General features: G+C 43.1%; 7 protein-coding genes and 4 long non-coding RNA genes across 33 annotated transcripts; 4 read left to right on the top strand and 7 right to left on the bottom strand.

The window, feature by feature from the left end:
* The first annotated feature begins 1,369 nt into the window (after positions 1 to 1,369).
* Positions 1,370 to 18,430, top strand: LOC110972304 (cullin-5-like). Its single transcript, XM_051957903.1, has 19 exons — positions 1,370 to 1,425; positions 2,514 to 2,623; positions 2,925 to 3,024; positions 4,470 to 4,646; positions 5,376 to 5,517; positions 6,379 to 6,524; positions 7,125 to 7,205; positions 8,533 to 8,626; positions 10,029 to 10,159; positions 14,456 to 14,563; positions 15,091 to 15,155; positions 15,237 to 15,369; positions 15,439 to 15,570; positions 15,818 to 15,941; positions 16,036 to 16,211; positions 16,493 to 16,654; positions 16,730 to 16,848; positions 16,938 to 17,061; positions 17,686 to 18,430. The coding sequence occupies exons 1-19, from the start codon at positions 1,402 to 1,404 to the stop codon at positions 17,878 to 17,880; spliced, it is 2,343 nt and encodes a 780-aa protein (XP_051813863.1). The 5' UTR covers positions 1,370 to 1,401; the 3' UTR covers positions 17,881 to 18,430.
* On the bottom strand, positions 17,073 to 17,673 carry LOC127536730 (uncharacterized). Its single transcript, XR_007945860.1, has 3 exons — positions 17,501 to 17,673; positions 17,310 to 17,371; positions 17,073 to 17,247 (listed from the first exon to the last, which is right to left on the bottom strand). It is a non-coding gene; the product is annotated as an uncharacterized LOC127536730 (long non-coding RNA).
* A 12,181-nt stretch (positions 18,431 to 30,611) lies between the features above and the next one.
* LOC110968195 (uncharacterized) lies at positions 30,612 to 32,261 on the top strand. The gene is made up of 2 exons (XR_002596857.2): positions 30,612 to 31,917; positions 32,002 to 32,261. It is a non-coding gene; the product is annotated as an uncharacterized LOC110968195 (long non-coding RNA).
* LOC110968194 (uncharacterized) lies at positions 32,258 to 40,218 on the bottom strand. Of its 4 annotated transcripts, XM_022218033.2 has the most exons (5): positions 40,049 to 40,218; positions 39,324 to 39,867; positions 34,802 to 34,958; positions 33,606 to 33,957; positions 32,258 to 33,377 (listed from the first exon to the last, which is right to left on the bottom strand). In XM_022218033.2, exons 2-5 carry the CDS (start codon positions 39,405 to 39,407, stop codon positions 32,636 to 32,638), a joined length of 1,335 nt encoding a protein of 444 aa, XP_022073725.2. In that variant the 5' UTR covers positions 39,408 to 39,867; positions 40,049 to 40,218; the 3' UTR covers positions 32,258 to 32,635. The 4 variants fall into 4 exon arrangements, with proteins under 4 accessions (XP_022073725.2, XP_051813871.1, XP_051813870.1 ...); XM_051957911.1 differs by lacking the exon at positions 40,049 to 40,218 and having other exon boundaries at positions 39,332 to 39,836; XM_051957910.1 differs by lacking the exons at positions 39,324 to 39,867; positions 40,049 to 40,218 and adding an exon at positions 35,092 to 37,205.
* capn5a (calpain 5a) lies at positions 39,792 to 70,207 on the top strand. 3 transcript variants are annotated; one of them, XM_051957905.1, is made up of 14 exons: positions 39,792 to 39,911; positions 54,273 to 54,437; positions 56,287 to 56,418; positions 64,771 to 64,878; positions 65,725 to 65,933; positions 66,241 to 66,433; positions 66,521 to 66,714; positions 66,858 to 66,935; positions 67,191 to 67,386; positions 67,519 to 67,587; positions 67,810 to 68,006; positions 68,899 to 69,020; positions 69,219 to 69,355; positions 69,452 to 70,207. In XM_051957905.1, the coding sequence occupies exons 2-14, from the start codon at positions 54,282 to 54,284 to the stop codon at positions 69,626 to 69,628; spliced, it is 1,968 nt and encodes a 655-aa protein (XP_051813865.1). In that variant the 5' UTR covers positions 39,792 to 39,911; positions 54,273 to 54,281; the 3' UTR covers positions 69,629 to 70,207. The 3 variants fall into 3 exon arrangements, with proteins under 3 accessions (XP_051813865.1, XP_051813864.1, XP_051813866.1); XM_051957904.1 differs by having other exon boundaries at positions 67,465 to 67,587; XM_051957906.1 differs by lacking the exon at positions 64,771 to 64,878 and having other exon boundaries at positions 67,465 to 67,587.
* On the bottom strand, positions 43,781 to 46,723 carry LOC127536725 (uncharacterized). Its single transcript, XM_051957909.1, has 2 exons — positions 44,141 to 46,723; positions 43,781 to 44,053 (listed from the first exon to the last, which is right to left on the bottom strand). Exon 1 carries the CDS (start codon positions 46,547 to 46,549, stop codon positions 44,594 to 44,596), a length of 1,956 nt encoding a protein of 651 aa, XP_051813869.1. The 5' UTR covers positions 46,550 to 46,723; the 3' UTR covers positions 43,781 to 44,053; positions 44,141 to 44,593.
* ompa (olfactory marker protein a) lies at positions 57,905 to 60,693 on the bottom strand. Its single transcript, XM_022219389.2, has 2 exons — positions 60,431 to 60,693; positions 57,905 to 59,222 (listed from the first exon to the last, which is right to left on the bottom strand). The coding sequence occupies exons 1-2, from the start codon at positions 60,488 to 60,490 to the stop codon at positions 58,791 to 58,793; spliced, it is 492 nt and encodes a 163-aa protein (XP_022075081.1). The 5' UTR covers positions 60,491 to 60,693; the 3' UTR covers positions 57,905 to 58,790.
* On the bottom strand, positions 62,150 to 64,762 carry LOC127536727 (uncharacterized). Of its 9 annotated transcripts, XR_007945845.1 has the most exons (5): positions 63,857 to 64,762; positions 63,618 to 63,760; positions 63,430 to 63,570; positions 63,052 to 63,334; positions 62,150 to 62,861 (listed from the first exon to the last, which is right to left on the bottom strand). It is a non-coding gene; the product is annotated as an uncharacterized LOC127536727 (long non-coding RNA). The 9 variants fall into 9 exon arrangements; XR_007945849.1 differs by having other exon boundaries at positions 62,150 to 62,670; positions 63,099 to 63,334; positions 63,430 to 63,760; XR_007945847.1 differs by having other exon boundaries at positions 63,052 to 63,192; positions 63,430 to 63,760.
* A 222-nt stretch (positions 70,208 to 70,429) lies between the features above and the next one.
* rsf1a (remodeling and spacing factor 1a) lies at positions 70,430 to 86,499 on the bottom strand. 3 transcript variants are annotated; one of them, XM_022217830.2, is made up of 18 exons: positions 86,343 to 86,499; positions 84,543 to 84,634; positions 84,378 to 84,470; positions 83,033 to 83,238; positions 82,328 to 82,452; positions 81,558 to 81,665; positions 79,675 to 80,938; positions 78,953 to 79,151; positions 78,678 to 78,884; positions 78,301 to 78,405; positions 78,140 to 78,219; positions 78,018 to 78,066; positions 77,833 to 77,936; positions 77,526 to 77,590; positions 75,843 to 76,011; positions 75,553 to 75,779; positions 74,997 to 75,194; positions 70,430 to 74,623 (listed from the first exon to the last, which is right to left on the bottom strand). In XM_022217830.2, exons 1-18 carry the CDS (start codon positions 86,497 to 86,499, stop codon positions 73,887 to 73,889), a joined length of 4,185 nt encoding a protein of 1,394 aa, XP_022073522.1. In that variant the 3' UTR covers positions 70,430 to 73,886. The 3 variants fall into 3 exon arrangements, with proteins under 3 accessions (XP_022073522.1, XP_051813861.1, XP_051813862.1); XM_051957901.1 differs by lacking the exon at positions 86,343 to 86,499 and having other exon boundaries at positions 83,033 to 84,201; positions 84,235 to 84,470; positions 84,543 to 84,574; XM_051957902.1 differs by lacking the exon at positions 86,343 to 86,499 and having other exon boundaries at positions 83,033 to 84,168; positions 84,235 to 84,470; positions 84,543 to 84,574.
* Positions 86,500 to 86,535: 36 nt separating this feature from the next.
* LOC110968036 (pannexin-1-like) lies at positions 86,536 to 103,154 on the top strand. 4 transcript variants are annotated; one of them, XM_051957917.1, is made up of 9 exons: positions 86,536 to 86,775; positions 88,389 to 88,662; positions 89,174 to 89,405; positions 92,490 to 92,605; positions 93,279 to 93,454; positions 93,541 to 93,816; positions 95,303 to 95,525; positions 101,778 to 101,973; positions 102,242 to 103,154. In XM_051957917.1, exons 3-9 carry the CDS (start codon positions 89,225 to 89,227, stop codon positions 102,325 to 102,327), a joined length of 1,254 nt encoding a protein of 417 aa, XP_051813877.1. In that variant the 5' UTR covers positions 86,536 to 86,775; positions 88,389 to 88,662; positions 89,174 to 89,224; the 3' UTR covers positions 102,328 to 103,154. The 4 variants fall into 4 exon arrangements, with proteins under 4 accessions (XP_051813877.1, XP_051813876.1, XP_051813875.1 ...); XM_051957916.1 differs by having other exon boundaries at positions 86,591 to 88,066; XM_051957915.1 differs by having other exon boundaries at positions 86,591 to 88,662; positions 89,217 to 89,405.
* Positions 93,823 to 94,978, bottom strand: LOC127536729 (uncharacterized). Of its 5 annotated transcripts, none has more exons than XR_007945856.1 (4): positions 94,629 to 94,978; positions 94,461 to 94,580; positions 94,269 to 94,364; positions 93,823 to 94,076 (listed from the first exon to the last, which is right to left on the bottom strand). It is a non-coding gene; the product is annotated as an uncharacterized LOC127536729 (long non-coding RNA). The 5 variants fall into 5 exon arrangements; XR_007945857.1 differs by having other exon boundaries at positions 93,823 to 94,172; positions 94,245 to 94,364; positions 94,461 to 94,532; XR_007945855.1 differs by lacking the exon at positions 93,823 to 94,076 and adding an exon at positions 94,180 to 94,220.
* Positions 103,155 to 104,912: the final 1,758 nt, after the last annotated feature.

The raw sequence follows: 104,912 nt of genomic DNA, 5'->3' as shown, positions 1-104,912 counted from the left end.
ATATATATATATATATATATATATACATATATACATATATATATATATATATATAAAGTATTCAAATCAAATCAAAGTATTCGAAACAGCAGCAAAACAAAATGAAGGAACAACAAAACAAACACAAGACAACAAACAAAATAAAACACAACAAACAAACAAACACAACGATAAATAATAACCCGTACCAGAAAAGCAGCAGGGCGAAGCATCAGCTGACTTCCTGCTCTCCATCAGTCCCCCAGAGTTATTTATGGACATGTTTATAAACAATACAGTAAATAGATAATATAAATAAACAAACCTTAATGAGTGATATCCTCCCTTGTTCTGCTTTTTAATCTTTGATTGGACACCTCCAATCCATCCCATAATTCCACATACAGAGAGACTAAAAACCAAATCTACCAGGTTTTTATTTAATCCCTTATCTCTGAATATTTACAGGAAGTTGTTGTTTATTATTTATGCTGTTTGAAATTAAGCAGCTTGGTGAGTTTTAGTATTTTTTAATCTGTGAGGTCTGTAGAATCAGCGTGATGAGTGATCCTCAGTGCTGATGGTGAACATTTAGATGTGGTCATGCTCCTGGATGGGTTTTACTTTACTGACGACTGAAATGATTCTTCACATTTATGTTTATGTGAAACTTCCTTCCATGAACTCTCAGTTTCCACCTGCATCTGCACACATGTTATGTCATATTATTCCTTTCTACATCACCTTATAATTTTAGCTGACTTATTTTAATATTTTTGATATTTATCTTCTGCTTCTTCAGTTCTTTGTTTGATGAATTCAGGGTCCTTGTGTGAGTTTTTTTTTTTTTTTTTTGCTATATTATTTTAGGATCTAAATCCATTCTTTCTTTAATTGTTGATTGTTTTATATAATTCTTTCAGAACATGTGATTGTTCTGATTATGTTGTTGAACAGTTTCCACAGAAAATAAACCCACCAACATGTTTGATTTCTTCTGAAAACTGACCCCGGATCAGTTTAAATCCATCCAGATGAGAACCTGAATGACATTAAAATCATCCAAAATGACTCAAAAATTATCCAGAATTCCAGAAAATGAGTTCATAATGACACAAATTTGTCCTAAATGACTTGAAAAGGATCCCAAGGACACAAAAATGATCCAAAGTGACGAGAAAAGATCCAACCTGACATAAAACTTGCTGAAAATGACCAGAAACTTGTGCAAAAAACCTGAATTAAAATCAGAAAATCAAAGTTAAATGTGACTCATATTTATTTACTCCATGTGAATATTTATTTGTTTGCGCTGTTTACTCCTGAATAATGACGTTTATTCCAGAACTGTTTATTATGACGTCATGCCAAGCCGGAGCCCCTGATCTCGCGAGATTCTGCGAGACGTGAAGTAGAAGGAACATGGCGACGTGTAATTTGTTAAAGGTAAGCAGTGGATGGATGATCTCCAGTTTCAGGTGTTTGTGGTTCCGTTAGGACCTCTGAGGGTCCCGGTTCTGGTCTCTGGAGGTCCGGCTGCTCCTCTCCTCGTCTGTGGAGCCGAAGTGTTTCCGCTGATGTTTAAATCTTAGGAAGAAATGCAGATTTCTGCCGCAGAAGTCTCCGGTGTGTCCGTTACTTATCCCGGTCAGCCTACCGTTAGAACCGGAGCGGAGCAAGAACCGTGTGGAGCCCGGGTCCGGCAACACCAACCTAATTAGCCCGGTCCGAGTCCACACGGCCCCGGTAAACAGACCGGCAACACGAACCGAATACAACCGAGTTCATAGAAGAAGATGTTCACAGAGGTCTAGGTGTTCACAGAGGTCTAGATGTTCATAGAGGTCTAGGTGTTCATAGAGGTCTAGCTGTTCACAGAGGTCTAGGTGTTCACAGAGGTCTAGGTGTTCACAGAGGTCTAGGTGTTCACAGAGGTCTAGGTGTTCACAGAGGTCTAGGTGTTCACAGAGGTCTAGGTGTTCACAGAGGTCTAGGTGTTCACAGAGGTCTAGATGTTCACAGAGGTCTAGATGTTCACAGAGGTCTAGATGTTCACAGAGGTCTAGGTGTTCACAGAGGTCTAGATGTTCACAGAGGTCTAGATGTTCACAGAGGTCTAGATGTTCACAGAGGTCTAGGTGTTCACAGAGGTCTAGATGTTCACAGAGGTCTAGGTGTTCACAGAGGTCTAGATGTTCACAGAGGTCTAGGTGTTCACAGAGGTCTAGATGTTCACAGAGGTCTAGGTGTTCACAGAGGTCTAGATGTTCACAGAGGTCTAGGTGTTCACAGAGGTCTAGATGTTCACAGAGGTCTAGGTGTTCACAGAGGTCTAGATGTTCACAGAGGTCTAGGTGTTCACAGAGGTCTAGATGTTCACAGAGGTCTAGATGTTGGTGTTCGGGTTTGGTTGGTTTGGTGTGGAATTGTTTTATCCAGAAGCAGAGCTTGAAGTCTTCCTGAGGAAACTGTAGATCTGATGAAAGCTGATGGGTTGTGATGATGTTTGAAATGTTTTCTGTCTTCTTCTTCAGAATAAAGGATCTCTGCAGTTCGAGGATAAGTGGGATCTCATGCGACCCATCGTCCTGAAGCTGCTCAGACAGGAAGCTGTCACCAAGCAGCAGTGGTTCGACCTCTTCTCGTAAGAACCCTCTTTACTCTGTTAGGTTCTGGAACATCAGGAGGTGAAGCTTTTGGTTTCCGTCAATAACAGTCAGCAGACAATTTTAAATAGTAGTCCTGAGGAGCTACAGATGTTTTTATCAAATCTGTTTGTCATCAGGAACTTTAACTGTTCTATTTAAGTTTTTTCAGCTTCTAAAGCAGATCTGTGTTCTAGATGATCAGATTAACATCAGATAACAAAGTGTGTAATATGACAGAAGAAGAAGAAGAAGAAGATGATCAGATCTGCTTCATTAATACTTCCTATCTGTCCTCAGAGACGTCCACGCCGTCTGTTTATGGGACGATAAAGGTCCTGCTAAGATCCACCAGGCCCTCAGAGAAGACATCCTCGACTTCATCAAACAAGCACAAGCTGTAAGGGTGCCTTCACTCCTGTTAGTCCGTTAGAGTGGTTCGTTTGGACCCAAAAGTTGTTACAATGTTGCTAATTTCAACTGGTTCAGTTCGCATTCACACCAGTGTTTTCGCAGTTGAACCAACTACGATGAATGTTATATCTCCCCCCAGTCGTTTGGCGGCGCTGTTCACAAAATAAGGTGTTTTAGATGACGTAGGTGAACGCTGATTGGCGCAGCATGTGAAGAGGGAAAAATGCTGGAAGAAAACAACAGGCTGTGTTTATTCCATGGATCGAGGTTTATTCGTAAACAATGAACTATGTTCTCCTGTTCCTTCTTGTTGCCATATATTCGTATCATTGCTTTATGCAGCAAGCACAAATACTGCTGTTGTTCCAGCGTGAAGCTCGCATTCGGTACGAGAACATTACACAGTCGTTTTTGGCACGGAGAAGATGCATTGCAAGACATTATCGTTATCCCAAAATTCCCTGTGCAGGTTGCTACGGAAGCTCCCGTAGACCAAAAAGTCTGCTGCACCATCAAGCCGGTCCGAATGGAGACAGGTTTGTGTTCTCACCAGGAGCGAACCGAACTGGAGTTCACATAGAAGCGAACCGAGACCGATCCGGTTCTTTAGTCCGAACCAAAAAACATCTGGTCTGCTTTCCCACCAGCCCAAACGAACCGTACTTGCTGGTGTTGCGGACTCCAGTCCGCTTTAAGCGGACCAAAAGGCGTATGTGTGAAAGCACCCTAAGTGTTTGGTCCAGAGTTCAAGGTCCTTGAAGTCCAGAGAGGAGAACATAGAAAGTTCTGGAGTAGACCTACTGACCTACCTACTCTAGAACTTTCTCCAGCTGTCGGTAGGTCTACTTTAGAACTTTCTCCAGGAGAAGTTCTCCTTTCCTGCTTCCAGTCTTTAAGTTTAGTCTCACTTAGAACATTCCAGGTCCTTGAAGTCCATAGAGGTGGGACCAGATTTATCACTCTTTAATGGACTTTTCTAGAACTTCATCAGTCCAGCAGATACAACCATGACATTTGGGAGGAGAAACATCTGAGTTCTGATAAAAACTGACTCCAGATCAGTTTTACATCCATCCAGGTGTCTCAGTCTGAAAATAATCCAGATTCAATGAATTGGAAAAATATGGGGAGATATCGAGTTATTTTGAAAGATTTTTGCCATTTTTTTTGGACAAATGTTTATAATTTTAAGACGATTTAGTGTGATTTTGGACATCTTTTGTGATTTTGAACAGTTTTTGAGCCATTTTTGACAAATATTGAAAAATTTGGGACCATTTTTGTGTAATTTTAGACAAATTTTTTTTTGTTTTCCCAAATTTGAATAAAAAAACACATTGGGTTCTGCTAAAAACTGACCCGGCATCGGTTTTATGTGTGTTTGTTGTTTGCATGACCTCTGACCTCTGCCTGCATCTGTTGCCGTGGCAGCGTGTGCTGAGTCACCAGGATGACACGGCACTGCTGAAGGCCTACATCGCGGAGTGGAGGAAGTTCTTCACACAATGCGACATCCTGCCCAAACCTTTCTGTCAGCTGGAGATCACACTGATGGGAAAACAGGGCAGCAACAAGAAGACCAACATGGAGGACAGCATCGTACGCAAGGTGAGCCGAGGAGGAAAACAGCTGATAAACATCCCATTAAACAGCTGATAAACACCTGATAAAACACCCAATAAACAGCTAATAAACACCTGATAAAACACCCCATAAACACCTGATAAAATACATGATAAAACAGCTGATAAATGCCCCATAAACACCTGATGAAATACCTGATAAACACCCAATTAACACCTGATAAAACTGCTGAAAAACACCTGATAAACAGCTGATAAACACCTGATAAAACACCCCCTATACACCCAATAAACACCTGATAAAATAGCTGATAAACACCCCATAAACGCCTGATAAAACAGCTGATAAACACCTGATAAAACAGCTGATAAACACCTGATAAAACAGCTGATAAACACCCCAGAAACACCTGATAAAGCACCCAATAAACAGCTAATAAATGCCTGGTAAAACACCCGATAAACACCTGATAAAACAGCTGATTAAATAGCTGATTATTGGACCTGAACATGGAAGAAAGTCTAAAACCTCCAATCCAGGCTGGTCTAGTGTTTCCACAAAGTTCCTGTCAGTGTTTATATCTGGATGGATCCATATTTCTACTAAAATGGAGTCTTTGGTCCACACTTCACCAACTTTAGAGGCTCTAACATCAGTAGAACCTGATGGAGGAAATAGGATTTTGTCTAGAATGACCGGTCCTTCTGCTTTAAAGGGATCAGTGTGGATCTTTAACGCTCATATCTCCTGCAGCTGATGCTGGACACCTGGAATGAGTCAATCTTCTCCAACATTAAGAGTCGGCTGCAGGACAGTGCCATGAAGCTGGTTCATGCCGAGCGGCTGGGAGAAGCCTTCGACTCGCAACTAGTCATCGGAGTCCGAGAGTCTTATGGTGAGAAATACTGACAACACAATAATCATTCACTATCTGTGTTGGGATCTAACCTTCAGGAACTATCGGGGTTTGAACTCCTTCAGGACTTTCAGATACGACCATATTAGAAACTAGTTAGACTACTTAATGACTGGAAGCAAGAAAAGAGAACGTCCGCTGGAGAAAGTTCTCGAGTAGACCTACCGACAACTGGAGAAAGTTCTAGAGTAGACCTACCGACAACTGGAGAAAGTTCTCGAGTAGACCTACCGACAACTGGAGAAAGTTCTAGAGCAGACCTACCGACAACTGGAGAAAGTTCTCGAGTAGACCTACCGACAACTGGAGAAAGTTCTCGAGTAGACCTACCGACAACTGGAGAAAGTTCTAGAGCAGACCTACCGACAACTGGAGAAAGTTCTCGAGTAGACCTACCGACAACTGGAGAAAGTTCTCGAGTAGACCTACCGACAACTGGAGAAAGTTCTCGAGTAGACCTACCGACAACTGGAGAAAGTTCTCGAGTAGACCTACCGACAACTGGAGAAAGTTCTAGAGCAGACCTACCGACAACTGGAGAAAGTTCTAGAGCAGACCTACCGACAACTGGAGAAAGTTCCAGAGTAGACCTACCAAAATGTACTTGAAGGACCTGGAACTCTGGAAATATTCCCAATCTGAAGGTAGAACTCTGATCATTAATGAAGTTACTGCAGATGAAGAACCAGATGGTTCAGGGGAGGTTCTGGCTGGTTCAGATTAGGTTGTTTCTAATGAAATAGTCTACATCCACCTCCTCAGTCCTGCTGTAACTTTCCTGCAGAAACCACCTGAATGAACTCATAAAGTTTGGTTCTTCTCTGTGTTTGTCTCCATCAGTGAATTTATGTTCGAACTCAGAGGACAAGCTGCAGATCTACAGAGATAACTTTGAGAAAGCCTACCTGGACTCCACAGAGAGGTTCTACAGAACACAGGCTCCATCCTACCTGCAGCAGAACGGAGTCCAGAACTACATGAAATATGTACGCAGCAACAGGACTGACTCTTATCATCCAGTAGCAGAGTTGATTTACGATGATAAATGAGGCTGTTGGTGTCTGCAAACTGAACTGTGACTCCTCCATGAATAGACCTGCAGCTTTATGGAACAGAGCTGGTAGTATACAATAAGTCCCTACAGGCTGGACACAGGAAATCTCATTAACTGTAACGTTTTGAACTTGTACTTCTCAGTGGACATGAAGGATGGACATATAGAAAGATAGGATTAGCTACTAACACTAGCCCTACTAACCCTAATAACACTAACCCTACTAACCCTATCGTTTGATATGTCCATCCTTCATGTCCACTCAGAAGTACCAGTTATAGAAATGATAGTTAATGAGATTTCCTGTGTCCAGGCTTTAGGGACAGCCTGTCGACAGTCAGAGGAGGATAAAGGGAACAGTTCCAATACCTTCTCAATATCTGTTTGTTGTTGTTTTTTCTGTTAAGTTTGAAACCTTAGAATTGGTTACAGCCTAACATATGTTGAAGATGAGTTTTGGGGAACGTGAGCTTCAATTGGTTTATTCAGTGTTTGTCTACCATTGATTCCTGGTTTCTGTGTTTCTCTGCAGGCAGATGCGAAGCTGAGGGAAGAAGAGAAAAGAGCTGTGAGATATCTGGAGACGAGGCGTGAATGTAACTCCGTCCAAGCAGTGAGAGACTCTAACAGCATTGGTTTTATTCAGGCAGCTCCAGAGTGTTTCCCATGGAATCACATTCAAAGAAACACCGAGGTTAAACATCCGGTTAGATGCCCAAATATTCGGAACCATTCGTCTGGTCTCCCAGACGCAAATTTTGCACACTCTCTTCGTGTTGTCTTCAGTTAAACTGAAGAATTCCCAAACAGCGGAGGTCTTCAGCATCTTGTCTTGTGTTTATGCAACGAAGTGAAGCGTGACGTCAGAGTCAGCAGACACCCGGCTATTCGGGTGGTGGTAACCAACATGAATGGATGAGCCGAGAAGAGCCGAACACGGCAGGATGAGCTGATGTGGCCCGAAGGCGAAGGGAAGAAACGAGCTCCAAATAGTCTTATTTTCGTCGGGGGGGGGGTGATCACGTAGACATATGTGTATATGTTTATGTGATCACAGGATAGGATGAGCCGATATGAGCCGATGGCGGCTCATATCGGGGGGGGGGGGGGGCACGAATATCCGTAGCGAACGAATATTCGGGATATGCGGGTCCATCCCTAGTATTTTAGGTGTTTTTAGCTATTTTAGATGTATTTTAGCATTCTGATGAGAAATGCAGCAGGTTCATTAAAGGCTGTAGCCTAGCCGCGCTAGACAACCCACGGCAACAAATTTAATTCTCTGCCAGGGTGGGTCTAGTTACCCTCCATAAGGCTCGAGGCTGGATTCTCCTAAAACTGGCCGGACCAATCACCATGAAGTGTAGAGTCAGAAGGCGGGCGTAACTAAGTGACGACAGAGGCGACGATTCTGACAGAAACAACCGGCGTACAATAAACAGTTATCTTTCGACTCGGCTTTGGCCACAGCCCTTAAAGATCTGAAGCTAAAATTCAACTTGAAAGATAAACAAAGGACGGCACTGAAGTGTTTCATTGAGAAGAAAGACGTATTTGGACTTATGCCGACGGGATATGGCAAATCCTTAATATACCAGTTGGCTCCGCTGGTTGGGAAGCTAATGGGACTTAGCCACAATCCACCGGTGCTCTAGGAACTCCGTCAGCCTATTCGTTGCGTTGATTGGTTGTATACCTACCCAATTGGTGCAGAGTGATTTGATAGACAACCTTTTAGCCCGCCTCCCTCCCTGTCGAGCTTCCCTAGACCCTTGTGCCGTCAGAAACATGGGTATAGCGTGGCGAGGCTATAAAGGCTGACTTGCCAGATGTAAATCTGTTTTTAAGCAGTTTCTTGTGTTTGGTTGAGTTTATGGTCTGATTAAAGACCTCGGTGTCAGTGTTGTCTGACTGCAGTGTTTTGTGTGTTTTGTCCTCAGCTGATGGAGTGTTGTGTGAATGCTCTGGTGACGTCGTTTAAAGAAACCATCCTGGCCGAGTGTCCCGGGATGATCAAACGCAACGAGACCGACAGTGAGTAACTCTGATTGGATGCCAGATGACCAATCATAGAGGTGGATTTCATAATTAGAACATTTATTAAAACATGAAAGAAGAAAAGAACCTCAAACAAACACATTTCTTCATCTACAGGAACCACTGATGAACGATCAAAATACCCCTGATAAAACCAAACCCGTACCCAACATTAGATTATCAATTGGTCCTTTATGGATCCTAAAGCAGACAGACTGACAGCAGTAGAAATATAAACTAGATATACTCAGAATAAAGATATAAATACATGTGTGCTGATGGAGGAACGCTGCTGGTTTTAGACTCTGGTTTCATCTCTGCTGAACCAGCCAGCTGGACTTTAAAAATAGAAATTGCTCAGTCAGTGAAGGCTTCATGATGGTGGGGGCAGCAGAGCTAGAGTAGTTCTGAGCAGACCTCCAACCACAGGAACACATGGAGATAACGTCCATGGAGATAACGTCCATGGAGCTCATGTCCATGGAGCTCATGTCCATGGACATCATGTCCATGGTTTTAGAAACAGATATCTTCATCATCATTCCTGTTGTTACAGCTGAGACAGCCCTCTGCCTTCAGAAGGACCAACTACGAAACAAGATCAGTGCTTCAGTGAGTTACATTTAGCTTCCAGTCATAATTTACATGAAGGAGGCTCTGTTTAACCTGCTAGATCTCCATGGTAACTGATGCTGTGGAGCTAAATCTCCATGGTAACTGATGCTGTGGAGCCAGATCTCCATGGTAACTGATGCTGTGGAGCAAGATCTCCATGGTAACTGATGCTGTGGAGCCAGATCTCCATGGTAACTGATGCTGTGGAGCAAGATCTCCATGGTAACTGATGCTGAGGAGCCAGATCTCCATGGTAAATGATGCTGTGGAGCTAAATCTCCATGGTAACTGATGCTGTGGAGCTAAATCTCCATGGTAACTGATGCTGTGGAGCTAGATCTCCATGGTAACTGATCCATTTCTATGTTTGGTCCGTTTCCCTGGTGGTACTGCAGCTGATAGATTACTGATTAGATCTTTGATTATCTGCTGGTGTTTATTAGAGAGAATATTCAGTCATTAACTTCTCTTTGATTTGTCCACAAACTGAAGTGATTTCTGACAGCATCAGTCCTGAATGTTTCAGAGTCACTGAGTGTGAAGATAGATATGTAACTTTCAGCACCACCACTGTTCTACCAGTGCTTATCATCCTCTCCAGAAGCATGGTTTATATTGCTCCAGTCACATGACACTAAATGCTCCAGAGTCTGGTGGACAGACCGTGGTTAGACTGCAGGGACCTTCAGGGGCTTTAAGGTTTAGATGAATAACAGGAAGTCTGACTCTGACCTCCATGATGTTCTTTGGTCCTGTGGGTAACTCTGGTTCTCTTCTGGAGCAGAGCTCCACTTGATGTTCTCCCTGATGGACAAAGTTCCCAACGGCATCGAGCCGATGCTGAAGGACCTGGAGGAGCACATCATCAGCGCTGGACTGGCAGATATGGTGGCTGCTGCCGAGACCATCACTACAGTAAGAACCCTTAGAACCATTAGAACCGTCACTACAGTAAGAACCCTTAGAACCATTAGAACCGTCACTACAGTAAGAACCATTAGAACCATTAGAACCATCACTACAGTAAGAACCCTTAGAACCGTCACTACAGTAAGAACCATTAGAACCGTCACTACAGTAAGAACCCTTAGAACCATTAGAACCGTCACTACAGTAAGAACCATTAGAACCATCACAACAGTAAGAAGCCTTAGACCCATTAGAACCGTCACTACAGTAAGAACCCTTAGAACCATTAGAACCGTCACTACAGTAAGAACCATTAGAACCATTAGAACCATCACTACAGTAAGAACCATTAGAACCATTAGAACCGTCACTACAGTAAGAACCATTAGAACCATTAGAACCATCACTACAGTAAGAACCATTAGAACGTCACTACAGTAAGAACCCTTAGAACCATTAGAACCGTCACTACAGTAAGAACCATTAGAACCATCACAACAGTAAGAAGCCTTAGACCCATTAGAACCGTCACTACAGTAAGAACCCTTAGAACCATTAGAACCATCACTACAGTAAGAACCATTAGAACCGTCACTACAGTAAGAACCCTTAGAACCATTAGAACCGTCACTACAGTAAGACCCATTAGAATCGTCACTACAGTAAGAACCCTTAGAACCATTAGAACCGTCACTACAGTAAGAACCATTAGAACCGTCACTACAGTAAGAACCCTTAGAACCATTAGAACCGTCACTACAGTAAGAACCATTCGAACCGTCACTACAGTAAGAACCCTTAGAACTATTAGAACCGTCACTACAGTAAGACCCATTAGAACCGTCACTACAGTAAGAACCCTTAGAACCATTAGAACCGTCACTACAGTAAGAACCATTAGAACCATTAGAACCGTCACTACAGTAAGAACCCTTAGAACTATTAGAACCGTCACTACAGTAAGAACCATTAGAACCGTCACTACAGTAAGAAGCCTTAGAACTATTAGAACCGTCACTACAGTAAGAACCATTAGAACCATTAGAACCGTCACTACAGTAAGAACCATTAGAACCATTAGAACTGTCACTACAGTAAGAACCATTAGAACCGTCACTACAGTAAGAACCTTTAGAACCATTAGAACCATCATTACAGTAAGAACCATTAGAACCGTCACTACAGTAAGAACCTTTAGAACCATTAGAACCATCACTACAGTAAGAAGCCTTAGAACCATTAGAACCGTCACTACAGTAAGAACCATTAGAATCATTAGAACTGTCACTACAGTAAGAACCATTAGAACCATTAGAACCGTCACGACAGTAAGAACCCTTAGAACCCTTAGAACCATCACTACAGTAAGAACCCTTAGAACCATTAGAACTGTCACTACAGTAAGAACCCTTAGAACCATCACTACAGTAAGAAGCCTTAGAACCATTAGAACTGTCACTACAGTAAGAACCCTTAGAACCATTAGAACTGTCACTACAATAAGAACCCTTAGAACCATTAGAACCGTGACTACAGTAAGAACCCTTAGAACCATTAGAACTGTCACTACAGTAAGAACCCTTAGAACCGTCACTACAGTAAGAACCCTTAGACCCATTAGAACCATCTCTACTGTAAGAAACCTTAGAACCATTAGAACCTTCACTACAGTAAGAACCATTAGAACCGTCACTACAGTAAGAACCCTTAGAACCATTAGAACCATCACTACAGTAAGAACCCTTAGAACCATTAGAACTGTCACTACAGTAAGAACCATTAGAACCATTAGAACCGTCACTACAGTAAGAACCCTTGGAACCATTAGAACTGTCACTACAGTAAGAACCCTTAGAACCGTCACTACAGTAAGAACCCTTAGAACCATTAGAACTGTCACTACAGTAAGAACCCTTAGAACCATTAGAACTGTCACTACAGTAAGAACCATTAGAACCATTAGAACCATCACTACAGTAAGAAACCTTAGAACCATTAGAACCGTGACTACAGTAAGAACCCTTAGAACCATTAGAACTGTCACTACAGTAAGAACCCTTTGAACCATTAGAACCGTCACTACAGTAAGAACCATTAGAACCATTAGAACCGTCACTACAGTAAGAACCATTAGAACCATTAGAACTGTCACTACAGTAAGAACCATTAGAACCGTCACTACAGTAAGAACCTTTAGAACCATTAGAACCATCATTACAGTAAGAACCATTAGAACCGTCACTACAGTAAGAACCTTTAGAACCATTAGAACCATCACTACAGTAAGAAGCCTTAGAACCATTAGAACCGTCACTACAGTAAGAACCATTAGAATCATTAGAACTGTCACTACAGTAAGAACCATTAGAACCATTAGAACCGTCACGACAGTAAGAACCCTTAGAACCCTTAGAACCATCACTACAGTAAGAACCCTTAGAACCATTAGAACTGTCACTACAGTAAGAACCCTTAGAACCATCACTACAGTAAGAAGCCTTAGAACCATTAGAACTGTCACTACAGTAAGAACCCTTAGAACCATTAGAACTGTCACTACAATAAGAACCCTTAGAACCATTAGAACCGTGACTACAGTAAGAACCCTTAGAACCATTAGAACTGTCACTACAGTAAGAACCCTTAGAACCGTCACTACAGTAAGAACCCTTAGACCCATTAGAACCATCTCTACTGTAAGAAACCTTAGAACCATTAGAACCTTCACTACAGTAAGAACCATTAGAACCGTCACTACAGTAAGAACCCTTAGAACCATTAGAACCATCACTACAGTAAGAACCCTTAGAACCATTAGAACTGTCACTACAGTAAGAACCATTAGAACCATTAGAACCGTCACTACAGTAAGAACCCTTGGAACCATTAGAACTGTCACTACAGTAAGAACCCTTAGAACCGTCACTACAGTAAGAACCCTTAGAACCATTAGAACTGTCACTACAGTAAGAACCCTTAGAACCATTAGAACTGTCACTACAGTAAGAACCATTAGAACCATTAGAACCATCACTACAGTAAGAAACCTTAGAACCATTAGAACCGTGACTACAGTAAGAACCCTTAGAACCATTAGAACTGTCACTACAGTAAGAACCCTTTGAACCATTAGAACCGTCACTACAGTAAGAACCATTAGAACCATTAGAACCATCACTACAGTAAGAAACCTTAGAACCATTAGAACCGTCACGACAGTAAGAACCCTTAGAACCATTAGAACTGTCACTACAGTAAGAACCCTTAGAACCATTAGAACCTTTACTACAGTAAGAACCCTTAGAACCATTAGAACCTTCACTACAGTAAGAACCCTTAGAACCATTAGAACCGTCACTACAGTAAGAACCATTAGAACCATTAGAACCATCACTACAGTAAGAAACCTTAGAACCATTAGAACCGTCACGACAGTAAGAACCCTTAGAACCATTAGAACTGTCACTACAGTAAGAACCCTTAGAACCATTAGAACCTTTACTACAGTAAGAACCCTTAGAACCATTAGAACCTTCACTACAGTAAGAACCCTTAGAACCATTAGAACCGTCACTACAGTAAGAACCCTTAGAACCATTAGAACTGTCACTACAGTAAGAACCCTTAGAACCGTCACTACAGTAAGAACCCTTAGAACCATTAGAACTGTCACTACAGTAAGAACCCTTAGAACCATTAGAACTGTCACTACAGTAAGAACCCTTAGAACCATTAGAACCGTCACTACAGTAAGAACCCTTAGAACCATTAGAACCGTCACTACAGTAAGAACCATTAGAACCATTAGAACTGTCACTACAGTAAGAACCCTTAGAACCATTAGAACCTTCACTACAGTAAGAACCATTAGAACCATTACTACAGTAAGAACCCTTAGACCCATTAGAACCATCTCTACTGTAAGAAACCTTAGAACCATTAGAACCTTCACTACAGTAAGAACCATTAGAACCTTCACTACAGTAAGAACCCTTGGAACCATTAGAACCGTCACTACAGTAAGAACCCTTAGAACCATTAGAACCTTCACTACAGTAAGAACCCTTTGAACCATTAGAACCTTCACTACAGTAAGAACCCTTGGAACCATTAGAACCGTCACTATGGTGTTCAGACAAACTGAGGACCTCCAGACCAGAAGCTGCTGTAATAATAATAATAATTGTTATTAATATAATGATGAATAATAATGTATTCTGTGTTTTCATGGAGCTGCTATCCTATAATAGTGATAATTATGAGTATAATAATTAGTAATCATTATTCTGTGTTTTCCTGCAGGACTCTGAGAAGTACGTGGAGCAGCTGCTGACTTTGTTTAATCGCTTCAGTAAACTGGTGAAGGAGGCGTTCCAGGACGACCCTCGCTTCCTCACAGCCAGAGATAAGGTCTGCTTCATCACTGGGAGAGATACGTTTTTTTTTAGGAAGCCCCAGTCTGAGGGTCCGAGTAACCTTTCTAACCCATAGTGTCCACGCAGCTAGGCAGGTTAGCTGGGCCTCTTAGCTTGTGGCTAATGCTAGCTGTAGCAGCATAGCATGTTTCTACTCTCAGACTAACTTTAACTCTGCTCTGACAGAGAGAAAACCAGAAACTAGAACCTCAAACGTCAATACTAACCAGGACGTTAGCTGCTAATGCTACGCTAATGACTAGCAGCTACATTAGCAGGCAGCCACAGATTAAACAGTCTGAAAACAAAAACTACTAGAGCTGTAAGATCTGGATGTAATGATACATGATGGAGGCAGAACAGAGAGTAACCAGAGGATGTGGATATTTAACATCTATCAGCTCCAGATATCAGTTATTGATCTTCCTGGTTACCTATAACTGACAGGAACGGTTTGGAAGGTCCGGTATCAGACAAAGCTCCCCTCTGTTTCTAACCTTCTCTGGTGGTGTTTCCTCTCAGGCCTACAAAGCCGTGGTCAATGACGCCACAATCTTCAAGCTGGAGCTGCCGCTGAAGCAGAAAGGGTGAGTGAAACGTTCTAGTAGAACCCTCTAGTAGAACTGGAGGGAACCAGCTCAGTGAGTTGATGTGTTTCTGTTCACCAGAGTGGGAATGAAGACTCAGCCCGAGTCCAAGTGTCCGGAGCTGCTGGCCAACTACTGTGACATGCTGCTTAGGAAGACTCCACTCAGCAAGAAGCTCACGTCCGAGGAGATCGAGCTGAAACTCAAAGAAGTGGTGAGATGTGTTCTGTTGGCCCGGTTTGTTAATGTCTGATCGCTGCTGACGCTGTTTCTGCTCCTGCAGCTGCTGGTGTTGAAGTATGTCCAGAACAAAGATGTCTTCATGCGTTACCACAAAGCTCACCTGACCAGACGCCTGATCCTGGACATCTCAGCCGACAGCGAGATCGAAGAGAACATGGTGGAGTGGCTCAGGGTGAGTCAGGCTTCAGCCAAATACCAAACCAGACGTGGAAACCGTTAGAATAAACAAGTTCCTGGTCCTTCAGAGTCTCTGATGGTTTAGAGTGTCTTTGTGGTCTTTAGGGTCTGTTTGTGGTCTTTAGAGTCCCTTTGAGGTCATTCAGACCAAGACTACACCTCATTGTACTGTGACTTTCTTTAAGAATATTTGCTCTTCTTATTTTAATATGTGCGTGTGCGTGTCTGTGTGTCTATTGCAGGAAGTCGGGATGCCTGCTGATTATGTGAACAAACTGGCCAGAATGTTTCAGGACATCAAGGTGTCTGAGGACCTCAACCAGGTGTTCAAAGAGATGCACAAAAACAATAAGCTGGCACTGCCAGGTACAACACACACACACACACACACACACACCTGAATCCTGTAGGTCATTTTAAATGTTGTGTATTTATTTTGTATATTCTGAACGTCCTCCAGCCGACAGCGTGAACATCAAGATCCTGAACGCCGGTGCCTGGTCACGGAGCAGTGAGAAGGTCTTTGTGTCGCTGCCTACAGAGCTGGAGGACCTGATTCCTGAGGTGGAGGACTTCTACAAGAGGAACCACAGCGGACGGAAGCTCCACTGGCATCATCTCATGTCCAACGGCATCGTGAGTCTGGAACCTTGTTGTTCTCTACCTGTTCATCATCTCGTAGGCTTTTATCCTGTCTTCTGGTCTTCCACCTCCCAGTGTGTGTTCTGTCTGCTTCTCTCTTTCTGGTCACATCTGTCTCTATGTTCTTTGGTTAGACTGGGGTTGGAAGGACCAGACCAGATGATGTGAGAACCAACGGGACATGATGAGATAAAGGGGATCAGAGCAGATGTGGATGTTCTAGGTTCTTGTTGTATCTTCTGAACCAGCGACTGAGATGTTCTGCTGTTCCTCAGATCACCTTTAAGAACGAGGTGGGTCAGTACGACCTGGAGGTCACCACCTTCCAGCTGGCCGTTCTGTTCGCCTGGAACCAAAGACCCAGAGAGAGGATCAGCTTCGAGAACCTCAAACTGGCCACAGAGCTGCCGGACGCAGAACTACGCAGAACCCTCTGGGTCAGAACCAGCACCTAATTATTACCTGATTAATGCACCTGTCTACCTGTCTGATACCTGTCTACCTGTGTCCAGTCTCTGGTCTCCTTCCCCAAACTGAAGAGGCAGGTGTTGTCCTACGATCCTCCAGTGGGTTCTCCAAAAGACTTCATAGACGGCACACTGTTCTACGTCAACCAGGAGTTCTCCCTCATGTAGGTTCTGTTGTTCTTCAGAACAGGTTGGTACCTGACACCTGTAGACACCTGCATCACCTTTACCTTTGTGTCTGTGATTCTTTCAGCAAAAACTCCAAAGTCCAGAAACGGGGAAAGATCAATCTGATTGGTCGGCTGCAGCTGACCACCGAGCGAATGAGAGAAGAGGAAAATGAAGGAATCGTTCAGCTCAGAATACTCAGAACTCAGGTACAGAGTTTACCTGGTAACCAGCACTAACCTCCAGAGTTTACCTGATAACCAGCACTAACCTCCAGAGTTTACCTGGTAACCAACACTAACCTGCAGAGTTTACCTGGTAACCAGCACTAACCTGCAGAGTTTACCTGGTAACCAGCACTAACCTCCCGAGTTTACCTGGTAACCAACACTAACCTCCAGAGTTTACCTGGTAACCAACACTAACCTGCAGAGTTTACCTGGTAACCAGCACTAACCTCCCGAGTTTACCTGGTAACCAACACTAACCTGCAGAGTTTACCTGGTAACCAACACTAACCTCCAGAGTTTACCTGGTAACCAACACTAACCTGCAGAGTTTACCTGGTAACCAGCACTAACCTCACCTCCCGAGTTTACCTGGTAACCAACACTAACCTCCAGAGTTTATCTGGTAACCAACACTAACCTGCAGAGTTTACCTGGTAACCAGCACTAACCTCCCGAGTTTACCTGGTAACCAACACTAACCTCCAGAGTTTACCTGGTAACCAGCACTAACCAGGTCATCTCTTGAGTGTTCTGTATTAATGTCCCTCTGAGTGTGGACCTCCTGTACTGTTCTCAGTCTAACCCGTCTATCTGCTGCTCCAGGAGGCCATCATCCAGATCATGAAGATGAGGAAGAGGATCAGTAATGCTCAGCTGCAGACAGAGCTGGTGGAGATCCTGAAGAACATGTTCCTGCCCCAGAAGAAGATGATCAAGGAGCAGATCGAGTGGCTCATTGAGCACAAGTACATCAAGAGGGACGAGACGGACATCAACACTTTCATATACATGGCGTAGATGATGGCGTAGTTTCCCTCAGAGCCTGGAGCCGTGTGGGTCTGTTTGTGTCTCAGAGTGTCCTAAAGACGTAGCGTCCAGTCGTCTGTGTGTCTCTGCTGCCCTCTGCTGTCCTACCGGAGGATGGCAGCTCTGCTGCAAACATCAATCAATTCTTCCTGCCTTACTTTCAGCAGCAGAAGAAGAGGAGCAGCGAGGAGCCTGGCTCAGATCAGCCCTTAGCTTTTAGTGCCGCAGCGACCATGTTGGCGGCCACGTTGGTGCCGCTGCTTCACGTCCTTTGTCTGATTTCTGAACATGAAGCTGCTGCTGATGACGAGTTGAAACTACCGATGAGTGTTCTGCCAAATTGTGTGTGTGTGTTACAGCATGCTGCTCTGTGGTTTTATTCATCACTTTGTGTCTGATGAAGATGAGGAAGACCTTCATCAGTGGTTTTATACCAGATTTGCTGACTCCAGACGCAGAAACACTGAGCAGGTTTTATTTTATTTTAGTGCCACTAAACTCAGACGTTCAGTTTAAAATAAAGGTTCTCCTGCAGTTTGAACAGATTTACTTCAGTGGGTTTAACCAGAGATTCATCCATCCATTTTCAACACTGTTCAGCTCTTCCTGGGGAATATAGAGGGTTCTGGTTCTACCCCGGGGTCTCCTCCCAGGAGGACGTGTTCAGAAAACCTCCAAATGAAGTCTCCCTGGAGGATCAGAATCGGATGTCCAAACCACCTCCACTGGTTCCTTTCGAGGTGAAGGATCAGCAGCTCTACTTTGAGCTTCCTCCAGATGTCTGATCTTCTCCTCCTATCTCTAAGGCTGAGCCCAGACACCCTACAGAGGAAGCTCATTTCAGACGCTTGTATCCATGATCTCATTCTTTGGGTCACTACCCAGAGCTCATGACCATAGGTGAGAGTTGGAACGTAGATGGATGGTAAACTGAGATCTTCTCCTTGAGGCTCAGCTCCCTCTTTACCACGATGGTTCGGTTCAACACCTTCATTACTGCTGACGCCGCACCAATCCTCCTGTCCATCTCTAGCTCTTCCCTCCGCTTGCTCTTCCCATCACTTGTGATCAAGATCTCAAGATTCTTGAACTCTGTCGTTTGGGGAAGCAACTCCCCCCCCCAACCCAGAGAGACCAATCCACTGGTTTCCATCGGAGAACCATGGCCTCAGACTTGGAGGTTCTGATCTTCACACTCAGCTGCAAACCACTCTAGTGCTGCTGAAGGTCTGAGGAGCCAACAGAGCCACATCATCTACAAAAAGCAGAGATCCTGAGATCCCCAAACCAGATACAGGGATGTGATTTTTCCGCGAATTTGCGGAATTCCGCTTTTTTTCAGGGATGGGAATTTACCGCAGATCTGCGGATTTCCGCCGATTTCATTTATTTGAACGCTGATTTCACAAGTTTGAACACTTTATTGTCGCTGATACTCCCGCACGATGGTAACGACACTAACGATAGCTTGTTAACGACAATTGTAAACGGCCCAGCGATTGGAAGTCACTGCGCCGCCGCCGCACCCCCCCCCGTCAACAACTTTCCGCTAGAATCAGAACTTGCTGATCCCATCCCTGCAGATACCCTCCTCACCCTGACTGCATCTTTAAATCCTGTCCATGAAGACCACAAACAGGATCAGAGACAAGGGACAGTCCTGGAGGAGTCCAACATCCACTGGAAATGAGTCTGACTTTGTGCTAAGTACGTGGACACAGCTCTCAATTTGGTTGTTCAGGGACCGAATGTCTCGTATCAGAGAGCTTGGTACCCCATACTTCCTCAGTACCCCCACAGAGGTCCTCATGGGACACGGTCATAGACCTTCTCCAGATCCACAAAACACATGTAGACTGGCAGGTCAAACTCCCATGACCCCCTCAGCAGCTCCACAAGACTAAAGATCTGATCCACCGTTCCATGACCAGGACAGAATCCACATTGTTCCTCCTGAATCTGAGGTTCTACAATCGGTCAGAGCCTCTCTTCCAGCACTCTAAAGTAAACTTCCTGAGGAGGCTGAGAAGTGTGATGCCCCGGTAGTTGAAGCACACTCTCTGGTCCCCCTTTTTGATGATGGGAACCACCACCCCAGTCTGCCACTCCACAGGTACGGTACCTGATGCCCACATTGTAGAGACGTGCCAGCCAAGACAGTCCAACAATGTCCAGAGCCTTCAGCATCTCAGGGTGAATCTTGTCCACACCTGGAGCCACCGAGAAGCTTCTTAACTACCTCGGTGACCTCTGTCACAGATATGGATGAACATCCCTGAGTCTTCAGGCTCTGTCTCTTCCATGGAGGACGTTTTTACCGGATTCAGGAGTTCTTCAAAGTGCTCTTTCCACCACCCGATAATATCCTCAGTACAGGTCAGCAGTTCTCCACCCCGACTGTATACAGCCTGAGCGAAGCCCTGCCTCCCCTTTCTGAGGCGTCCAACGGTTTCCCAAATCTTCCTTGAGGCCGACCCCAGTACTTCTCCCACACCCGAGTTTTAGCTTCTACAACTGCTGCAGCTGCTGCCCTTTTGGCCAGCCGGTACCTGTCAGCTGCTTCAGGAGACCTCCGAGCCAACCAGGCCTTAAAGGCCTCCTTTTTCAGCCTGATGGCCTCCTTCACCGCTGGTGTCCATGAGCAGGTTTTTGGGTTTCCACCACAACAGGCACCAGTGACCTTCAGACCACAGCTCCTAACAGCTGCTTTTGCAGTGGAGGCTTTGAACATGGACCACTCAGACTCCATGTCCCCAACCTCCCCCAGGATGCAGGCAGGAGAAACTCTTCCGGAGGTGGGAGTTTAAAACCCCACAGATAGGGTCCTCCACCAGATGTTCCTAGTTCACCCTCACTACAGGTTTGGGTTTACCAGGTCTGTCCGTCAGTCTTCCATCAGATCAACTCACCACCAGGTGGAGATCAGTTGACAGCTCTGCTCCTCTCTTCATCTGAATGTCCAAAACATACGGCCGCACATCTGATGATATGACTATAAAGTCCATCATGGACCTTTGTCCTAAGGTGCTCTGGTACCAGAAACACTGATGAGAACCTTCTGCTCCAACATGGTGTTTGTTATGACCAGTCTATGAGTACCACATAAGTCCAATAACTAAACACCACTTAGGTTCAGATCAGGCTGATCCTTACCAATCATCTCCAAGTTTCTCCATTGTTGCCCACATGAGTGTTGAAGTCCCTCAGGAGAACTACACACGTGGACAAAATTGTTGGTACCCCTCAGTTAAAGAAGGAAAAACCCACAATTCTCACTGAAATCACTTGAAACTCACAAAAGTAACAATAAATAAAAATTTATTGAAAATTAAATAATCAAAATCAGCCATTACTTTTGAATTGTTGATTAACATAATTATTTAAAAAAACAAACTAATGAAACAGGCCTGGACAAAAATGATGGTACCTCTATAAAAGATTGAAAACTATTTGACCAGAGTGACATGATTAACTCAGGTGTGTCATTTAATTGACATCACAGGTGTTTCCAAACTCATAATCAGTCAGTCTGCCTATTTAAAGGGAGACAAGTAGTCACCCTGCTGTTTGGTGAAAAGGTGTGTACCACACTGAACATGGACAACAGAAAGCGAAGGACAGAATTGTCCCAGGACATCCGAAAAAAAATGATAGACAAACATCTTAAAGGTAAAGGCTATAAGACCATCTCTAAACAGCTTGAAGTTCCTGTGACAACAGTGGCTCATATTATTCAGAAGTTCAAGACCCACGGGACAGTAGCCAACCTCCCTGGACGTGGCCGCAAGAGGAAAATTGATGACAAATTGAAGAGACGGATCGTTGGAATTGTATCCAAAGAGCCCAGAGCAACCTCCAAAGAAATTAAAGGTGAACTCCAAGGCCAAGGTACATCAGTGTCAGATCGCACCATTCGTCGTTGTTTGAGCCAAAGTGGACTTCATGGGAGACGACCAAGGAGGACACCACTGCTGAAAAAAACTCATAAAAAAGCCAGACTGGAATTTGCAAAAATGCATGTTGACAAGCCACAAAGCTTCTGGGAGAATGTCCTTTGGACAGATGAGACCAAACTGGAGCTTTTTGGTAAGGCACATCAACTCTATGTTCATAGACTCAAAAACCAAGCATACGAAGAAAAGAACACTGTCCCTACGGTGAAACATGGAGGAGGCTCAGTAATGTTTTGGGGCTGCTTTGCTGCATCTGGCACAGGGTGTCTTGAAAGTGTGCAAGGTACGATGAAATCTGAAGACTATCAAGGCATTCTGGAGAGAAATGTGCTGCCTAGTGTCAGAAAGCTTGGTCTCAGTCGCAGGTCACGGGTCTTCCAACAGGACAACGATCCAAAACACACAGCCAAAAACACCCAAGAATGGCTGAGAGAAAAGCGTTGGACTATTCTAAAGTGGCCTTCTATGAGCCCAGATCTGAATCCCATTGAACATATGTGGAAGGAGCTGAAACATGCCATTTGGAGAAGACACCCATCAAACCTGAGACAACTGGAGCTGTTTGCTCATGAGGAGTGGGCCAAAATACCTGTTGACAGCTGCAGAACGCTCATTGACAAATACAGAAATCGTTTAATTGCAGTGATTGCCTCAAAAGGTTGTGCAACAAATATTAAGTTATGGGTACCATCATTTTTGTCCAGCCCTATTTCATTAGTTTGTTTTTTTAAATAATTATGTTAATCAACAATTCAAAAGTGATGGCTGATTTTGATTATTTAATTTTCAACAAATTTTTATTTATTGTTACTTTTGTGAGTTTCAAGTGATTTCAGTGAGAATTGTGGGTTTTTCCTTCTTTAACTGAGGGGTACCAACAATTTTGTCCACGTGTGTATGGAGTCTCCAGGTGGTCCCCCTTCCAGGAACCAACTAGAGACTCCCAAGAAGGCCGAATACCCTGAACTGCTGTTGGTGCATAAGAACAGGCAGCAGTCAGTTTCCCCTCAGAGAGATGACCCTCTGGTTCTCAAGGAGAACTCCAATAAAGCGGCACTCAGGCTAACCCTGTCCCAAAAAAACATCAAGTATTTGTAAAGTTCTGTTGTTTTGGTTAATCTTACAGTCAAAGGTTATAAATTAAGAATCATTCCATTGATTAAAAACCCAGATTTTTAATGTTCAGTTGTAAAACAGAACATCCTGATCAGAGGATGAACAGACTATAAAACATGATAAAATGAGACCCATCTGGATAATATCATCAGAATGAATCCTCCATCACTGCAGTGAATCTGTTCTGAAACTCATCAGATCCTGAAGGTTTGGACTGAAGCTCAGTTTTACCTCAATGATTGTCAGAGTTTCACAGCTGCAGGAATCAGTCGGACTGATTCCATCATTCTGATCTGATCAAACTGTTCTGTCTGGAGTTTTATTTCTGGAGATTCTGAACAATGAATTTGGAGAATTTGTGTCATTTTTGTTGATTATTCAGCAGCTCTGGGCAGTCAGAACCTTCCTCCAGCAGATCTGTTCCACATTAGAAGCTGTGATGAAGCAGTGGCGCATCACCATTCTGACTTATTCCTGCAGTTTGTAGTGAAACTTGAACTTCTTAGTGCCATAAAGCATCCTGAACACGACACAGAGTGGTTGATGTTCCTCCTGATTTAAAGACCAGCAGGTTGAAGGACTAGAGAAACATGGATCAGATGTTTCATGAGGAGAAGCTTCAGTCTGCTGTTGATGACTTTTAGTTGGAACCAGGAGAAGCTGCTGAGTTCTGCTGCATTGAGGAGCCAGAAGAAAGACACCAGTGAATGTGTGGTTTTTAATATTTATTCTATATTTATGGAGAATGTTCCGTTAAAACGTGTTTCATTTTCATGTCTAGCTTTTGAAGCTGTTTTCTCGCTGGATGTTCACAGATGAACAGTTTTTATTCACTGCTGCTCCGTTGATTTTCTATCAATCAGTTCATAAAGTTAAACTAAACTACAGTGTTGGTGGATTATTCCACATGAAGTCCAGTAGATCTGAACCAATCAGAACCTCCTCAGAACCTCCTGGTTCTTTATCAATGATCAGAGTTCTACCTTCATACTGGGAATGTTAACAGAGTTCCAGATCCTTTAAGTCCATAGAGGAGCTTGCAGTCTTTAAGTTCAGTCTCACTTAGAACATTCAGAACTTGAGACTTCCAGGTCCTTGAAATCCACAGAGGTGGGTCCACATCTGTCCATCCATCCAGGTGTCTCAGTCTGAACACTGAATTTGGTTTCTCATCAGAACCATTTTATTCTATAATTTTATCCAACTGTTGACTCAGAAATTGGATCATTTTCAAGCAATTTAGGTACATTTTCATTTCATTTTCAACTAATATCTTGTAACTTTGGATCACTTTGAGTCATTTTGGGTGGATTCTGACTCATTTTGCACGATTTTCAGGTCATTTTCAACAAGTTTTATGTCAGATTGGATCTTTTCTAATCATTCTGGATCATTTTTGTGTCTTTGGGATCTTTTTAGAGTCATTTAGGACAAATTTCATGTCATTTTTTGTAATTATGGACAATTCTTGGGGTCATTTTAACATTTTCTGAATCTTTTCCTTACTTAATTTACCTAACTAACTAATGATCAGAGTTCTACTTTCATCCTGTGAATATTTCCAGAGTTCCAGGTCCTTGAAGTCCACAGAGATGGGTCCAGATTTATCACTTTTTAATGGACTCTGCAGTTTTTACCAGAACTCAGATGTGTTTTCCTCCTAGATGTCGTGTGTATCGGCTGGACTAATTAGAAATGATGGACGAAGTCTCTGATAATCTGGTGGAACGTGAGCAGGTCATGGAGGTGGTTCTTCAGGTTCGGTTGGTTTCGTTGGGCTGATTGTGGTGAAAGTTCAGTCTGTTGCTTTGAGGCTTTGTTGAACTGAGATCAGTCCTTTATGCAGTTTTATCCTCTATGCACAGGCTGGGATGTTTTTTTCTGCTTTTTAAACCCTGTTGGACTTTCAGTGAATCAGAACTGTTTGAATGTGGACTCTTTGTTCTTTCTTTGTGTGATCAGCAGCTTCTTGAACAGCTTTAAGAGGTGTGAAACTCACCGACTGATTAAAAGAGATGCTGAAATGATTTTCAGCTTGGTGTTTGTTGCATTGTTCAGAGATGGATTTATTTCTGTCTACATCCTCACAGATACACCAAGGTTCTCATTAAACTCACACCAATACAAGTAGAACAACATGATGGATATGAAACGTGTTAATCAGTTTGAACTTTTGATGTCTTCTGGTAGAAGTTTGGAGCTTATGATAAATACTGAAAACAAACAGGAGAAATACTACATTAAATACAGTGTGTTAAATAAACTGCATCCAGATCAGTCTGACAGCAGAATTCTGTAACCAGGAGGAAGAATCTGGAACAGAACAGACTGATCTGGATCCACAGAGGGAGAAGAACATCAATGAGTTTTAATGAAGTTCCTGCCTTAAAGATTTGATGTCTGCTGTTAAACATCAAGTAGATGGAAACTGTGGACCCAACAGAAGGTTAGCATGCTTCACTTTAATTCAAATATTAAATGTTCTATTCAAGATAAATACTAATTATTGCAGATCTAAATGTCTGTTGGAAGCTGTTTCTGTCCACAGGTGAACTCACACAGGTGTGGAGGATCATGAATCACCTGCAGATGCAGCAGCTGGAGGCGGGAACCAGGTGAGGAACAGGTTTATTAGCTGAGAGAACGTCTGACATGTTCTGAAGTTACACCTGAGTTTGAACATGTGGGAGCCCAAAATAAAACACCGTTCCTTTAAGAAAGCTGCACGTTTCACCTCGTTCTGTTCTGCAAGGGGAGATTTATTTGTCTGGTTTATTTAATGTTTCGTTTACTTTTTTCAGGAAGAACACGTTTTACTTAAAGTTCGTTTTACCTGTCATTTTTAAAGTGTCTGATTGTAAAACCTCGTGTTTGGCTTTTGTGACTGACATGGGAGGTTTTATTTCGCAGCGCACCCCCCTATAGCGTTGGTATCGTCCACTCCCACGGAAGCGCCGGAGAAAACCGAGAGCCGGCACCGGAGAATCTGACCGAAAACGGTGAGTGTTACCGGCGTTCAACGACTTTCAATTCAATTCAATTTTATTTATATAGCGTCAATTACAGTCAACTCGTCTCAAGACGCTTTACAGAACCCAAATGCCTGACCCCCAGAGCAAGCCCAAAGGAGACAGTGGCAGGAAAACACCCTTTTAACAGGGAAGAAACCTCGAGCAGAACCCGGCTCTATATAGGGGGGACCCATCTGCCTGCTGGCCGGGGGGGTTGAGAGGGACAGAAGAGGGCAAGTGGGAGGGATGGGAGGAGAGGGAGGGGTGGGAAAGCAAGGAAAACACAACACACATTTGGATACATGCATGACAGGATATGTGACACAGACAAAGTATAAGCTAACATTGAAAACTGACTCATAGTTTACTCTGATGATGTACGGCTCTGACATTAAACATACTCCATATATAGCTAGCAGTAAAATTCAAACAGTATGTAAGTTAGCATAACAAGTATAGTGAAGGCGATGCAGAGTAGACTGGTGGAAAAGGGGAGCTGGAAGCAGAGGGCTGGAGGAAGGTCAGTAGCAGCATCCCACAGTGGACATGATGGAGACTGGACCAGCTGGTGGAACATCAACCACAGATCTGAAGCATCCAGCTCTGGGACCAGGGACACTCGGAGAAATAGCACAGGGGGAAACAGAGTGAATGTACTGCAATAATGGTATATATATTAAATGTAAAGGTAGATAGAGAAGGGCTCAGTGCGTCAAGAAAAGTCCCCCAGCAGCCTATAGGCCTATAGCAGCATGACTAGAGGCAGAACGAAGGGACGTCCAAGAGGGAGTCAGCTGTGCAATGAAGACACAAGCCAAACCCCTGTGGGTCACCCAGTCAGCCCCAACTATAAGATTTGTCAAAAAGGAACGTTTTAAGCCTGGTCTTAAAAATAGAGAGGGTGTCTGCCTCCAGAACCCAAACTGGGAGCAGGTTCCACAGGAGAGGAGCTGATAACTGAAGGCTCTGCCTCCCATTCTACTTTTAGAAATTCTAGGAACAACAAGTAAGCCTGCAGTTTGAGAGCGAAGAGTTCTACTAGGATAATAAGGTACTATCAGATCTTTAAGATATGATGGAGATTGGTTATTAAGAGCTTTATATGTCAGAAGAAGGATTTTAAATTCTATTCTGGATTTAACAGGAAGCCAGTGAAGAGAAGCAAGTATAGGGGAAATATGATCTCTTTTGCTAACTCCTGTCAGTACTCTGGCAGCAGCGTTTTGGATCAACTGTAGATGTTTAAGAGAGCTATTTGGACAACCCGATAATAAGGAATTGCAATAGTCAAGCCTGGAAGTAACAAAAGCATGAACTAATTTTTCTGCATCACTCTGAGACAGAATGTTCCTGATTTTTACAATATTACGCAGGTGAAAAAAGGAAGTCCTACAGACTTGCTTTATGTGTGAGTTAAAGGACATGTCCTGGTCAAAAATAACTCCAAGATTCCTCACAGTAGTACTGGAGGCCAACGTGATGCCATCCAGAGTAACTATTTGCTTTGAAAGCGAGTTTCTAAGATGTTTGGGGCCAAATACAATGACTTCAGTTTTGTCTGAATTTAGCAGTAGGAAGTTAAAAGTCATCCAGGTTTTAATGTCCTTAAGACAATCTTGCAGTCTAGCTAACTGATCAGTTTCATCTGGCTTCATAGATAAATACAATTGTGTGTCATCTGCATAACAATGGAAGTTAATACAATGCTTCCTAATAATATTGCCTAAAGGAAGCATGTATAATGTGAAAAGTATCGGTCCTAAGACAGAACCCTGAGGAACTCCATGATTAACTTTAGTATGCTCAGAAGAGTTATTGTTGACATGCACAAACTGGAACCTATCTGATAAGTAGGATTTAAACCAGTCCAGTGCTGTCCCTTTAATGCCAATTGAATGTTCTAGACGCTGTAATAAAATGTTGTGGTCGATTGTGTCAAACGCTGCACTAAGATCTAACAAAACAAGTATAGAGACTAGTCCATTATCTGATGCTATGAGAAGGTCATTAGTAACTTTCACTAGAGCTGTTTCTGTGCTATGATGCACTCTGAAGCCTGACTGAAACATTTCAAACAAATTATTCCTTTGTAAGTGTTCACATAATTGATTTGCAACTGTTCTTTCCAGAATTTTAGAGAGAAATGGTAGGTTGGATATCGGTCTATAGTTAGCTAACACATCTGGATCTAAAGTGGGCTTTTTAAGCAAAGGTTTGATGACAGCAACCTTAAAAGCCTGTGGTACATAGCCTGTTACTAGAGAGAGATTAATCAGATCTAACATTGAAGAATGAATTAAAGGTAAAATCTCCTTGAAGAGTCTAGTTGGGATAGGATCTAAAAGACATGTTGATGGTTTGGATGTAGAAACTGTTGAAATTAGTTCAGAGAGACATATAGGAGTGAAGAATTCTAAAGATTCATCAGGTCTAACAGCCAATTCAAAAGCATCTGTGACATTTGTAGGAAGGGCCAGATTAATTTTATCTCTAATCAGAACTATTTTATGTGTAAAGAAGCTCATGAAGTTGTTACTGGTTAAAGCTAAAGGAATACAAGGTTCAACAGAGCTCTGACTCTTTGTCAGCCTGGCTACAGTGCTAAAGAGAAACCTGGGGTTGTTCTTGTTCTCATCTATTAAAGATGAATAATAAGTTGTCCTGGCATTACGAAGAGCTTTTTTATAGATTACTTTGAGTCCGCACCGGTCAGGGGTCGGCAACCCGCGGCTCTTTCATCCTTCCGTTGTGGCTCCCTGTAGCTTTGGAAAATAAATAATCAGCAGGCTATTTAATTAAAAGATTCTTTTTTTAGATTGTTAGTTTTTAAAAATTAATTCTAAATTTGAAGATTATGTGATCTTGTAACATCAGAATAAAACATTTTAATTCTTTGAATACAAATTTAAATACATTATTTTTTTAATGCATTTTTTTTTTTATTAATTAATTAGTCAAAACTTACAAGGGCATAGAGGTAAAAAGCGATATATGCAGTGTTGTCTTCATTTTAAATGCCAAAAGGATTTTGCAGCTCCCGGTGTTTTCTGTGGGAAACGGGTCGAAATGGCTCTTTGAGTGTTAAAGGTTGCAGACCCCTAGTCCAGAACCTTCATGTTCCTGGTGGTTGTTCTCCTGAACTCATGACTCAGAACTCACGATGACTAGGTGCTGCCGAGAACCTCCTCCAGTAGAACCAGGTTTACACTCAGTCTGCTGTCATTCAGAATGATTCCATGCTCCTCCTGAACATCAGTCTGGAGGATGTCCAGGTTGTCCTCTGGAGTCGTGGAGTATAAAACCAGACCCAGGTCCTCCTGGATCTACAGAAAGTAGATGTTTTGATTGGCTAGAACCCTGACGGTAGGATAGTGTTCCACCTCATTCATGAAGTTCATGTTTCTGCAGATATTGAAGAACTTCTGGTGCAGGGCCGGCCCTAGGACTTTGGTGGCCCTAAGCAAGATTTTTTTTGTGGCCCCAAAACATGCACAGGGCAACTACCAAATCACGTGCACAGCTTGTAATTGGGTTAAAACACACATGTTTATATACTTAAAAAATATAATTTCACATAGCTTGGAAAGTAAATGGATATCCTTAAATGTTTGGGCCAGTTCAGATATTGAATATATGTATTAAAATTATAAATCTAAACACACATTTAATGTTGCAATAAAACATTAAATCGACTCCTATTCATGTTATTGCTTGGCCTGCAGCTTCAATACATAGGCCTACTGTTGATTTGATGTGTGAATGACTGTACACACCAAAAAAAACTATCATTCACATTACACAAAGTTGTAATTTTTTTCTCTTTTCAAGAACATTGAAGAGGCTAAATATAGTGAACTTTTGACAAAAATCTGCATCCTAAAATAAGATGGATTGACTAATATCACAAGAGTTGTGCTTATTTGACATATTTAACTGCCTTCAAGGGTCTGTTCATAGTCTATTCTTGATCAAAAGTTGTTTTCATGTCTAGCCTACTTTTCACATTTCTTAACATGCAACTAGCAGAGAGCCTCGTTATCCCGCCCCAGCTGCAGTGTAGAGCCTGACCGTCTAGGAACCTGGCTGGAAACTGTGTATGCATGCAGAGAGAGAATTGTGGCTTTTACTTTCCCCGTTTACGTAGCTAATACAGTATCCATGCCTGATTGCTGCCGAGCTTGTTGCCTCCTACTAGAGCAGCAACCGTGTCACCATCCTAAGGCTGCTCAAAAGCTGTCGACATTATTGCATCGCAATACCAAAATCAAGGCAGGCTGCCCAAACGACGCCTAAGGCCATTTGTGTTCGCTAACTAAAAGATTTGACATGTTTAATTTTCTGTGACAGCCATGCTGTGTGAGGTTGGAGAGTTTAGGCTACTTGCATTAGAGCGCGTTGATGGGGGGGGGGGGGGGGGGGGGGGGGGGAGAGAGAGAGAGAGAGAGAGAGAGAGAGAGAGAGAGAGAGAGAGAGAGAGAGAGAGAGAGAGAGAGAGAGAGAGAGAGAGAGAGAGAGAGAGAGAGAGAGAGAGAGAGAGAGAGAGAGAGAGAGAGAGAGAGAGAGAGAGAGAGAGAGAGAGAGAGAGAGAGAGAGAGAGAGAGAGAGAGAGAGAGAGAGAGAGAGAGAGAGAGAGAGAGATTGATTGATTGATTGATTGATTGATTGATTGATTAGATTTGTGTGAAGTTGAGTGACATGATAACCTGTATCTCGGGCTGTTCTTTCCATCTCCATCTTCTTCTTTTTTCGTCCTTCAGCACCACTCCTGAACTTCTTTTGGAGCCATGATGCCATCTCTAGTGCTACTGCTTTTCCATCTGTGGCTTCTCCAGACCAGAGTAATCGATCAAGTTTGAAACGGTGCCGTGGTGTCACAGTAGCCTAACTTACGCACGAAGCATGGAGTCACCAACTGACTGCTGGTTTAGTTTTTCTTTCCTGTATTTTTCCCGTATAGTTTTCTAATAAGCCAGTTTAAATTGATATGTTACCATGATGATTTATGTTTTATTGGAATAAAGACAGGGACAAAATGCGAATCACACACTTATTGTGATGTGGCTATAAACAACGGCATAGAGTGTTCATGCCAGCGGCCGGCCCTGTTCTGGTGTCTGACAGACGGACGTCAGGACAGAACCTGGACCAGTTGGTAAGTAGCTGCTCCTTTAAATCCACCAGACCAACCAGCTGAATCCTACAGGAACCAAACATCTCATCTTCTTCACCTCCTCCTCCAGCTATAGTTCAATGGACAAGGAAGCAACAAGTTTACAGGTCAGACCAGAGCATCACTGTTAGGTTCAAAACCTGAAAAGCAGTATTAATTTTAGAATTATTCTTGTTATCATTAGAATTATTCTTATTAATTTTAGAATTATTTTTATTATCGTTACAATTATTCTTATTAATATTGGAATTATTGTTTTTGTTGTCATTTCTACCACTAATGCTATTTTGTTATTGTTGTTAGTTTATAGTAAAAGTAGCTCTATAGCAGTTTTATTATAGTTGTAGTTATTTATGGTCTCTGAAGAACTGGAGCTGCTGGATGACTTTATGACAACAATGATTAAAATTACTACTGCTAGAAATATCACTGCTACTACTAATAATAATAAAGGCTGTGGATCGGTGGTTAGCACTGTCGCCTTGCAGCTAGAAGATCCCCGGTTTGTGTCCTGGCCTGGTTCTAGTTTTGGTTCTGGTCTTTCTGGATGAAGTCTCCATGTTCTCCTGCTGAGTTCTCTTGGTTCTTTCCACAGTCTAACAACATGCTGAGGTTCATTAGTGGAACTAAATGTTTGTCTCTATGTGTAGCCCTGTGATAGGCTGTTACCTGTCCAGGTGAGCCTGTGATAGGCTGTTACCTGTCCAGGTGTCTCCTGCCTTCACCCTCAGTCAGCTGGGAAAGACTCCAGCCCCATGACCCTGATGAGGGTTAAATGGTGTGTAGATGATGGATGGATCATAATGTGTGAAAGACAGCAGCTGTTGGATGAGTTTATTAAAATAATTGATCATGTTTGCAGGGCCACTGCTGCTGGATGAGTTTGTGGAATGGAGGAAGTGGTGTTCAGCGTCATAGCAGACAGTCATCATCTGGACACTACAAGGAGGAAGGAAGTGAAACTGGAGGAACCTGTGATGAAGCTGCTTCCAGGTGAACCTCCGTCTGGACTCACCTCCAGCACAGAAATGAACTCATTTATGTTTTCTACAGAATTATTTTTCCCATTTTGTCTTGTTTGTATACGTTTTCAAAATAATAATAAAGGAGAATAAACATTCATTTTATCAGCACAGATTTATTTATGATGAACTCAGTAACTGATCATCCTGAAGACATTTACACCTGACAGACAAGGTACAAGTGGCTTCACCTGTTGGCTTCACCTGTTAGCGACACTCTGAGCAGGATAATGGATGTGAAGGAAGGAAGCTGTGTGTTAGCGTCTCTTAGCTTCTCGTCTGCTCTCATTAAACTACATTCTAATCCTGAACTACAGTAGTGCTGCTGTCATTTCCAGATGTTTCTGGTGTCAGACCGACCACATGCTATCGGGTCAGGTGGGTTGGTGTTGATGGTTTTAGGACCAGGATGTGTTCTGGGTTCTTGTAGTTCTCAGATGAGGATGAAGACCTGTACCCTCGCATGGTGTTATCTTATATCTCCATGTGAAAATGTTGCGTCGCTTTGCCGTCAGTCTCCTTCCTGTCCAGCGGTGATGCTGAAGCGGTGGCCATGATGGCGTTGAGGCGTGTCAGAGAGAGTGAGCGCTGTTTGAGCCTGGGGGCAGGGCTTGGCTCCTGGGGGGCGGGGTCAGGAAGGTGCTGGTACCGGTGGCCGTCCTCATCGTAGTTGTACAGACGGATGACCCGGCGGCCTGGCCGAGGAGCGGGAGCCTCATGTTTCACCTCCTGGTTTTTCCCAGCTTCTCTTTCTGCAGAATCTCTAACAGCTGTCTGACCAGCTTCATCTTTCTTATCATCACTGTCCTCTGCTTCACTTCCTCTATCTCCTCCCACCATGTAGAACCCACTGGTCTCATCAGACCCTTCAATCTCCTCATCAGAACCTTCAGCCTTCTCCTCATCAGACCCTTCAACCATCTCATCAGAACCTTCAACCTTCTCCTCATCAGACCCTTCAACCATCTCCTCATCAGACCCTTTGTCCTGCTTGTGGTCGCATCCCTGTAGATATTCCGTGGTTTCTTCGTCTCTCTTGTGTCTGAAGCTTCTCTGAGGTTTTTTGGGAGGAGATGAGGTTGTCGAAACTATCTCCATTTCCTGGTTGTCAAACATCGGTGGCAGGGTTGTCATGGTGACCTCTGGCCCGTGGTCTGGTACGTCAGGTTGGCGTCGCCGTGGTGACTTTAGCTTCATGGTGACGGCTGTGAAACACCTGAGAGGAGATGATTTACAGTTAAAGCTGTTAAAGATTTATGTTGTTGAGAAACTCTGACAAGATTTAGGGTTAGATGTTGGTGTTCACTGAGGTCTCTGTGTTCAGAGGTCTAGGTGTTGATGTTCACTGGGGTCTAGGTGTTGGTGCGTGTTCTGTGAGTAGTACAGGTTTGTGAGTCCATCATTTCATCTCCAACTGAGCATCACCTCAGTTCTATAATCTCACCTGAGGACCTGGGTTCTGGTTAAAGCTCCGACGCTGAAGCCCAAAACAAACGTGATCACCACTGAAGCAGCCACAGCTCCAGCAAACAGCCCATCTGAAACACCCTGCTGCTTCTCTGGACCTCCAGTCTCTGGACCTCCAGTCCTTCCTGACGTGTGGACCTGCAGCTGGTATGGCTGCAGCTTGGTTTCTTTTCTGAGCTGCATCAGACAGTAGTAGAAGCCGCTGTGCAGGAAGCTGCTGTTGGAGATCAACAGGCTTCTGTCAGGCTGCAGGATGACACTGTCACCGTGGAAACTAGGACCCTGCAGGTCTCCAAAGGGGGTGTGCCAGAACCGGAGCTCACTTGTACCTGAGAGGAGATACAGGTGAGCAGCTGCAGGAGGGATCAGGAGTCCAGACTAAGAAATAGCTTCAAAGGTTTAAAACATGCAGCAAAATAACACAGAAGCATTCCAATAAATCCACCAGAACCTCCTCAGAACATCTGGTGTTCAGACTGAGACACCTGGAGGATGGATGTAGAACCGATCTGGGGTCAGTTTCTGCCAGAGTTCTGCTAAAAACTGACAGATCAGTTTTACATCCATACAGATGAGAACCAGAATGATGTGAAATTTGCCCCAAGTGACTCAAAAATTATCCAAAATTACAGAAAATTATCCAATTTCTGTTGTTTACAATGATAAAAACTCTCATCAGAAACCAGATCCATTGTTCAGACTGAGACACCTGGATGGATGTAAAACTGATCTGGAGTCAGTTTTTACCAGAACTCAGATGTTTCTCCTACTAAATGTCATGGGTCTATCTGCTGGACTGATGAAGTTCTGAAAAAGTCCATTAAAAAGTGATAAATCTGGACCCTCCTCTGTGGACTTCAAGGACCTGGAATGTTCTAAGAGAGACTAAACTTAAAGACTGGAAGCAGGAAAGGAGAACGTCCCCTGAAGAAAGTTCTAGAGCAGACCTACCGACAACTGGAGAAAGTTCTAGAGTGAACCTACCGACAACTGTACAGCTGTCGATACAACTTTCTCCAGGGGACGTTCTCCTCTATGGACTTGAAGGACCTCAAACTTTGGAGATATTCCCAGTCTGAAGGTAGAACTCAGATCATTAATAAAGTTCCAGATGGTTCTGAGGAGGTTCTATCTAGGTTTGGTTGGTTTCCTCTAAATAAAGACCAAACTGACCGTTGTTCTCTCCACATGTTAGAGTCAGCTGAGTTCCTGGTGGAGCTTCTAAGCTGCTGGTTGGTTCCACGGTTACAGATGTTGGTCCTCCAGCAGCCGTCAGTGTGACGATTAGCCAGCTAGTTAGCACGGTTAGACAGCTAGTTACCATGGTTACCTGCAGAGGAGATCAGCTGAGGTTTATTGTTCATATGGAATAAAAACAGCAACTAGACGGAGACGGTAAACTCTTGTAGACATCAGGGTTAGAGCTGTCTATGGTCACAGTTTCTGGTTTTGACTAAACTCACTGGAAGGTTCACCGTCTGTTCCACATCTGCTGCCTGAAAGCACAAAACCATTTACTGTCTGAGTAGTCCAGTTTAGATTCACCGTAGAGGATCTAAAACAACAGCTGAAGAGTCTGAAGCATCGGCAGGGGTTCTGCTGATTTAAAGTGAGTTTTTAGGTGAATAAAACACTAAACGTTCTGAGATAAAGATCTAAAGGTTCCTCTACCTGCTGGCTGTTCTGTCATCCGCCTGATGCTGCTGCAGGATCCTCCAGTTTAAAGTACGTTTCCTCACATGACTGGTGTTAAACATTAAGCTGATGCTGCTGCTGTTAGCAGACCATTAAAGTCACCACTTTATATGGAACATCTGGAGGGAAACATCTACTTTAATCATTTAAATGAACATTATCTGGGTGGTTGATGGTAAAATGTTTCATTAATGGGATTTCAATTTAAACTCGGGGTTTATTTACATTAAACTGAGTTTTTCTCCTTCAGATTCAGTTAATCAATAATCATGTTAGCTTTGAAGTTTAATGTAGCCGCAAGGGGACACAAGCCAGTGTCTTATTGTGCCGGTCCCAAGCCCGGATAAATACAGAGGGTTGTGGCAGGAAGGGCATCCAACGTAAAACTTTGGCCAAATCAAACATGCGAATCAAATGTATGACTTCCATACCGGATCGGTCGAGGCCCGGGTTAACAACGACCACCATCGGTGCTGTCGACCTACAGGGTGCCGGTGGAAAATGGACGACTGTTGGTCGAAGAAGGAGGGGAGGAAGGTGTGTTCGTAGGAAGAGAGAGAAGAGGAACACCAAGAGTCTAGGACTGAGAGTAGGGACTTTGAATGTTGGAACTATGACAGGAAAAGGTAGAGAGCTGGTTGACATGATGCAGAGGAGGAAGGTGGACATACTATGTGTCCAGGAGACCAGGTGGAAAGGTAGTAAAGCTAGAAGTTTAGGAGCAGGGTTCAAGTTGTTCTATCATGGTGTAGATAGGAAGAGAAACGGAGTAGGAGTTATCTTGAAGGAGGAGTTTGTTAGGAATGTCCTGGAGGTAAAAAGAGTGTCAGATCGAGTGATGAGCCTGAAGCTAGAAATCGAAGGTGTGATGTTCAATGTTGTTAGTGGGTATGCTCCACAGGTAGGATGTGAGCTGGAGGAGAAGGAGAAATTCTGGTTGGACCTTGATGAAGTGATGCAGAGCATCCCTAGAAGTGAGAGAGTTGTCATTGGTGCAGACTTCAATGGACATGTTGGTGCAGGAAACAGAGATGATGAGGAGGTCATGGGCAGGTTTGGTATCCAGGAGAGGAACGCAGAAGGACAGATGGTGGTTGACTTTGCAAAAAGGATGGAAATGGCTGTAGTGAATACTTTCTTCCAGAAGAGGCAGGAACATAGCGTGACCTATAAGAGTGGAGATAGGAGCACACAGGTAGACTACATCTTGTGTAGACGGTGTAATCTGAAGGAGATCAGTGACTGCAAAGTAGTGGTAGGTGAGAGTGTAGCCAGACAGCATAGGATGGTGGTGTGTAGGATGACCCTGGTGGTGAAGAAGATGAAGAGGGCAAAGGCAGAGCAGAGGACCAAATGGTGGAAGCTGAAAAAGGAAGAGTGTTGTATGACTTTCAGGAAAGAGTTGAGACAGGCTTTGGATGGTCAGGAGGTGCTTCCAGATGACTGGACAACTACAGCAAATGTGATCAGGGAGACAGGTCAGAGGGTACTTGGTGTGTCATCTGGTAGGAAAGGAGATAAGGAGACTTGGTGGTGGAATGAGGAGGTGCAGGAGTGGATCCAGAGAAAGAGGTTAGCTAAGAAGAAGTGGGACACTGAGAGGACTGAAGAGAGTAGACAGGAGTACAGGGAGATGCAGCGTAAGGTGAAAGTAGAGATGGCAAAGGCCAAACAAGGGGCTTACGATGACTTGTATTCTAGGTTGGACAGTAAGGAGGGAGAGACTGATCTGTACAGGTTGGCAAGGCAGAGAGACAGAGATGGGAAGGACGTGCAGCAGGTTAGGGTGATAAAGGATAAGGATGGAAGTGTGTTGACAGGTGCCAATAGTGTGATGGGAAGATGGAAAGAGTACTTTGAAGAGTTAATGAATGAGGAAAATGAGAGAGAATGAAGAGTAGAAGAGGTGACTGTTGTGGACCAGGAAGTAGCAAAGATTAGTAAGGATGAAGTGAGGAGGGCATTGAAGAGGATGAAGAGTGGAAAGGCACTTGGTCCTGATGATATACCTGTGGAGGTATGGAAGTGTCTCAGAGAGGTAGCAGTAGAGTTTCTGACTGGGTTGTTCAACAGGATCTTAGATAGTGAGAAGATGCCCGAGGAATGGAGGAGAAGTGTGCTGGTGCCCATCTTTAAGAACAAGGGAGATGTGCAGAGTTGTGGCAACTCCAGAGGAATAAAGCTGATGAGCCACACGATGAAGCTATGGGAAAGAGTAGTTGAAGCTAGACTAAGGGCAGAGGTGAACATCTGTGAGCAGCAGTATGGTTTCATGCCAAGAAAGAGTACAACACATGCAATATTTGCTTTGAGGATGTTGATAGAGAAGTACAGAGAAGGTCAGAAGGAGCTGCATTGTGTCTTTGTAGATCTGGAGAAAGCTTCTGACAGGGTGCCCAGAGAGGAACTGTGGTTTTGTATGAGGAAGTCTGGAGTGGCAGAGAAGTATGTTAGAGTGGTGCAGGACATGTATGAGGACTGTAAGACAGTGGTGAGGTGTGCTGTAGGAGTAACAGAGGAGTTCAAGGTGGAGGTGGGAGTACATCAGGGATCAGCTCTGAGCCCCTTCTTGTTTGCTATGGTGATGGACAGGATGACAGACGAGGTTAGACAGGAGTCTCCATGGACTATGATGTTTGCAGATGACATTGTGATCTGTAGTGAGAGCAGGGAACAGGTGGAGGAGAAGCTAGAGGCGTGGAGGTTTGCCCTGGAAAGGAGAGGAATGAAGGTTAGCCGCAGCAAGACGGAGTATCTGTGTGTGAATGAGAGGGACCCAAGTGGAAGAGTGAGGTTACAGGGAGAAGAGATCAAGAAGGTGGAGGATTTTAAGTACTTAGGGTCAACAGTCCAGAGCAATGGAGAGTGTGGAAAAGAGGTGAAGAAGCGTGTACAGGCAGGCTGGAACGCCTGGATAAAAGTGTCAGGTGTGATAGAAGAGTTTCAGCTAAAATGAAAGGAAAGGTTTACAAAACTGTGGTGAGACCAGCCATGTTGTTTGGTCTGGAGACAGTGTCCCTGAGGAAAAGACAGGAGGCAGAGCTGGAGGTAGCAGAAGTGAAGATGCTGAGGTTCTCTTTGGGAGTGACCAGGATGGATAGGATCAGGAATGAGGACATCAGAGGGACAGCACATGTTAGAGGCTTTGGAGATAAAGTCAGAGAGGCCAGACTGAGATGGTTCAGACATGTCCAGAGGAGAGAGAGTGAATATATTGGTAGAAGGATGCTGAGTTTCCCACTGCCAGGCAGGAGGCCTAGAGGAAGACCAAAGAGGAGGTTTATGGATGTGGTTAAAGAGGACATGAAGGTAGTTGGTGTGAGAGAAGAGGATGCAGCAGACAGGGTTAGATGGAGGCAATTGATTCGCTGTGGCGACCCCTGAAGGGAAAAGCCGAAAGGAAAAGAAGATGATGTTAGCTTTAAAGTTTCAGTTAAATACCATTAAAAAGCTTCATTAATCAGTTGAGATGTTCCAGTAGGAGGAGGAGGAACATTATCCTAACCGTCCAGCAGAGAGCAGCAGAGACCCACAGACCATCACTTTACCTTCTGTTGGTTCTTTAGCCATTAAACCTTTAAATTATGTTGGTTCTCTAGTTAAATTCTTGATAAATTCTGTTTATGTGGAACTTCAGCAGCTTCCATAAAGTTCTGATGTGACCAGTACCTGTTAGAACTTTATTCCTGCTGATTGTTTATATTTTGCCTTCATTTCCTGTGTTTTGTCTTATTTGCTCCATTTTCTGGGTTTTATTTGATATTGTTTTATTCTGAGGGACTCGGTGTTTAAATAAATCCTGGTTCTGTTGTTGATAACTGAAGGTTCATTTCGGTTTTATTTATTTAGCACCAATTACAATCAAATTGTCTCAAGACTCTTTACAGAACCCAGATGCCTGAGCTAAGTTCTGACCAGAGGATGGAGAAGTCGTCATGGAGACACTTTATAAACACCAGGTTAACAATGAATCCTCCAAACACACCTGGTGACATCATACCTGCTCACCTGTCTGGAGCCCAGAGGTTCTGATGACGTCATACCTGCTCACCTGTCTGGAGCCCAGAGGTTCTGATGACGTCATACCTGCTCACCTGTCTGGAGCCCAGAGGTTCATCACTAAAAATAAACAGCATCAAACATCTGGCAATCATTCAGGTTCATTTAAATACAAAAAAACAGAGGATTCTAATGTGAATTAATTCTGAATATTATGTGTAATTTAACAAAGCAGGAAAAATCTGTCAAATGTTTGTAAATTATAAAAAGTAGTTTATTTGTTTATAGTGTAGAAAAGTCAGCAATGTAGTTTGAGCTGCTTTAGAAACACACCAGTTATTATTGTTATTCTTATTTTTTACTATTGCTATTACGAGTATCACCACCACCACCACCACCACCACCATCACCATCACCATCACCAAGCTGCTGGTAGTGGCAGTTTGTCCGCTGCTCCCTGAACGCCTCCTCGATAGGAGTAGAACCAGCGGCTCCTCCCGTCCGTCTGTCCGCCTCTGGAGCTTCACTGCTCGGATCTGAAGAGTCTGAACCTCCGGGAGAGAAGCAGCAGCGGAGACCGGATCAGCAGGTGAGCGAGTTTAACTCCAACTAAACAACTTATTAGCTTTCCGACCAACTACCTAAGCACACAACTAACCGACGAACCATCTAACTACCTATTTATCTACCTATCTAACCAGCTAACTAACGGACTAACCAACCAACCAGCTGTCGTTATTTGACGGTTTAACGTTCAGGTAAAACTTCCGTTTTTCTAGTTATTCTTCAACAGAATCTTTGATTCATCAGAAACTGTTTAAAACAAAAGGAGGAAAAATCAAAGTTTTTCTGTTTAGACTGAAAAGTAGAAACTTCGGTGAAGTTACAAAACAAAAACAGGAAGTACCTTCAAAATAAAGTCCTGTCAGAGGAACAAGCAGCGTTAGACCAGTCTGTAACAGGACGTAATACTGGACGTAGTACTGGATGTAGTAGAGAACATAGAAACAGACTATAAATCATTCATAAAACTGTTTTCAGAGTTTCTGAATCAGGAATAAACTTTTATCTTTACTTCATGGGAATCAAACAGAATGTTAATCAGAATGCAAACAGACCATCGTTAAAATCTGTTGAGTTAAAACGAACTAAAAGTGTTCAGTTCAGTAAAAAGACACGAACTAGAAAACAGATTAGTAACAGAAACATCAGTTCTTTTAGTTTGAAGGAGAGACTTCCTGTTTTCTGTGGTGATTTTTTTGGAACATTTTACTAATATGATTCACTTATTTAATCAGAGTTCAGATACGACTTCCTGTTTGGAGTCAGAGACGCTTTCAGCAACACATGTACGCAATAATAACACAACATGTACACAACACAAAAATAACACAACATGTACGCTACAATAACACAACATGTACACAGCACAAAAATAACACAACATGTACGCTACAATAACACAACATGTACGCTACATTAACACAACATGTACACAAAAATAACACAACAACCTGTACGCAACAATAACACATGTACGCTACAATAACACAACATGTACGCAACAATAACACAACATGTACGCAACAATAACACAACATGTACACAACATGTACACAACATGTACGCAACAATAACACAACGTGTACGCAACAATAACACAACATGTACGCTACATTAACACAACATGTACACAAAAATAACACAACAACCTGTACGCAACAATAACACAACGTGTACGCTACATTAACACAACATGTACACAAAAATAACACAACAACCTGTACGCAACAATAACACATGTACGCTACAATAACACAACATGTACGCAACAATAACACAACATGTACGCAACAATAACACAACATGTACACAACATGTACACAACATGTACGCAACATGTACACAACGTGTACGCAACAATAACACAACGTGTACGCAACAATAACACAACGTGTACGCAACAATAACACAACGTGTACGCAACAATAACACAACATGTACACAACAATAACACGTGTACGCAACAATAACACAACATGTACGCAACATGTACACAACGTGTACGCAACAATAACACAACGTGTACGCAACAATAACACAACGTGTACGCAACAATAACACAACATGTACGCAACATGTACACAACATGTACGCAACATGTACACAACATGTACGCAACAATAACACAACATGTACGCAACAATAACACAACGTGTACGCAACAATAACACAACATGTACGCAACAATAACACAACATGTACACAACATGTACACAACATGTACGCAACATGTACACAACGTGTACGCAACAATAACACAACGTGTACGCAACAATAACACAACGTGTACGCAACAATAACACAACGTGTACGCAACAATAACACGTGTACGCAACAATAACACAACATGTACGCAACATGTACACAACGTGTACGCAACAATAACACAACATGTACGCAACAATAACACAACGTGTACGCAACAATAACACAACGTGTACGCAACAATAACACGTGTACGCAACAATAACACAACATGTACGCAACATGTACACAACATGTACGCAACAATAACACAACATGTACGCAACAATAACACAACATGTACACAACATGTACGCAACATGTACACAACATGTACGCAACAATAACACAACGTGTACGCAACAATAACACAACGTGTACGCAACAATAACACAACGTGTACGCAACAATAACACAACGTGTACGCAACAATAACACAACATGTACGCAACATGTACACAACATGTACGCAACATGTACACAACATGTACGCAACAATAACACAACGTGTACGCAACAATAACACAACGTGTACGCAACAATAACACAACGTGTACGCAACAATAACACAACGTGTACGCAACAATAACACGTGTACGCAACAATAACACAACATGTACGCAACATGTACACAACGTGTACGCAACAATAACACAACGTGTACGCAACAATAACACAACGTGTACGCAACAATAACACAACGTGTACGCAACAATAACACAACATGTACGCAACATGTACACAACATGTACGCAACATGTACACAACATGTACGCAACAATAACACAACGTGTACGCAACAATAACACGTGTACGCAACAATAACACAACGTGTACGCAACAATAACACGTGTACGCAACATGTACACAACATGTACGCAACAATAACACAACGTGTACGCAACAATAACACAACATGTACGCAACAATAACACAACGTGTACGCAACAATAACACAACATGTACGCAACAATAACACAACGTGTACGCAACAATAACACAACATGTAAGCAACAATAACACAACATGTACGCAACATGTACACAACATGTACGCAACAATAACACAACGTGTACGCAACAATAACACAACGTGTACGCAACAATAACACAACGTGTACGCAACAATAACACAACGTGTACGCAACAATAACACAACATGTACGCAACAATAACACAACATGTACGCAACAATAACAACATGTACGCAACAATAACAACATGTACGCAACAATAACAACATGTACGCAACAATAACACAACATGTACGCAACAATAACACATGTACACAACAATAACACAACATGTACGCAACAATAACACAACATGTACGCAACAATAACAACATGTACGCAACAATAACACAACATGTACGCAACAATAACACAACATGTACGCAACAATAACACATGTACACAACAATAACACAACATGTACGCAACAATAACACAACATGTACGCAACAATAACACAACATGTACGCAACAATAACACATGTACACAACAATAACACAACATGTACGCAACAATAACACAACATGTACGCAACAATAACAACATGTACGCAACAATAACAATATGTACGCAACAATAACACAACATGTACGCAACAATAACACAACATGTATGCAACAATAACACAACAATAACATGTACGCAACAATAACAACATGTACGCAACACGTGTGTGTTTAAAGTGTGTGTTTGTTGTGAAGCCGCCGTTTAAGTTCTTGTTTCCATTAAGTCTCTATCAGTCCTCCAGATGTTCTACTCCTGTTTGTAACTTTTATGACGTCCTAAATGAGACTCTGAGTGCTAACAGTAAAATAACTAATTCCTACTGTCATTTTTACACTATTTTTGCTCGATCCCAACCCCAAAATGCATTTTTTTCCACTAATTTTTGGTTCTTTTTTACTGAAAATTGACATAGCTATTGTAGCCGTTTCACTCATGACAATCACAACATACTATATATCATATAAAAACCTGGAATCTCTAGTTTATAAATGTAATCATATTGTTCTTGTATTTTTATTGCAATAGAAATGAAATATGATACAATAACAGCGTGTCTCATATATATATATACTTTTTTATTGAAACAGTACATTCCTGATAGAATGCATTCTATATTGCATATCTGCACTATAATATTATGCATTGCAATGTTTGATTGCTTACATGAATTGACCTTACTGCAGGATCTTTGGATTCATTTTTGATCACTTTTCATTCCGTTTGTTGTTCTTGTTACTTTAAGCCTTTATGTTCTGGCTTAGTTCAGGATGTTTCAAAGGCTTTTCTGTAAAGGATGAGTATGCCGGCTTGTTCACTTTCACATAGAGAGACACGAGAGTTCTTTTCTTTTACTGGGGTTTACTGAGGTCTTGGGTCTTGTACACCACAGCACACCACCGTAGAACTGGTGGGATAAACAAAAGATGTACATTTTAACACTTAGCTTCTGCACATACAAAAATTGGATATAACAAAACACACAAATACATACCACTTTGGCCTGCTAGTGAAAACAAACCGGTGGGCTTCAAAATGCTTATTTTTCTTATTGATCGCTGAAATTGACTTGCTGTCGGGACACGTCTGCTGGCTACTGCCTCGCATTGCGTTAAACAGGAAGTGACCCTTCTTTGACCCTAAATTTAGTTACTAAATATCACATTTTAGATTGGCTTATATATTAAATATTATTTCTGATTTGGCCCTATTAATTAGCTAGAAATATTAGGAAAACAAAAATAAGTGTATATAAAAAACCCAAAACGTTATCTTTTAAACTTTCTTAATACATTAGCTCCGCCTAGTGGTGAAACATGAGAACACACATATTCAACTGCAGTCACACTCCCACCATCACACTACTTACTGTATGTGTGATCCTAAATAGAACTTAACACACCAAAGAACTTAGCAAATATTAGCAATACACATCACCTTTTAGTCCTTACTCGGCCTCAAGTAAAAGGATGGTCTTGTGTATTGGCCTTTCTAAAACTGTTTTAGTTCGAGCCCCTTTGTCTCGAGTAGAGTCACTGATGAGAAGCTTGACCTTTCTGACTCGGCCGTCGGCTCCTGGGGTGACTTCTACGACCTTGGCGAGTTTCCATTGGTTCCTTGGAACGCTGTCCTCTTGCAGGAGAACGATGTCATTTATTCTTGTATTTCTTCTGTTCTTAGTCCATTTACTTTTCTGTTGCAGGTTTAACAAATACTCCTTTCTCCATCTGGTCCAAAATACGTTCGCCAAATACTGCACTCTCTTCCATCTTTTCTGCAGGTAGAGATCTTCTCTGACGAACTCTCCAGGTGGGGATGAGATAATTGCTGATTTCATTGTCAAAATATGGTTGGGTGTCAGCGGCTCTGGTCCTACAGGGTCATTGATACACTCTACACTTAGTGGTCGACTATTCACTATTGCCATAGCTTCATACATGAACGTTCTCAATGATGAAGTGTCTAGTCTGGAAGCTGACTGGTCGAGAATGGATCTTAGGACATTTCTTATCGTCCGAATCTGTCTCTCCCAGACTCCTCCCATATGACTGGAAGCAGGTGGGTTGAAAATGAAACTTATACCCAGCTCTTTGACCTTTTCTTGAGTTGCTTGTGTCAAAAACTCATTTCTTGCACCGATGAAATTAGTGCCTTGATCACAATGCAGTTGAGTGACGTTGCCACGTATCGCGATGAAACAACGAAGTGCATTGAGAAAACAGTCTGTGCTGAGGTCATCCAGGACTTCTATGTGGATAGCTCTCGAACACATACATGTAAACAAGAGTCCGTATCTCTTTACCTCTTTCCTCCCTTCTCTCACACAGAATGGTCCGAAACAGTCCATACCACTGTACGCGAATGGAAGGGTAGCTTCAACTCTTTCTGAAGGCAGATCGCCCATCTTCTGGTCTTGATTGAGTTTCCGATATTTTCTGCATTTCACACATTTGTATATGAATGATGAGACTTCAGTACTGCAACCAATTATCCATATGCCATTTGCACGTATTTCATTGACTGTCATCCCTCTACCTTGGTGATGAATCCTTTCATGAAAATGTTTGATGAGCAGACGTGAAACATGATGCTCTTTTGGCAAAATGGCTGGATATTTGATGTTCGGATGGAGTGACGCTTTCGTTAGTCTTCCTCCCACCCTCAGGATATTGTGATTGTCAAGGAATGGACTTAACTTGTGTAACTTGGAATGACTTGCTTTGACTTCTTCTTTGTCTTTAATGGACTTGATTTCTTTGCTGAATGCTTCCTTTTGGACTGTACTTATAATGAACTCCTCTGCTTCTTTCCTTTCTTCCACAGTAGTACTTTCATTTGACATTTCTTTCATGTTCTTTCTGTACTTTACTCGTCTCTTTAATCTTGCAATTGCTCTCACGACTCTCGTCCAATCTGAGAACCTTTCCAGACGTTCTGAGATAGATTTCTCTTCTTTTGCCTTGACAGTAAAGACTTGTGTGACCTTGAGTTCTGGATCTTGAACATTGATCTCTTTCATTTTGATGTCTTCTTTTAGTAGTTCCTTTTGCCATAAGAAACTTGGTCCTGTGAACCAGTTGGACTCCCCTAGTTCCTTTGTCATTACTCCACGCGATGCATGATCAGCGGGATTTTGTTCAGAGGCAACATATCGCCATTGACTTGGTTCTGTGCTTGATCTGATTCTCTGTATTCTGTTAGCAACGAACACATGAAATCGTCTTGCGTCATTGTTGATGTACCCTAGGACGACTTTAGAATCGGTCCAGTAGTACTCTTGAAGGTCTTGGATTTCTAACTCTCTTTTCAGAAAGCTAGCAGTTCTTGCAGCTACAACTGCCGCTGAAAGCTCCAATCTCGGGATGGTTGTCACTTTAGTAGGAGCGACTCTTGCTTTCCCCATTACGAGGGTGCAGTGCACGTCTCCAGACTTAGTTACAGTTCTTAAGTATGAGCACACGCCGTAACCGGATACACTGGCATCAGAAAAGCTGTGTAACTCGTACTGCTGAACTTGGTTGAATGTTGTTGGGACATAACAACGTGGTATCTTAATGACTGACAGGTTCTGGAGGTCTCTAAGCCATTCTTCCCATTGAGGTTTGAGGTCTTCTGGAAGCGGCTCGTCCCAATCCAGCTTCTCCTGACACATTCTTTGAAGAATTCTTTTGCCGACTAGAATGAATGGTGCGACAAATCCAAGTGGGTCGAATATTGAGGCTACTGTGGAGAGCACTCCTCTTCTGGTGAAAGGATTGTTCCTTACGATAACTCTGAAGCGGAATGTATCAGAGGTTACACACCATTGAACACCTAAGGCCCGTTCCATCTTAGGCTCTCCTAGAGCTAGATCCAAGTCGGTTGCTCCTGCTGCACATTCTTCCTTTGGAATGGTAGCAAGCACTTCTTTGCTGTTACTAACGAACTTGTGAAGGTGCAGCTTACCAGTATCACAGAGTTCTCTGGCTTCTTTTACAAGCTGAATAGCTTCTTGCTCTGAGTTCATGCTCACCAAGCCATCATCCACATAGAAGTTATGTTGTATGAACTTCACGGCAGCTTGGCTGAACTTACTTTCGCCTTGAGCAGCTAGATGCTTGAATCCAAAGTTTGCACATCCAGGCGAGGATGCTGCTCCAAACAAGTGGACTCTCATGCGGAACACAGATGGTGGCCAATCCATGTTGCCGTCCTCCCACCATAGAAATCGGAGGTAATCTTGATCTTGTGGGGCAACATGAAATTGGTGGAACATACGCTCGACGTCGCATATGATGGCCACATGTCCTTTCCTAAAACGACACAGAACTCCAACGAGTGTGTTTGTGAGATCTGGTCCTGACAGGAGATGCTCGTTCAGAGATGTATTCTGAAACCTTGCCGAGCAAGCAAAGACGACGCGAATCTTATTTGGCTTCTGCGGATGGTAGATGCCATGATGAGGAATATACCAGGCTGGTTGGTTACTTAGCTCAGCGTCTGGCACCTTCTCTGCATCACCTCTCTCTATGATGTCTTGCATGAATGCCACATAGTCTTTGAAGTAGCGCTCATTTTTTCTGAGACGCCTTTCCAGACATTTAAGCCTGTGCTCTGCACAAAGTTTGTTGTTTGGCAAGTCAGGTCTTTCTTGCTTGAAGGGTAGTGGCATTTCAAAGTGTTTGTCTTGCTTTTGTTTTATGCCTTCTGTTACTTTGGTCAGGAACAATAAGTCTTCTTGTGACATTGTCTCTTCTTCAACATGTCTTTCCACGAAGTCCATCTCCAACACCTTTATTATCTCAGCTGGAGTGACCACTTCTTTGACTTTGTTTCTGCTGACAAAGTGAACTTCAGTTTTGAGCTTGTGTGTGAATTCTACAGCTGGCAGAACTTGTTTGACCATAACACGATGACTTACTCCTATCTCATCTTCATAGTCACTTTCAGAGCTAGCGTAGCCAATGATGCTCCAACCAAGCAGGGATTTTTGTGCGAATGGCTGGTCTCTGTCACCACTGACCACCTCTAGAGGGAGTAGAGCTTGTGGACAATTATATCCAATCAGCACTCCAACGTCACAGTCGAGCTTGGGAGACATCTCATTTGATAGATGTTTTAGATGAGGCCAATTCTCTGCCGTTTTGCTTGTTGGGATATGAGATCTGTTGGCAGGAATGTAGTCTCTGATGTAGGTCGTTGGCAACTTTATTCTGATTTTAGAGTTCATACCTCTTACTTGTAGGTCTTTTAACTTGTGACTTGACACAATCTTTGTTCTAGATGTCATGGTGGAGATCTTGAGTTTGACTGGCTCAGACTTCGTGTTTAGTGACTCAGCTGTGTCTTTCAGGATGAAAGTTGTGTCGCTTTGAGTGTCGAGTAAAGCATACACGAGCCTCTCGTTCTCTGGCTCGTCCACAGTTGACACATAGACTGGGATGACTGAAGAAGTACAACCTTTTGACTTTTGCTGTATGACTCTGTTGGATGTAACTTGTGTGGATTCTTGTTCTTGTGCTTCAGACACCCTTTCTGTTTCCTCTTTAGTCTTTGGTCTTTGTTCTTTGTCTCTTTTCTCTCTGTCTTGATGTAGACAAGTTGGATGAGGTTTTTGACATTTGTCACAGACACTTCTGGAATTACAGTTCTTGGAATTATGACCGGACTTAAGACAGCCAAAACACAGTTTTTCAGACTGCACAAACTTTACTCTTTCTTCCACTGACCTTTCCATTATCTTTCGACATTTGTGAAGTGCGTGACCAGGTTTCTTACAAAAGAGACATGAGACGTTTGTCTTTTCATCTGTGCTTGTGCTGAGTGTCTTGACGTTCAGCATATGATTTCTCTTTGACTTGTCTTTGAACAGATGCTTGCTATCGGATTCATTTGGCCTTATTGCATGCAGTGAGGTGATGGGGTTACACGCAATTCTGGCTTCTTTGTTCAGGAACTTGACAAAGTGACTGAAATCAGGAAACATTTTGTGTTCATCTTGGAACTCTGTTACTCTCCTGTTCCAGCGAGCACTTAACCAATCAGGTAGCTTTGCTGCTATTCTCTGATTTTCTACGCAGTCATTCAAAACTTGTAACCCTTGAACATAGGGAATGGCTGATTCAACACTGCTCAGGAAATCTGCAAACTCACGTAGATCTTTGCTGTCCTTGGTGTTGATTTTGTGCCATGACTGAATCTTGTCACGATATGACTTTCCTATTACAAAGGGATCTCCAAATCTCTCATCAAGTATTTCCCATGCAGCACCATAAGCTGTGTCCGTTCCAATGAGAAAGTGACCTTCAATAGCTTTCTTAGCTGAACCTCCAACATACTTACGTAGGAAGAAGAGCTTTTCTTGTATTGGCAGATTTTTACAATCGACTAGCGTTTTAAAGGATAATTTCCAATCGTTGTACTGCAGCGGATCACCTGTGAAGACTGCAGGCTCTGGGATGGGGATTCTGTTTGCTGTAATTGCCTCTGCAAGGGTCTTTACAAGATCAACGGAGGCTGCTTCATTTGCGGTGTGGATTGCTGTTTGAGGTACTTGGAGAAGTGGAGATTGTGAATTTATTGGAGCTTTAATTTGAGGAGGAATGAATGGTTTGGAGTGCACATTTGGAAAACTTGGTTGTGGGAGAGAACTCTCTTGCTTTACTTGATAGTGAACAACTGGAGATTTTTCTTCATCCTCACTGTTGATACTTTCAGCATACACCTTTAATCTGGCTTGTGCTGCCTTGTGCTTTTGCATTTCTTTCAATAGCTCCACTTCTTTTCTTTTTTCTTCTAACTTTGTCTTTATAGTTGTGCTCTCTGTTAGAAATTGTGCTCTTTTCTTTGCATCCTCAACCTCAAGTTCTCTTATTTCTTCCTCACATTGATGTTGTGTTTTCATGATTTTAATGACTTCTTCAGTTGCTGCTACCTCAGCTGCGGCCTCTTGTCTTTGCTGTAGCGTGAGTAGAGAAGACTGCCTGGACATGACTGTTCTGGACTTCGACTTGTATGAAGAAACACTAGATGAACTGGTCCCAAACACTGACTCTGAATCTGGCCAGGGAATACTGTCTGGATCACCATCTTCTTCCAAGAGGCACTGAGCTTTAGCTTTGGCTGCTCTGCTGATAGCCCAGCACACATCACATTTTCTCCTTATTTCAATGTCAGGACTTTCAATCTTTCTGATCTTACCATAGGTTTCACAGATGTCATTCACGATGATTTCTATTGCATTCAAGGCTTCAGGTATTAACTCAGTGTCTTTCTTTTTTAACATTCTCTTGTAACAGTTCATATTGTACTTCCACTTCTTGTAGATTCGATCAAACTCCTTTGTCAAATAATTTAACCTTGCCTCTTGTAAGGATTTTCCTTTTTCAGTAAGTGTGCGTACACGCTGACTTCTGCGCACATTCTCTGTGCTATCAGATACTGAGGGCTGTGGAGTTTCTTCTCCATTATCCTGCTCTTCTGTATCCTGCTCTCCACTTTCATCATTTTGTACATTAAGCTCATCACTACTTTCAGTGGGCTGTATTGCACTCTTCTCTTCATCTGCCATGTTGTCTTAATATTTTCACTTATTTTGCACATTACCTTGAATAATCTTATTTTTTTTGGGTCCTTTTCTTTAAATGAGAATGCTACGTTTGGATCTTATTAAATGCAATTGACTTTGGCAGCAGGTTACAAGTACTTGTGCTACTTCCAAGACACGACTTTTGTGCTTGCTTGATTAGCTTTTACTTGTTAGCTTGCTTCTTGACTTGTTCAATGCATTTGTCCGTGCACATGATGCTTCCCTTCCACGTGTGTAGCACCTCTTGCTAGTAGCTTCGTCCCGACATCTCGTTGCCTTCTCTGGGGCAGCGTAGTGTTCTACTATGCCGGCTTGTTCACTTTCACATAGAGAGACACGAGAGTTCTTTTCTTTTACTGGGGTTTACTGAGGTCTTGGGTCTTGTACACCACAGCACACCACCGTAGAACTGGTGGGATAAACAAAAGATGTACATTTTAACACTTAGCTTCTGCACATACAAAAATTGGATATAACAAAACACACAAATACATACCACTTTGGCCTGCTAGTGAAAACAAACCGGTGGGCTTCAAAATGCTTATTTTTCTTATTAATCGCTGAAATTGACTTGCTGTCGGGACACGTCTGCTGGCTACTGCCTCGCATTGCGTTAAACAGGAAGTGACCCTTCTTTGACCCTAAATTTAGTTACTAAATATCACATTTTAGATTGGCTTATATATTAAATATTATTTCTGATTTGGCCCTATTAATTAGCTAGAAATATTAGGAAAACAAAAATAAGTGTATATAAAAAACCCAAAACGTTATCTTTTAAACTTTCTTAATACATTAGCTCCGCCTAGTGGTGAAACATGAGAACACACATATTCAACTGCAGTCACAATGAGGATCCATCATCGGATCCAGCACATTTTACTAATTTTCAGATTGTACTTCAGGAGTGGCAGATACCATGTACAGTGCCTTGTGAAAGTATTCGGCCCCCTTGAACTTTTCAACCTTTCGCCACATTTCAGGCTTCAGACATAAAGATATAAAATTTTAATTTTTTGTCAAGAATCAACAACAAGTGGGACACAATCATGAAGTGGAACGAAATTTATTGGATATTTTAAACTTTTTTAACAAATAAAAACCTGAAAAGTGGGGTGTGCAATATTATTGGGCCCCCTTGCATTAATACTTTGTAGCGCCACCTTTTGCTGCAACTACAGCTGCAAGTCGCTTGGGGTATGTCTCTATCAGTTTTGCACATCCAGAGACTGAAATTCTTGCCCATTCTTCCTGCAAAACAGCTGGAGCTCAGTGAGGTTGGATGGAGAGCGTTTGTGAACAGCAGTCTTCAGCTCTGCCCACAGATTCTGGATTGGATTCAGGTCTGGACTTTGACTTGGCCATTCTAACACCTGGATACGTTCATTTGTGAACCATTCCATTGTAGATTTGGCTTTATGTTTTGGATCATTGTCCTGTTGGAAGATAAATCTCCGTCCCAGTCTCAGGTCTTTTGCAGACTCCAACAGGTTTTCTTCCAGAATGCTCCTGTATTTGGCTCCATTCATCTTCCCATCAATTTGAACCATCTTCCCTGTCCCTGCTGAAGAAAAGCAGGCCCAAACCATGAGGCTGCCACCACCATGTTTGACAGTGGGGATGGTGTGTTCAGGGTGATGAGCTGTGTTGCTTTTACGCCAAACATATCGTTTTGCATTGTGGCCAAAAAGTTGGATTTTGGTTCCATCTGACCAGAGCACCTTCTTCCACATGTTTGGTGTGTCTCCCAGGTGGCTTGTGGCAAACTTCAAACCAGACTTTTTATGGATATCTTTGAGAAATGGCTTTCTTCTTGCCACTCTTCCATAAAGGCCAGATTTGTGCAGTGTACGACTGATTGTTGTCCTATGGACAGACTCTCCCACCTCAGCTGTAGATCTCTGCAGTTCATCCAGAGTGATCATGGGCCTCTTGGCTGCATCTCTGATCAGTCTTCTCCTTGTTGGAGGTGAAAGTTTAGAGGGACGGCCGGGTCTTGGTAGATTTGCAGTGGTCTGATACTCCTTCCATTTCAATATGATTGCTTGCACAGTGCTCCTTGAGATGTTTAAAGCTTGGGAAATCTTTTTGTATCCAAATCCGGCTTTAAACTTCTCCACAACAGTATCTGGGACCTGCCTGGTGTGTTCCTTGGTCTTCATGATGCTCTCTGCACTTTAAACAGAACCCTGAGACTATCACAGAGCAGGTGCATTTACACGGAGACTTGATTACACACAGGTGGATTCTATTTATCATCATCAGTCATTTAGGACAACATTGGATCATTCAGAGATCCTCACTGAACTTCTGGAGTGAGTTTGCTGCACTGAAAGTAAAGGAGCCGAATAATATTGCACACCCCACTTTTCAGTTTTTTATTTGTTAAAGTATAAAATATCCAATAAATTTCGTTCCACTTCATGATTGTGTCCCAATTGTTGTTGATTCTTGACAATAAATTAAAATTTTATATCTTTATGTTTGAAGCCTGAAATGTGGCGAAAGGTTGAAAAGTTCAAGGAGGCCGAATACTTTCACAAGGTACTGTACATAGCAATGTAAATAACCTTTGTTTGAGCATGAACATTTTTTGACCGTATCAAAAGTTTTATTTCGACTTTATATTTGTTATTTACACATTTAACAATAATATACTTCAGTGTTAATGTGTTTCTTTATTATGTTTTCAGATAGAGCTGCATAGGATGTTCTGCTGATAGTAGAGAAGATGACTGCTGATTTCAGGAGACTCGTTCCTTTCCTTGAACAACCACCAAAACTGACACACATACCCCTTAGGGATTGCTCTTTTGACCCATTAGCCACCTAAAAACATTTCTCCTCAGAACCTCCTGGTTCCTTATCAACGATCAGAGTTCTACCTTCATACGGGGAATATTTCCAAAGTTCCAGGTCCTTGAAGTCCATAGAGGAGAACGTCCCCTGGAGAAAGTTCTGGAGTAGATCTACTGACAACTCTACTCTCGAACTTTCTCCAGTTGTCAGTAGGTCTACTCTAGAACTTTCTCCAGTTTTTGGTAGGTCCACTCTCGAACTTTCTCCAGTTTTCGGTAGGTCTACTCTAGAACTTTCTCCAGTTATCAGTAGGTCTACTCTAGAACTTTTACCAGTAGTCAGTAGGTCTACTCTAGAACTTTCTCCAGTTTTCGGTAGGTTTACTCTAGAACTTTGTCCAGTTTTCGGTAGGTTTACTCTAGAACTTTCTCCAGTTGCCAGTAGGTCTACTCTAGAACTTTCTCCAGGGGACGTTCTCCTTTCCTGCTTCCAGTCTTTAAATTCAGTCTCACTGAGAACATTCCAGGTCCTTGAAGTCCATAGAAGAGGGTCCAGATTTACCACTTTTTAATGGACTTTTTCAGAACTTCATCAGTCCAGCATATAGAACCATGGCATTTAGGAGGAGAAACATCTGAGTTCTGATGACAATGATTCTTAGTTCCTCATAAATACAGATTTAAAGGTTTCCCCTGGACTGAAACTGAGGACTGTCTTCTGCATGAAGATCGACTGAGTTCTGTGGTTGTGGTTCCTGCAGGTCCAGACCATGGTGGTTCCATATGAAGGTCAGAGTTATTCAGCTCTGAAGAAACGGAGTCAGCAGGATGGACGTCTGTTTGAAGATCCTCTGTTCCCCACCAACGACCGGTCACTGTTCTACCAGAACAACTCCGTGGGACACGTCACCTGGAGGAGACCTCAGGTGAGGAACACTCAGTAGATCAGAACATCTGACCCTGACCTGCAGACATCATGTCCACACACTGACCAACATCACTGAGAACAGGATGAGGGAACATCTCCCCGAATGAGCTGAAAGATTTTAAGATGAAGCTACAGAGGGTTAAAACAGGAAGAACAGAAGGTCAGGAGGTCTGCTGGAGGAGGAGGAGGAATCTGAGGAATCTACTGGATATCTGACCATATGAGAATAAACGAGTGCTTTAATTCAAGATGCTAAAATGATTGCTGTGGCATCTTGTTATTATTATTTCCTGAGTGAACTCTGTAGTTCCCTCTGTATGAAACTCTGATCTGAATTATTGACGATCTGCAGCTGAATAATTTATCAGGAACCTTAAAGCACTTCAGTCGATGAATATTATTGATCTGTTGTTCTGCTGGACTTCTCTCTGCAGCAAACTTTACTTTCACTGTAAACCTTTTGATAGATTTTAGAAATAGACAATAAAATCCCTAAAATTCCCATCTGGAGTTTCCACTCCATCTAGATCTCTATGAACACCTAGACCTCTGTGAACACCTAGTCCTCTATGAACACCTAGACCTCTGTGAACACCTAGACCTCTATGAACACCTAGACCTCTATGAACACCTAGACCTCTATGAACACCTAGACCTCTGTGAACACCAAGACCTCTGTGAACACCAAGACCTCTATGAACACCTAGACCTCTGTGAACACCAAGACCTCTATGAACACCTAGACCTCTATGAACACCTAGACCTCTATGAACACCTAGACCTCTATGAACACCTAGACCTCTATGAACACCTAGACCTCTATGAACACCTAGACCTCTGTGAACACCAAGACCTCTGTGAACACCAAGACCTCTGTGAACACCTAGTCCTCTATGAACACCTAGACCTCTGTGAACATCTAGTCCTCTATGAACACCTAGACCTCTGTGAACATCTAGTCCTCTATGAACACCTAGACCTCTACGAGCATCTAGACCTCCATGAACATCTAGACCTCTATGAACTCCAGGTTCTGGTTCCTACCAATGGTTCCACATCAACATTTAGTCTAAACATCTGAAAACTTTCCTCCATCAGGTTCTACTAAAATTGGAGAAATGTCAACCAAAGACTATATTTTAGTAGAAATACGGATCCATCCAGATACAAACACTGACAGGAACTTTGTGGAGACACTAGACCAGCCTGGATTGGAGGTTTTAGACTTTCTTCCATCTTCAGGTCCAATAATTAAAGCGGTCTTCTGCTGGATCCATCCCATCATTCTGGTCTGATCAAACTTTTCTGTTTGGAGGTTTATTTCTGAAGATCCTGAACACATTTTAAGTCACTTTAGTGAAACACCAAAGTCCAGAACTTTAAAGCGGCTTCACAGCTTTTAGGCATAAAATATTGAAGTTCTCAGGTAGTTTTGTGTCTGAAATGATAAATGAGTGAAACTGAACAGAGTTTAAAGAGCAGGAGCTCCTAGATGCTGTTTTCTCCTATAGAGGACATATGGAACTTTAAACTGGTCTGACTGGGAGGGTCCACTTGTTTATCCCTGCTCTGTCATTGACTGTGTTTAACTGGATTCTATGTTTTTATTTACATCGTCTGGTTGAACCTGAGAGGCTTCAGGCCCAGCAGCTCTCAGACCACATCCTGAAACCTGAACCCAGATTTCTCATTAACTCTTCACTCACTGCTTCATTCTTCCAGTAAATGAAACGTTTCTGGATCCAGACCTGAAGGTTTGAACCAGATCTTCTGTTGACCTGGTCTGTGACTACAGTTCAGACTTATGTTGAGGAGGAACCAGCTCTGACCTGATGTTTGTCCTCCAGGAGCTGAGCAGGAACCCTCGGCTATTCGTGGACGGGATCAGTGCCCACGACCTCCACCAAGGCCAGCTGGGGAACTGCTGGTTCGTAGCCGCCTGCTCCAGTCTGGCCTCCAGAGAAGCTCTGTGGCAAAAGGTGGGTCTGGACCTGCTTCTGAGATCTGATCATGAAGGTTCCTGAATGTTTCCAGCAGGAAGCAGCTCTGGATCTGAATCTGTGTTTTTTTTAGAGAAACCAAACTATTGTCAGCATTTCCTGTTTCAGATCCTGTTCAGTCAGAACTGATCCAGGACCAGGAAACGTTCTTAAAGTTCTACAAAATGATGAAAACTAAACGACTTAAAGACTCCAATAAGTTGAAGCATAAATCACTGGAAACTGATCAAAATTGTCAAAAGTTATTTAAATTTCTTAAAATGTCCAAAGCGACAAGAACGATATAAAATCTGTCTGCAGCCTCTGAAGCTCTTCCACAATGTGTCCAGAAAAACCAAAACTACATTCAAAATGACAGAAAGTCACTAAAATTAACTAAAATATGAACAAAATTACAAATGAATTCAGAAAATGTCCCAAATCCCTCAACAGGTGCACAACAATACATCAGCTTTCCAAAATGATTCAAAAAATCCTGTAGAATTTGACCAAAGTAATAAAAAAACAAAATACAAAATGGCAAAAACAGCATCCAGAAGGAACTGAAGGGCATCTACAAGGACTCTGTTAGAGCTCTAAAACCCAGAGAAGGAACCAAACAGCAGAACGTTGATGGAGTCTGTTTGACTTGTGGGTGTCAGGTGTGTGTGTCTGGGTGTGTTTGTTGACTTTGTGCATTTCTGTGGTCAGTTGTGGTTCCAGCTGTAGTCGGGTTCTACATCAGAGGATAAACAGAATGATAGAGCTTTAGAACAGACGTTGGTGTTGCAGCAGCATCGAGTATATAGAATGTTCACAGGATGAAGGCAGAACTCTGATCATTGATAAAGAACCGGCTGTTCTGAGGAGGTTCCTGTTTGTTTTCTGGATCTCCTCTGATGACAGCCTCTAGCAGTACCGTGTTTTATCCAGCAGATGGTGCCACTGAACTTTAAATCACTGTCGTGTTTGTTAAACTCCCAGAGAGTTGGGGTTCTTTAAAGCAGAACATCTGGACTAAATACAGCTGTGTGTTGTTTGGGCTCACCTTTGTCATTTCTTGTCTCTCTTCTGTCCTTAAATGTCTCTTTAGAACAGTTCTACCGCTTTTTATGTCTCATTCTGGTTGTTGTGTGTCTTTAGAACAGTTGTCTGTCTTTATGTTAATCTTGTATTTTGTGCCATATTGTCAGAATTTTATCATTTTGAGGTTGTTTTGTGTCATTTTATGTCCTGTTTTTCTAATTTTGTGTCTTATTTTGTACATTTCGTGCCATGTTGAGGTTGTTTGTGTCCTTTAATGTCTTGGTTTTTGTAGTTATGTCTCTTTGGTTTCATTCCTTTAGCTGAGTGTTGCTGACCAACGTCAGGTTCCTGTCAGGTTCCGTGTTCCTAACCATATGCAGCTCTAACTGATGCCAGCCATTGATCTGTGGTTCCACCAACAGTCAATAATATTACAGAACAAACAGCAGCACAAACCAGGTCACAGTTTCACATCTTTATTGTCATTGATGGCTTCAATTATAATCACAAAACACTTTTATTCATATTTTATTTTCACATCATCATGTTTTCATGAATTCAGCCTTTGCTGCTCTGATAATTAATTCAATCTGAAATAAACACTTTTAGATTTGTTCTCTCATTGTTCAGTCCAAATTTACAGGTTTATTTTGTGAAAAATACTTCCTCCTCAGAACGTTTGGTTCTTCATCTGCAGTAACTTTATTAATAATCAGAGTTCTACTTTCTACCTTCTATGAGGTTCTAACTTCAGACTGGGAACATCTCCAAAGTTCCAGGTCCTTCAAGTCCATAGAGGAGAATGTCCCCTGGAGAAAGTTCTAGAACAGGCCTACCAACAACTGGACAGGTGTCAGTAGGTCTACTCTAGAACTTTCTCCAGCTGTCGGTAGGTCTACTGTAGAACTCTCTCCAGTTGTTGGTAGGTCTGCTCTAGAACTTTCTCCAGGGGACGTTCTCCTTTCCTGCTTCCAGTCTTTAAGTTTGGTCTCACTTAGAACATTCCAGGTCCTTGAAGTCAATAGAGGTGGGCCCAGATTTATCACTTTTTAATGGACTTGTTCAGAACTTCATGAGTCCAGCAGATAGAACCATGACATCTAGGAGGAACAACACATCTACTGACATGATGTAGGTAGAACTTTGCCTCCCTAAGTACTGTTCCTGTAGATCCAGAAGCAGGTGGTTTTGTTTTGACTATCTGGTCTTTAAGGAGTGTTTCTGGCTTTAAACTGAAGTTCAGGTTCTGAAGCTGTTTTTGTGTTGAGGATTTTCTCTGATAACTTTAAAGGAAGTTCTCTACTCTACTTTTGGGTTTAAAGACAGAACCGGGTCGGACTCTCGAGTCATTTCTCAGGTGTGAACTCGATGGAGCAGCTCAGGTTCTTGGCCTCGGCTCCGTCCTTGAAGGCCAACAGGAAGTACATTACCTTCCGGACCTTGGCAAGCTCTGCGATCCGTTCTCCGAACTCCTGCATGTCGGCCTCCAGACACTTGAGCGGCGAGTCGTCCGGGTCGCCGACGTTCCTCCAGAACGTCCCAATGGGCTCCAGCAGCTGGCGGGTCATCAGTGGCGTCAGGTCCGGGGTCCAGTGCTGGGAGATCCCGGTGACGGTGACCCGGCCGTGACCTGACAGCGAGAAGAACCAGCGGCCGAAGCTGAGCTCCTGAGATGGGAAGTCCAGGCGGTAGATGGCCTCGTGGGGCAGCAGCAGACGTTCTCCATCCTGACGCTTCTGACCAGAACGCTGCAGAGATGAAACCCGCAAACGCATCATCTGCAGGAGAACACAGTAGACATATTAAATATTAATTTATATTTATGCAAGAGTAGAGAGAACATCCAGAACGTTCTGTTCTTCATAAGATCCATCCATTCTCTATACATCGCTTTATCCTCATTAGGGTCATGGGGGGTGCTGGAGTCTATTCCAGCTGACTCGGTGAAGGCAGGGGACACCCTGGACAGGTCACCAGTCTGTCACAGGGCTACATATACAGACACACAATCACACTCACATTCACACCTACGGACAATTTAGAGTAACCAATTAACCTCAGCATGTTTTTGGACTGTGGGAGGAAGCCGGAGTACCCATGAAAATGTCATGAACAGAATCAGAAGTTTGAACCTGAACTAGATGGAGCCATTTAAACCGATTTAAAACATGATTCTCTGCATTCATTAGAACCTGCAGGTCTGAAATGGTTCTGTTCAGCAGGAACCATTTAGTTAGAAGTTTATCTCCGTGGTTCAAGAACAACATCTTCAAGAACATCAGATCTAAATGACGATAAAAGATACGATCATTTAGAGCCACAGAAATGTCAGAATTCACAGCAGAAAGCATGTTCCTGTTGCCGTTACTCACTGGAAACCTGATTCCAGCAGAACCCTGAAGAACAGTGAGATGATGAGACGGAGAACACTGCTCACAGGACAGGAACCATCAGGAACCATCAGCTAATATCAGGACAGGAACCATCAGAACGCTGCTCACTGAACAGGAACCATAAGGAACCATCAGAGATCATCCATCCTAACTAAGAATCGCTCTGAGGTTTAACCCTAATCGGTTCTTCAGGTAAACATCTCTGAAGAACCTTCAACCCTAAACAGTAACAAATGGAGACGTTCTCTCTGATAAAACTATTGTTCCGCTGACAGTTCTATTGGTTCATATAAAAAACGATCAGAAACCATCAGCAGCTTCATCTTCTGGTCAGGACTCTAAACTATGTTCAGGAATCTATCAGAACCTCGAGAGAACATCAGCAGAACCCGGTTCAGTGTTCAGAAGCTGGATGTATGTAGAACCCATCTCTAAAATAGATACAGAACCAGCTCCAGAAAGATGGAGAATATGTTCTAAATGTTCTAAAACTATCAGCAGATAAACAGAACCACCTCCAGAAAGATGGAGAACATGCTCTAAATGTTCTAAGCCCTCCAGAACCAGACCCAGTTATTGATCAGTGATCTGACCTCAGACAGTTTGACGTCCTCCTGGAAGTCCAGCCGGGTTCTGGTTCCTTCAGCCTCCATGGTTCTTCTCCAGGTAGTTGTTGTAGTGTAGCTCAGAGAGTGATGAAGGCTCTCCTGGTTCCCCTGGTTCTCCTCTCTGCATTTATGTCCTCCCGCCCCTCCCCCTAGGGGGCCAATCAATCGGGACTCATTGATCGATCGGTCGATGCTGCAGCCGTTTGTCCTCCAACGTCCTGCTGGAGCTCTCAGTTGTTCTGTGTCGGTCGCTAGGCAACGGGAGGAGGGATGTCGTCACCAGGAACTCTGGGAGTTTACAGAGACGGACCGGAACCGGATCACTGGACTGGAACCGCATCACTGGAGGATCGGATCTCTGACAGCTGTGGTGTGTGTCTGTGTGTTATAGTGTGTTGTTGTGTGTTATAGTGTGTTGTTGTGTGATGTATACGTCAGTGTGTCTCCTGGTGTTCCTCCTCAGGTGGATTCTCTGATAAACTGTTAATTAAAGCAGCTGAAGGTTCATTAAGGAAACCATGAAGCGTTTTAACTTCAACTTTCTGTCAGTTTGAGTCTCTTTAGAGGTTTCTGGAGCTTATCTCTGTGTTACTGGATATTATCTGTACTCTAGTATGTAATATTTATACTCTATATTATCTGTACTCTAATATGTAGTATTTATACTCTAATACATATTAGTTTTACTCTCATCTACTCTACCAGTCTTTAGTTTGGACAGATGCTCTCATTTCCTGGTTATTCTTTATTTCATGACTGCTTCCATTGTAGATTCTCACTGAAGGCATCAAAACTATGAATGAACACATCTGGAATTATGAAGGAAACAAAAGTCAAAACATGTTTTGTATTTTAGATTCTTGAAATGTTTCAATGCTTTAAATTAAATCTTACCAACAATGACTCAAAATCTGTCTACACTAACTTTTAAATCTAGTTGAAATTTGTCCAAAGCTACTTTAATTGTAGTAAATGACTTGAAATCTTTCGATAATGAATTGAAACTTGTGTTCAGTGACTGAAATATCCTAAATTACTCAAAAATCATCCAAACTGACTCAGACTTTATCCATTAGGAGTAAATATTTGTCCATAATGACTTGAAACCTGTTCAAAACTACTCAAAACTTCTGAAAGCATGTTAAAAATGGTCCAGAATTAGTTAAATCTGGTCCCAAATGACTCCAAAGAAGTCCCAGATAACCTGAACAAGCCCTAAGAAACTCAGTTTGTTCAAAATGGTTCCCTTTGAATTAAAAATTACAGATAAAAACTGAAAATCTGTCCATTCTGTTAGATTCTTTGATTCCTGCTTTGAACACTCTTGGTATTTTCTGGAGGAGCTTCATGAGGTAGAACCTGAAATGTTCTCCAATAGTCCTGAAGGACTTCCAGAGATGCTGAGCTCTTGTTGGTCCTTTTGCCTTCACTCTGAGGTCCATCTCATCCCAAACATCTGGATTGGGTTTAGATCAGGTAATCTTCGTTTGGAATAAACAGAGACCATCATACCTCCTCCTCCATGCTTCATGGTGGAACCATGCATGTAGAGACCATCACACCTCCTCCTCCATGCTTCATGGTAGGAACCATGTATGTAGAGACCATCACACCTCCTCCATGCTTCATGGTGGAACCATGCATATAGAGACCATCACACCTCCACCATGCTTCATGGTGGAACCATGCATGTAGAGACCATCACACCTCCACCATGCTTCATGGTGGAACCATGCATGTAGAGACCATCACACCTCCACCATGCTTCATGGTGGAACCATGCATGTAGAGACCATCACACCTCCTCCATGCTTCATGGTGGAGCCATGCATGTAGAGACCATCACACCTCCACCATGCTTCATGGTGGAACCATGCATGTAGAGACCATCACACCTCCTCCATGCTTCATGGTGGAACCATGCATGTAGAGACCATCACACCTCCTCCATGCTTCATGGTGGAACCATGCATGTAGAGACCATCACACCTCCTCCATGCTTCATGGTGGAACCATGCATGTAGAGACCATCACACCTCCTCCATGCTTCATGGTGGGAACCATGCATGTAGAGACCATCACACCTCCTCCATGCTTCATGGTGGAACCATGCATGTAGAGACCATCACACCTCCACCATGCTTCATGGTGGAACCATGCATGTAGAGACCATCACACCTCCACCATGCTTCATGGTGGAACCATGCATGTAGAGACCATCACACCTCCTCCATGCTTCATGGTGGGAACCATGCATGTAGAGACCATCACACCTCCTCCATGCTTCATGGTGGGAACCATGCATGTAGAGACCATCACACCTCCACCATGCTTCATGGTGGAACCATGCATGTAGAGACCATCACACCTCCTCCATGCTTCATGGTGGGAACCATGCATGTAGAGACCATCACACCTCCTCCATGATTCATGGTGGGAACCATGCATGTAGAGACCATCACACCTCCACCATGCTTCATGGTGGAACCATGCATGTAGAGACCATCACACCTCCTCCATGCTTCATGGTGGAACCATGCATGTAGAGACCATCACACCTCCTCCATGTTTCATGGTGGGAACCATGCATGTAGAGACCATCACACCTCCTCCATGCTTCATGGTGGAACCATGCATGTAGAGACCATCACACCTCCACCATGCTTCATGGTGGAACCATGCATGTAGAGACCATCACACCTCCACCATGCTTCATGGTGGAACCATGCATGTAGAGACCATCACACCTCCTCCATGCTTCATGGTGGGAACCATGCATGTAGAGACCATCACACCTCCTCCATGCTTCATGGTGGAACCATGCATGTAGAGACCATCACACCTCCACCATGCTTCATGGTGGAACCATGCATGTAGAGACCATCACACCTCCACCATGCTTCATGGTGGAACCATGCATGTAGAGGCCATCACACCTCCACCATGCTTCATGGTGGGAACCATGCATGTAGAGACCATCACACCTCCACCATGCTTCATGGTGGAACCATGCATGTAGAGACCATCACACCTCCACCATGCTTCATGGTGGAACCATGCATGTAGAGACCATCACACCTCCTCCATGCTTCATGGTGGAGCCATGCATGTAGAGACCATCACACCTCCTCCATGCTTCATGGTGGAGCCATGCATGTAGAGACCATCACACCTCCTCCATGATTCATGGTGGGAACCATGCATGTAGAGACCATCACACCTCCTCCATGCTTCATGGTGGAGCCATGCATGTAGAGACCATCACACCTCCTCCATGATTCATGGTGGGAACCATGCATGTAGAGACCATCACACCTCCTCCATGATTCATGGTGGGAACCATGCATGTAGAGACCATCACACCTCCTCCATGATTCATGGTGGGAACCATGCATGTAGAGACCATCACACCTCCTCCATGCTTCATGGTGGAACCATGCATGTAGAGACCATCACACCTCCACCATGCTTCATGGTGGAACCATGCATGTAGAGACCATCACACCTCCTCCTCCATGCTTCATGGTGGAACCATGCATGTAGAGTTTTATGAATTTTATGTGTATTTTTTATTAATTTTATGTGTATTTAATGTAATATTTGTATTGTATTTTATATTGTATGCCATCTTTATGACTGCAATATTTTTATCTGTCAGTGTTATGTATTTTTATTGTGCAAAGGACTGCAGATGGAAATTAGCTCTGTGCTAAATCTGGTGCAGGCATCTTTTTAATGTTACTGCACATTGTCCTTTTAAATAAACTAAAAAAAAAGAGACCATCATACCACCTCCTCCATGTTTCATGGTGGAACCATGCATGTAGAGACCATCATACCTCCTCCTCCATGCTTCATAGTGGGAACCATGCATGTAGAGACAATCACACCACCTCCTCCATGCTTCATGGTGGGAACCATGCATATAGAGACCATCATACCTGCTCCTCCATGCTTCATGGTGGTATCATGCATGTAGAGACCATCTGTTCACCTTTTCTGGTCTCACAAAGACATGGTGGGTGGAACCAAAGATCTCACATTTGAACTCATCAGACCAAAGCCCAGATCTCCACTGGTCTAATGTCCATTCCTGGTGTTTCTGGGTCCAAACTTATCTCTTCTGCTTGTTGCTTTTCCTTAGTAGTGGTTTCTGAGCAGCTGTTGGACCATAAAGTCCTGATTGGTCAATCTCTTCTGAACAGTTGATGTAGAGATGTGTCTGCTACTAGAACGTTGTGTGGCATTTATCTGGGCTCTAATCTGAGCTGCTGTTAACTTCACATTTCTGAGGCTGGAGACTCAGATAAACTTCTCCTCAGCAGCAGAGGAGACTCTTGGTCTTCCTTTCCTGGATGATCCTCATGGAGACAGTTTGGTCGAAGCGATGGATGGTTTTAGAGACTGAACTTGGAGATACATTCAGAGTCCTGGTAGGTTCCTGGATAGTTCCTAGATGGTTCCTGGTAGGTTTCTAGGTAGTTCCTAGATGGTTCCTGGTAGGTTTCTGGGTAGATCCTAGATGGTTTCTGGGTAGTTCCTAGATGTTTCTTCATAGTTTTCTGGGTAGTTCTTAGATTGTTCCTGGGTAGTTCCTAGATGTTTCTTCATAGTTTTCTGGGTAGTTCTTAGATTGTTCCTGGGTAGTTCCTAGATGGTTCTTCATAGTTTTCTGGGTAGTTCTTAGATTGTTCCTGGGTAGTTCCTAGATGTTTCTTCATAGTTTTCTGGGTAGTTCTTAGATTGTTCCTGGGTAGTTCCTAGATGTTTCTTCATAGTTTTCTGGGTAGTTCTTAGATTGTTCCTGGGTAGTTCCTAGATGTTTCTTCATAGTTTTCTGGGTAGTTCTTAGATTGTTCCTGGGTAGTTCCTAGATGGTTCTTCATAGTTTTCTGGGTAGTTCTTAGATTTTTCCTGGGTAGTTCCTAGATGGTTCTTTATAGGTTTCTGGGTAGTTCATAGATGGTTCCTGGTAGGTTCATGGGTAGTTCCTAGATGATTCTTCATAAGTTTCTGGGTACTTCCTAGATAGTTCTTCATAGGTTTCTGGGTAGTTCCGAGATGGTTCCTGGGTAGTTCCTAGATGGTTCCTTGTAGATTCCTAGATGGTTCCTGGTAGATTCCTGGGTGGTTCCTGGTAGATTCCTGGGTAGTTCCCAGATGACTCCTTGAGGATTCATTCAAAGTTTTTACAGTTTTCTGGACTGACTGACCTTCAGTTCTTATAGTAGTTTGGACTGTCGTTTCTCTTTGCTGACTGTTGTGTGTCTGTTGTCCAGGTGATTCCGGACTGGAAGGACCAGGAGTGGGACTCGGAGCGACCTGAGTCCTACGCTGGGATCTTCCACTTTCAGTTCTGGAGGCTCGGTCAGTGGGTGGACGTGGTGATCGATGACCGGCTGCCAACGTTGAACGGAAATCTCATCTACTGCCACTCCAATGACACCAACGAGTTCTGGAGCGCCCTGGTGGAGAAGGCCTATGCCAAGTAAGAACCCACAACAGGACCTGGACCTAGAACCTCCACTGAAGAACCACTGATGGACCTCCAGCCAACAACTTCATTTACACAGACACACAGGGAGGAACTTATTAAAGACCTGTTCCGCATTTCAGCTCCAGTTCTGGTCCAAAAACACTTTAAACATCTCCAGAGTTCACTGTGATGGAGTGCAGCGGTCACATTAGTATTGAACACATTCAGAGACAACAGCAGGAACCAATCAGAGAGAAGCTACATTCATTAAATACATTAAACTGTAATAATTAAAGTACTTTATTTAAACTGTCCTCAGGATGTGTGGCTGCTACGAGGCTCTGGATGGAGGGAACACTGCAGACGCTCTGGTGGATTTTACGGGAGGAGTTTCAGAACCGATGGACCTGACAGAGAACAACTACAAGACCGACGAGAACCAACGGAGCCAACTGTTTGAGAGGGTTCTGAAGGTCCACAACCGAGGAGGACTGATCAGCTGCTCCATCAGGGTGAGGAACTACAGCAGACACACAACAGACACACAACACACACAACGTTGATGAACAACCTGAGTTTCCATGCCATCCGTCTCCTAGGCGACCACTGCGGCCGACATGGAGCTGCGTCTGGACTGCGGTCTGGTTAAAGGACACGCCTACGCCGTGACCGACGTCCGCCGGGTCCGACTGGGTCATGGGCTGCTGGCCTTCTTCAGGTCCGACAAACTCACCATGATCCGCATGAGGAACCCCTGGGGCCAGAGGGAGTGGACCGGACCCTGGAGCGACAGGTGAGTCTGGGGGACAGGTGAGGACATCACTGATGTAATGATCAGCTGTTACTGGTTCTAGACTTCATGGTGTTTAATCTCTCTTTACCTCCTCATACCGGTGTGATCCGGTGTGACTATGTTCTGACTCGGTTTTGTTCCAGCTCTGAGGAGTGGCAGAAGGTCAGTAAGAGTGAGAGGGAGAGGATGGGCGTCACCGTGGAGGATGACGGAGAGTTCTGGTGAGTTCTGCCACAGCGCTGCCCCCTGCTGGTTAACAGAGGGAACTACAGAGTTAGTGTGTGTGGAACCAGCTGGACCTGAGAACATCTCCGTGGACCTCCTCAGAACCAGACAGGAAGTCACCACTCAAGGATAGGATAGTATAAGAATCTTTATTGTCCCCATGGGACAATAAGAGAAGTGTTCTTCTGCTGTTCTGAGGAAGTCTGAGGCTGGTTCTTGGGAGGTTCTCTGAGGAACGTTTCTCTTCGCAGGATGACGTTTGATGACTTCATCGCCAACTTCACGGACCTCATCCTGTGTCGCCTCATCAACACGTCCTACCTGAGCCTCCATAAGACCTGGGAGGAGGCCGTGATGCGAGGATCCTGGCATCGCCATGATGACCCTCTGCTGAACCGGGCCGGCGGCTGTAGCAACAACAAGCACACCTTCCTCCAGAACCCGCAGGTGAGTCTGGATGCAGGTCAGACACCTGTGCTGGTGGTGAGGGGCAGAGCATAACAGCAGGTCTGTGTTCTGCTGCAGTTTATGTTTGATGTGAAGAAACCGGAGGACGAAGTTCTGATCTGTCTGCAACAGAAAGATCGAAGAGCAACGCTGAGGGATGGACGAGGAGAGAACCTGCCCATCGGCTTCGACATCCACAGAGTGAGTTTGGACTGGACCTAGTACAACATCTGGTAGAGCAACATCTGGTAGTACAACATCATAATTTCACATGAAGCTGTGTGAACTCAAACATTGATTATAACTGCTGTAACCCTACTAACCCTACTAACTGCATTAACTCTAACTCTACTAACCCTTCCTGTCAGATTGTGTATTTCTGATCTAAACCTGTAAATAAATCAGTGCTGTTTCCTGCTTCAGGTGGAGTTAAACAGGAAGTACAGGATCCATGCTCCCCAGCAGAAGGTTGGCGGCAGCATCTACATCAACTCCCGCTCAGTGTTCCTTCGGACCGACCTGCCAGAGGGTCGATACGTCATCATCACCACCACCTTCGAACCGGGTCTGGAGGGAGAGTTCCTGCTGCGTATCTTCACTGATGTACCGTCAGACTGCAGGTAAAAAGTCCTTCAATCCACCTTCAGAAGACCCTGAAATGTTCTCAGAAACCTTCAGCAGGTTCTACCAAGTCGACAGGAGATGCAAAAGAACCAAAATCAGACAGAACAGCCACAGAGAAGTGCAAAACAGCAAAAATAGGACCTTAAATGAGACAAATTAGTTGCAAACTACCCCAAAGAGACACAAAACGACCGTGAGACTATAACCATGATGAGATGTAGAACGACTACAGTGAGACACAACACACTCCAAATATGACACATGTCCACAAGGAGACAGAACAGCCATAAAAAGAGGCACAATTACAAAGATATGACACAACAGGAGACAGTAAATGACTGAAATGTGTCTCAGTGACTACAGAGGGACGAAAAGGCAGCAGAGAGTCAATGTCTCATAAAAACCTCAAATCTCAAGCAGCCGGTCAGAGAGACTCAAAGCTGAACAAAATCAGACACAGAATGTCTACAGGGTGATGCAGAACAACGAAAAGAGACACAAAAAGACGAAACATTAAATGTAATTAACCAGAAGATGGAGCAGAAAAGGCCAAAATGAAACAGAAGAAACATATAGAATGACCTGAAGAAGACCTAAAATCTGTCCAGAGAGCTGAAAAAAGATCCAAATATTCAGAAAAAATCTGAAATAACCTCAGACACAGAATCTCCAAAAACAGCTGAAAACCCCAAATGAAAACTGATCCAGAACCAGGACAAGAAGTGATAAACGGACCTTTAACAGGAAGTTAGACTGAACCAAGTTGGTTTAGAACTTTGTCTGAACTCAGAACCCATGGAGGTTCTCTGAGGAACTTTAATCCAGACAGGAAGAAGCTGCTTTAGGAACTGAATGATGGAACCCTCTGGTTCTGGTTCTGTCCTGCAGTGAGCTGACTCTGGATGAACCTCCTCAGACCTGCTGGTCCGGTCTCTGTGGGTTCCCGTCTCTGGTATCTCAGGTCCACGTTCTTCAGGCCGATGGACTCGCAGCTCATGACTCAGATGGAGGTTGGAACGCTTCAACACTGTAGTTATGATTATTAATTATTATTACTGCTTATTAGTAGTAATTATTGTAATTGCTACAAACAATTCTTAATAATAATAGTTATTATTATTATTACTGGTTTAGAGTGATGATGTGTTTTATTGTGAAAGTCTGGTTTAAAGTCACTGTGAGTCAGTAAAGTGTGTTTGTGCGTGCAGCCTCAGACCCTTACGTCATCATCACCTGTGAAGGTGAGAAGGTGCGCTCTGCGGTCCAGAAGAACACCTGTAGCCCCTCCTTCAACACCAAGGGACTGTTCTACAGGAAGAGGAGCAACCGGCCAATCAGCATCCAGGTAGGACAGGAGCTCTGTTGGGTGTCTGTTGGGTGTCTGTTGGGTGTCTGTTGGGTGTCTGTTGTGTCTGTTGTGTAACTCTACCTCTCCCCTCAGATCTTCAACCATAACGTCCTGTTGGACTCCTTCCTGGGTCAGGTGACTCTACCTGCTGAACCAGGTGAGATCAAGAAGACGCTGCACCTGAAGGATAAAGGTGATCGCCGTGACAACGATCTCCCTGGTACCATTACAGTTGCCATAGTAACCAGCTCCACGCTGACCAGCATCTGAGGCTGTTTGACTGTCAGTGAGTTTATCTGAAGTACGCATGAAGCCTTCCTCCTGTTTACAGCTTTAACCTGCTCTATTGGTCTTTTCTCTTAACTATAATTTTAATTTTTCAAAGTTTTTTAACTTTATGTATTCAGTTTGTTTACCTGAACAGAGTTTATCTGATCAATGATGACAGCTTCATTCATCCAGGAAGTCAAAGATCAGCAATCAGCAGGAACCACTCACCTGTTACAGGCACTGTGTCCACTGTACTACCGGCACTACTAGTACTACTACCAGTACTATTAGTACTACTACCAGTACTATTAGTACTACTACTAGTACCACAGTTACTACCAATACTACTAGTTCTAATGGTACTAGTAGTACTACCAGTACAAGCATAAACCACTAGCAGCTCCATATTTAAACGGCAGCTTTAGATTCTTTCTATGTTTACTGATGGAACCTGTGGACCAAACTGGGCTGTAGAACCAGAACAAGGGTTCTGTGTGTATTTTGTCTGTTGGTGTTAGCAGAAGCTCTGTATCCATCTTAAACACATGGACTAAATAAAGTTTACGCTCTTTAAAGTTCTTACAGTCTTTGACTTGAGTCGTTTGTTCTCCAGTTGTGTTTTAGGGTTCCAATATTTCTCTTTAATGTTTCTACCAAACCAAATGTCTGAAAACTAAAACCTTTCGGAGCTAAAGCCTTTCAATATGCTAATGAGCTAGCTTCCAATAAGATCTCGAGCCCTCCAACCCCAGGTAGTCTAATCCCTCCATGCTCCCCAGGTAAAGTGATGAATGAGGCACGTTGAGGAGATGCTGGATGTTGGTTTAATAACTTAGAAAACATTTGTTACAGCAGAACTGCAAGAACAGTACAACAGAGATGAAGGACCATCTAAATCTTCAGAGCTTCTCCTGCCTGGATGCTGGACAACTAACTCTTTAGTTGTCAAAGGATCTCAGGGGGGTCTCCAAAAGTCCCAGTTTACACTGAAGTTAAACAGGAAGTACCTGAAAGAACATTTAATAATGAGGCTTCATCTACAGATCAGATCTAGTCCACTAAAAACCAAAAGCTTTCTTCAAGAATCAGCTGGTCTGGGTCATGTTCCTGATCTACAGACTGATGAAGTCGATGTTTGAGTTCTGATCATTACAACACAGAATGGTAAAAGAGAGAACATCAGTCCTTAAACCTTAGACTGATAAATGACCTTCATGGAAACTCTGGATCAACGAAAACCACAGTTCAGATGGAATGGAAGAAGAACTGCTCCTCATGTCACAGGTTCTCTTCTGTTTGCTTTTTCCAGATGAAATTAATCTAGAAAAATACATTTTTATTCTAGAAGACACTTTTCTATACAATGTAAGAACAGAAACTCTGATTATTCAACATAGAACCAACTAGAACCTGATAAGACCTCCCGCCAGTACCTCCTCAGAACCTTCTGGTTCTTCATCTGCAGTAACTTTATCAACGATCAGAGTTCAACGTTCAGACTGGGGATATTTCCAGAGTTCCAGGTCCTTGAAGTCCATGGATGAGAACGTCTCCTGGAGAAAGTTCTAGAGTAAACCTACCGACAACTGGAGTCTCACTTAGAACATTCTCTGGAAGTATTCACAGTATGAAGGTAGAACTCTGGTCAGGATTAATAAAGATCCATAAAGTTCTGACGAGGTTCTGGGGGAACTTTGTTCAGGTTTGATTGGTTTTATGTGGAATAATTCAGACGACTGGGTCTGTTAGCGTCATTAGTTCTGATCAGAATCCTCTGAATGTTCTAGCAGTTTCTAAATGAATGCTGGTTTTTCTAATGAAACAAGATCTCCGTCTGGTTGGACGCTTTAGTTCTGGGACTCATCAGAAGTCACCAGGATGCTTTAAAAACAGAAAAGAAATGCAAACTCATTGAATCAAAGCCATCTTTAAATGGATTTTGAGCACTACAGGTTCTCCAGAAAACAGAGGAGATCAATAACTCATTTATTGAAGAACCTGGTGTTGGTTCTGTTCATACTTTGTGGATATTTTCTATCTAAACTTGTACAAAATGATTTTTTCTGAATATATTTTCTCTCTGGCTAACAATCAGCAGCGTTGAGTTATTTTGCCAATTGTTCCATCATTTCTGCAGGTTTCTACATGAGAACCAGAGAACTGGATGATCAGTGGAGATCTTCTACAGCAGGTTAGTACTTAAACGTGTTGAGAAATAAATGAGACCAAACTTTAATCAGCCTCTGTTCAGGTCAGAATCTTGCGCTAGAAACAAACCTCCAACCGACAGACAGACTAAAATGAAGCTTAGACTTCAGTTCAGAGTGTGAGGAGATCAGTGGAACATCTTCAGGAACCGATTAAAGCAGAACAGAGATGAGTTCAGTTCATCAGTGAACGATCAGTGTTCCATTCCTCCATCAGAAGAATGAAGATTCTTCAGACTTTTGATGACATTTTACTGATAAACAAACTCCAAGCTGCTCCACTTCACAACAACCAATCAGTACCGTCCCTACAACCTCCTCAGAACCTCCAGTAACTTTATCAATGATCAGAGTTCTACCTTCATACTGGGAATGTTTACAGAGTTCCAGGTCCTTGAAGTCCGTAGAGTCACTGGTATCTTTTAACTGTACAACCTTCCAGGGCTGCTGGCAGAAGCATCATGATGCTGCCTCCACCGTGCTTCACGTCATGATGCTGCCTCCACCGTGCTTCACGTCATGATGCTACCTCCACCGTGCTTCACGTCATGATGCTGCCTCCACCGTGCTTCACGTCATGATGCTGCCTTCACCGTGCTTCACGTCATGATGCTGCCTCCACCGTGCTTCACGTCATGATGCTGCCTCCACCGTGCTTCACGTCATGATGCTGCCTCCACCGTGCTTCACGTCATGATGCTGCCTCCACCGTGCTTCACGTCATGATGCTGCCTCCACCGTGCTTCACGTCATGATGCTGCCTCCACCGTGTTTCACGTCATGATGCTGCCTCCACCGTGCTTCACGTCATGATGCTGCCTCCACCGTGCTTCACGTCATGATGCTGCCTCCACCGTGCTTCACGTCATGATGCTGCCTCCACCGTGTTTCACGTCATGATGCTGCCACCACCGTGCTTCACGTCATGATGCTGCCACCACCGTGCTTGACAGTAGGAATGTGTGTTTCAGCCTGAGAACTTCGTGTGTACCTACTTATAAAGTTTTGAGCCTCAAAAATGAAAACATTCTCAGTCTGAAGGTCAAACTTACCTTCATTAAATAAACTAAAGTTACTTTAGATCAATGATTAGCAGATTCTGAGGAGGTCAAGGGGAACTTTTCTAGGTTTGGTCGAATTTATACGTAAATATCCACAAATGAAAGATCTGAAACACAACAAGCTGGAAGCCGATCATCTCCACGTCCTCAGCAGCATCTCTCCTCGCCTTCATATACAAAATAGAACACTATATTTTACAAGAGGACTAATAGAACAGAACATCTATTATCTTACAGGAACAGCGTACAGGCAAACTATGTACAGCAAACATGAACCGCCGGCCGAGGGTCTGACAGCGAACACTGCTGGAACATCTGGATCAGAACCACCCCTCATGGAGCTGCTAGAACCAGGTGGATGAAGAGAGCTCTGCAGGTAAGTTCATCTTTAAGGTTCTACAGATATTCCTGTCATTCAAAGGCCAGCAGCAGCCATCAGGGTATGAATCAGGGTTTTAGCTCATCAGAATCACTCTTCTCTAAATGCCTGGAGAATAAAATACCAAAACAGTGAGTAGTCATACCCTAAAGGGACTTTACTGCTGTCTGGACTGACTGACCGGGTTCTGTGGTGGATCAGATCCGGTCCAGGTGCAGCGTTCGGTCAGATGCCTCCTCGGCGGCGGCTCGTTAAGTGCTATGAGAATGATGAAGTGCTTTAGAACATAGAACGAGGTACACTACAAACTAACTCCTGAGGCCGACTCATCGCTGTGGGACCTTCAGGAGGAAGTCGGGAATCGTGTCCGTGAGCATGAAGTTCGGGAGGCTTCGGCCTTCGCATTGTTCAGAGGGGATGGAGGAGAAGGTAACCGTGAGGTTCTAATGATGGAGGAGAAGGTAACCGTGAGGTTCTAATGATGGAGGAGAAGGTAACTGTGAGGTTCTAATGATGGACTGCACTCTACCACAATACGACAGCAGGAAGAAGACAGGAAGTGGAGGGTTCAGAGGTGAAAAGCAAAGAAATGTTCTTCACACCAGCAGCCATCATGACTGCAGAGTGTTCAGCGCTGAGTTTACAGCGTCCGTCTGACCCTCCTCCTCCTCTTCCTCTTCCTCCTCTGGCTGTAGGGGGCCATTGTGCCGGCCCTGCCTGCCTGAAGCAGCACTGTCCCTGGGCACAGTGGTACTCTCAGCCCCAGGCTTCATAGGGCCTCTGGAGGTCCGATGTCCGTTAGACGGAGACAGGCTGCGGCCCCTCACCTTTTCCTGAGTGTCGCTGTCGGTCTTGTAGTCGGCCTTCCTCTCCAAACACTTCCTGCTCTTCTGCCTCCCGTCCTCCTCCTCCTCTTCGTCATCATCAGAGTCAATCCGGTTGAGTCTTTTGCGGACCGGCCGGTCCTCCTCTGAGGACGACTCCGACTCCTCCGACTCGTCCTCTTCGTCCGTCGATGGCCGCCGTTTCTTCAGCATCAGAGCGAGGCGTTTACGGCGCTGCTGTGACAGCATCTCCCTCCTCTTCCCTCGACCCATCTTCTCCAGGTCTTCGTCCTCCTGGTCCGTCCTCTTTAACCTCCTCCGCCGGTCTGCATCCTCCTCCGACAGCCTCTTCTTCAGTCGCCGTCCTCCTTCTCCATCGTCCTCCTCGTCTTCATACCTCCTTCGTTTCCCTCTTGTCCGGTTTCTGTAGAGGTCTTCATCGTCTCTCCTTCTCTGGTTTATTTTCCTCCTGTGGTTGTCCTCATCGTCATCGTCCTCATCCGAGTCTCTGGTGGATGGTGAAGCTGAAGGAAAAACAAACAGAAATCACCTTCTGCTCCAAGACGACAATAACATGTAAGAGGAAGAAAATGCACGAGAAGGTGATACCGCCACCACTGTGCTTTAATCATTATGATGCTGCCACTTGCCGTGGAGTATATTTACAGCGTGGTTTTAGTAGTTTTACCGAAGTACACACACAAAACAAAAAGGTCCACAAAGTATCTGCTGAAGTATATTAACTGAAAGTCATGAGCTGTAAAGTTTGTCCAATATTTATGGTGATTAAAATGTTCAAAAAGATATTTGGTTTAATGCTCTCAGATGACAGCAGCGTCATGAACTGAATAAGGTCAACAATCTGATGAAGAGGTGCTGCTGCTGGTGGTAACTAACCGTCGCTGTAGTCGCTGGAGAGATGCTGCTTGCGTGGCCGGCCGCGGGGTTTGGGCTTCTCCTTGTGGGTGGATGTTCTGGAGTTGTCTGAAGACTCGGACGTCTCGCGGTAGTTGACCTGCTGCCGCTGGCCCCGCCTCAGGCCCTGCCTCTTCCTGTCCGCATCGCTGTCAGTCATGTCGCTGAACTGATCTGAGTCTGAGGAGGAAATGGAGAGGAGCCTGTGATCGTCTGAAATGTGAGGTTTCTGTTTTATTTTCCTGTAAACTGAGAATCTTCTGGGAGTCTAATCCGTTTTATGTAACCTTTATTTGTAATTTTACTACCATGTATTTGTGACTGAGAAGCTTTAAAGGTTGACGGCAGCATTAAGGTTTGAGTTAACGACACTTTATAGCAGAGATTAAACAGACGCAGATGTTTCCAGTCGTTCCAGACAGCTGACAATAAAATGTCTGCAGGTAATTCTGGAGGGTGAAAACAGAAATGTTCTAGACCTTCTAGATTCAGCGTGCTATTGTATTGTATCATCTGATTCTGTTCCCTGTGGACTCACTCATCTCTTCATCGCTGTCCTCCTCCTCTTCAGAGGAGCGTCTTCGTCGTTGTCTCAGCCTCTTCCTGCCTCTTCGTTGTATTCTCTTAGGTTTGTGTTTGGATGTTGCCTTCATAGCCCGGTGGTGGCGTGTCCTGCTGTCCCAGCTGCCCACATCGCTGCCGACATCTTCATCCTCCTCCTCGTCATCGTCGGCCGCCGAGGCACCGAACTCCTCGTCCTCAGAGCTGCAGGAAGAGGAGGAGTCAGAGGGAGGATGGAGGTAAAAGACACCTACAGGACTCAGTTACCTGTTGCTGATCAGGAACTCGTCTTCACTGTCCACCGCCGTGCTGTCGCTCTCCAGGTCGTTCAGTCTCCGCCTCCTCCTGGCTGCGTGAGTCTGGCTTCTGATTGGTCGCTGGCTCTCCTTCCCGTCCTCTGATAGAATGGAAGTGATGTCTCTGCCCTGCCCAGTTCCTGCATCATAATAGTCCAGGTGAGAGTCGACTCTCTGGGTTCTCGTTAAAGCTCCACATTGTTCTCCATTTTTAACTCAATGAATCGTTTCTGGTGTCTCCAGAAGGTTCCAGTCACAGACGGTTGGTTCCTCCAGACTCTATAATCCTGGTTTTATTCTAAACTGTTTGTGTTGCTTTAAATGAGCCCCCCCCCCCTTTCAGGAAGAAAACTCTCTCTGTCTGACAGATGAATGAGCCTTTCTATCTTGTAACATTCTCTCAGCAAATCTGCGTGAATGATGTTAACTGCTGTGTTTGTTGTCAGACAATGTTATAAAATCAGTATTTAAATGAAGCTAGCGCTGGTTACCATGTTAGCACGTGGTCTGTTTCATCCTGGTTTTGCTATGTGACAACAGAAACATCTGGACATGAGAGCAGCTTTACTGTAGTTTAGCTGGACTAAAATACATTTTAATGAGAGAAGCTAACAGATGCTAACATGAAAAAACAGTAACCCTCCCAGTCCTATGAAGGACTGCTCTCAAACACTCATCTATCCATAACAGACAGAGAGAGTCTTCTTCCTGAAGGGGGTGGGGCTAGCAGCCACATATAGTATTTTGAGACAATGTCATGAAATGAAAAACTGAACATGTCCTTCAAAAACGGCGCGTCTGTTAAACAGCTGCTTAAGAAATGCACAAATGTACAATCTACAGTCTACTATCCTGAATATTACCAAGAATCTACAGTCTACTATCCTGAACGTTATCAAGAATCTACAGTCTACTATCCTGAACGTTACCAAGAATCTACAGTCTACTATCCTGAATATTACCAAGAATCTACAGTCTACTATCCTGAACGTTATCAAGAATCTACAGTCTACTATCCTGAACGTTACCAAGAATCTACAGTCTACTATCCTGAATATTACCAAGAATCTACAGTCTACTATCCTGAATGTTACCAAGAATCTACAGTCTACTATCCTGAATATTATCAAGAATCTACAGTCTACTATCCTGAATATTATCAAGAATCTACAGTCTACTATCCTGAATATTATCAAGAATCTACAGTCTACTATCCTGAACGTTATCAAGAATCTACAGTCTACTATTCTGAACTTTACTAACAATCTACAGTCTATCATGAACTTTACAAAGAATCTACGGTCTACTATTCTGAACTTTACAAAGAATCTATAGTCTACTATCATGAACTTTACCAAGTTTACCATTTACTGCAAATGAAAATGTTCCTTGTGGCCCCTCAGACTTTTTTTGGAACCCTTTAGCGCTGTGTTCTAATGCTACATTGTGTTAGCTAATGGTGCTGAAAGGCTCATTAATGATTAGAAAACTTGTGTAGTTATGTTAGCACATGGATAAAAGTGGGAGTTTTCATGGTAAACATGGAATTGTTTGGGCAACCCAAAACTTTTAGATAAAATAAATATTGTAAAAATAACTGTTGCTAAACTTTAAACAGATTTATTAGCATAAATATCACATTAACAGGACTGACCTCCACACAGATCCCTGAAATCTTCTTCTATGGCCTCATCGATGGCATCATCAAAGTCATCAAACCTGCAGAGAAACAAACATTACACCCTCCATCTGAACCATTTCTGCTCATATTCAGATTAAATTCTGATCCGGTTATTTTTGAGCTTATTTTCTATGTGTTGTTTTATTCCTGCATTCATTCTCATGTTATTGCCATTTTCCTGCTCTGACAGGAGAACTTCTCTGTGGAACTCTTTGATCATATCTCAGGAACGTTCATGTTCACTGATGTGATATCCAGGTGAGGTTCTGGACCTTCTCACCTGTAGCTGATGTGTTTCCTTGTTCTGGTCGATCTCCTCCCCAGGTTTTTACCCTTTTTAGGATCTTTCTTCCTGGCAGATTTCTCCTCCTCCTCGTCTCCCTCCTGAGATCAGAGCAGATCAGAATTATTCGTGTTTCACAGTAAAAGCTGAGCTAACGTCTCTTCTCCAGGTGTAGATCTTACAGGAATGATGTTCTCCACACTGATCCCGACGTACACCAGCCGCTCCCTCCTGCACAGACCGCAGAATTAGATCTTCTTTCTGACAGCTGATCAGCTATCTGCTGCTGCTTCTCTGAGCTTACCTTCTCTCTGCTCGCTCCTTCTTCTTCAGAGCGCTGTCCAGGTTCTGCAGATGTTCCTCCAGCTTCTCACACAGCAGCTTCTGAAGGGACAGAACCAGAGCAGCACCGGTCACATGTTTGTTCTGAAACCTGTCAGTGACGGTTCTGGTTGAGGAACCTACATGTTGACACGGTGGACAGAACCATTCTCCGTCTGGGATCAGCATGAGCGGCGGCCTCAGACAGGCGGTGTGGTATCCGCTGTCACACGAATCACACAGCAGAATCTGAAAAACACGTTAAAGCTCGACTCACATCAGGAATAATGGATGGACTAGAACCCAAAACAAGTCAGCAAACGTACCGAGTCTGAGGAACAACTAGAACAAAGAAAAACACATCCAGAGTTCTACCGCAGATCTAGTCAACGAGTCTGATGCTTCAGAGTTTAGTTTCTGTTTGGGGACGTTTTGGTTCTACGAAGGTTCAGGATTCTAAGACCAGTGACTCGGTTTAGGACTCTAAGACCAGTGACTCGTTGAGGACAGATGAGTCTCACCAGCTCTGGGTGGTTGGGTAGACCACAGTGGGTGCAGGCGTCCTCACTGGGAACCTCCTCTGACTTAGACGAGTCCTCCTCAGACACGCTGCCTCCTTCACTGTCCTCCTCATGTCTCTTCCTGACTCGCTCCGACTCATCTTCGTTGGGTTTGCGTCTCTTTGTTCGGATGTTGGACCATCGAGGACGGCGGTGCCTCCGTTTACCCTGAAAACACAGTTAGATCAGTTCTGGGTTCAGGTCTGCTCCATCAGGAGGAACGTTCAGGACGTTACCCTTCGTTTCATCGGCCCCACAGGTCCAGCTCTTCTGTCTTTCTTTGTAGCTGAGCTCTGCTCCTCTTCGTCCTCCTCGTCCTCCTCGTCCTCCTCCTCCTCCCTCCTTCTGGCCGGCTGAGCCTGTTTTCTCGGAGGTTTCTTTCTCTGGCTCTCAGCCGCCTTCGAGCTCGGCCTGCAGGTTGGCAAAGCAGATGATCTTGAAGAAAAGAGGTGTAGATGAGGTGAAGTCATGGTGAGAACCAACCAGAGACAACTAGAAAGAAGCTGAGAGCTGCAGCAGGAACCTGTTCTACCTGCACATTACAGGTACTGGACAGAACAATACAAGGAACTAGGATGTGATCAATGAAAGGTAAGGAGTCTTTATCCAGACGGACTGGATTTAAACCTGGAACGTCCTGGAACCTAAAACTCTACGTTGGTACTGGTTCTTTAACCCAGACAGAATTTTACAACTCCATGTTCTGTTGAAGAACAGGCATCAGATCCATTTATGTCTTAAAGCAGCTTCAGAACCGTGTTTCTATCTGTAAGAACGTTGGAGCTGTTGGACATAAAAACGGTTCCTGCTGATAAATACTTTATTAATCCGTAGCGAAACTCAAGCTGCTGCTGTTACTGCAGACGGTAGACTTAAAGAACCCTGTAGCTTTGGAATAAACGTGAAGTTCTCTAAACCCCCAGGTTTCATGAATGTGGTAACTTTCTATAGAACATACCTGCAGATCCTTGCAGATCTCCTCAGTGGCCTCCCCTCCTCCTGTGCCTCCTGCTGTCTCTCCTTTTCCTCCTCCTTCCCTCCCTTCTTTAACTTGTTTCTCCGGTGAGGAGGGATCTTTATCTTCAGCCTGATTCCTTCTTTCTGGAGCTCAGATGAAGCTTCCTCCAGCAGACCTTTCCTCTCCTCTGATCCAGAGTCCTTCAGCCGAATCTGGACAGCCAAACCGCCGTTCACCCCTCCAGCCTTCTGATCCTTCTGGTCTGCTTTTTGAGGTGGAACAGCGTCTCCAGATTCTTCCTCCATATTTTCTTTCTTTTCATTGTCCTCTTTACTTCCTGCTTCGGCAGCACGTTGTCTGGATGTCTCCTCGCCTTCATCATCCTCCTGTTGAGGACTTTTCTTCTCCTTATCTGACTGTTCTTCCATCGTCTTTTCAGTCTGATCTTCTGCCGCTGGTCTTCTGGGTTCCTCTGTGGACTGTGAGGAAATGGCCTCCACTGTACTGTCTTCAGGCTGATCAGGTTTTAAGGATGATGGTGGTTTTCTGGGAGTTTTGGTCATTGCAGGAGGAGGATCAGCGAGTCCTTTCCTCACCAGCACCGACTGCCGGCTCACCTCCCTGTCCTCCTCCAGGGTTCTGGAGCTCCGAAGGCCCAAGATGGGCCCGTTGAGTTCTTGCTGCTCAATGCCGGAGGTTCTGTGGCACTCAGACGGACTCCGGATGACGCCAATGTGACCGATGACACCGACCTGCCCGATGACCCCGATGACGCCGTTCTGCCCGTCTTTGTGCGGCAGCAGCACCGACGTTCTACCGTTGGTCAGCTCTGGTCTCGATGCCACCAGCTGCTGCTGCAAGGCGGTCGGACCTCCGGGAGGCACCAGTGAGTTGGGCACCTTCCCGTCTTTGTTCTGGATGGCGGCCGGGTTGCAGACAATGATGCTGCTGCTGCTGCTGTTGTTGAGGTGATTGCTGTGGAAGCTCTCGGCCAGCTTCAGCTCCCTCTTCTTCAGTGGTATCTTGGCCTGCTGGTTGCTCCTGACGACTGCTCGCTCCGCGTCCTCCTCCCTGTTCACTTCCTGCTTCGTTGCAGCAGCGCTGGGCGCCATGACGACCGACACAGCGTTCTTCGGGGTGTCGGAGTCCTTGGGTTCTGACTTGATGACGGTGGTGATGGTGCTGACGCGGTTGTCGACGACAGACGGTTTGTGAGGCGGCGGCTCTTCTTTCACCACAGCTTTAGTGATTTCCTGTTTCACTGCTGCAACAACAAGAAACAGCCAGAAGATAAGGAGATAAACGGCATCAAAGTGAGAATAAACGGCATCAACGTAAGAATAAACGGCATCAACGTAAGAATAAACGGCATCAACGTAAGAATAAACGGCATCAACGTAAGAATAAACGGCATCAACGTAAGAATAAACGGCATCAACGTAAGAATAAACGGCATCAACGTAAGAATAAACGGCATCAACGTAAGAATAAATGGCATCAACGTGAGAATCAGATGAAAAACAAACTCTAACATGAAAAAGACCCAAAGGTCCTACAGTGGTGCAACAAAGAAACACAAAGAAACAGAAATCCTGGAGCTCTGCTGTTTGTTTGTGTTGACTGTAGATGTTGGAGTTCCTCTGCAGATGTCTCCTTGTGGTCAGTTTTGGAATCCATTTTGCAGAGGACTCCTGTTCAGATCTGTCCATGCCTGACAGATAAAACAGTGAAGAACTACAGCATGTCTTGGTATTTCAGTGGTTTTAGATGTTGGATGAAGACTTTAGCTGCAGGTCAGCCCTCTACGGACTGACTCATTTATGGTTTCTATTACAGAGTGTTACTTCCTTGTGAACAGACTGTAGCAGCAGGTCCTCAAGTACCTGCTGTTGGAGGTTTCTCTTCGTTCTCAGGTTCCACCTTCTGACTGTCATCGTGTTGTTCTGCAGGTCTGGAGGGTTCCGTGTCACTGCATCCAACGGCCTCATCGCCTGCATCAGTAGAACACAAACAGACACCAACAAAACTCAGTTCAGTCTGTTTCATACATACAAACAAACAAACCAGTTCAGCTCCTCCCAGGATCCTCCTCCCAGTCAGTGTTTAGTAGCTGGACCTTCATCTTCAGCTCCAGAGTTGATCCTTGACGTCAGAGTCTCTAAATGTCTTCTGGTGAACTCTAGAACTCATAGGAGTCTTGTTGGCCTCCCTCTCTCGTCTCTTCCTCCTTCAGAGGAGTCATAGAGTCTTGGTTGCCTCCCTCTCTAGTCTCTCAGGTCTTGAGGACGTCCTGCTCTAGTCAGATTTATTCATGTTCCATCTTTCTTCCGTTTCTTAATGATTGATTTTACTGGACTCCAGGAGATCTTCAGGAACTTTAAATGTTCTTGTATCATCCTAACTGATGCTTTTAAAGAATATTTCCTCAGAGTTTCTTGGTTCTTCAGTCTTCATGGTGTAGTTCTATCCAGGAGTTCTGGTCCACCAGAGACTGGACCTTCAGATCCAGGAGTCTTCATGCTATAACCCCTGACTTCTCTTATGGACATAAAAACCAACATGAATGTGGAAACATGAAGAGAATGAACCTTAAAATGTGAAAGTGTCTCTAAGACATGGTAAAGACAGTGTGCGTGTTCATTTTCCAACATACCTGCTTCTCTCTGAGTGGGGCTGGTGCTCCTGGATCCAGTCGGGTTCTGGTTCTGATCATAACTGTGGTTTGGGTCAACTTGAGCCTTCAGCAGATCCAGAGCCTCAGCCAGGTCATTACGAGTCCTGAGGAGACAGGATGGTTGAACTTGAAGCAGAAACTGGTGAAGCAACAAGACACTGAAGCCTCGCATCCAGAAGAGACAAAGTTTTAGAGGAAAGTTACTGAACCTGAAGTTTATACGGCCGGATGCTGTTAGAAAAGAGATAGCTCAGAGTCTCATTGATTCTGGAAACATTTCAATTCATTTTTTTACAGAATGAGGTGATCTGATGTCAGATTTACCTGGAACAGGTGATTTTATTCATCTCCAGTCAGATTTCTGCTTTTTGGACAAATCTGAAGTCATTCTGGATGAGTTTCAAGATGTTTTCTACAAGTTGTTTAATGTCATTCGGGATAAGTTTTGTTTCTAATAAGGTGCTCTAATGTCAGATTCACCTGAAACCAGGTGATTTTATCTACATTGACAGCAGCCACCATCCTGACAAACATCTATTATTAAATCATTTAGTTTCTTTTTGCTGCCAGATCTTCTTCTCAGTGTTCTCTGGTTCCTGATGGTGCTCAGCTACCTTCTGACCAGAGTGTCCACGACTCAGCTGAGTCCTACCGGACGGTGGTTGGTTCTCAGACCAGCTCTACCTGACGATGCACTTCCAGGTGGACCCATCCAGGTCGTCCTGTTCCTCCGTGTACAGCCGGATGTTCTGGTCCTGATCCAACTGCAACCAGTACATCAGGCCCTGCTGGTCCCGGCCGATCGGCTGCAGACGCATCTTTTCTGGATCCTCGTCATTCACCACCATCTTAAACTTCAGGTTGTCGTCAAACTGACACTCACAGAGATACTGAAGGAAAAGCAGATAAACACAGTTTAGAGTCCTAGAAACAGTCATTGGTTCCATGGATCTGGTTCTGGTTCCTGATGATCCACCAGAGATAACTTTAAAAGGTCTTTCTGGGTGAACTTTAATGTTGGTCAGAACTATTAGAGAAACCACGATCATCTAGAGACACCATTCACTCTGTTCACACTACGATACATCCCATAATACTGATGATCACAGTTCAGTGTTCAGACTGAGACACTCGGATGGATGTAAAACTGATCTGGGGTCAGTTTTAATCAGAACTCAGATGTGTTTTTTAGTGAAAACTGGTGAAGTTACATGACATTTGGTTAAAGTTACTCAAAAATCATCCTAAATTTTTCAATATCTGTCCAAAATGTCTCAAAAACTGTTCAAAATGATAAAAGATGAAAAAATTACACTAAACTGTCCCAAAATCATTAAAAATGTGTCCAAAAATGACAAAAACTTTCAAAAATGACTCAAAAAATGTTTAAAAGGACCTGAAATATTGTCCAAAATGACTTGAAAATTGGCCAGAATTGGTCAAAAAAATGTGAAGTTCTGAAAAAGTCCATTAAAAACTGATAAATCCAGGCGCCTGTATAGCTCAACAGGTTAAGCGAGCGACCCATGTACAGGGACTGGTCTCTGATGCAGCGGCCCGGGTTCGATTCCTGCCCGCGGCCCTTTGCTGCATGTCTTCCCCCCACTTCCTGTCGACCTTCACTGCTACTATCGAAAAAAGGCAAAAAATAAAATATTAAAAAAAAAACGATAAATCTGGAACCACCTCTATGGACTTCAAGGACCTGGAATGTTCTAAGAGAGACTAAACTTAAAGACTGGAAGCAGGAAAGGAGAATGTCCCCTGGAGAAAGTTCTAGAGTAGACCTACCGACAACTGGAGAAAGTTCTAGAGTAGACCTACCGACAACTGGAGAAAGTTCTAGAGTAGACCTACCGACAACTGGAGAAAGTTCTAGAGTAGACCTACTGACAACTGGGGACGTTCTCTATGGACTTGAAGGACCTGGAACTCTGGAAATATTCCCAATATGAAGGTAGATCATGAAAAAAGAACCATAAGGTTCTGAGGAGGACTTTGATCAAAACCAAATCAACTGGACTCAGACCTTCAGGATGCTGGACTTGCACTCCATGGACATCTCCTGGTAGCCCTTCTGCTCCAGCTCCCAGGCCCAGGTACTGTTCAGCTCCTGACACACCTACAGAACCAACGGTCCAATTAGATCAGGTGAGTTTTTCCTCTCCAAACAGGTTCTGGTTCTCTGCCTCACCTTGGCTAGGTACTTCTCCCACCGATCCGTTGTCACCGACCGGCCCAGCTTCCTCAGCAGCTTGACATGGAGCTCCACCAGAGGTTTAGGAACTGAAACAGAACCAGAACACGTCATCAGAACCAAAACCCCATGCATCAGAACCCCTCAGACATCTCTTCAGCTGTCAGAGCACGCTGGTGTCTGAAGTCTACAGGGATCTGAAGATGATGAGTTGGTTCTGTCACTGATCGGTTCTGTCAGAAACATGGAGATGGATCAGTAATAATCAATAACCAGATTGCTAAACTGTTCTGTTTCTGACTGGATCTGTGGAACCACTGATGATGTTTTACTGGTTTAGATGTTCTGGTTTAAAATCTGGTTCTGGTCGTTTTAAGTCTGATTCTGCCCTTTAGAATCTCTTCGGATCTTTAGTGTTTTAGGTTGGTTCTGATGTTTTTAGGTTGATTCTGATGTTTTTGGGTTGGTTCTGATGTTTTGGGGTTGGTTCTGATGTTTTCTTTTGTTTTTCAGGCATGTTTATTCTGTACAGTGGGTTGTGGTTAGCATTTTCGCCTAGCAGAAAGAAGATCCCGGTTCAAATCCCGGCCTGGGCCTGGGATCTTTCTGCATGGAGTTGCATGTTCTCCCTGTGCATGCGTGGGTTTTCTCCGGGTACTCCGGCTTCCTCCCACAGTCCAAAAACATGCTGAGGTTAATTGGTTACTCTAAATTGTCCGTAGGTGTGAATGTGAGTGTGATTGTGTGTCTGTATATGTAGCCCTGTGACAGACTGGTGACCTGTCCAGGGTGTCCCCTGCCTTCACCCGAGTCAGCTGGGATAGACTCCAGCACCCCCCATGACCCTAGTGAGGATAAAGCGGTGTATAGAGAATGGATGGATGTTTATTCTGTCATTGAGCTTCTTGGTTCGGTTCTTTTAATCTTGTTCTAGTGGTTCGGTTCTTTTAGTCCGGTTCTAGCGGTTCGGTTCTCTGGGCTCGTCCTGCTTCTGGACTCTCGGTTCTGTTCGCTAAGTGTGGATCAGAACCGAACCACCGGTGCTGGTTGTTCATAAACCCGCTGGATCTGAACCTTCTGGTTCTGAAGAACCTCGAGGTTCTGACCCATTCTGGTTCCGAGCTGCACTTAAACGGAAACTTAACGGAACCTTCGAGCTAACTGTTAGCCAGCGGCTGCTGTCTACTGCGCCTGCGCACATCTGACAGCCCAAACTTGCCTTCGGTGAACTAACACGGTCCGGTTCGGAACCACCGACAGAACCGGAGACGGAGACCCGGACACAGAGCTTGGAGCCCGGCCTTCTCGCGGCCCGGTTGGGTGACCACAGGCCGCCGAACATCACAGCGGTCCGGCTCCGGCTAGCTGCTCGGCTCGGTCTCTGCTGCATCACGCTCCATCCGATTCCTGGCTCAATACCAGCCTGACAACGGAACCGACGGGCCGCCACCTGGTACCGGCCGAACCCCGCGGGAGGCCAAGCCCGCCGGCCCCCGAACCATAACATACAGCCTGTCCGAACCGAGCTAATCCCGACTAGCTTCGTGTTAGCTGCGGCGGCTCCCCTAAGGTTCCTCCGCCGACCGGACGGAACCCGACGGGGTTTGGGGGGAATCTGACCCCGGGTCGGGCCACAATCAGCGGGGCACGCAGCACCGGAGCTCGGCATCTGCTTTCGGAGCTCCGGTGCTGGTCCTTCGGGCCGCCCAGCCTCCCGCAGCCCGTCCCGTTCCTCCTCGGCCCGTTTCTGCTCCGGTGTCGCAGATCCGCCGACACCAGCACCGACACCGACCTCACCTGTCGTCGTGTCCCGCAGATAGCGCTCCATCTGCGGGAACGTCATCTCGGGCAGGTCCAGCGCCGGTCCGTACCGCTCCAGGAACGAGCAGACCTCCGCGAAGCTCGGGCAGAGCGGCGGGCCGGAGCTCCGCAGCAGCACCGCCGGAGCAGCCATGTTTCAGGCGGAGAGACGGAGGGAGGGCCGCTGCTGGACGGAGCCAAATGAATGGAGGCTGAGGGAAGGGTTAGAGGGGCTGCCGGCGTCAAGCTGGCCGGGAGAGGGCGGCCGAGTCCGGCGGAGCTTCTCAATAAAACCTGTCAGAGGCTCCGGTTCATCCCGAAGAAAAATAAGAGGAGAAAGCGGGAAAATAACCAAGAGGAATTAATAAATAAAATTAAAACGACGGCAAAGAGCAAAAGAAGGAAAAGAGGAACTTTAAAATTAAATGAAGTACTGCTTGTGTTTTCATTAAAATCAGTTTTTAGATCTTCTACTCTTATTTTATCTGCTTGTGGTCAGAATAAAATGAAGGTACTAAATTCAAGAATAATAAACAGTTTTAAAGAATGTATTCAAGTAAAAACAGAGAAATTATTAAAACAACCGCAAACTCAAACTCTTCTGTTTTCTGTTTAAATATATTCTAAGCATCTTCCAGCTTTATTACATATTTATTGGAATAATTAATGATGCTTCATTCAAACAAACACTGAAACACATTTAATAGGAATTATTTCAGGTCCAAACTGTGATTTTATGTATTTATTGATTCTGAAAACCCTTTTTCATCAGAATAAACCTTCCAGATTACACAAATACAGACAAAATACACGAAGAACAATGTTGGATGTAAAAGAACTAAATAAAAGGAGACTAAATTAGAGATAATATCCGGTAAATCACACAATATTTTACACGTTGACCCTAAAAACAAAGGCTTGTTTTATTTTACAGTAAAGTTTTTTCTGTATTTTGTTTGTTTGTTTTCCTTAACATTTTAAAATCTTTAATTTTCATAATCATCTTTCAGATAGCAGCAAATATGTGATGTTTATGCTGATTAGAATGCAGTTTAAAAATAGGAATTTTATGGTCAAATGCAGTAAAATAATACATTTATATTTTTTAAAACATTGATTTCTGATGTGGACCTTATTTACAGTTTTAGCCTGTTCAAAAGTTAATATCTGCAATATAATAAATAAACTAAATAAATATAAAAAGGAATAAATAATAAAAAAAACAATATAATACAAAGATAAATAAATGTAAATATTAATATTAATACATATAAATATCGATCAATGTAAATATAAAGATTTACAAATATAAGATGAATAAATTTACATTTTAATAAATATAAAGATGAATACATTTACACATAAAATAAATAAACATTTATCAACATGAAAATGAATTATATTAAATAATTATAAACATGAATAAAGATAAATATTTATAATATAAATATGAAAATATTAACAACGATAAATATTAATAAATACAGATATGAATAAGTGAGTGAATAGCAGAGATCAGAAACCAGCCTTCAACAGTAAAATGTTTAGATTTATTTTGTTTGCAAATTTTATTTTGAAATAAATCCCTCTTTTCCGGTGTGACGTTAACGTGACGCCAGCTGCTAGAGTTCAGAACTACAGAACTAGAATCCCCACAATGTACCACGGCCCATCCCTCTCCATGCCCACAACTCCCAGTGGAACCAGTTTGATATGTTCTGGTGATGAACTTTTTAATTATTGCTGCCTTCAGGGACTGCAGGAAATATCACTTTTAAACCCATTAAAACCGAAACAACATGCAGATTTTTTACACATTTATCAAGTTCTAGGTTGTATTTGGACTAAAGCTATGGTTCTGCAGGCAGATCAGGAGTTCTTTGTCTTATTTTGATAGTTTAATGTTTTTATTTGTGTCTTTTTAGTTTCACTTTTCATCACTGAGCGCTTCGGAGTTTAATTGTAGTTCAACTTTTAGAACCAAGGGAATGAAATCATTTTGTTTTAGAATCTGTTTGTTTTGATTTTCTCCTCCCCGAGCAGGTCTGAAGGCAGCACCGAAGCTGTAAGATCCCAGCCGCTCGTGTGTCCGTGAACGCGTCAGAAGGCGGGAACAGATTTCAGGAAGAGGATTGACGGTCTTCAGGTTGTTGTTGTTGTTGATCTGGTCACTTCTAGTCTCAACTGATTTACCTGGACTCACCTGAACACACCTGGGCTCACCTTGAAGAACCCGGAAACACCTAGAAGAACACCTGCAGCTGCTTCCTGCCGTCTACCAGGAGACATGACGGTTTAACGGAGGATCTACCGGCAGGTCGGTTCAGTTCCTTAAATACAACACAATAAATGCACATAATACACACAATACATGTAGTAAAACACAATAAATACACAAAGTACACACAATACATGCAGTGAAACACACCAAAAACTGAAACTATTAGTTTATCTACTGTGAAATACAGCAAAGGCTCGGAGTGTCTCTGTGTGTAGATGATGTGCGTCTGTGTGTAGATGTGTATTTTTTGGTGTCTGTGTGTAGATGTGTGTTTCTTGTTGTGACCAACAACAGCTGAAGTCATCACGACTTGTTTTCAGTCTGAGTTTATTTTTAAATCTGATGTTTGAGGAGCAGCTGCTGAACGTCTGGAGGTTCTAGTTCTGAGGATGTAAACATGTCTGGAGGTTCAAGTCGGGTTTGAAATGAGACTTAAAGCAGTGTGTTTTCTACATTTTAATTACTGTTGAATTAGAACTCTGGTTTGGATCCAGACTGAGATGTTCTGCAGCTTCCTTCCTTCATCTCATCTATGAAACAATTCCAGGTTCTTCAGAGGAGGTCCTAACCTTCAGCAGGTGTGTCTACAGGTGAGATAATGGCCATCGCCCACGTGGCTACCGAGTACGTGTTCAGTGACTTCCTGCTGAAAGAGCCCAACCAGGCCCGGTACCGCAGCGTCCGGACTGAGCTCGCAGTCGACAAGGTGGTGACCTGCGTCACCGTCGGGCTGCCGCTGCTGCTCATCTCCCTGGCCTTCGCCCAGGAGGTCTCTGTGGGTGAGTGTGGAGTTTCATCTTCTGAAGACTGTGGCTTAAATTTGACTTTGTAAATTTGTAGAATACAATCATAGGATATTAATGTTTAAATGGTCAGAGCACAGTGGAGGCAGCATCATGATGTGAAGCATGGTGGAGGCAGCATCATGATGTGAAGCATGGTGGTAGCAGCATCATTATCTAAACCAGAAGAAGCTAACCCCAGTGCCAGAGACATTCTAATGGGTTCTACGTTCTGTCTAATGGGTTCTACGTTCTGTCTAACGGTTTCCATGTTCCGTCTAATGGGTTTTATGTTCTGTCTAAATGGGTTCTATGCTTTCTCTAACTGGTTCTATGTTCCGTCTAAATGGGTTCTATGTTCCTTCTAATGAGTTCTGTGTTCGATCTAAATGGGTTCTATGTTCTCTCTAACGGTTTCTATGTTCTGGCTAATGGGTTCAATGTTCTGTCTAGTGAGTTCTATGTTCCGTCTAATAGGTTCTATGTTCCGTCTAATGGGTTCTATGTTCCGTCTAAATGGGTTCTATGTTCTGTCTAATGAGTTCTATGTTCTGTCTAATGGGTTCTATGTTCTTTCTAATGGGTTCTACGTTCTGTCTAACGGATTCTATGTTCTGTCTAAATGGGTTCTATGTTCTGTCTAAATGGGTTCTCTGTTCTGTCTAAATGGGTTCTACGTTCTGTCTAACGGGCTCTATGTTCCGTCTAATGGGTTCTATGTTCCGTCTAATGGGTTCTACGTTCTGTCTAACGGGTTCTATGTTGCGTCTAAATGGGTTCTATGTTCCGTCTAAATGGGTTCTATGTTCCGTCTAAATGGGTTCGATGTTCCATCTAAATGCTTTCGATGTTCTCTCTAACGGTTTCTATGTCCTGTCTAAATGGGTTCTATGTTCCGTCTAAATGGGTTCTATGTTCTTTCTAATGGGTTCTACGTTCTGTCTAACGGGTTCTATGTTCTGTCTAAATGGGTTCTATGTTCTGTCTAAATGGGTTCTACGTTCTGTCTAACGGGTTCTATGTTCCGTCTAATGGGTTCTATGTTCCGTCTAATGGGTTCTATTGTTGGAAATCAGCCTATCCTACAATTAAACAAACCAACAAAATATGTGTAAGGCTGTTTCCGCCCAGTTCTTTTGATGGAGTAGTCAGGAGACTTCTTCTTAAAATCAAAAGTATTTATTACAGCAAAATTGAATGTGAATACAGAGCTCTGGGCCTGAATCCTCTGTCCCTAACCGACAATAAGTGTTCAGTCAGTTCGGATGGAATCAGACTGCTAACTGTTCCTGACCCAGTCTTCTTATACTCTAACAGTGTGTATAGCTATCTATCAAGGCCGGCCGCCCCTTCCGATGCTGCGTTGTTCCGCTGTCCTCTGTCACAGCTGATGTTTTGTCATTACGCTCACGTAGGAATGACTTCGCTTCTGCAAAGCAAGATTAGAAACTGCACATACAACTCGCTCATGTTCTTTACTGATTACAGCTTACGTCAAAAACTATCTGTACCTTTATTATGAAAAACTGTCTGTACTTTGATTATCAATCACTTTATGTCTTGATCATCCTTGGTTTCAATCACATGAGTAATAAGTAAAATAAAGCTGGACTTATCTTCTTTGTTTCATTACAGTCACACCATGGTAATGATGCTCTTCACCTTCCTATTCCTCAGAACCAATACAACTCTTTAATATGCACACTGAGCAATTATAAAACACACCATTTCCCACACTATGTTCCGTCTAAATGGGTTCTATGTTCTCTCTAACGGTTTCTATGTCCTGTCTAAATGGGTTCTATGTTCCGTCTAAATGGGTTCTATGTTCTTTCTAATGGGTTCTACGTTCTGTCTAATGAGTTCTATGTTCTGTCTAATGGGTTCTATGTTCTTTCTAATGGGTTCTACGTTCTGTCTAACGGATTCTATGTTCTGTCTAAATGGGTTCTATGTTCTGTCTAAATGGGTTCTATGTTCTGTCTAAATGGGTTCTACGTTCTGTCTAACGGGCTCTATGTTCCGTCTAATGGGTTCTATGTTCCGTCTAATGGGTTCTATGTTCCGTCTAAATGGGTTCTATGTTCTCTCTAACGGTTTCTATGTCCTGTCTAAATGGGTTCTATGTTCCGTCTAAATGGGTTCTATGTTCTGTCTAATGGGTTCTATGTTCTTTCTAATGGGTTCTACGTTCTGTCTAACGGATTCTATGTTCTGTCTAAATGGGTTCTATGTTCTGTCTAAATGGGTTCTATGTTCTGTCTAAATGGGTTCTACGTTCTGTCTAACGGGTTCTATGTTCCGTCTAATGGGTTCTATGTTCCGTCTAATGGGTTCTATGTTCCGTCTAAATGGGTTCTATGTTCTCTCTAACGGTTTCTATGTCCTGTCTAACGGGTTCTATGTTCCGTCTAAATGGGTTCTATGTTCTGTCTAATGGGTTCTATGTTCTTTCTAATGGGTTCTACGTTCTGTCTAACGGGTTCTATGTTCCGTCTAAATGGGTTCTATGTTCCGTCTAAATGGGTTCTATGTTCTTTCTAATGGGTTCTACGTTCTGTCTAACGGGTTCTATGTTCTGTCTAAATGGGTTCTATGTTCTGTCTAAATGGGTTCTACGTTCTGTCTAACGGGTTCTATGTTCCGTCTAATGGGTTCTATGTTCCGTCTAATGGGTTCTATGTTCCGTCTAATGGGTTCTATGTTCCGTCTAAATGGGTTCTATGTTCTCTCTAACGGTTTCTATGTCCTGTCTAAATGGGTTCTATGTTCCGTCTAAATGGGTTCTATGTTCTTTCTAATGGGTTCTACGTTCTGTCTAACGGGTTCTATGTTCTGTCTAAATGGGTTCTATGTTCTGTCTAAATGGGTTCTACGTTCTGTCTAAATGGGTTCTATGTTCCGTCTAATGGGTTCTATGTTCCGTCTAAATGGGTTCTACGTTCTGTCTAATGGGTTCTATGTTCCGTCTAATGGGTTCTATGTTCCGTCTAAATGGGTTCTATGTTCTGTCTAACGGGTTCTATGTTCCGTCTAAATGGGTTCTATGTTCCATCTAAATGCTTTCTGTTGACGTTCCAGGAACTCAGATCAGCTGCTTTGCTCCGGCTAACTTCTCCTGGAGGCAGGCGGCCTACGTGGATTCATTCTGCTGGGCTGATGTCCACTCCAATGAGCTGCCTCTGTGGCTGCACAAGGTACACACTCCTGCTACACAATACTACACACTACTGCTACACTACTACTACACACAACTATTGTTCCTACCTGTTCCTACTTGTCCTGGTCCTCCCTGTTCCTACCTTTTCCTACCTGCAGACTGACTCACCTGTGGACAGGTGTTCTCAGGTCGATCTGATCTAAACCAGATTCTTCAGAACGTTTGCTTCTGTTCCTCATTAAAGCTGCAGTTTTAGAACATTAAATCTGTTTCTGAGGTCAAATCTTCAGTTCATTAGTTAATTCGTTCATTAGTTAATTAGTTCATTCGTTAAGTAGCTCATCAATTTATTAGTTAATTACTTAATTAGTTGATGAGTTTATTAGTTCATTTGTTTATTAGTTAATCAGTTAATTAGTTCTTCAGTTCATTATTTAATCCAGTCACTGGTTTATCTTTACTAGTCTGTTTCTATTAAATGGCTGGATGTATGGATGGATGATGGATGGATGTATATTTATTCATCTTTTTATCGATCCTTCCTGTAATATTTATTGATCTTTTTATCGATCCTCCAGTTATCGATTATTGATCTGTTCCAGTTCTTCCCCTACATGCTGCTGTGTGATCACTTATTGATTATTGATCTGTTCCAGTTCTTCCCCTACATGCTGCTGTATGATCAGTTATCGATTATTGATCTGTTCCAGTTCTTCCCCTACATGCTTCTGCTGGTGTCGGTTCTGATGTACGCTCCGGCTCTGTTCTGGAGGTTCTCTGCTGCTCCTCTTCTTCAGTCTGATCTGGGCTTCATCATGGAGGAGCTCGACCGAAGCTACAACCGAGCCGTGACGCTGGCTAAACGCCTGGCCCTGAGCCCCGACAGGTAAACACTTGAGATCTTTGAAGGTTCCATAAGTGCAGAAACAGAACCAACACAACCAGATCCAATGAAACCTCTTCCCTCGTCAGTGACCCTACGGAGGGCTGCTTCAACTACCCCCTGGTGGAGAAGTTCCTGATGACAAAGCGCTGCTCTCGTTCTCTGCTGCTCTTCTACCTGCTGTGTCGCGGTCTGACTCTGGTCACTCTGGTCCTCACCTGCACCTACCTGAGTTTCTACCTGCGCCTGGCCTCCAACGACGCCTTCCGGTGCTCGCTGAGAGTCGGACTTTTGGACACCGACCCCGGAGTACCTGAACAGGTGCAGTGCAAGCTGATCGCCGTGGGAGTGTTCTCTCTGCTCAGGTAACTGCTCAGGTGTCCTCATTCAGACCTTAGATGGGCATCGTTCACAGAGCTTATATGGGCATCGTTCACAGAGCTTATATGGGCATCGTTCACTGACCTTACCGTTCACTGACCTTCTATGGACATCGTTCACAGGCCTTACATGGACAGCGTTCACTGACCTTATATGGGCATCATTCACTGACCTTACATGGGCATCATTCACTGACCTGAAATGGGCATCATTCACTGACCTTACACGGGCATCGTTCACTGACCTTACATGGGCATCGTTCACTGACCTTACACGGGCATCGTTCACAGACCTTATATGGGCATCGTTCACTGACCTTACACGGGCATCGTTCACAGACCTTACATGGGCATCGTTCACTGACCTTACATGGGCATCGTTCACTGACCTTACATGGGCATCGTTCACAGACCTTATATGGGCATCGTTCACTGACCTTACACGGGCATCGTTCACAGACCTTATATGGGCATCGTTCACTGACCTTACACGGGCATCGTTCACAGACCTTATATGGGCATCATTCACTGACCTTACACGGGCATCGTTCACTGACCTTACATGGGCATCGTTCACTGACCTTACACGGGCATCGTTCACAGACCTTATATGGGCATCGTTCACTGACCTTACACGGGCATCGTTCACAGACCTTATATGGGCATCATTCACTGACCTTACACGGGCATCGTTCACAGACCTTATATGGGCATCGTTCACTGACCTTACACGGGCATCGTTCACAGACCTTATATGGGCATCGTTCACTGACCTTACACGGGCATCGTTCACTGACCTTATATGGGCATCATTCACTGACCTTACACGGGCATCGTTCACAGACCTTATATGGGCATCGTTCACTGACCTTACACGGGCATCGTTCACAGACCTTATATGGGCATCATTCACTGACCTTACACGGGCATCGTTCACTGACCTTACATGGGCATCGTTCACTGACCTTACACGGGCATCGTTCACAGACCTTACACGGGCATCGTTCACAGACCTTATATGGGCATCGTTCACAGACCTTATACGGGCATCGTTCACTGACCTTATATGGGCATCATTCACTGACCTTATATGGGCATCATTCACTGACCTTACACGGGCATCGTTCACTGACCTTACACGGGCATCGTTCACAGACCTTATATGGGCATCATTCACTGACCTTACATGGGCATCGTTCACTGACCTTATATGGGCATCATTCACTGACCTTATATGGGCATCATTCACTGACCTTACATGGGCATCGTTCACAGACCTTATATGGGCATCATTCACTGACCTTACATGGGCATCATTCACTGACCTTACATGGGCATCATTCACTGACCTTACATGGGCATCGTTCACTGACCTTACATGGGCATCATGCAGTGATCTTTGTGTTGTGTAATCTTTGTGTGTTTGTTGTCTGTTTTGTGTCTGTTTCTGTTGTGCGTTTCTTGTGTGCAGCCTGGTGAACCTGGTTGTGTTCATCTCCTTGGTTCCGGTCGTGATCTTCACTGCCCTCCGTCCTCTCCTCTGTCACGGTTACGCTCGCTTCCTGGAAACCTACCAATCACTGCCCACCGTCAGCGTGTTGCCGATCCCCGGCAGCCAATGGGACGACCTCTCTCTGTACCTGCTGTTCCTGGAGGAGAACATCAGCGAGCTCAAGTCCTACAAGTACATCAAGGTGAGACTGTTACCATGACGACACCAAAGAACAAACCAAAATATCCTCAGGTTCTCCAGAGATGTTCTACAAGTTCCTCGGAGCTCCGAGTTCTAACTGCACTACCCTGTTAGTATTAGGACAGACTAACCTGTTAGTATTACTACAGACTAACCTGTTAGTATTAGGACAGACTAACCTGTTAGTATTACTACAGACTAACCTGTTAGTATTACTAAAGACTAACCTGTTAGTAGTACTACAGACTAGCCTGTTAGTATTACTACAGACTAACCTGTTAGTATTACTACAGACTAGCCTGTTAGTAGTACTACAGACTAACCTGTTAGTATTACTACAGACTAGCCTGTTAGTAGTACTACAGACTAACCTGTTAGTAATACTACAGACTAGCCTGTTAGTAGTACTACAGACTAACCTGTTAGTATTACTACAGACTAACCTGTTAGTAGTACTACAGACTAGCCTGTTAGTATTACTACAGACTAACCTGTTAGTATTACTACAGACTAGCCTGTTAGTAGTACTACAGACTAACCTGTTAGTATTACTACAGACTAACCTGTTAGTATTACTACAGACTAACCTGTTAGTAGTACTACAGACTAGCCTGTTAGTATTACTACAGACTAACCTGTTAGTATTACTACAGACTAGCCTGTTAGTAGTACTACAGACTAACCTGTTAGTAGTACTACAGACTAGCCTGTTAGTAGTACTACAGACTAACCTGTTAGTAGTACTACAGACTAACCTGTTAGTAGTACTACAGACTAGCCTGTTAGTAGTACTACAGACTAACCTGTTAGTAGTACTACAGACTAGCCTGTTAGTAGTACTACAGACTAACCTGTTAGTAGTACTACAGACTAACCTGTTAGTATTACTACAGACTAACCTGTTAGTATTACTACAGACTAACCTGTTAGTAGTACTACAGACTAGCCTGTTAGTAGTACTACAGACTAGCCTGTTAGTAGTACTACAGACTAACCTGTTAGTAGTACTACAGACTAACCTGTTAGTATTACTACAGACTAACCTGTTAGTATTACTACAGACTAACCTGTTAGTAGTACTACAGACTAGCCTGTTAGTATTACTACAGACTAACCTGTTAGTATTACTACAGACTAACCTGTTAGTAGTACTACAGACTAACCTGTTAGTAGTACTACAGACTAGCCTGTTAGTAGTACTACAGACTAGCCTGTTAGTAGTACTACAGACTAACCTGTTAGTATTACTACAGACTAACCTGTTAGTATTACTACAGACTAGCCTGTTAGTATTACTACAGACTAACCTGTTAGTATTACTACAGACTAACCTGTTAGTAGTACTACAGACTAGCCTGTTAGTAGTACTACAGACTAGCCTGTTAGTAGTACTACAGACTAACCTGTTAGTATTACTACAGACTAACCTGTTAGTAGTACTACAGACTAGCCTGTTAGTATTACTACAGACTAACCTGTTAGTATTACTACAGACTAGCCTGTTAGTAGTACTACAGACTAGCCTGTTAGTATTACTACAGACTAACCTGTTAGTATTACTACAGACTAGCCTGTTAGTATTACTACAGACTAACCTGTTAGTATTACTACAGACTAACCTGTTAGTATTACTACAGACTAGCCTGTTAGTAGTACTACAGACTAACCTGTTAGTATTACTACAGACTAACCTGTTAGTATTACTACAGACTAGCCTGTTAGTATTACTACAGACTAACCTGTTAGTATTACTACAGACTAACCTGTTAGTATTACTACAGACTAGCCTGTTAGTATTACTACAGACTAGCCTGTTAGTATTACTACAGACTAGCCTGTTAGTAGTACTACAGACTAACCTGTTAGTAGTACTACAGACTAGCCTGTTAGTAGTACTACAGACTAGCCTGTTAGTAGTACTACAGACTAACCTGTTAGTATTACTACAGACTAGCCTGTTAGTATTACTACAGACTAACCTGTTAATAGTACTACAGACTAACCTGTTAGTATTACTACAGACTAGCCTGTTAGTAGTACTACAGACTAACCTGTTAGTATTACTACAGACTAGCCTGTTAGTATTACTACAGACTAACCTGTTAGTATTACTACAGACTAGCCTGTTAATATTACTACAGACTAACCTGTTAGTAGTACTACAGACTAGCCTGTTAGTAGTACTACAGACTAACCTGTTAGTAGTACTACAGACTAACCTGTTAGTAGTACTACAGACTAACCTGTTAGTATTACTACAGACTAACCTGTTAGTAGTACTACAGACTAACCTGTTAGTATTACTACAGACTAACCTGTTAGTAGTACTACAGACTAACCTGTTAGTAGTACTACAGACTAGCCTGTTAGTAGTACTACAGACTAACCTGTTAGTAGTACTACAGACTAGCCTGTTAGTAGTACTACAGACTAACCTGTTAGTAGTACTACAGACTAACCTGTTAGTAGTACTACAGACTAACCTGTTAGTATTACTACAGACTAACCTGTTAGTAGTACTACAGACTAACCTGTTAGTATTACTACAGACTAGCCTGTTAGTAGTACTACAGACTAGCCTGTTAGTATTACTACAGACTAACCTGTTAGTAGTACTACAGACTAGCCTGTTAGTAGTACTACAGACTAACCTGTTAGTATTACTACAGACTAACCTGTTAGTATTACTACAGACTAACCTGTTAGTATTACTACAGACTAACCTGTTAGTATTACTACAGACTAGCCTGTTAGTAGTACTACAGACTAGCCTGTTAGTAGTACTACAGACTAACCTGTTAGTATTACTACAGACTAGCCTGTTAGTAGTACTACAGACTAGCCTGTTAGTATTACTACAGACTAACCTGTTAGTATTACTACAGACTAGCCTGTTAGTAGTACTACAGACTAGCCTGTTAGTATTACTACAGACTAACCTGTTAGTATTACTACAGACTAGCCTGTTAGTATTACTACAGACTAACCTGTTAGTATTACTACAGACTAACCTGTTAGTATTACTACAGACTAGCCTGTTAGTAGTACTACAGACTAACCTGTTAGTATTACTACAGACTAACCTGTTAGTATTACTACAGACTAGCCTGTTAGTATTACTACAGACTAACCTGTTAGTAGTACTACAGACTAACCTGTTAGTATTACTACAGACTAACCTGTTAGTAGTACAACAGATTAGCCTGTTAGTATTACTACAGACTAACCTGTTAGTATTACTACAGACTAACCTGTTAGTAGTACTACAGACTAACCTGTTAGTAGTACTACAGACTAACCTGTTAGTATTACTACAGACTAACCTGTTAGTAGTACTACAGACTAACCTGTTAGTATTACTACAGACTAACCTGTTAGTATTACTACAGACTAACCTGTTAGTAGTACTACAGACTAGCCTGTTAGTAGTACTACAGACTAACCTGTTAGTATTACTACAGACTAGCCTGTTAGTAGTACTACAGACTAACCTGTTAGTATTACTACAGACTAGCCTGTTAGTATTACTACAGACTAACCTGTTAATAGTACTACAGACTAACCTGTTAGTATTACTACAGACTAGCCTGTTAGTAGTACTACAGACTAACCTGTTAGTATTACTACAGACTAACCTGTTAGTATTACTACAGACTAACCTGTTAGTAGTACTACAGACTAACCTGTTAATAGTACTACAGACTAACCTGTTAGTATTACTACAGACTAACCTGTTAGTAGTACTACAGACTAGCCTGTTAGTATTACTACAGACTAACCTGTTAGTATTACTACAGACTAACCTGTTAATAGTACTACAGACTAACCTGTTAGTAGTACTACAGACTAACCTGTTAGTAGTACTACAGACTAACCTGTTAGTAGTACTACAGACTAACCTGTTAGTATTACTACAGACTAACCTGTTAGTATTACTACAGACTAACCTGTTAGTATTACTACAGACTAACCTGTTAGTAGTACTACAGACTAACCTGTTAGTATTACTACAGACTAACCTGTTAGTATTACTACAGACTAACCTGTTAGTAGTACTACAGACTAACCTGTTAGTAGTACTACAGACTAGCCTGTTAGTATTACTACAGACTAGCCTGTTAGTAGTACTACAGACTAACCTGTTAGTATTACTACAGACTAGCCTGTTAGTATTACTACAGACTAACCTGTTAATAGTACTACAGACTAACCTGTTAGTATTACTACAGACTAGCCTGTTAGTAGTACTACAGACTAACCTGTTAGTATTACTACAGACTAGCCTGTTAGTAGTACTACAGACTAACCTGTTAGTATTACTACAGACTAACCTGTTAGTAGTATTACAGACTAACCTGTTAGTAGTACTACAGACTAGCCTGTTAGTAGTACTACAGACTAACCTGTTAATAGTACTACAGACTAACCTGTTAGTATTACTACAGACTAGCCTGTTAGTAGTACTACAGACTAACCTGTTAGTATTACTACAGACTAGCCTGTTAGTAGTACTACAGACTAACCTGTTAGTATTACTACAGACTAGCCTGTTAGTAGTACTACAGACTAGCCTGTTAGTAGTACTACAGACTAACCTGTTAGTATTACTACAGACTAGCCTGTTAGTATTACTACAGACTAACCTGTTAGTATTACTACAGACTAGCGTGTTGGTATTACTACAGACTAACCTGTTGGTATTACTACAGACTAACCTGTTGGTATTACTACAGACTAACCTGTTGGTATTACTACAGACTAACCTGTTAGTATTACTACAGACTAACCTGTTAGTAGTACTACAGACTAACCTGTTAGTAGTACTACAGACTAACCTGTTAGTATTACTACAGACTAACCTGTTAGTAGTACTACAGACTAACCTGTTAGTATTACTACAGACTAGCCTGTTAGTATTACTACAGACTAACCTGTTAGTAGTACTACAGACTAACCTGTTAGTATTACTACAGACTAACCTGTTAGTAGTACTACAGACTAGCCTGTTAGTATTACTACAGACTAACCTGTTAGTATTACTACAGACTAACCTGTTAGTATTACTACAGACTAGCCTGTTAATATTACTACAGACTAACCTGTTAGTAGTACTACAGACTAGCCTGTTAGTATTACTACAGACTAACCTGTTAGTAGTACTACAGACTAGCCTGTTAGTATTACTACAGACTAACCTGTTAGTAGTACTACAGACTAGCCTGTTAGTATTACTACAGACTAACCTGTTAATATTACTACAGACTAACCTGTTAGTATTACTACAGACTAACCTGTTAGTAGTACTACAGACTAACCTGTTAGTATTACTACAGACTAACCTGTTAGTAGTACTACAGACTAACCTGTTAGTAGTACTACAGACTAACCTGTTAGTATTACTACAGACTAACCTGTTAGTAGTACTACAGACTAACCTGTTAGTATTACTACAGACTAGCCTGTTAGTATTACTACAGACTAACCTGTTAGTAGTACTACAGACTAACCTGTTAGTATTACTACAGACTAACCTGTTAGTAGTACTACAGACTAGCCTGTTAGTATTACTACAGACTAACCTGTTAGTAGTACTACAGACTAACCTGTTAGTATTACTACAGACTAACCTGTTAGTATTACTACAGACTAACCTGTTAGTATTACTACAGACTAGCCTGTTAATATTACTACAGACTAACCTGTTAGTAGTACTACAGACTAGCCTGTTAGTATTACTACAGACTAACCTGTTAGTAGTACTACAGACTAGCCTGTTAGTATTACTACAGACTAACCTGTTAGTAGTACTACAGACTAGCCTGTTAGTATTACTACAGACTAACCTGTTAATATTACTACAGACTAACCTGTTAGTATTACTACAGACTAACCTGTTAGTAGTACTACAGACTAACCTGTTAGTATTACTACAGACTAACCTGTTAGTAGTACTACAGACTAACCTGTTAGTAGTACTACAGACTAGGTATTTTGTGTGCTTTTTGAAGTATTTTGTGTTTGTACTTTATAGAAGCTTTTTCTTAGTTTTAGTCTCCAGATTCAGTAAAAGTCATTAAAAATTGTGTACATTTATACTGACTGTATATATATTTCTTTACATCACTGTATATATTTCTACATATATTCTTGTGCGTGAGTCATGTACTGTGATGTACTGTTACTATGATGCAGCTGTGCAGTACTCTGTTGTATAATTTGTGTTTTTTTGTTGCTGTCGTTGGTTCTGCTGCAGGTTCTGGAGCTGCTGAGGAGGAAAGGTGGATGTTCTGAGGAGAACTTTGACTCCATGGGTCTCCTGCAGACTCTCTACACTGTGAAGCTGGATGGAGTGGACGGGAAGAAAACCTCTGGAGGGAAACTGGATCCAGCTGCTGATGCAGGAAATAACAGCCAAGTGACCGACGGCAGGACGGGAACCGAGATGAAAGGTTGGATTCGTTTGTAGAACCAGCAGCTGGTTTAACTTCAGGATGTCACAGATCAGTTAATTTACAGAAAACATTAAATTAGCGTCTACTTTCTGTGGTTTTGATTAAATATTATCTTAAAACTCTGTGAAATATCAATGGATTTGCTGACAAACTGTAAACTGTTTTCTTTTGAGCAGCAATGCTAGCTGTTTTCATGCTAAGCTAAACTATGCTAAGCTACTGTTAGCCACTGATGGTAATGATGAAAAGAGTTTTTTATTTCCAGATTTCACTCCGCTGCTGACAGGAAGTACTGATGTCACCGGAGGCGGAGCCAGTGAGGGAGGAGCCGCCCGGCAGCGAGTGATGTGATTGGCTGAGGTCTTCCTGAGGATAAGAGGAAGGTTTTCCTGAATGCCAACAAGTCGACTGCAAGTTTCCCATTATTTTTAAGACCTTAAAACACTGCAGTTTTAAAAGCGAATGTTTGTTTACAGAGATGCTGATCAGTGGGAGTTATTGATCGTTTATCGGTTTCTTCTGACTGTGGTCAAACGAAATGTTCTGATGAACAGAACCGTTAAACAGAGGAGCTTCCATCAAACCTCCATCAGTCGCCTGCTTCTGAGGAACTTTTCTCCACATTTGGTTGATTTTTAGATGAAATGTCCGTTTTTTTGTGACTTTCTGTGGATCGAGGCCTGTTTATGATAGTAGAATATTAAGTTTGGTGCTGCCTGAACCTTTAGGATCTTTGTTTTGGAACCAAAGTTCCTTTAAATCCATGTTCTAGTGTGAAGCTGTTGGTCTGTGTCCATTTGCACTGATTCTGTGGAGAGTTTACTTTAATGAGATTATTGTTCACATTTCAGGAAGAGAAGCTAAAACATGGAGCTGGATGTTTCTCATCTTCTCACTTTATTTCATTTATTCTAGATGTTTAGAACCCTGTTAAGAACCCGTTCATCTGTGTTTATTAGACGGTACAGAGTGGAACCAGACCATCTGAAAGGTTTATCTTTAATCTCAGGGATGAAACTTTTCACATCTTCTCTTTATATTATTGTTTTTTCAAACTTGGCTGTTTTTTTCTCTGCGTTCTGAGTGTTTCAGATGAACTTTGTTGTGTTGCTGAATTTGTTTGTTCATTATTTCTGTTGTAGCTTTAAATAAACGTAGTTGGAGTTCTCCTGACTGATCATTGACTGGAACTGTTCTTTAACTTCAAACCTGCCTTCTGATGTTTCTGTTAACATGGAAATTAATAGATGTGCAGTGGATCAATGGTTAGCATTGTCCCGGTTCACGTCCCAGCCTGGTTCTGGTTCCGGGATCTTTCTGCATGGAGTTTCCATGTTCTCCTGCTGAGTTCTCCAGGTTCCTCCCACAGTCCAGTGACATGCTGAGGTTAACTGGTGATTCTAAATGACTTTGGTGAATGTTTGTCTCTCTGTAGCTCTGTCCAGGTGAGCCTGTGATAGACTCAGCTGCTGCTCAGATGTTGATCTGTGTTTCTACCTGCAGACCAGTCAGGTGTTCTGCAGGTGAAATGGGATTCTATAAAATTCTGTAAACTATGACGTTTTTGTGATATTTTGGATGACATGTTGGGATTTATAAATCTAACTACTAACCTGAGTGGTGATTTGCTACTGATCATAATATTATCCCTCCATTATTGGTTTATTACATTATGTTGTCTCTCCACTACTGATTAATTGCTAACAGATCATTATGGTATCACTATATTATCCATTCCTCTCTAATTCATATGTAACCCACTTCGTCTTTTAGAGCACAGTGACGTACTTAAACATGATGAAATTAGTTTGACACACACATTGCATTGTACGCTTTATAACAGACTCGTATTGACCTGTGAGAGGGTTACGAACATTACCTCACACTGTGTGAATTGGGTGGACAGCCGGGTCAGACAGTGGAAAAATGCACGCCAGCTTACACTCCGCTTACACATCAGACATATGAACATGTATTCCAGACACACAGTCCGTGACACGCTCAGTGCACGTGGAGAGACCGGATGCTCCTCATTGAAGACCGCACATTTTGCTTAAAAGCATTCTGTGAACAAGCGTGACGTGGATAATTGGGGACATGCGTCACCTCCTTCTATGAGAGCATAATCACACAGGTCTATTGGACACAAGACAGATCATGATAAAATAAGTTCCAGCACACAATAAACCTGACAAACACACACCTATCAATCTATCACAGTCGTAGGGAGGATCTCCCCTCTTCTTACATGAAGTCAGTAGTTGGTGATGATAGATAGATACTTTATTAATCCAGAGGGAAATTTAAGTGTTCAGCAGCCTTACATTCAACAACATAAAATAACAAAAAAAGCAGGTTAGTAACATTGACAGTCGAGGTTAGTATATAAAACTGAAATTAAAGTTCAGTGTACGGTATTTACACATTTCAAGGCACAGAAATATAAGATTAAAGTGACTGTAGTAATTAAAGTGCCTTGACAGGTAGTAGGAAAAACATAGAAGTTATATTGAACCACCTAAGGTGCATGGACGTTCGACAAGAATAACATTTTTCCTGATATGACTGTGGCCCCCCGACCACTCAGTGATGAGTTCTACAGTCTGATAGGAACTAAAGAGTTTCTGAGTCTGTTGGAGACAGCAGTCTGGAGCTGAACACTCCTCTGTCATTTTGGGTCATTTTTTTATATCATTTTTGTGTCATCTTGTGCCTTTTAAGGTCATTTTGTGTGTTTTGTGTCACTTTTGTGTCATTTTGTGTAATTTTTGTGTTATTTTAGCATTTTTATGTGTCCTTTTTGTGTTGTTTTAGCCATGTCTATGTCGAAAGAAATGCGAGTTTTTCAACATGTCTTAAAAACATGCCAGATGAATAAATAATGTAAAGTAGGCTGTGAAAAACACTATAGAGCAATTTTCTTTGAAAAGAAATCA

Source organism: Acanthochromis polyacanthus, chromosome 13, assembly GCF_021347895.1.
Source record: "Acanthochromis polyacanthus isolate Apoly-LR-REF ecotype Palm Island chromosome 13, KAUST_Apoly_ChrSc, whole genome shotgun sequence".
Taxonomy (NCBI): Eukaryota; Metazoa; Chordata; class Actinopteri; family Pomacentridae; genus Acanthochromis; species Acanthochromis polyacanthus.
The sequence above is the reverse complement of the archived record's forward strand: the minus strand, read 5'-3'. Positions and strand labels throughout refer to the sequence as shown.

Coding starts and splice junctions, on each gene's coding strand:
- LOC127536725 (XM_051957909.1), bottom strand. CDS start 46,549: ATGGGGAAAGCAAGAGTCGCTCCTACTAAAGTGACAACCATCCCGAGA.
- rsf1a (XM_022217830.2), bottom strand. CDS start 86,499: ATGGCTGCTCCGGCGGTGCTGCTGCGGAGCTCCGGCCCGCCGCTCTGC. Junction 84,471..84,542: donor GGGAGAAGTACCTAGCCAAG/GTGAGGCAGAGA, acceptor TTGGTTCTGTAG/GTGTGTCAGGAGCTGAACAG. Junction 75,195..75,552: donor GGACAGCGATGAAGAGATGA/GTGAGTCCACAG, acceptor TTTCCTCCTCAG/ACTCAGATCAGTTCAGCGAC.
- LOC110972304 (XM_051957903.1), top strand. CDS start 1,402: ATGGCGACGTGTAATTTGTTAAAG. Junction 5,518..6,378: donor CGGAGTCCGAGAGTCTTATG/GTGAGAAATACT, acceptor TGTCTCCATCAG/TGAATTTATGTTCGAACTCA. Junction 16,655..16,729: donor AACTACGCAGAACCCTCTGG/GTCAGAACCAGC, acceptor ACCTGTGTCCAG/TCTCTGGTCTCCTTCCCCAA.
- capn5a (XM_051957904.1), top strand. CDS start 54,282: ATGGTGGTTCCATATGAAGGTCAGAGTTATTCAGCTCTGAAGAAACGG. Junction 66,715..66,857: donor ACCGGACCCTGGAGCGACAG/GTGAGTCTGGGG, acceptor GTTTTGTTCCAG/CTCTGAGGAGTGGCAGAAGG. Junction 67,588..67,809: donor TCGGCTTCGACATCCACAGA/GTGAGTTTGGAC, acceptor TTCCTGCTTCAG/GTGGAGTTAAACAGGAAGTA.
- LOC110968036 (XM_051957917.1), top strand. CDS start 89,225: ATGGCCATCGCCCACGTGGCTACCGAGTACGTGTTCAGTGACTTCCTG. Junction 92,606..93,278: donor TGCCTCTGTGGCTGCACAAG/GTACACACTCCT, acceptor GATCTGTTCCAG/TTCTTCCCCTACATGCTTCT. Junction 93,817..95,302: donor GGAGTGTTCTCTCTGCTCAG/GTAACTGCTCAG, acceptor TCTTGTGTGCAG/CCTGGTGAACCTGGTTGTGT.
- ompa (XM_022219389.2), bottom strand. CDS start 60,490: ATGGAGGCTGAAGGAACCAGAACCCGGCTGGACTTCCAGGAGGACGTC. Junction 59,223..60,430: donor AGGACGTCAAACTGTCTGAG/GTCAGATCACTG, acceptor GTTCTCCTGCAG/ATGATGCGTTTGCGGGTTTC.
- LOC110968194 (XM_022218033.2), bottom strand. CDS start 39,407: ATGACGTCATCAGAACCTCTGGGCTCCAGACAGGTGAGCAGGTATGAC. Junction 33,958..34,801: donor AACATGTGGAGAGAACAACG/GTCAGTTTGGTC, acceptor ATCTCCTCTCAG/GTACAAGTGAGCTCCGGTTC. Junction 33,378..33,605: donor ACCAGAACCCAGGTCCTCAG/GTGAGATTATAG, acceptor ATCTCCTCTCAG/GTGTTTCACAGCCGTCACCA.